This window comes from Salvia hispanica, chromosome 1 (assembly GCF_023119035.1).
Source record: "Salvia hispanica cultivar TCC Black 2014 chromosome 1, UniMelb_Shisp_WGS_1.0, whole genome shotgun sequence".
NCBI classification, from domain to species: Eukaryota; Viridiplantae; Streptophyta; class Magnoliopsida; order Lamiales; family Lamiaceae; genus Salvia; species Salvia hispanica.
The window spans coordinates 47,045,232-47,187,868 of record NC_062965.1 but is presented as its reverse complement, the minus strand read 5'-3'; the positions used below and the strand labels follow the sequence as shown (position 1 = coordinate 47,187,868).

Here is a 142,637-nt window from a genome sequence, read left to right as displayed (position 1 = left end):
TTTTAATGTTTCATGAGGAATTTGGGAATAAATGTCTCTTTTCATGAAATTGACGATGAAATTGCCGAAATTTTGAATGGGCTATCATGAATATTTACATAATGAGCTCAAGGATTTAACTATAGTAACGACCATGAACTTCATATTTTGAACTAGATGTATACCATTAACCTCTATGATAGATACTCCATAAAATTGTTATTACATAAAAAATAGGCAAATTGCTATGAGATTTCTATTTCAGAGTGGATTAGATCAACATACGCAATAAATATATAAATAAAGGCAAATTCTAATCATCTAATTTAGATAATTAGTTTTAACAGAACTAAAACAATCAAACGTTGTTAGGAAATACTCCCCCCGTCCCATTAAATATGCAACATTTGGTTTCCGGCACAAGATTTTATGTAGTGTTGTTTTGTGAGTTAATGAAGAGAGAGTAAAGTAAGAGAAAAGAAAAAGTAGAGAGTGTTTATTCTTTTTTTAGACACGTTTCATTTTTAATGGGTGAAAAGTGGTAGTAAGAAGTAGTGTCGTGTGTAAAATAGTCAGACTTCTTAGATCCAGATAATCCACTAGATCACGGGGTCCAGGAACTCAGAGAATCGTTGAAACCTCGGTCGTTGGGCACACAATCTTACCCTTGCTTTTCAAAACCCTCAACCCATTGTACTAAAAACTAGTATAAGAAAGTAGGGATCGAATCCCACAGAGATAGATGCGTAAGTAAACATGCAAGAGAATTTGGACACTTGTTTTGGCTGTTGCCACGCATTTTGTGGGGTTGAGACTTAACTACTAGACTTGGGAAATGAAATACTCTATTCTAATAGCTAGACCTAGGCGAATATAACAGAAATATGCATGACTAGAAAACAATACGCGCACAAGATCACTCTCTAGCGGAAACAATTTACCGGACCTAGTAAACAACTTCCTAAAATTAGCCTAGACAGAGGAAAAACAGATCGTGGGGAACATTTCCCAAATTAGCAAAGTACAAATGAAAGGCTGCAAAATAACTAACTAAAGGTTCAATTAACTACCAGCTTCATCTTCTCTTGCGATCCTAAATCACGAAATGCAGAGGAAAACAGAGCAAACAAAAAAAACGAAACAGAGCAAGCTAAATTAAACCGATTAACTACGATTAACTACTGATACTTAAGCAGATCTACTATCCCTAGACGAGGTAAATGAGAAAACAAAAACTAAACATCAAAACCATGCAGATATGAACAGATCCAAACACTGGATGCTTCATCCACTCCGGATCCAAGCCATCCACAACATACCACGGCAAATCTCATCTCCGATCACACAGATTCAACCAGATCCAACCGATCAACTACGATCTCCACACAATTCAACTCAAAAATCAGATCAATCGCTAAAAGCATCCAAAGTAAACAGAAAAGCAGCAATAACATGAAACAAAACCATAGCAAATAACTTTCATAGCTAAACGAGTGCAGATCCAACAGATATTTAACAAAATACGGCCGAGTTTCGAACAGCGAAGTCTCGGGAAATTCAGAAACATAAATTTAAAACAGAAAGTAGATTGTATCTTCGCCTCTCGTAGAGACGGTGTTGCACAACTCTGATGAAACTTTGAACCGTAAAACCCCCCCAAACCGATTTCCCCAAGTGTGTGTGTAGAGTGTGAGAAAAATGAGCTAAGAGCCAAAGATGATGGATGATGATCTTCATGTACGCCTCGTGCTCTTATTTATAAGTAATGGAGCTTCTAGATTCTTCCTTGTAATCCCCAATCTGCCCTTTTCTAGGATGCTCCTTCGTCTGGTAAATTCTTTTTCTTTTCTGCTCACTTTCTCTGCCAGCCTCCGTCTCCAGGCGATCTTCTCCTTCTTCCTGGATCTGGCATTTTCTCTACACACCTGGCTTAGGAATCCTTGTCAGACCCATGAGATTACAGAATTTAACCCCATAACCAATGCATGAAATTAGCCTTATCAAACTGCTCACACTTAAACCATACTTGTCCTCAAGTATAAAGACAAGAAAAAGAAATAAGGCGAATTTCAATGCATGGTTATTTTATGACCGACCCCTAAGACACTAGACACCTAGACCTAGACATTCTACTGACTCACAAGAAAAACTCAAAGAAAACAAAAACACATAGGCATGAATTAGTTTAAACTTTTAAGCAGTCGTCCCCACAATTTTAAGGTCAATCAAATATTCTACACTCTCCAAATCCTCCCCTTCCCTTCGTCCACCTAGTCGATTTGTCATCTCGTCCAGATAGCCTTTAGCCTTACCAGTTGTTGGATTCACTCGATCACTCATTCCTCACCATGGATGTTAGGATCAATCACTCTAAGTTATTTTCTGCCACTGATGCCTTGGGTTATGAGAATTCCTCCTTCTAACCTCCTTTTCTCTCTCTCTCTTTTTTTTTCTCCTGGACTTCGTCCAGCTTTTACCTCCTTGTTTACCTGGACTTCGTCCAGCTTATACCTCCTTGTTTTCCTGGACTTCGTCCAGCTTATTCCTCCAGATATATATTTTTTCTTTTCTTCCACTATTTTTCCTTTCTATATTCTTCTCCCTAAGCATCAGCTTTTTTACATGTTAGCACTCAGTGTTCAGGCTTATAAGTCACTTATATTATGGGGCTTCTCAACTAGGTCAGCTAATTTTAGCTTATTAAGGAAAGATGCCTCAAAGTTATAGTGCATCCTATCTTTCTTACTTCTTCCAAACCAATTTTAGCTTATTAAGGAAAGAGGCCTCAAAGTTATAGTGCATCCTATCTTCAATTAATCTTCCTAAGGGAATCTTGCCTTATTATCCTTGCTAGTTCATTCTTAAAACATACAATAACACACAAATCCTAATAAAAACTAACTCCTAGACCTAATGACTCTTACGCATGCTGAGCACATATTGCACTAACTCTCTTCCCCCTCCCACTTCACTCCAGCTTGTCTCCAAGTCATCCCAGTGAAGGGGGGAAATAGGGAAGTTGGTGCACACAATCAAAACAAAACACAGAAAACAAACGCATTCAAAACACAAGAAGAAAACTTCTCACATTTAGACCGGGCACCGGGCTAAGTGGGAGAAGACAAAGATATAAAAACAACATGCTGAATATAAACATAAACTACTCACACTTAGACCAAGTATTGGGCAAAGTGGGAGAAAGCAGAATTACAAAAAAAAAAAAATTAGCATGCTTAACTTAAACAAAAACTCCTCACACTTAGACCAAGGATTGGGCTAAGTGGGAGAATGCACATAACAACAACTGTAACGTGCTCAGCACGAATAAAACACAATAATACAAAAGAAAGAAAATACTGATAAAAAAAACTGAATTGTAAAATTTACTTTGTCAATGGGGGGTATCAATTCAGTGTCTGGCCCCCTTAGGAGACAGACCTGGATGGTACGTTGGGGCGGTTCAACTTCACTTTTTTTTAGCCGGTGACGCCGACTCTCCTTCTTCTACCATGGGTTGTTTTGACAGGGGCTTCTTCACTGATACAGACGCAAGGGACGGTGATGTAAGTGGGGCTACCAACGGGCTGGGGGTCGCTGGAGTGACGAGCTTCCATGACCGGGCTGTCTGGCTGCATTACCGGGTCCAGAGGGCAGCTTCTACTGGGTCTGGGAAAGCTTCTCCTCCAACCATTCTGCCATCTTTTTCATTAACCTGACCGCATCGGTCATCCTTTCGTTTTGGGCTGATGACCTCTCGGCCAGGACATTGATACTTCCTCTGATGGCCTGCAACTCCCTCCTGGCCCCTCCTCGCTCCTCACGCATCGCGGCGACCTCCTTCTTCAATTCTTCCACATCTGCACTCAACACCTCCTCCTCTGTTTTTCTCTTCACACCTGCCAAGCCTTTCTCCACCACTGCCCCCACATTGTAGAAGCACACATCCTACCCTTCCATGAAGAGGAGCCCCTTATTCAAGAAATACTCCAGACTGAACAGTTTTGGAGGCTCGCACATCATCACATCAGGCTCTGCCTTCCCAAATTTCATTATAAAATTCCGTTGAATGTAGGCGCCTAGCAGGTGGCAGGTATACATGTGGCGTGATGGGTTGGCATACATTAGGTGGCAGGCTTGGGCTAGCCAGTAGCCAAGGTAGACTTTGATCCTTCTCGACATGCACCAGGTAAAATAGAGCTCGGTGGTACTGAGGCTTGAACTGGCTGTACCCATGAGGCTATAGTCGATAAATTCTTGCGCGAACCGAAGGAGGTGATTCATGATGTGGATTCCCTTGGACACACTGGTCTTAAAATATCCGTTTCTGCCATGCGTTATGGCCTCCCATGCTGTCTGCGGTGTGAATCTTGGCGTATTCCTTGGCGGGCCAAACATCCCGTCGTTCCAGATCTCCTCGTCATCCTCGGCGTTTGTAAACAATCCCATCCTGAGGGACCACTCTCTGACACTCATCGTGTGCTCGATGTTGAAGAGGCGGAATGAGATCGAGTCGGCGTCTGGGTCGGTGGTTTCTTTGAAGCAGAATGTGGAGAAGAACTCCCTTGCTGCTACTAGAGGCACCTCTTGCTCGCTGTGGTGCAGTAGCCACTGAAACCCTATGTCCCTAATATGGGCGATGAACTCCTCCTCTGACTCGATGTGCTGCAAGGACTCCAGGTCATAACGTTTTCAAGATTTTGCCAGCTTTCCCACTGCGCTTCTTTCCTTGTAGGTTTGTGCTGGCCTAGAGTCGTTGAACTTGGCCATCGATCCCAAAAGATTTTTGGTAAGCCATACCTCCGTAGTTTTAGACCTCCTCTTCTTCAGACTCGTCATCCGGTTCGCTTTCAACCCCTTGGCTACCAGGTGCAGGAACTTTTAATGGTGCACGGGACAGTGTTTCTGCTTCCTTGACGGAAGAGATTCTCTGTGACTTCCTGTGCTGGGGAGTGGCCACATCAACCTTGGCTTTGACTCTTTCTTGGCTGGGAGATATTTGATTGCTGTGTGGTCAGTGTAAACTATCGCCTTCGACCCCAGTAAGTACGGTCGAAAATTTTCAAATGAGTACACCATGGCCAACATCTTTTTCTCTGGTTGAGGGTCTTTGAGGCATAAAAGATGACATAATTCTTCTCCTCGATCTTCTGAACCAGGCTATGGGCCTTGCACCTTCTTCCGTCGATATGGTGCATGCAGGTCGGACTAATTCCTACTAGGTCGAGAGAGTCAATCCTATGGCCTTCTTGTTCCTTTTGATTACCCCACAAGCTCATCTCATGTTTTTAATGTCAATTGGTTGTTTATTATTACTAGGAAAGTTTCATCTTCCCAAGGTAGGCATACTTAAGACTCTCGGGCAATTTCTTTAGCTCATTCTTGGGTGTGATGGCTTAGCAGTTTTCCCCAAGATCCGTTGCCATTTCCCGAAGTCGTTGCCTCGTCGGCCTTTTGCTTGAACGAACAAGTTGACTTGAATGATAATGGTTGGTGGAAGAATGCCATGATCGCTTTGTTTATCGCTGTTGTCATGCCCGAGTCGATAGAGTTTGAGACCACCCTACTACCTCTTTTTCAATAGAGTGTCTCAATTCGAATTGTTGAGCTGTTCCTACATTAAGCTTTCGAGTCTCAAGATATTCCTGGACCAGGGGGTAAATAACATCGATAGCATGCAAATTTTCAACATCCAATGGTTTTTGCATAGCTTCATCAATGCTAAATGTGTATTTCTCCCCATGATAATCAAGACATATGGTCCCACCAAACACATATTATAGTCTTAGCGGTCGTAAAAAGCGGTCTCCTAAAAGCACTACTAGACTGGGTTCATTATCACTCATTTTTATCACATGAAAATCATGGTGATGAAATCATGCACTTTAACTATCCGTTTTCCAGACACCTTCGGTGAAATACATGTTCTATCATATGAATTACCAACCGTGTCAAATAGACTTACCCCTATCAACTATACATATATTGATAGCGGTAAAACATTTATTGATGCTCCTAGATCATACATAGCATGGTCAATCTTTATGTATCGGAGAAATAGGTAGGGTGAACATACAGGTACGTGCATTTGAAGGCATTCTCCTCTTACGTATCCTACCTGACACGTTCTCTCAATCACTATCTTACCATCGAGGTTTGGTTTTTCAAGCAATGAACTCATGATAAACTTGCTAAAGGTAGGCGGCTCGGGCTTGCGAAACGACAAGTTTATCTCTAATTTTCTAAAAATCTCCATGAAGTATTTGGTATCATCCTTCTTCTTCTTGGCCTCCACTTTCGTAGAAACGGCTTAATGCGCTTCAATGTTCCAACGGAACCTCGAGTGAGGTTCTCCAGTTTCTTTCCTAGTCTCCTCACTCTCCACCTTTGGCTCGGTCAGGAAAAATGGATCAGCCATATGGGGTAACAGTTTTCAGATCACCCTTTCAAAAATCGTCTTCTACTCGGTGCTTCTAATCTCGGGTCTTCTTTGGTGGACAAAACCCTCATCCTCCTTTTTTATCATGGAGGGCACATTCTCATCATTCTTCATTCTGGACCTTCATAACCACGTCGACCTGGAGTGATCTTGATGTTTGCCGGTCGGAGTAGTTTCACCGAGTGGTATCCTCCTTCGTTTCCCCTCATCTCCTCACGAAGTTATAATTGAGACATTTGCTTAGCCAACATGTCCATGGCAGAATTTTGCTCCTATTGTGCATCTTGAATTTTATGCACCACATCATTGTTGGCTAGAATTTTATGCACCACAACATGTCCATGGCAGACTTTGCGAATTTAGGTTGGTTCCCATCAGCCCATCGAAACGGGGTTGTCTCTCTTGGGGCCTCTTTAATCTTCCACTAGTTCCGGCTTGTGTTACGATTATTCGATTCCAATTCCCCACAACGTTCACCGGGCTTGGAATTCTCCATCGGGTGGTGGACCATAATAGAGTTGGAGTTGATTTTCCTCTTGACCGGCGGCTTCTCTTTCTCTGAGGCGAGGGAATTCTTCTTTCAATCGCGCTTAGAAATGCCTTCTCCAATCGATCTATCCTGTCCCCAACTCCTTCTCCTTCTTGCTCTTTCGCATTTGTTGAACTTCTTCTCATAAGAGTGTGCGGGTTGTCATAAGCCTTCTTTGCATCGATCAATCTCCCCGGGTTTCTCGTGCTTCACTTGCCTTGTTCTTGGTGAAATTTCCCAGCTCGAGGAATTCATGAGATCCTTAGACTCAGATTTGCTCTCTCATAAAATAGGTAGTAGATCTCGGCCTCCATCATCTGTGATTTGGGCAAGCATCGAGTAGCCCCTTAAACGTGACCAATCTTGACTTAAGGACTCATCATAGTCCTGTTACACTCTGGATCTCCTTTTTGAGGGCATTAGTTTTGTTTGATGGGAATAAGTAGTCCAGAAATTCCAATTTAAAATCCTTCAGGTATGAATTGAGTCAGTGGTAACCTCACGACCATGTGTTAGCCTCTCCTTTCAAGCGAATGGGGCTAGGTGCGAGCGATAGTCCTCCTTAGTCGCATCATTTGGCCTCTTTTGAATCTGCATAGCTTCTGAACTCATTTAGGAACTCATAGGGACATTCATTCCTCCGTCTGAAAAATTGGGTAGAAGCCTAGCACGTTCGTTTTAATGTCGATGGACCTCTGGCGATTCGAGACAATAGCATGGGCTGGTCCGCCATCTAGATGTGCGGTGAGCGAGCGATCTCGGGATCAGGATCTACTAGGTTTGCCATATCAACGTCTGCTTCCTCTCTGTTTATGAGTGTTTGTTTCGACGATGACTTCGGGTCCTCCTGTGGCGAATTCCAGTCCTCGTCACTCTACGAGCCAAACGGAAATGGATCTCCGGTTGTTAACCCCGATCTGGTGGTGTGTGGATGTTGACTCCTTAACTGCCACTGAATTGAGCGTTCCCTTGACCCGGATGAGTAACTCCGGTTTCCAAATCGTGAGCCTCTGTTCATAAAGCGAAAAGGAAAAACAAAAAAAAGGAAATTAAACTATATACGCCAAATCTCTAAACACGCAAACAAACTACGCCATCCATCCCCGGCAAGCGCCATTTGAAAAGTGGTAGTAGAAGTAGTGTCGTGTGTAAAATATTCAGACTCGGATCCGAGAGAATCCACTAGATCACGAGGTCCGAGGAACTCGAGAATCGTTGAAACCTCGGTCGTTGGGCACACAATCTTACCCTTGTTTTTCAAAACCCTCAACCTTTGTACTAAAAATAGCATAAGGAAGTAGGGATCGAATCGACGGAGATGGATCGTAGAGTAAACATGCAAAGAGAATTTGGACACTTGTTTTGGCTGCTTCACACATTTTGTGGGTTGAGACTTAACTACTAGACTTGGGAAATGAAATGCTCTATTCTAAGATAGACCTAGGTGAATATAACGGAAACATGCATGACTAGAAAACAATACGCGCACAAAGATCCAACCGATCAACTACGATCTCCACACAATTCAACTCAAAAATCAGATCAATCGCTAAAAGCATCCAAAGTAAACAGAAAAGTATCAATAACATGAAACAAAACCGTAGCAAATAACTTTCATAGCTAAACGAGTGCAGATCCAGCGAGATATTTAACAAAATACGGCCGAGTTTCGAAGAAGTCTCGAAATTCGAAACATAAATTTAAAACAGAAAGTAGATTGTATCTTCGCCTCTCGTAGAGACGGTGTTGCACAACTCTGATGAAACTTTGAACCGTAAAACCCCCCCAAATCGATTTCCCCAAGTGTGTGTGTAGAGTGTGAGAAAAATGAGCTAAGAGCTAAAGATGATGGATGATGATCTTCATGTACGCCGCGTGCTCTTATTTATAAGTAATGGAGCTTCTAGATTCTTCCTTGTAATCCCCATTCTGCCCTTTTCTAGGACGCTCCTTTGTCATTCTTCTTCTTTCCTGCTCACTTTCTCTGCCAGCCTCCGTCTCCAGGCGATCTTCTCCTTCTTCCTGGTTCTGGCATTTTCTCTACACACCTAGCTTACAAAACCTTGTCAGACTGGGAAAATTATAGAATTTAACCCCGTAACCAATGCATGAAATTAGCCTTATCAATGGGACAAATAAAAAAGGAAAACGTTTCATTTCTAATGGGACAAAGGGAGTAAAAAATTAGAAAATGCCAATTTTACATTTAATGTATAATCATAAATTTTAAAATTTAATGCACAATCATAAAATTGAAAATTCTATCAAATGTTGTTATGTATAGAGACATGTAACCGTTATTAACTCATAAATATTTAACTTATGTCGTATAACTAATTGGACCCAATATTAATATCATCTTTTACATTTTGATATTTACAAATTTTGATATTAGGAAAGTTAAAAAAAATTAATTTTATTCGTATTCTAATTCTAAATGGGTAAAAGTGAAAAGTTTAGAAGACTTACGTAACTTTTTTTTTACTATAAATACATGGTATTTGTTACGTTATAATCCACACGTTCCTACATTTTTTTTCATTACATTCTTCGATGAAATTTCTGCTGAAATTTATTCACTTGGTATTCTTCCCCTTCTTCATCTATATTATTATATATATCATGAAGTCAATTTTCTATTTTATGATTCCTTTTTTTGTTTTGTGTCCTCGATTCGCATTCACAGTTGGTTTGTGACTGTGAATTGTTCTTTATTTTTTGATATTAAACTTTGACTTTGTTTTCCAATTGATCAGATGGTGAAGATGGACTTTAGGTAGGACTATCGGCATTGTCCGTGTGTTTATTGGGAGTTATAGCTTCGGCTACTTCGTTGTTGTGTTGCGAGTCGGAATAGGTTGGTAATCGTTGTATATTGACGTAATAGTGGGGTGAAAAAAAATAAATATTAAGGATGGGGATGTGATCAAATGAAAACTCTAAATGTTGTACAAACTCAAAACTATGATCTGAACCATTGAAAAATGTCAACAGATCACCAGACCAATGTCAACAGAATTTCAACGGTAATCAATGATTGATGCTATGTTGATATTGTATTGATACTTGTGTTGACATTAAAATATTTAAATTTTACACTGTGTTGATATTATATTGAAGCTGTGTTGAAGCCTGTGTTGAGGAGTTTTTGAGTTTGTACAATATATAAGTTTGCATTTTATCACTACCCAATAAGGATGATGAATATCGATATCGACGGGAATAGTGGGGTGAAAAAAATAATATTAAGGGTGATGAATATCAGGTTGTTATTTGATTTTTTTTTTGTAAATTTATTATTTTATATATTGATTTATTATTATTTTTGCTTATTTGTGTTCCTATTTTGCACACAGTTACAAATGTTATAATGTATTATTTTTATGTTGAAATATATATCTAAAGTATATGACATGAACACAACACATACTAATTATTTATTCTTTAAATTGATATTTTATAAAATAAGATTAATGTCGATATGTATAATTATATATCTCCCTGTATAAAACATGCACACATAATTTAGGGTTTAGACAAAATATATAATTTAATATATTTATAATACAAATTCTAAATAAAAATTATAAAATTGAAAATATAAATAAAACTATTGTTTTCTTAAAATGTAAAATATACTAATGTGAAAAATTAAATACTACTCCCTTCGTACCCCGATTAAGAGTCACACTTTGACTGAGCACGAGTTTTAAGAAATGTAAAGAAAAGTTGGTTGAAAAAGTTAGTGGAATGTGGGACCTATTTTTTTTATATTGGTTTTATAATAAAATGTGAGTAAATTGAGTTAGTGGAATGTGGGACCTACTTACTATTTATGGTAAAAATGAAGTATGACTCTTAATTGGGGATGGAACGAGAATGGAAAAGTGTGATTTTTAATCGGGGACAGAGGGAGTATAAAATTGTGATTAACATGTGTTCGTGGTTGATATTTTTGTAGAAGAGAAAGAAAAGTATTTTATTGACACGTGTTATGGAAGCAATTTATTGTTTAAAAAACTTATTTGACTATACGAGTTTTTAGTGGTAGAGTAAATGGTTATTGTATGAGTTTAGAACTTGATATAACAATATTGTTCCTCATTTTATGAATGTGAATTCAAATACAAATTAGTGCAAGTAGAATTATCTGGGTCGTGCATTGCACGTGGGTCAATACTAGTTGTTAGTAAGAGAGAAGTTATTGAAAACTCTCTTTTTTTAAATGTGCTCTATTTTTGGTGGACAACAAAAAATGACAAATGTGCACTATTTTTCGTAGACGGATGGGGTATTATATTGCTATAATATGATAGATAGTAATATGTTGATACTGATGGTTGGTATTGGCAGAGGCGGACCTACGAAAGGGTCTAGAGGTCCCATGAAACCCCCAACAATTTCACTATTTATACTATGTATAGTCATGGCTTATCAAAATTCGCTAATCAGCACAAGTGGCTAGTCATTGGGCCTAGCCACTTGAGTCCTCTTTGACTTTTAATATTTCTATTTGTCTTTTGGCTATTTTTTCGTATTATTTTTTATTTTTCTTACAACTATTAGTGACTCAACTTATTTTTAACACAAGTATATCCGCAAGTGTACGGGGTTAATGTAGCAATTAGTGAGCAAAGAGTATCGTATCCACAGAGACAATGGTGTAAACCTAATTACCACGAACCAACCTCAACTACTATCGAGATGATTCGGAAAGTTTTGGTTTTCTAAATCTACTTAAAAGTAAGGTAAAAACAATTAATAACAACTAGAGAACTAAAATCAAATAAGAGAAAAACGGATGTAGATCAAGGATGAGAAGGGTAGAATCCTACGGGATTGATAACAACTATCCTATGCATCAATTAACTTCCAAACTATGCCAACAAAGGGTCTCAAGGGTTATTAAGCTATCACTAAGGTAAAACTATATCTTTTCTCAAAGCATATAATTTGTAGATTGCTACCTAGAACCGAAGTCTCCTTCCTAGAACTAAGGCAACAACTCCTAATAGATCCTAAGATACTTAGCTTCATTCAAAGGCTCAAATCTCTCGATTATATTGGCAAAGACGTCAATTTCTTCTCTTTCAAATTAAACTACTCACTTCTCAGTTCTTGTAGTAAAATCCACATGCATTTATAAGGTGATCAATCAAATAAATGTATAAGCACAGAAGAAATCAAAATAACCACATGAGTCAAGGCATAGAAAAAGGAAATCAATTAAACATAAGAATCATTGTATCTCCCCCGTAGAACTCTACAAAGGATTTAGCTACTCATGTTCAACACAAAAGTCAAAGAAATATTCAAAGAAATATTTAAAAACATTGTTTGAACAAGAATAAAACTAAAAGTAGAAACTCCTAAAATTGGATTGGGCGGATTGGAGGCCTCGTCTTCAATCTTGCGATGAATACTCGTCCTCTGCTCGTTCTTCTCTTCTTCCTAGGTAAAAAAGTGGTATTTTTGGGGTAGGAGGCGCGTAAGTTGTGTTGGGAGGCGTTTCCTAGGCATATATATACATAGGGTTGACTTTGGGCCCGAAATAAGCTATCCGACGAAACTGGCGGGTCGCCAGGTTGGGTGTGCGTCGAAGCTGGCGAGTCGCCAGCTGCATACGACATTTTTTGCGTGTTTTGCTGGCGGGTCGCTAGGTCTGTTTGCATGCGAACCAGGGGGGTCGCCAGCTATGTCACTGCTCTGCGCAGTCTTGGTAAAACGGCCATAACTTCTTTTACCGAACTCCGACTGAGATGTTTAAGATATCCATGCGAAGCTCTTTCGAAGACGAACAGAATGGTATGCATTATAGGCGAATTGGACTTCAAAATATCCAGAAAAACTGTCTCGAACTAAAGCTGCTGCACATCCACATATTTTGTACATTTTTCTACACAATCTTCACAAAATGGTCAAAATACCAACATACTAGTGAAGTAGCTATAACCATGTCTCAAAGTATAAAATATATGATCAAAACCAAGTAAAACTACCCTTTAAAACCATGTAAAATCCAAGTGAATCAACTCCCCCAAACTTAAACAATTGCTAGTCCTTGAGCAATGAAGAAAAAGAACTAGAAGAAACTTGGATTCAAAAGAGTTTTAGACATCATCATCATCTCAAATAATACGGAATAAAGGAGCATATCATAATACAAATTCCATCAAGTTAAGCCGTCGAATGCACTTTTACTACTAACTCGTATATTACCTTGGATTCATGCTTCACTCGGGATGTATATGTGTGCATATTCACCTCACTCAAAGTGTATAGGATATCAAGTAACACTCTAATCAATAAAAAATGCATGGTTTACCATAGGCTTGCTCAATGTCTAACCTCTCATCTACTTCGTGTGACAATAAATCTAGAGTCTGAAAGGTCTTTTATTTAGGTTATAATGTAGGTTCTTTGGTAAGGTGGGGTAATATTTGGCTAAAGTGACTAAATTCCCAATAAGTTAAAATCCCAAGAAATCACAACCTTCAACTTTTAACTTCAATCATTCTCAAAACACTTCTCGATAATAACTAGACTTTGTCTAATTTCTTCTCAACTTCCAAAGACCTCAAATTATTCTCCGTGTACAATTTTTTTTTTCTTTTTTTTTCTTTTTCTCTCTTTTTTTCTTTTTTTTTTCTTTAAGTACAACCAATTTCTTTCAACAACCAATTACCAATTTTTTTTTTAAAGTACAACCAATTACCAACTTGATAAGCTAAACACAACCAATTTCTTTCAACAACTAAACTCTCCAAATTCTTCTTTTCATAGCTCAACAATTCTAGAGTCTAGGATTCCCAACCCCTTTGATTAGCTTGACAAAAGAAAAGGCAATAGGCTCAAACTTGGCTATCAAGGGTATTATATAATAAGGTTAGTGTTTAGGTAAAAATGAGGCTAACAACGATGGCCTAACATCTTCCCCTATCTTTAAGGTCACTATGTAAACTCAAGAAGACAAGGAGCAAGTTCTAGATACACATCACAATTGATGATAAATCACACATGAAATAATTAAAAGCTCAAACCTCACTGGGCAAATAGCATGAATCAAGGCAAACAAGCATTTCGTTACTTATGCATCCTATTACTCAAACTCTTAAGTCAATGGTCAAGTGATAGCTCAAAGTGGATGATTCTTTTATCATAGACGACTAGTCTTCACCCAAATTACTACCAAATTTTTCAATTCAATTTCAAAACCCAACCAATCAAAGCAAGCATTCAAGGAGTTCTAACAAAATAATTCTATCCTAAAACAAAATAAAGCAACAAAAGAAATAAGATACGTACCTCGTTAGTGTCCCTATCCACTATATCATCCCCACAAACTTATTCAAAGCTAAGCAAAGAATAAGTTTGAAAAGTTGGTGGAGAATGAAGACTTACATGGTATGCAAGCAACACAAACAACATACCAAAAACAAAAAGAAACGATAAAATTAAAAGTTACCTACTAGGGGTTACCTCCCCTACAGTGCCTTTGGTTATCGTCGTTGGCTCGACGTCCTCCATGAGCTGCATCATTGTTAGAGTTTGTATACTAGAAATCACCTTTCGAGTGATTGAATACTGTTAAAACTCTTATTTTATTTTCCAAATGAATAAACAGATTATTTTTGTCATAATGTTGTTATATTTTACATTTAATGGATGTTAATTGCATATTTAAATGTATAAGTAATTTAACAAAGTCTAAGTCTTTGTTTTAGTAGACCGGTTGTGGGCGTCGTCCACTTTAAGGTAACACGGTCAGTTCTAAACAAAGAAAAAGAAGAATTTCACAACCTAGATAGGCTTAGACTACCTATCGTGAAAGGTTGCAATGTCGGTCCGATTATTTCTAAGCCTTATTGAAATAAGATGACGTTGGTGTGGTATAGCACTGAATGGATCTAACAGCGAGACAGTCTTTATGCTATCTACTGAAAGACGAGGTCTCGTAAATTATTTCTAAATCAATGTACGTTAGCATTGAGCATACGGTATTGATTATGCACTACTTTGACTTACCAAATGGTGCGGGTTTTTCGTAACCCAATAAGCCTGGTATATTGGGTAGTGGTGATTAGTATCTAGCGGTGCTAGGATTGCTATTATGTTGAATCGTGCGCGAGGTGAGTCTCGTTTGATAACATCCTCAAGAGAAGCTTGAAATAAGGTTTTATTATTCGGAACCTAGCTAGTTGGAGTTTAATTACTCTATGAATAATAAATAAGATTTTCTTGCTGAGTCCTCTCTTGGAATAAATAAGATATTAATTAATTAAGTCCATAGCAGACAATAATTAATTAATGGATGTTTCTATCTTAAGTGCGGGAAATAAATATAAAGTATTGGAAACCCGAAGTACTTGTAATTTCGGATTTGGATGGGGAGTGCAGTATTACTTCTGTAGTGGCTGCTCGTAATATTCCAATTTTAAGCTTATATTAAATTGGGTTTAATTTAATTAGTAAAAAGCTAATTGGAGGAGCCCATATCCAAAGCCTTCCATAGATCCCTGTCTGGGCCCAATATGTGACTTATTATAAATAGGAGAATAGAGGAGACAGAATTAACACTTAATTTTATCTAAAATTTTCGGCCCCTCCTACTTCTTGTAGTGGTCGAATTCTTCTCCTACCGGGGAAAGGATTTCTGTCTTCTCTATTTAAGTCCTAGTGCGCTGGTGAGATCAGCCCACCCTGATATCAGTTCACAGTCCGGGAACCAGTCAGAAGATCCGTGGTTTTGTACTAAAGATCTTTACGTGGAGAAGGCGCTAGCTATCTTCGATTCTTTGGAGAATCATCAAGGTATAATGGCTAAACCCTAGAACAGCATGTTTTAGATTTCATTTAATTTAAAGCATGTGATTATTTGAGTTATGAGCATGATACGTGAGATGATTACGCGAATAGAATTTGTCTAAATAATCCGCTAAATAGATCTGATTATTATGTAATTGATTTATGCATGCGCTTCCGCTGCCAACCCCTGCATCATGTCACGCCATAAATGGTGGTGTTGGATTTTCTATCAATCTTGGAAGCATATGATCTAGCCAATCTCTTCTTCCACCAAGTAGTTTTCAAAGCTCCATCACAAATTTTGATTTCCACTTTGGGTTAATTTGCAGCTTTTGTTTTCTTCTCTTTCACTTTAGAATTTGGTGCAGTCTCTTCTTTAGAAAGTGATCCACCACATGAACCAAACATCCACCGCGGCAATGAAAAATCCCCCAATGTGGACTCAATTTCTTGTGTCTTTTGGACCTCTACAACATGCACAGCTTTGCACTCCATCTTCATAACAAGTTCCTCATCTTCACGACTCTTCATAGCATTATAGATAGACAAAATGTGTCGTTTGTTGCCCATACGAAGAGTGAGCTCTCCCTTTGCTATATCTATCAATGCTTTTCCCGTTGCTAGGAATGGACGCCCTAGGATAAGCGGCACATTCATGTCTTCCTCCATATCCAACACTACAAAATCGACGGGAAATATGAAGTCGTGTACCTTCACCAGAACATCCTCAACAATTCCTTTAGGATAGGTGACTGATCTATCTGCCATCTGCAGTGTGATTGTAGTCGGCTTGAGAGTGTCGATCTTCATCTTTCTGAAAAATGATAATGGCATCAAATTTATGCTCGCCCCCAGATCACACAGTGCCTTTGTCTGTCTGTCATTTCCAATGACGCATGAGATATTGAAACTCCCAGGATCTTTAAGCTTGGCAGGTAGCTTCTTTTGAATTATCGCACTACAGTTTTCAGATATGTTCACCGTCTCATAATCAATCCACTTCTTCTTCTTGGAGAGCACATCTTTTAGGAACTTTGCATACGTAGGCATCTCTTGCAGAGCTTCCACCATATGGTATATTAATGTGCACCTTCCTAAAAATAACGAGAAATTTGGAGAATTGCTCATCCAACTTCTTCTTCTTTTTCACCGCAAATGGGAAGGGCACTCTAACTGTCGTAGGAATGGAGGGAGGGGGAAACTTTTCTAGTATTGCGTCTTTCTTGGTCTGAATGTCCACCTTATTCTTTCCCTTGGAATTCTCATCTGCTTTGACATCTACCTCTAGAGTACTCTTCTTTTCCTCTACAAGCATGGAAGGTCCTTCATAGCTTTTACCACCTCTCAAGTGTATGGCCTTGTTGTCTTTGGGATTGTTTATGGTCTGTGCTGGAAATTGCTCTGGCTGATGTTGGACACCTACAGCTTGAGAAATTTGACTAATATGAGTATCAATGCTCTTCATATGCACATTCAAGCTTTGCACATCGTTTTCAACCTTCCCCAACCTTTGACTAGTGCTCTCCATGTACTTGTCAGTTTTCTCCATGTACTTGGTAGTTTGATTCATGAATGCTGCCAAGATATCTTCAGTAGTAGGCTTTTTCTGCTGTTCTACCAACCCATTAGACACTGTGAATCCTGGCGGTGGTTTAAGAGCATTGTTTGGATTCCCATATGAGAGATTGGGATGCACTTTGTTACCATAGTTGTTATAGTTACCACCACCTTGGTTGGGTGATAGTTGTTGAAGTTCATGTTATTCTCTCCTTGGTGCACATAGTTGACACATTCAACTCCTCCTTGCAGTTCTAGTCCAGGTTGTCTCATCTCCTTGATCCCCAGTTGAGTGGTCAAAAGATCTAGCTGCTTTGACATTCTGTCTATCCTATCATCTTCTGTAGCAGAGGCCACCCTGTATGACTTATTTCTTTCATTATTCCATCCTTCATCAGTGGAAGCTACTCTCTCAATCACTTGCATGACATCATTCTCTCCTAATTGAAGGAGTGCTCCTCCTGCACTCCAATTCAGTTCACGCATTGCATCTGGAGTACACCCCCTGTAAAAAGTTATGACTTGGTGTCCCGGACTTAGACCATGCTTGGGGCATCTTTTCAGCAGTGTCTTGAATCTAGCCCATGCTTCTCGGATTGTCTCATGAGGTTTCATCTGGAACTGAATTATCTCTGCTTGCCTCTTTAAAACTTCGCTGGGTGGGAAGTATTTCTCCAAAAATAAGTCTACCATGGCATCCCACGTTTTAACAGATCCTGACCCCATGCTGTCGTACTAGTTTCTAGCATCATCTCTCAAGGAAAATGGGAATAGCCTTAGTCTGATTTGCTCATCTCTCACCCCATTAAGCTTAACCGTGTTACTGATTTGAATAAACTTGGTGAGATGCTTGTTGGGATCTTTATTGGCCTTCCCCCCAAAAGCATTAGCCTCAGCCATAATAAGCAATCCTGGCTTGAGCTCAAAATGATTGGCATCGATCCCATCGTTGCCAATTGGTGGGTCCTCCACATCTTTGTAAGCGTACATGTTTTGCAATGGCATTGTGGCTTGTTGTTCCTCTTTTTCTTTCAGCTGTTTCACCACGTCTGCAAGTTGTAATTGGAGATGTTGGACTACCGGATCTGGATGTGGTGCATTGTTCTCTTCATTGTTCGCCATGGTTATTACAACAGAAGTAGGCGGTTCTCTCTTAAGAGGCGAAAGTGATCGCCTTTGGTTGAGCCTACTCTGAGCGTTTCTCCTTCGGTTGGATGCTTCGATCTCAGCATCGAATAACTCTAATGGTTGCCCCTTAGAGCGAGTGAGCATACAACCTGAAAAGAAAAACACAAAAGTGAGAATAACTAAAAAAAAAAAAGAAAAAAAATAAAGCAAGTAAATCTAGATTAGTAATCTTAATTTTTATCACGATATTAGGCTATAGTAACACAAAATTGTCCCCGGCAACGACGCCAAAAACTTGACTCAACTTATTTTTAACACAAGTATACCCGCAAGTGTACATGGCTAATGTAGCAAATAGTAAGCAAAGAGCATCGTATCCACAGAGACAATGAGTGTCAACCTAATTACAGAATCAACCTCAACTACTATCTAGATGATTCGAAAAGTTTTTGTTTTATAAATCTACTTAAAAGCAAGGTAAAAGCAATTAAAAACAACTAGAGAACTAAAATTAAATAAGAGGAAACGGATGTAGATCAAGGATGAGAAGGGTAGAATCCTACGGGATTGATAACAACTATCCTATGCATCAATTAACTTCCAAACTATGCCAACAAAGGGTCTCAAGGGTTATTAAGCTATCACTAAGGTTAAACTATATCTTTTCTCAAAGCATATAATTTGTAGATTGCTACCTAGAACCAAAGTCTCATTCCTAAAACTAAGGAAACAACTCCTAATAGCTCCTAAGATACTTAGCTTCATTCAAAGGCTCAAATCTCTCGATTATATTGGCAAAGATGACAATTTCTTCTCTTTCAAATTAAACTACACACTTCTCAGTTCTTGTAGTAAAATCCACATGCATTTATAAGGTGATCAGACAAATAAATGTATAAGCACAAAAGAAATCAAAATAATCACATGAGCCAAGACATAGAAAAAGGAAATCAATTAAACATAAGAATCATTGCACCTCCCCCGTAGAACTCTACAAAGAATTTAGCTACTCATGTTCAACACAAAAGTCAAAGAAATATTCAAAGAAATATAAAAAAACCTTGTTTGAACATGAATAAAACTAAAAGTAGAAACTCCTAGAATTGGATTGGGCGGATTGGAGGCCTCGTCTTCAATCTTGCGATGAATACTCGTCCTCTGCTCGTTCTTCTCTTCTTCCTAGGTGAAAAAGTGGTATTTTTGGGGTAGGTGGCGTGTAAGTTGTGTTGAGAGGCGTTTCCTAGGCATATATATACCTAGGGTTGACTTTGGTCCTGAAGTAAGCTGTCCGACGAAGCTGGCGGGTTGCCAGGTGGGTGTGCGTCGAAGCTGGCAAGTCGCCGCTGCATAACATTTTTTTTCGTGTTTTGCTGGCGGGTCGCCAGCTATGTCACTACTCTGTGCAGTCTTGGTAAAATGGCCATAACTTCTTCTACCAAACTCCGAATGAGATGTTTAAGATATCCACGCGAAGCTCTTTCGAAGAAGAAGAGAATGGTATGCATTATAGGCGAATTGGACTTCAAAATCTCCAGAAAAACTGTCTCGAACTAAAGCTGCTGCAAATCCACATATTTTGTACGTTTTTCTACACAATCTTCATAAAATGGTCTAAATACCAACATAATAGAGAAGTATCTATAACCATGTCTCAGAGTATATAATATATGATCAAAACCAAGTAAAACTACCCTCTAAAACAATGTAAAATCCAAGTGAATCAATTAGGTAAAAAAAGTTTATGTTTTTTGCTTCTACTTCATGACTAACTTATTTAAAATATTATTCATAATTAATAATAATAAATCCATAAATATCTCTAGTTTCCATATTGCTTAATTATTTTTATCTCATTACTCATCTCTTTCGCATATTTATAATGTCGAAACTTTTTGGCAACACCGACATTTAAAATATATCCTAGAACTGAACTTCCCGATGTCAAAATCCTGTCTCCGCCGCTGGATATTGGTATTTAGTTCATTTTTCTCTGCTATAGCAGATAGGCAGTATACTGTATACGTATTTGTCTCGAAGTTTTCAAAATTTTCACACTTCATTGTTGAATCTTCTACGTTCTCCTCTCAAATTACATCTGCGATAGATTTCATATATAATTCGTGGAAATAATTCATAAATTGCAGCTATGCATTTCGTGTTAAAATGCGTCTCAGTTAGCATCTCCATATTCCCTATTATAATAAGAATCTGATTCGTTAAAAAGAAAAAAGATTTGCATGATATACATTCATGGACACTTACACATTTGTTTAGAATACATTTATTATACATTCATGGACACTTATTACAACAATATTTCACTTTTTATTCGTACATTTATTTATAACACAACGAGAAGCGAAATCATTCAAATCTTACGAAACCATCAAACCTTGATGGGTTTGGCATAAAGTGGTGATTTCTTCTGCAATGCTAGTCCAAACACATCTTCTCTTTGCAGTAGTTTGGCTTTAGTGTCGGTCCCTCCCTCAAGTTCCCAATCAAAGTTATGACACAATGTTGCCAACATGCAGAACAGCATGCGACTAGCTAGTGGCATGCCAGGGCAAATTCTCTTTCCTGATCCAAATGGAATCAACTCGAAATGTTGGCCCTCAAAATTTATATCCTTGCCAAGAAACCTTTCAGGCTCAAATGACTCGGGATTCTGCCATGTATTTGGATCTCTAGCAATTGCCCAAAAGTTGATGATTATCTTTGCATTCTTGGGAATTGTGTAGCCATTTACCTGCGTTTCCTCACCAGCCTCACGTGGACCTAGTATAGGTGCAACCGGATGAAACCGGAACACTTCATTCATTGTGGCTTGCAAATATGGGAGTCTGGAGATGTCGGATCCTTCTCCCATGCAGATCCAACGGCGCTAAGAAGGGGTAAAAATCAGAAATATTCGGAACCCCAATATACCTGGTGAAGCCATTAACATGCTCCCTGAACTCCTTATTCGCTAGCGAATCGGCAGCGCCGTAATCGGTGAGATTGATAGAGAAGAGCGTCGAGAAGACGAGGTCCGTCATGGTGGTGAACGTCGCCTCCCCGACGTTCATCACCTGGCCCCGCTCGCTGAACCCGCGCACGTGTTTAGCAAGCTTCCGCAGCGTCTCTTGGCGCTGCCCCTCGGTTTTCTGAAGCGCCTGGTGAGAGAAGAGCTGCTCTCGCCCGATCCGGCGGACTTTTTTCCACCCGGCCGAGTCAGTGGGCATGGTGTTCCACGAGGCCTTGTCGAATCCGTATATGTAGACTGCGGCTGGGATGGATCTGTTCGAGAAGGAGTTCCCATGCTTCTGGAGTATCTCTGCCGCCATCTCCGGCGAGGAGACGACAACGGTGAATTGGTTACCGAGGCGGAGGGATATCAGCGGGCCGTGGGTTTTGGCGAGCTTGGCCAAGGACTTGTGGGGGTCGGCGCTGAGTTGGAAGATGTTGCCGACTATCGGCAGGGGACGAGGCCCTGGAGGGAACTTGACACCGGGGCCTCGCCGCCGCCGTGAGAGTACAACGGTAGACCATGCTGCTGCTATCAAGGCCACGATTAAAAGAACAAAATACTCCATATTTCTTTGTTTATGTTCTCACAACTCTATACATTGCTTCCCTATTTATTGTTGTAAGTCCACAGATTAGTCAACTTAAATTGTATTTTGTAAGCTCATTAGTCCCCGCTTTCTTGATATTTTATACTCCCTCCGTCCCAAGGAAGATGACCCCTTTCTTGGGCGGCACGGGATTTTATGCAACTTTATTTTGTATGTTAAGTGGAGAAAGTAAAGTAAGAGAGAGGGATACAATAGAGATAAAGGGGTTTCCATTTTTGGTAATAAGTCATCTTGGTTGGGACAAACTAAAAAGGAAAATGGGTCATCTTCAATGGGACGGATGGAGTACATATTACATATGACTAAAAAATAAAATAGACAAATAATAAGAGAATAAAATACTAGTAGTCAGAATACTACTCCACTATAATAAAAATAACTATGTTGGATATTCAATTGAATAGAAAAAATAATTCGATTATAATGGAATATCTAGAAAGAAATACTATAATTTAATATTAGTGGGACATACAAAGAAATAATAATGGAATAGAGATAGTATCTTATAAAAAAAATGGTTCCTTTTAGGCATGGGGAAACGGTTCTCGCATCTCGGTTAACCGAGAACCGAACCTTATTTTTTCGGTTCTCGATTAACCTTGAACCGAAAAAATAATATTAGGGTTCGGCTTCGGTTAGTAGATTTAAGCTGATCTCAGTTATCGGTTCTAACCGAGAACCGAGAGGTTAGAACCGAATAACCGATATTTTTTAATATTTGATATATAACTTTTTATATATTGATTTTAGTTTTGTTATTTCAGTTTTGAAAAGTAAAAAAAGAAATGAAAAATTAAAAACCTACCTATATAAGTAGAATCGTTCGTCGCCCGATTAGGCAATTAGCATATTCTGCCAATATGAATATTTTAGTATTTAAATTTTGTAGTTTATGTTTGTGATGATATTAATGTTTAACTATTATTTAAACCATTAGTATTCTACCAATATGAATATGTGATTACGATTTAGGAATTTTGTATTTAATGTTTACAATTTTAAGTCTTAATTTGAAGATGGAACATTATGGATCAAATGCAAACAAATTTTTTATTGCTTGTCACTGAATTTCGGTTCCTTCGGTAGAACCGAATAACCTGTCGGTTAGGATCGATCGGTTCCTCAAATAACCCAACCGACTTAAGGTTTGGTTCCGGTTCTTGAATTTGGAAAAAAATGGATTCGGTTAACCGATTTATCGGTCCGGTTCTAACCGAACCGACCGAATCCCCTCCCCTGGTTCCTTTCTCCCCTAAAATTTATGAAACTTGGACCTAGCACGAGTTTCAAGAATTATAAAAGAAAATAATTAAAAAATTAATTTTACTTTTATATATTAAGTTTATAGTAAAAAAATAAAATAAGCTAATAAAATATATAATTCGTTGTTAAAAATAATAAAAGTGATTGGAGAAACCGTATAGACATCCCAAATAATAGACAAATAAAAAATAAACCGTATAATAAAAGTGATTGTAAGCTCATTAGTCCCCGCTTTCTTGATATTTTATACATAGGAGTAAAAAATAAAATAGACAAATAATAAGAGAATAAAATACTAGTACTCAGAATACTACTCCTATATTAAAATAACTGTGTTGGATCTTGAATAGAAAAAATAATTCGATTATAATGGAATATCTAGAAAGAAATATAATTCAATATATTAGTGGGACATGCAAAGAAATAATAATGGAATAGAGGTAGTATCTATCTTATAAAAATAATGGTTCCTTTCTCCCCTAAAATTTATCTTACTTGGACCTAGCAAGCGTTTTAAGAGGTAATAATAAAAAATTAATTTTACTTTTATATACTAGCTATTAATTTTATAGTAATAAAATATGAATAAAATAAGCTAATAAAATATATAATTCGTTATTAAAAATAATAAAAGTGATTGGACAAACTGTAGAGACATCCCAAAAATAAAAATGATGAACTAAACACTAAGAGATGGAGGGAAGAACTTTTTTCGGGAATTGAATTAAATTTTGAAATAATAGAAATCTAAGTTGAGTCGAGACAAAAATGATACTCCCTCCATTCCAAGGCAGTTGAGTCGTATTCCTTTTTCATTTGTCCCAAGGTAATTGAGTCATTTCTTTTTTTTGTAAAAACTTTATTCTCTCTATTACTTTACTCTATCTATCACTCTATAAAGAGAGAGAAAGTAGGTAGAATGAAAGTAAGATGATTGGATGTTTTATTTTTTGTCATAAAAGGAAATTACTCAACTTAGTTGGGACATCCCAAAAAGGAATACGACTCAACTTAGTTGGACATCCCAAAAGAAATACGACTCAACTTAGTAGGGACGTCTCGGTGGCCAATCAAAGTCCAACTCAAACTTCTTCGGCATTAATAAGATAGCAATTTTGACTAAGATTCAATCTTCACATCATCTCGATGCGGCTCGAAACACCGAAGAATAGTAACAATATATTGTCGATGTCGGTGATGATAAGCCCGTATACGATGAGGATATATTATTGATGTCGTGTATGATAAGCCCGTATACGACGAGGATATATTCTATGAGCTCCCCAAATTCATGAGTAAATCACCGTCTCCTTCGTGAAATTTGACAATGCGCCAAGACGACGGCGTTGTCAAGAAGCACCTAACGCTAGTACCATTTACCAACTAGCTAATTGATAATTTTTACAAAAATAAATAATATTGCATTACCTAGGACCATGAAACAATTGGTAGTTCCTAGAGTGAAGGAGGATGTTTTCCATGGTTGTATTATCCTATAAAATGGAGCTCTTGTAACTCTTTTACACACAATAGAAAATACAATCAAATCACTTTTCCTACTTTAGGTTTAAACCACCATGTTCTATCTTCTATACAATGCCTCTCTAGATTACCATCTTTAAAATGGTATCATAGCAGGTTGCAACGGGTGGGACTCGTAAAATTCTCATCATTGTCCTAGTCAAACCTTTCCCGACCCTTTTTAAACCCGCAAAAAAATCGAAAATAGCCATGTTAGGATCTCGACTTAAGCTACAAACATCAACCAACCATTGATGAATTTCTCATGGTAATTCGTCGCCCAATTGACCAAGTTCCTCATGAAGATCAATATACCACCAAAAACTCAAGAACAGCCACCACTACCTACCGTATCTCATAAGTTGCTATCTCGCGAGGAACTTAATTGTAAATTACTAATGCAACCTCGTTTTTGCATGTTACGGGATATCAAAATGGGGATGATAGCTGGGCGTGCACGAACAAAACAGACGTACTATGTGGATGAGATAGCTAATAAGGCTCGTTTCATGTATTGGTTATTGGGTGAATTTCTATATTTTCGGAGCTAATGCGTGAATTTGAGTTTAGGTGTGTAGAAATCTACTAGGTCCAAAATATCGTGATAACGGCTCGAGTAGATGCGAAATGAGTGGAATTGGAGTGAAATTGTTGTATGCCACCAAGCCGACCTAGGAGAATCGAAGCAGATAAAGACGTAGCATGGAGTGGGAAGAGAGGAGCTAAAACCTGAAGATAACCTTACTTTTGAGGGTACAATGGTCAAATCAAGGAAGCGTGCCCTAGGGATTTGAGCCACAAGCCTCCTTATAAAAAGGAATGAAGGTAGAAGAAGAAGGGAGCTCCCTTAGTCTTTCCTAGCTCCGAGCTCACTCCACTTCAATACTCTATGTTCCCATTCTGCCGCACACTTGGAAGGAGGGGTTCTTGTTCCGGCTGGTTTCTTTCTCAAGTTGTAATCGTGTCCCACCGCTCTAAGGAGCGAAGAAACAATTTCATTTACTGTTTTGCTACTCTTTTAATTTCGTTTGCAAGTTGTTGGTGTGTGAAACTCTTAATATTGAATTTTGTAGTTGGTTTTGCTGTTGTTTTGAATATCGGTGTTGAACCTTGCTGGATTTGGTTTATTTCCTATGCTATGGAAGATTTTGTTGAAGTTCTATGTAGATCTCTTGATGCTGAGTTGATTTGTGTTGATTGGGCGCTTTTCGCAACTATTAGTGGTTAGGATCCAGTAGATCTAGCTTATTTGACGTCCGATTCCATGGATCCTTGTTTGCTCGAGTTTTGATTTCTCGGATCTGTTGTTCGTAGTTTCAGATCTGCATGATTATGGTCTTTGTGCGTACACTATTCGCTTGCTCGTTAGCTTAGATCTAGTTATTAGCAATTTAATTTCTCGTTTTCACTCTTGTTTTGAAGCATGCTTTGTTTCTTCTTATTGACGATAGTTCCATTCTTTGTTCTTAGATGAGTTACATGAAGAAGATGAAGTAGTTGGTTGTTAGGATTCGGATATGCAATTTGCTTTACACTTTTTCGCTTTTTCAGCTTTTCTGCCACCTTAGCCGATTGGGAAAAAATGGTCCCCACTTTACTTTTGCATATTGTCTATCCATTTTAGGAAAGTGCCAGCATACCCCTTTAGATGCAGCTGTTCATGGTTGTTTAAACTTCAGTTCACATGTTACCTTGAGTAGTCATCATGCAAGTGTCCGTACGTAATCCGTCTAGTAGGTCAGTTAGATAGAGTTTAGAGCATTCCGACTAGTCGTGTAGATTTAACTTAACCCCCTTAGATTGCGTGGCAGCAGCCAAAAACCTTCCCAAGACATCCGAATACATGCTTAACATCATCTTCCTCGTGGGATCGATCCTTACTTCCATATACTAGCTAATAGTATTATGGGTAAGGTTTTGATAGCAGCTCTTATAGCGCGTCCGACGACACGCGAGTAGGTCTGGGTTTGCTTGACCAATTTGGTTTGGTACATCTGCTTGACATGTTTGCATTTCTACTTGTTTACTTACGAACGCGTAAAAAGCGAGTTTCAATAGCCCAACAAAGTACGACATTACTTACTCATGGACCATCTATTTGTAGCCTTAGAGCTTCCACAATCTGCATCCGCATATTGTTTTAGTCATGGATCAAGCGTAACTTCATGGATGTCAAAGAAACAAGATAGTGTAGCACAATCTACTGCTGAAGCTGAGTATGTTGCTGCTGCAGAGGCTGCAAAACAAACAATTTGGCTTAAAAGAATTCTGAATGACATGGGAAAGAAGAAACAAGGCTCGATAGAGTTATACTGTGTGACAACAAGTCGGCCATTGCAATCACAAAGAATCCGGTTCATCACAGTCGAACTAAGCACATCTCTATCATGTATCATTATATAAGGGAAGTGGATGAAAGTGGAGAAACCAACTCAGGTATTGCAGTCCTTCCGAAAGCAAAATTTCAGCTTTTGAGAGAGAAGCTTGGAGTTATTGGGATAACATTAAGGAGGAGTATTGAAGATAAATGTATTTCCTAGATTCATGAACCAATGGTCCAACTTCTATTATTAATTCTATGTATTACTTTAATTATGATACATGTATTTGTGTAGGTTCATCCAACTAGTTCATTCCTACGCTAGTATAAATAGGATGATCCTTGTACTCATTATTCATTCAAGTATTCAACAAGAGTTCTCTACACAATGTATTCATATTATTGTTCTTGTTTCATTTATCTCCACATAAATTTCCAACATTGTTCGAAGAAAATGATCATCACCACTCCCCTCTCAATTTGATTCAAGAAAGAGGAAGTTGGCGATAGTAAGTTGCACAAATCAAGAAGAAAAAGATGATGGTTTTTTTTTTCAAGAAAACTAAATTGTTGAGGTCAGTTCGATGATGAAGGAGAAGCAGCTGCACTCCAACATTCAACTTTATTATACACATGCTTCCTGACCGTAAGTATGAATTTAGCCAGTTCATACCAGACTTTTTAAATTTTCATGTGCATGTTTATGATCTTAGTATGAATTGGTCACTAGTTACTACAACAAATATGTGGGACTTATAGCAAACAGATTCAAATTAATTTAGGGTTAATTCTATCTGATTACAAGAGACAAAATATGAAATTGGACTTACCATAGCAAACAAATTCAAATTAATTTGGGGTTAATTTTATTCTGAATACAAGGCACAAAATAATTTAATTTTACATTTAGACATCATATATTCCTATGATAAATTCTTCATAAGTTCATATTTTAACTTATTTTGCAACTCAGCTATAACTAAGTTAATCTAAACACACTAACACTATAAACTCAGTGAAACTTACCAATAATGCCATGAAAAGGAGAAGAAGAATAAATGAAAGTGAAAATGACTGACTCGGATTGAATCGGGGCTCAACTTAAGTTATCAACAGTAGTTTGAATGAAAGTTATAAACCAAAAAAAAAATGTCTTAGCCCGGGTTCAAACCGGGACCTCTAGGTTAGAGACTAGCGTGATAACTGACTACACCACCCAGACCTTATTGCTAACTTTTACTCTTCTCTCTAAGTAATTCATTAGACTTGTAGGTAAATTCATCTTTAGTAAATCAAAATGAATCTGACTCTTGTATTAGGGAAAAGTGGAAGCCACGCTTCCAACTAATAGAAATGAGTCAAATAAAAACAGATTAAAGGACTGAAACAAACAAGAAATGATTACAAAAATAGAAACAACAACAAAACTTATTGCAAACTAATAATACTAATAAATAAGAAGCAGATGGAAGTTCTGCTTGAAAAGAGTTTATATTTCTCTCTGACTCAATTACATTAAACAATAACAAGCAAAAATATATTCAAGGACCTAAGATCCAATCAAGAGTTTCTAATTGAATTGATTCTTGATAATAAAGAGAAACAAACGGAACTCATCTCCACGCGATTGCCCCATCCGACAACGGAATCCCCCATCTGCAACCCGTTTGCGCGCCAAGCTTCCCCATTCATGTTTCAACACTAAGGCACCTGAATAGGACCACCTCTTTAACTTCAATATGTATTCAACACCATTTGGATCTGTTGTCACCACCCTCAGATTATCTCCTCCATTCGCTTCCACCTTTCCCCTCTCTTCTTCCGTCAAAGCTGCCATCAATCGCAAACTAGACCTTTTGGTGATGAGCAACCGATTGTAATGCCGCACAACATCAGTAGAAGTAAGCTTCTTCTCGAACATGAAAACTAGATCATTTCCCTCTGGTACTGGATCGGGAGCTTCTTCCTCCACCTCCTCATCTTGATTAGGGTTTTGTATAGGAGATTGATCCTCCACCTCCAGCTCTGATCATCTTGATTAGGGTTTTGCATAACAGTGTGACCCTCTTGATCAATGAAGATGTAGACTCCGAATAACTTGAATATTCTAGGTTTTGTGGAAAGAGATAAATCACAGTCTTCTTCTTGAATTGAGGCTTGGTGGAACTGCTTCTTCTGATTAGAGCTTCCGTCGCCGACATCCATCATCAATCAGCCTCAACAATTTAGGTTTCTTGGGAATAAATGAATCATCATCATCATCTTCTTCTTGATTACATGAACTTAACTTTCTTTTCCCAAAATGGCGTGTCGGTGGTAACTGATGAGAGTGGATGGACGGTTTCTTCTCCTTCTTTTCCATCACCAGACAGCTTCAAAAGTTTAGATTTCTTGGGAATAAATGAATCATTACCTTCTTCGAAAGAAGCGATATTGAACTGCATCTTCATCATCGCCATCATTTTGGTCGTATGGAGTGGATGGAACATGGTGTACGCGTCTTCTCCTCCTTCTCCTCATCGCATTTGGGCTTGGGAATAAATGAATGATCATCATCTTCTTCTTGATAAGGGATAAACTTTCATTTTCTTGAAGCCTCATCGTTGGTGGTAATCGAATCTTGATGGTCATCTTGTATAGCCGGGAGATAGAATCCAAATAGCTTGATTGTTTTCATTCTGCTTCAGCTATAGATATTTAGAACTCCGTAGGAATATTGATGGTAGTGAAGATTGATGTCAGGGTGAATTTAGGGATATACTAATACGATAAGATAAAGATAATTAATGGGGTCAATCCATATTTTATCTCCAGTTGTAGGGATTTTTCAATTCCATTCGATTTAGGAAAATAACGAGATATCATCGCTCCATACCATAGACTTAAACATATTTAATCACACTTTAATTTGTTCATTTTATAGTATTTTATTATACTCACATTTACATATAAAATTTTAAACCCACATAATGCTAATTTTTTGCTTTCTATAACGAGATTATAATTTAATAGTACACTCTGCAAGTATTTTGTTTCATCCTTATAGTAATATATATTATGGGAGTGATCAATTACTAACTAATTAGCAATTTCAAATTAAGATCAAATTTTAGCCATTAGATTAGGAGATCTAGTGATTGAAATAATGCCACATGGATTATATTTTTAATTAAAAAAATTATTAAATAAAAATAAGGGGTATTAATGTCAATTCCTTCTCATTTAAATCATCTTAAAACTTTAAATTTACGTAACTCTCTTGGATTTAAATTATTTTTTCGCAAAAATATATCAAATTAAAGATAATTTTATAAGGATTCCAAGAGATCTCAATTGCATATGTTCCGACGACATTCGGATGATGAAATTTGATATTTTTTATTTTAGTTTTCAGAACGTTGATAACCAGATTTTTATCAACAAATACATCAAAAATATCAATATAATGCATATAAAATCTCAATAAAATCATGTAAAAATCTCAATAAATATATATTGATTTTTTCTTTTACTAGTGTTGATATTCTTATGTCATATTGTTGATATTTGTAATACACTATGTTGATTTAAAAAAAACACTCACGAAAATTATCATAAGATAACATAATGACGATATTACCCTTTTGTTGATATTTTGTCTACTATTTATTGAAATTCGTAAGGTTCAATCTTATCCACTCATTTTAAAATCTAAGGGTGTAGATTTAGTTTTAATTTTGGATTATGATGCTATAAGCAATGGAAGAAGACCCATATATAGTATTATTATTTCTACACTTTTGTTTGTAACAAACTATTGGTAATTTTCTTCCAAATATTTATATGCCATTCATACGTGTAAGTTATAAGATTACCCAAAAAAATATTGTTCGTATACATATAGTAATTGTTAGTTTGTTTTCAAAATACACGAAATACTAGGAAAGTAATACTCCTCCGTCCCATAAAAGATATCACACTTTCCTTTTTAGTTTGTTCCACTAAAGATGTCACAATTCCATTTTTGAAAAAAATTCTCTCACACATTAATATAAATATTATATTTTCTCTCCACTTACTCCCTCCATCCCAAAGTAGATGCCACACTTGGGAATTGGCACGGGATTTTAGGAGGTGTTATTTTGTGTGTTAGATGGAGAGAGAAAATAGTATATTTATTTATATTAATGTGAGAGAAAGCTTTTTCTAAAAAAGGAAATGTGACATATATTGTGGGACAAACTAAAAAGGAAAGTGTGACATCTACTATACAGTAAAAATAATTAAATAGAAACAATTATAATATAGGATCCGAACTGGATTTCTAACTAAAGGGGCTTAAGTTTGGGAAGGTCATACTTTTTTAACAATATTCAACTAGGAGATTGATCAATTGCTAACTCATCATTTAATTGCTAACTATAATTAATTTAAGACTATAGGATTTTAGAAAATTTGTGGTTTACAATTTGCCACGTGTAATTTTCATTTTTATTAATTAAATCGAAAAAGATAAAAAAACTACCAAATTAGGATTTTAGATGAAAATGTCGTGTTTCAAAATATCAACATAATGCTTTGGAATTATCAAAACAATGATTTGAGAATGTTAACACATTGCTTATATTGACATTCTACATGTATTATTTTGACATATTTTATAAATCATGTTGACATTTGTTGCTTTACGAAAAAATTGAAAATTTTTGAAATTTTTTTCAAATTTTGACATCGAAACATATGCAAGTTAGATCTCGCTGAATCCTTATGAAATTACATTTAATTTGATATATGTTGTGCAAAATTTAAACCGAGAAAGTTATATGCATTTTAAAGTCATGGGATATTTTTCAAAAGTTATTTACAACTGATTTGTTATAAATTAACCTTAATACCCTTATTGACGTTTTTTTTATCATATTGACATTCCGGGGCTAATTGACCTTAATTTGTTATAAATTGACCTTAATACCCTTAGTTTGAATAAATAATGGCTCTTATTTAGTTGTAGTTAACAATTAAGTATTGAGTTAGCAATATAACACTCCCCCATTCAACTATATGTCCGCATCCCTATCTCTTATCCATCTCTTAACCTCATCTCTTCACTATTCATGGGCCTTAGTGTACTTTTCACCCCATCTCTTAACCATCTCATCCATTAACTATTCATTAAATTTAATTTTTTATTTTTATTTCCAACAAATTCAATTAATAAAAATACACTTCATTAAATAAAATAAAATTACAATTTAAAATCCTAAAAAATAAAAAAATACATAATTAAATTCCTAAAAAAAATAAAAAATACATAATTCAAAATCTTCCGCTCACTCTCTCCAAATTCAAAATCTCAAAACACAGAAGTAGGTCTCTCCCCATACCGGGTTCTCACGAGTAATCACGCACCAACCTTGCAATGGCTTCCTCCCGGTTACGATGGATGTATCTCCGGGTCGCTTTTGATGCGTCGCGCTTCCTCCTCCTCCCTACGTCGATCTTGTTCTAGCGATTCTTCCATTATTCAACGCATTTGCTCAAATGGATCCATGAATGGATTAAATTTGGGAGAAGAATAATGTTTTGAGATGAAGAATGTAGAGTGTTTGAGTGAGAATAGAGAGTTTTTTATGGTGGATAATTTGTGGGAATGATTTGATATTTATAGAAGTGATTGAGGCTTAAAAATAGATTTTTTTAAAAAAAATAACGGCTATAAAAGGCTAGTATATTTTGGTAATTTTTTTTTAAATTTTCGAATTTTTCCGAATTTAAAAAAAACAAAAAAAAACTTATCAACGGATATAAATGACGACCACTCGCAGGCCGGCGAGTGGGCGCTCACGCCCGAACGGAGCTCACCACGTGGCCAAGGCGCGTGACGGACGCCGCCAGCCTTCCTCTCCCGGACAAGGCACGAGACGAGCCGGAGAGAGACGAGCTTGCATCACCGTCTTGATGCGGTATCGTCTCGGAGAGACGAGATAGAGCCCGCATCGAGACGCGATGTGGATGTTCTAATGTCCATAAATATAACTATTTACAGAATTTATAAACGCTCGTTAAGGTGATATCACCATAAAAATATCAAGACTGCAAATTAAATAATTTTTCCTTAAAATTACCATACTGGAATTAAGAAGTGGAATAAAATCAATTACAAATACACTCTTAACACAAAATCTAATAAATAAATATTTCCACCGTCCCATAAAAATAGACTAATTGAGGATGACACAGATTTTAATCCAGTAATCGATAAAGTAAAAAGGAGAAGAAAAAGTTTTCATAAATGAATATGGACTATTTATATGTGATGGACAAAAAAGAAAATTCAGGCTATTTTTATGGGACACAGGGAGTTGATAAATACTAGAGATGATATTTTGGATGTTTATAGAATTGTAGCTCTTGTAGAAATAGTACTCCTTCGTCCCCATTAGAAGTCACACTCGCTTTGCATCGGTTTTATAAAAATGATAATAAATAGTTAAAGTTGAAAGATGGTAAAGTAAAAGAGAGAATAATGTAGAAAAAACGTTTTCTACATTATTCTCTTACTTTACTATTTCTCCACTTTATTTATTATCAATTTTATAAAACGAGTGCAGAAACGGAAGTGTGACTCCTAATGGGGACTGAGAAGTAGTACTTAATACATTTGATGAGTCTCATTATATGCAAATCTACATTTATTGCAGAATCACGTAACTATACTAAATTAGGGTTTTAAGATCTAATTTTTCATGGGCGCAGGCTGATTGAAGTTGATCGATATCGAGTTTGAAGATGCAATTGCGATCGACGAGGCTTCAAGAAAAGAAAGTTGGCGACAACAGGTCAGGTTTAATCAAGATGAAGATGGCATTCATTTGACCACATAGAAGCTAAACTGTTGAGGCTGTTTGACAAAGGAGAAGAAGCAACTCCCAAAAAAGGAAAATTTGGAGTTGATCAGATCGATGATACCATGCCAATTAGAGTTGGGCGCATTGCATGATGAAGGAGATGTAGGAATAATTGAATGAACAATTATTTAAAGTTCTCTATGATGATTAACCGAAACGACGGAGAAGGAGCATAAACCTAGAGCGGAAGCGTACCTTGATCTATCTAGAATTAAACGGTGGAGTTGTTTTGCAGCGGCTATGGATCTTCCAAATGATCAGAGATATTCTTCGCAATAATCGCCAAGAGAATACTAGATATCGAATGTTCTTCCGACGTCTGGGACCATAACCCTATCTTATATTTATATAATATAAGACCCTTTATTTTCTATTCGGTCCCTCATCAAATGAAAATCACTTTATGGTATCTACACTTATTTCCATAACAATTAAATACACTTTAGCCCAAACCATAATCTTTATTGGATCACTTTAATTGGGAAACTAAAAGATAGTCATACACATTAAATTAGTTATGTGGAAGCCCAAGTTTCTCCCACTTGGGCAACACATACCACCAAATAAATGTGTACAAACCGAATGAGCGCTCAAAAGTGCTATCACATAGTGTCTTTCCAAACAATCTTATTATCAACCATATCGACATAGACTAAAGGGGCATCATCATATGTTTTCATGATTAAACCCATCGAATCACATATGCAAATATAATCAACAACAAATCAATTATGGAGTGTAGCATGGAAATTTCATGCAAGGTGATCATACATGCCTATTTCCAACTGGTCCTCCCAAAGTGAGATCAAACCAAAAATAATAGACAAAACATAATACATTATATTGCAGAGAATAACATGAGTTTTATAACTACATGTTCAAAACACAATATAGAGCAATGACTAAAACTATTCCCACTGAACGGAAGTATCCTTAAACAACATAACACCCATTTTGGCTACATGCCCACGAAAGACCTTGGGTGATAGTCCTTTAATGATTGGATTTGTAATCATCAAATCCATTCCCTTATGCTCCATGTGCATTTGTCCATTCCAACCCTTTATTTAACAACCGGAAGCTCTATTGTTTTAGAAGATAATACCACGAGTTATTGCCATAACATAACTTAAGTGGTCTTTCAATACCTTACAATATGCGTCTAGTGACAAAATTTCAGTCATATTCATTAACTAGATGCCCAAAACAAGTTACAATTCGTGTCATGATGCAGTAGCTACAAGTGTTTGCTCAGACTTCTCCACGAAATGGCTCTACACAACAGCACACACGTAACCTAAAATGGATCCTTACTGTATTGGCATCTAACAAAATCAATCGAATGTCTAAAGATCTCTCCAAATGATCTGATTTTTGTATGCGAGCATGTAATGCTTAGTTCTCTATAAATATCTCATAACCCGTTTGCTGCTTCCTAATGATCCATATCGGGTTATTGAAATATCTCGCCAACATATAAACAATTAAAACTAAATTGGGTCTAATACACACTTGAGCACACATAGGCTCCTAATCACCGAAGCATATGGAACCTTCGTATTTTCTAAATCTCAATATTTATCTTAGGGCACCGAATGAGATTAGGTTTGTCTCCTTTAGTAATAGCACAATCAAAAATTATTTCTTTCGATTCCAAATACAAAGAGGCTTCCCCAAGATCTTTCATCTCAAATTTCTTCGAGAGAAAATTCTTGGTGTTAGTGCAACATATCCTTATCGAAAATTATTTCTTTCGATTCCAAATAAAAAAGAAGATGCATTTGCTCCCACTGAACTTGTGATACACACAACCATCAATAGCATTCTTTCTGAATCCAAATGAAAGAACCACTTTATAAAATTTGTGGTACCACTAACGAGAGTCTTAATTGAGGTTGTTGAGATTGACTTTAAATTATATCATTCGCACGAGATTGAATGTTTATAACAATATCATCTTGAGGTTCTTAATATGCTTCTTCTTCAATGATAGTAATTGATACCCGATCATTTTCGTAAGCAATAGTAGGTGTCTATACAGACTCCTCCTCAAAAGTAAAAATATTTTGAACTTGTCTAAAGCCTCGGACTTTTAATAGATTAAATGTAGGTGCCCAAAACAAGAATATTCGTTTATGAATGATATAAAATATTGTTGATCGTTTCAAGAAACCGAAGTGAATGAATAAAAAATGTCCGTATATATTAATTCTAAAATGTATAGCTCTATGGCACCTAATTTCTTAAGTTTGGTCTGCTTTCCTTCGATATATTAAACACACAAATCAAGTTCGAAAAGATAAGTGTATTCAATACAACATCGACCAAGTCTCACAATCCTTTATTTTGAGATATAACCAAAACATTTGTGTCATAAATTAACCAAATTTTCATTATTTAATTTGCTTAGTCCCTTTTGATTCAACATGTAAAGCTTCTAAATATGAAGTAACATAATCGAGCATACAAAGATTGTTATATGCACTTAAGAAATAGCTCACAATACTAGAATTATTTGAAGGAAGAATTATACTATTTTTGAATGAACAATAGAAACCAAATTTGTCAAATCAAATTTTGTCTAAAAGACAATACAATAAAGTATCCTTCAAAACCGAAATATTCCAGTCTTTAATAACAATCTACAATGCCCAATAGTCTATACTTCCACCAATTTGTCTTATGTATCTTTCACCATCAATTGACTTTCGGTAGCTCGATAAATTTGCATTGATAACCTTATGAGCAGCACTCAGAAACTACCCACCAAAATATCATTAGACGTAGCTAAATTAACTTCGAATAGACCAAAACAAGAATTGTAACTTCCTTTGCACGCCATGCCTGATATTTACAATTTTTTTTATACCCATATTTACCACAAAAGAAACAACTATCATTATCCTTATGTTGTTTCTTTTGTGATGAACCCTTATTCATAGCAGCATTCTCGATTAGTGGTCGGTAAAAATATCGAATTACCGAAATACCGCACTCATCGAAAATATATCAAAAATACCGAATTTTCGGTATACGCAATTTTCGGTAAGGTATCATACCTTACCGATTTATTTCGGTACGATAACGAGTATGAATTTTCATATACCAAGGTATATCGGGGTATACCGAAAATACGGTAAACGTAATTTTAGGTATATACGGATTTTCGGTGTATACCGATATCAATATATGCCAAATTATATCAAGTAAATTCATACATTTGCCAAACAAATAAATATTTACATGTAGAAATCAAATCTTGCCTTATTTTAGTTGTCGCCTAATCATGTAATTAAATATAAAATCAAATAAACTCAATTAGGAAAAACTTGATATCTTTTGAATCAATTAGTTTCAAACAAATATACTAATATTTTAGTTAAATTAGTTTCAAACAAATATCGTTGAACTTTGGGTGATTGCGTGGAGTTTAATTGTTGCGTTTTTTTAACATTATTTGAATTAAATTTAATGTTTTCTAAGTATTTTGAAATATTATTTTCATTGTTTTAGTATTTGGAATTCTTTACAAAATAATGAGATTTTCATGTCGTACGTAGTCGATTTACCATAAAACACCGTATACCGCAAAGTACGGTATACGAATTTAGGTAAGACATCTGAAAATTAGGTATGGTATCGGTATTGAAATTTGTCATCTGAAAATTTTGGTAAGGTAAAGGTATAATTTTTTCTCATCCCGACGGATGATGGTTTTGTAAGGTATACCATACCTACCCACCCATATTCTCAATACACCTTCTTAATGCCCTTTTACTTTATTTCTTGAAAATCGACATGTGCAACACCAAATGCACAAGCAAGTCTTTAAAATTCAAGTTAAGTGAGCAACGTGAGACATTTGCATAATGTGCTCTCTATGTTGACCCCTTTATACTTTATTGAGATCAAGCATGTTTGTCTTAGCCTTATCTTTTTTTCTCAAGACTTTTTAAATTTTTGGGCAAGGTATTCAGGCCTTAATGATATACTTAGATGTAGTGCCCAAAAGGCTTTGGGATGATACACCTAATGATCAGTAGACTTACACGGTTCGAGTACCCCTACTTCTAGTTTACCCCAAACCCAGAGCAATCAAAATATAATCTTTGCAATCCTTAAAATTTGACCCATTCAACACCAACATATTTTTCATGTTGGAAGAAACTGTAGAAGGCTTACCGGACATCATAACTGAATAGAGAACAAAACCAAATTAATTGTTATGCTCACATCACAAAAAACAAATAAAATGGTAACATCTCGAGTACCGGCACAACATTCATATCAAGTCTTTGGACGGGAATATGAACTTGTAGTGGCAACCTCTTTGTAGTGATCAAACGCGACAATAAGATCATCTCAAGCAATGTCCACCTTTGGGCATCACAATTACTACAGGCGGATAAGGTGCACCCATTTATCACCACGGTATTGTGTATCTCGTGTCAAATATTAATCTTCCTTGGGCGACTAATATCCACATTAAAATACACACACACATCACCGTCCTAACATTCGCACAAAAAAAGTCTAGACAAAGAGGTTACTTTTGCAACTTGGACATAATCTACTTTGAATATTAGTAAAACATTACGAGGTTCCGAGCAAAACATCCACATCAAGTCTTTTGAGATGAATGTGAACTTCCAAAATTTGGGAACCTCCTTATAGTGATCAAACACGACAATAAAATCATGTCAAATAAATGTCCATCTTTGGGCATCACACTACTTACATGAAACGAATAATTATCACGTATTTATTACAAATGTATGTGGTATCTTTGTGTCAAATATTAATCTTCCTTTGGCCGACTAATATCCGATTAAAATACACACATCAATAAAAGGAACATGAGATGCACCAAAATTATTGAATTTAAAATTTTAAAACAATACGAAGCTGCAAGCAAGTCTTGATAACTTTCCGAATAAGTGGCTACCAACGAATCACGAATCGCGCCTCGCGAACTCAGGAGGCCTTTAATCGACGGCCAGTTCAATAACTCCCAAGCAAATTGCAAATTGTCACCCTAATGAGATTCCATATAATTTTGCCAAATTCAATTTTCACTAAAATCGACAAAATTCAAATTTTGATATTCCCAAGACGAGTAACCACGAACGTAACAAACCAAGATCATCAAATTAACTAAACAAATCCACAAAATATATATCCTAAGTTTATGGATTCAATAACAACCATGGAGTATAAAATCCTAATCACCTAACATACAATTTGCAAATCCTCAACATAAAGCAGTACGTGCATAAAATTATACACACAATTGAATCATTTATTCAAATATTCCATATACAATATGTTAAAATTCTAATATCTTGACCCACACCTAGCTTTGGTGATGATCCTAGCTTCTATATAGTGTTTGCGGATAACCCCTCCCTTATTAGGCCTTTTAAGGGGTGAGTGGCCCATTTTAATATGGTATCGAAAGAACCCAAGTCGATGATGGTTTATCTCTATCTCTTTCTTCGCTACCCACGATGGGAAGTCCGATGTCATTCCGGCCCACACGTGAGGGGGGCGTGTTAAAATTCTAATATCTTGTCCCACATCGGTTTGGTGATGATCCTAGCTTCTCTATATAAGTGTGGATAACCCTCCCCATTATGAGACCTTTAAGGGGTGAGTGACTCATTTAATACAATATATACTAAATATGGAAACACAAGATTTCATATGATCGTAATCAAATCATTCCATGTATATACATATCAATAAAACTCTCCAATGTAAGACAATCACCGTAATTGTGCGAATCAATATTTCCATTGAGCCGATAAAAGGTTTAACAATACGGCCACAAATTGAAAAACAATTTGCACATTATTGGAAAAGCCGAATCTCGGCCATAGCAATCCACAATCAAAAGATGTTTTGAAACTGTGCAAAACATTAACAACAATTCAATTCCATAACTCAAATAGAAACCAAATCGCTACATCCATGTATCTGGAAATTAACGTATTCAAAAGATGCGTTAAACGATAACACAAACATTACTTCATCCAAAATTAATTCGACGTGATACTAAAATCAGATTACATCACCAACATGAATAATCATAACAATTTCGCCGCTCAACACACAACAAAACAGCTAGATAGATTTAATTTTAAATCAAAACCATAATCTCTTTTTCCCATTTCCTCCTCGTGAGAATCATCAATGTAGTGACTGACACACTTATTGGAATAATTGAATGAACAATTATTTAAAGCTCTCTATGATGATTAACCGAGAACGACGTAGAAGGAGTATAAACTCAGAGCGGAAGCGAATCAACGTGAGTCAGTTGGGCAAATGCTATAGATCTTCCAAACGATCAAAGACATTCTTCTAAGTAATAGTCACTTTAAAGAATAAAGAGATATCGAATGTTCTTCGCACGTCTGGGACTATAACCCTATCTTATATTTATATGTAAATATAAGACCCTTATTTTCTATTCGGGTCCCTCATCAAAATGTAAAATCACTTTATGGTATCTTTTTACACTTATTTCCATAACAATTAAATATACTTTTAGCCCAAATCTTAATCTTTATTGGATCACTTTGATCAGCAACCTAAAGATAGCCATACACATCAAATATTTTCCTTCTTTGTGTTCTTCACTTTCTAGCTCCAACATTTGTGGCATCGAGTCAGTGGGTTTAATTACGATGGCCATAACGGAAGTTCGATGAGTGCTACACAACCACTCATTCCAGCCTTTCAAAGGAGACACGGCATCGGGAGGTTCGGATGCGTACTTACCGAGGTCTCAAGATCTATGGGACTTCGTGGAGCAGATATGCGTATCCCACGAGGCGAACAGATTGCGGGAGAACAAGAAGAAAGACTCGAAGGCGTTACGGTCATCCAAAGAAGCTTGGTACCCACGCCGTCTTCTCCAATTGCAACGGCGACCACCTCAAAGCAAGCTTGGTCAACTTTGTAGAAAGAATTAAGGGAGATTCAAAAGTCATCGTCAGTGGGAGATTGCAATCAATTCGACGTGACTTTGAAACGCTGATCATGAAGTTAAGAATGGAGAATCAGGGCTGATTTTTGTCGAGGGCAATGGCAACAAATACCAAATGCGATCTTGTGGAGATAAGATCATGGATCGACCATCGCTGAGAAGGTGCCTTCGTGCTTGACTCCAAAGCTTGATCATGTTGTAGCCGCAATTGAAGAATCAAAGGACTCGTCGCATTTTTCATTTGAAGAACTCGATGGGATCTCTTCAAGCTCATGAATCAGTGACAACCGATCATTTGAAAAGTCTCGATGAAAAAGCTTTTCAAGTGAAAGGTGAATTTCTCCAATCGAAGGAGTTCTCACGGCAAGAGGACGAGGTGTGGAGGTTTCCGAGGTCGCTGGCGTGGCCAAGGTCGAGGTCGTGGGCAGGGGTCAGGATCTCGATGCAAAGCAATATTTTGGTGGACAGCTAGTGCGACAAGAGCCAAATTCATGTCATAATTAAGTGCAAATAGCTGGGCACGTGAAAGCATTGTTGGTCGAAGGAAAACAAGCAAATGCGTCCAAGAAGAGCTTAATGATAACAAGTTATTCACGGTGGTTGTAGACGCGGATGTGCCGAATGATGTGTGGTTCGTGGATAGTGGCCGTCGAATCAAGCACGTGTTCAACAAGTGGAGATGTTCAAAGAGTTCGATGAATCTCGCAAGATTCAAGTCGCTAGGTGATGACAAATCTATTCAAGTTGAGGGGAAAGGTACTCTGCGTAAAGGATGGCCATGGTAACACCAAACTCATTTATGATGTTCATTTTATTCCACACTTGGCACGTAATTTATCGAGTGTTGGGCAATTGATATCTACTAGATATATGGTGGTGTTTGATGATCGTTTATGTGTCATCAAAGAAAACTGGCAAAACACCGGCAAAGGTTTGCATGATGGAGAATAGAATGTTTCCGCGGCGAATATCAAAACGTGATAAATACGCCTGCTTTCAAGACGCAAGCAGTGTGCGTCGAGGCTGTGGGCATTTACGATATGGGCATCTCAACACCAATGGATTAAAGCTTTCTACGGAGAAAGGTATGGTTCAAGTGGCCGCCTAAATTGATGATTTTGATTTATGTGAAGGATGCACCCATGGGAAACAGCAGAGGAAATCATTTCCTAGTGGTATCGTGAGAAAGCCTTCTAATTGTCTTGAGCTCATTCATGTGCCGATTTGTGCGGGCCTATACGGAGTCTATTGGTGGAAGTCAGTATTTCTTTCAATTACCGATGATTATACTTGCATGAGTTGGGTTTATTTTATGAAAAAATAACCAAGCCTTTGAGAACTTCAAGAATTTCAAGTGCTACAAGGGAGAAGCAAAGTGAGAAGAGCATCAAGGTTCTTCGTACAGATAGGGATGTGAGTTTTGCTCTAATGAATTTAATCATTTTGGCAGACTAATGGAATACGCAGAGTTGACAGCACCATACGAGTGTAACGGTGCGGCGAGAGGAAAATCGCACCGTTGTAGAGATGGCGGTAGAAGATAAAGAAAGCAAAGCATCTCCCCACCCTTGTATGTAAGCCGTTGCACGCGTATTTCGTCGAATTTATCTCCTACAAAAGCTGTTCAAAATCGCACACCATATGAAGCTTGGGGAGGTACGGTTTAATGCGAGCCATCTAAAAGGTTTTCGACGCGTAGCTTATGCTTTGGTGAGCTCTCAACATCACGGCTTGACGAAATCTGAAAAGTGTATCTTCATTGGGTACTCTTCTCAATCTAAAGCATACAAGCTATATAAACATCCTAGTGGAAAAAGCATATCGCAGACGTTTTTCATGAAGATGGCTGGCCGGGATTGGGAGAAATAAGCAAGATGATCCATATACTTTCCGCTGACACGAGTGATGCGTGATTCCGTGAATTCCGCGCACAAGAAACTTCCTCCGACTACCACAAAACAGCCCTTAAACTCACTAAATATTATCTAAATACGCCTTCATACCAGCCTCCCCTATAAATCCTCCAAACTTAAATACACCACCTTCATTAAGAGCTGTTCATCTCTCGAAACACCCTCCACGAGGCTATAGGTCTCTAACCGAACTTCATGAGAGATGTACTTTTGCTCTATGGTTGCGGATCCAAATCGGTTCCATGATGTCACGCTTGAGGTAGCTATGTAAGGCACGTAACAATGAGTGAGATTGCAAAGCAATTGAAAAGAATGAACTTGATGCCGAAGACTTGCCGGAAAATAAGAGTGTAATTGGCTTGAAGTGGGTGTTCAAGACGAAGTATAATGCAGATGGGAGTGTGCGTAAACACAAGGCTCGCTTGGTTGTTTGCGGGCTACAAGCAAAGAAGAGGGCACGACTATGAGGAAACGTTCTCCTGGGCTGCTCGCCAAACCGTGAGAATGTTCTTGGCTTTGGCTGCACATCTTAAGTGGCCTATCTATCAACTTGATGTCAAGTCTGCGTTTCTCAACGGAGACTTGGAGGAGGAAGTCTATGTCGTAAGTGTACTGGAAGGATTCAAGTTGAGTCAAGGCATGGAGGATAAGGTTCACAAAGCTGAAGAAAGCTTTATATGGCTTGAAGCAAATTCCGAGCATGGTATTAATGGATTCGTTTTTCCAGGCAAGATGGATTTGAACGGAGTGCTAATGAGCCTACGTTGTATGCAAAGCATGGAAGAACGGTAGCTTGCCTCTGTTTCTGTATATGTTGATGATATAATATATATGGGATCTTCCGACTCTCTCGTTACCGAGTTCAAAGAGAGTATGATGAATATGTTTGAGATGACAGATTTGGGTTTGCTTAATTATTTTCTTGGATTGGAAATTAAGCAAGGAGTAAGGACGGAGTGTCTGGCCTTAAAAGTACGCCGAGGATCTTCTCAAACGCCTCAACATGACGAATCGCAGCTGCGCTTACTCCCATGAATATGAATGAAAAGTTGCAGCTCAAAGATGGTACGGAGGAAGCTGATGCAGTAAGCTTTCAAGTCTAGTTGGAGGTTTGATTTATTTAACGCATAACAGGCCCGATATTGCCTTCAGCTGCGAGATGGTTTCCAGATTTATGCACAATCCAACACGTCAACATTTGGAGCTGCAAAAAGGATTCTTCACATAGCCGGAACTCAAAAATTTTGGTATATGGTGACTCTCAAATGTTGCTGATTTTGAGTTGGTTGGGCTCACGGACAAGGATTGGGCAGGTTCGTGGATGATAGGCGAAGTACTTCGTGCTTCGGGTGGTTCAATCTGGGTCCGGAGCCGTGACATGGAGTTCGAAGAAGCAAGGAGTAACAGCGCTTTCGACTGCGTAGCGCAGTATGTGGCTGCTACTTCTTCAGCTTGTCAAGGAGTGTGGTTGAGAAGGTTATTGGCTGGATTTCGAGCACGAGTGTATGAGGCTACCGGAATTTTTGGTGATAATCGATCACCTGTTGCGATTGCAAAGAATCCAGTTATGCACGGGAGAACGAAGCACATCGACATTAAGTTTCACTTCATAAGAGATTTGATTAATGAATGGGTCATCTTGAAGTTTCCTAGCAGCCTTGAGAACTGGCGGATATTTTCACCAAGTCGTTGTCTTCGGAGTACACGCTGTCTGTAAATATGCTCGGAGTGTGCAATTATGAATCAAAAGTGGGGAGTGTTGAATGAAGATTGCTCACTCATAATTGATGCTCAAGCTTATCGTGACTTAGTCTTTATTAGTTTTCAAGATTCCTATTTTCTTAGCTAGTATTGTTTAGATAGTGTTCCCGATTGTTACTATTTTTAGTTAAGATATTTTTGCATGTTGTGTTCTTAGAGGGCTTATAAATAGCACCTCATTTTAGTGGAATAATGAAGTCACTTTGAGTCATCTTTCCTCGATATACGTTCAGCATACAAATATTTTCCTTCTTTGTGTTCTTCACTTTCTAGTTCCAACAAGAAGCAGCTGCATTGTCCTCCAACATTCAACTTATATTATACAGCATGCTTCCTGACCCTCGTATGAATTTAGTCAATTATTAATACCAGAATTATTAATTTTCGTGAAAATGTTTGATATCTCTAGTATGAATTGGTTAATAGTTACTACCAAACAAGTATGTATAGTAAACAAATTCAAATCAATTTAGGGTTATGAATTGGTTACTAGTTACTACCAACAAGTATGTATAGTAAACAAATTCAAATCAATTTAGGGTTAATTTATCTGATTACAAGACAGAATATAATTATATTTTTACATTCAGACATCATAATACCTACAATAAATGTCTTCATAAGTTCATACTATGACCTATTTGTGCAACTAAGTTATATAACCGTTATATAACTAAGTTAAACTAATTACTAAAAACACACTATAAACCAGTGAAACTGTACCAATGATGCCAAGAAAAGGAGAAGAATAAATGAAAGTGAAAATGTCTGACCCGGGATTGAACCGGAGCTCCACCAAGTTATCAACAGTAGTTTGAATGAAAGTTATAAAACCAAAATGAAAAATGTCTGAGCCCGGGTTCGAACCGGGGACCTCTAGTGTGAGACTAGCGTGATAATCGACTACACCACCCAGACCTTTTTATAATTCTCTTTTCACTCTTCTCTTTAACTAATTCATCATAGGAAATAATTGAACAATTTCATTTTTAGTAAGACAAAAAATCATCTCGTACTAGAGAAAAGAGGAAGCCACTCTTCCAACTAATAGAAATGAGTCAAAACAGATTGAAGGGCGACAGAACAAACAAGAAATGTATATAAATGAGGAAACAGATAAGAATTTCTGCTTGAAAAGAATTTTATATTACTCTATGACTCAATTACATTACACAATAAAAAGCAAAACATATTCAAGGACTTGATGCGTGAAAGTGAGGAAACAAGTTAACTAAAAAAAGGCTTAATTATCACTCCTCTCCGTCTAACAATAGGAGTCCCATTTCTTATTGGTGCATGGTTTTAAGAAAACGTGCTAAGAAAATGAATGGGAAAGAAAGTTAATGAATGCGGCCCACTCTCGTATATATTAGTTTAAACGAGCATGTGAGCTCTAATTGCCCATGAATGTGGGGCCTCTTTACTCATTTATTAAAGTAATTACTTAACCCAGACTCCTATTTGTGGGATCTTTGACTAAATTTAAAAACTTTAATTCTATTCGAAGTGACTATAGTATTTAAAGGGATTAAGTCAAACAAGTCTCTATTTATACTAAGGACCCTAGGGTGGTTCGACTCTCTTGTGCGATCCGGGAAAGAACCACATAGAAAACCCAGAAAGGACTTATAATTACGTCCCACTCTCTCTATCCTATTACATTAATGACGTGACATAAACTTTCTTAAAATACTAACAACAGACACAAGTCTTGATAGCGCCGTGATCCGAGAGATTTCGGCTGTTCATGGCTTTCTAATTGAACTGATTCTTGATAATGTAGAGAAACAAACGGAATCCATCATCCACGCGATGCCCCCATCCGACAACGGAATCCCCCAGCTGCAACCCGTCACAAGTACGCAGCTTCCCCATTCATGTTTCAACACTCAAGGCACCTTTGAGCCAGCCCACCTCTTCAACTTCAATATGTATTCAACACCATTTGGATCTGTTGTCACCGCCCTCAGATTATCTCCTCCCCATTCACTTCCACCCTTCCCCTCTCTTCTTCCACAAAGCTGCCATCAATCGCAAACTAGTCCTTTTGTGACAGAGCAACCGATTGTGATTCCGCAAGATCTGTGTAGAAGTAAGTCTCCTTCTCGACATGAAAACTAGATCGTTTCCCTGCTGGATCAGGAGCTTCTTCTTCCTCCTCCTCCTCTTGATTAGGGTTTTGTATAGGTGCTTGATCATCTTGAATAGGCTCTTTGAATAAGAGCTTGACATCATCTTTGATTAGGTTTGTATAAGAGCTTGATCATCTTGATTAGGTTTTTGTATGTCAAAGGTGTGACTCTTTAATCATCAATGGAGATGTAAACTCCAAATAACTTCCAACATTCTAGGTGGAACTGCTCTTTTCCTGGATTAGCTTCCCGTCGCCAACTTCCCGTCACCAATCAGCCTCAACAATTTAGGTTTCTTGGGAATAAATAAATCATCATCATCTTCTTCTTGATTAAAACTTACCTTTTCCCCAAATGACGCCGCCGGTGGTAACAGATGAGAGTGGATGGGACATGGACGGTTTCTTCTCCTTTCCATCATCAGACAGCTTCAACAGTTTAGATTTCTTGGGAATAAATGAATCATTACCTTCTTCCTGAAAGAGCGCTGATATTGGTGGAACTGCATCTTCATCATCCCCATCATTCGATGGGTGGTAAACGGCGCCTTCTCCTTCTTCTCCATAAATTTAGCTTATTTTTATAGGATGGAGGAAGTAGATAAATATTAGAGATGATAGTTTGCATGTGTTATAGAGTGTACGTCTTATTAAACAATACATTTGATATCTCATAAGTATGGAGTATTAGGAAACGCAAAAGAAAGCGTCCTCACAAAATATTAAGATAATTTATACCCAACTTAAGAATGCTTTATTTTGAATCCTAAATTGATTGTGGTTAATTTTTTTTAAAAAAATCAACCCAAGTAATTGCTCTCTATTTTATTATCCTTAAAAGTGTAAATTTTTGGTAGCTAGACATGGTTCGACATTAATTAGTTTTATCAATGATATTTTTTGTCAGTTTATATCTCTTTTGAATTTTTAATTAATTCATCGAGACTTTTATTTGACTTATCAAACGAATTTTCACACTCGTTTGTGGTGTCAACCATTCCATCCACGACTTATCACACAGTTTAGTCATCCCCATTTGTGGCGTCATTCATATATTGGTATGAATGTCTTCAGATTAAGTTTTCAACTAATTGAAAATTCGATAGACAACTCAAAAGATAAAATCACAAAAAATATTATCGATAAATGTTGAATGATTTCGTCAATCACATATTAAAAGATTCTTAGATATAAGGAAATCAAACTAAAAATAAACAAACTTGAAAAGAAATCCTAATTGCTCGGAGCAAAGAATATCAAAATCAATTAATATTGCTCATTAACTTTCTATTTATTTTTTCCAATTAATTAACTAGAAAAATAAATAAATACCAAAATAACTATATTACAGTTTAGAAAAAACCCTAATTTATAAAAAATAATGTCGAATCCTATATCTTCATCAATTTATAATCAAATTATATTTTATATATGTATGGAAAATAAAATCGAACTCCTCTATCCTAATCCCTATATATACGGCGATGAACGTTACTCTTCAAACGCATTCAACAAAAACAAATCCACACCAAATTAATCTATACATCACCAAGAAATCCAAGATGGGCGAGAGGCTGATTGAATTCGATATCGAGTTTGAAGATACAACTACGATCGACGAGGCTTCAAGAAAAAGAAAATTGGCGACAACAGGCTGGTCTAATCAAGTCGAAGATGGCGATTCATTTAATCACAGAGAAGCTAAACTGTTGAGGCTGTTTGACGACGGAGAAGAAGCAACTCCAGAAAAAGGAAAGTTTGGAGTTGATCTTGATCAGATCGATGATGCCACGCCAATTGGAGTTAATCAAGAAGTAGAAGATGCTCCATCTGCCCCGATTCGGGCATCAGATTTCGATCCGGTTCTGATGTTCACAAAGGAGCTTAGTTATCGGGATGTTAGCGCTGATTTCAACCGGTTGCTGATGATCAGGAGATGCGATGTGTGCGGGGCTTTGACGAGGAAGGAGAGGGAAAGGGCGGAGGTTGATTGCCTGAGGGGTGTGACGACGGATCGAGATGGAATTGGATACGCATTAGGGTTGAAGATGTGGAAGGGTGAATTTGTGCTGACTCGGGAATGGGGGAAGCTCGTGCGGGCTATCGGGTTGGAGAGGGGGGATTCGGTTGAGGGATGGGGCTACCGCCGAGCTGGTCACTTCCGTTTGCGTCTCAATATTTTCAGGAATCAATGCAATTCATAAAACTTGTTTTGTCATTCTTTCTTTATTTCTATGTTGATGATATTAGATGAATTAATGTGGTTTGCCATGATCAATTTCAAGATTGTGTGTTATAGATATTTTGTGATACTTTTTAAATTTTGAAATTCTAGTGGAATGCCCCATCTCAAGTCTTTCTTTCATGAACTATTGGAAATTCTAATGGAACATATATATTCAATTTTATACATCTATACATACATATCGAGGAATGTGATCATAAACTATGATCCGGACTATTGAAAAATGTCAACAGATAATAAAAAACAGAAAATTTTAACAGAATTTCAACGGTAGTCAATGATATTGATGTTGTGTTGACATTAAACTGTGTTGAAGAGTCTTGAGTTTGTACCATATATAAGTTTGCATTTTATCACTACCCTACATATTGATATATTAGAATTTTCCCCTTATAAAAATCAAATATTACAATTAATGAATTCCTTTGGAAGTTCTCATATATTATGAGTCTATGACATTATTTTCATTCATTCACTAAATTAGTCGTCCGCAATTAAGCATTTTCAAGAAAATGTCCCAAACAAATATTCGACATTGCGCAATATGAATTTGTGAAATCTACCAAATTCAAACCAATTTAGGACTAAATATCAGAAGTCTTAAAAAGAGAATTTATATGGTAAAAATGGTTGAGAAACTTGTCACTTGAGTGAAATAAAAAGTCTGACGTTAAGTAATACTCTCTCCGCCTGCGAATAAGAGCCTCATTTTTTTTCGACATGGATTTTAAGAAATGTTAAGAAAAGTGGATAGAAAAAAGTTAGTAAAATATGAGTCTCAAGAATATCAGTTTTAAATAAAATATGAGTATAACGAGTTAGTGGAAGTGAGAACTATATACCATTTATAATAAAGTGAACTGGAACTCTTACTCGCGGATGAGCCAAAATAGAGAAACAAGACTACTATTCGCGGAAAGAGGGAGTAACATCCCTGATCCCTGTAGTATCCATTGTCATTACCCTCTAAAACTTTTTTTAATAACAAAAATGTTGAAGAGTAGAAAGATTTGAATTATAATTTTTCAATAAAGCTGTTGAAAGAAAGAGAGCAGATAAGAGAATCAATAGAGGAAGACTATCCACCAATCCAGAGATTGACGAGCGAAGAGAATGAGAATTGAACTCGTAAATTGTACTAATAAATGGTGGGTAATATGAAACGCACGCATATTCTATCTTGCTCGATACAACTATATAAATATTTTGATCACTCTATGACTCTCTCTTGCACGTATACAAATATGTAAAGTATGCATATTCTAACAAAATATCTTTATCACTATTCATTATATGGAAAAACTGAATCCAAATTTATATATTATTCATAAATCTATTGAATTTTTCAAATTTATGCACTTTCTTAATGATTGAGATATTGACATTCAACTATAGAATCGAAAGATAGTTAAATACTCCTAGAATCCAATTGTATAAACAAAAAGCCTATAAATTTTATGTTTATTACTATAATTTGAATGTTTATTCATGTTCTTATTTACTCTTATAAAAAACACTTCGAACTGTCACGTATTCACGATGACTCGCAATTCGCTTGATCGAGTCATTCCACTTAGCCTAACGACTCATTCTGGCTAAGATAAATAGCCTAATTACTATTTGCGATCTTAGATCTCAATCTTTTAGATTTATTTAATTAGGCCAACTCATTGATGCATTTATTTATTTATCATTTTGATCCATAAAGCGTAATTTTGTGATAGTTGTGATATGCAGATCTTAATCTATAAATTGTTTTCAAACAAATAGTTAATTTTGCTTTTAAGAAGAGAGTACTTTATTTATACCATCATCTATTGCTTTTGTTATACGAGTAGTAGTTATTTTTAACACAATAAATTTTAATAAATGGTGGATTTTGATAAAACCAAACAAGGATGTTCAATTATATCTTCAGACTTCAGTGAACGATCCATTTGCATTTACAATCAATAAAAAAATTTAATAATACTAAAATTTGATCGTCTCTCTCCCCTCTCTTCTCTTCATCGTTTCCACCACCAACACCATTCTCTCTCTCTCTCTCTCCACATGTAGATACATTTTTTAACAGTAATTATCATCCTAGGATTCTCATCTTATCCCGGGATAAGGAATAACCATTCACCATTTTCGGCACAAGAAACTGACGTCGCATCGGACGGCGGCGGATCTGATTCAATTCAGAAATTAAAGCAAAATGAGTGCGGATCTGGTGGCTCCGACCGCCCATGGGAATCTGGATGAACAGATTGCACAGCTTATGCAGTGCAAACCCTTGTCTGAGCCCGAGGTTTTTTTTTTCTTTTCCTTTTCATTTCGTTTGGTATTTATCGGTGACCTAAACGTATAGATCTGCTAGATTCTATAAATTCTCTCTTTTGATTTTCATATGCATGTGGTACTTCCTTTTTTGATTAATTATTTGCCACAGCTATGCCATTCTTAGATGTATTTTTTTAAAAATCTTTTTTCTTGGTTGGATTTGGTTATTGATAGATAGTTCTGTGGTACCAATTTTAAGGAAATCTTGGAAATGACTAAATTTAGAAGCTTGGGACATGAAGGCAGTTCAATTTCATTATAATTGGGTGTCAAATTGGATGTTTTCTCGTTTATTATTAGGACGCAGTTAATGTTCAACGGGGATAGGGAGTGAGATTTGGCATACTATACTCGAATTTGGTACAGATCACTGGTGGATGAGGGATAGAGAACCCTGATTAAAAATTCAGTGAGAGAGAGAGAAAGAGAAATAGTATGGGGGAAATAGATGCTCTCAAGTAAGAGTGTGTATGTATAGGCATTTAATTCTGCTTGGTAGTTTTGGTGTATCAGTTAAAACAAATCTTGAACCATGCTACTTATGCACTATGTTATATTTGCATAGATCTCGAGTCGGCCTCAACATATAATCATGTAATATGAAAAAAATAGTGGGTAAAATCAGCTATCAGAGTGGCAGCTATGAGGTGCAACGCAATCAATGTGTCACAAGCGCGTCCGGGGAGCGAGACACACTAGGCTGGACAGTTATCACCCCGAGGTGGCTGAGACGAGGTACATTCAGGGGTGTACCTGGGGCAACTGTTCTTGTTTCTGAGCAGCACTTCCACAAACAATGCCAGCTTGATTCAGATTTTTCGGGAAAGGTCTGAATATTGAGTACTCTCCCTAGAATTTATTGAGAGAGAGAGATAGACTCTGGAAGAAAAATTTCTAGGGGCGCACAGAGCAAGGCCCGAGTCGCCCCAAGGTGGCTGGTGCTATGGTGACGGGGAAAATCTCTAAACCAAAATCTGATCTTCTTTCTCCCTTCTTCTCCACATCTCGCCCCACATCCCTTCTTCTCAACATCTCGCCCAACATCCCTTCTTCTGCACATTGCCGACTTCCCTTCTTTTAATTTGCTAGAGGCAGCAGTTAGGGTTGGTTGCTAAGGAGGACAAATTATTTTACCTAGTATTATGTTATTTATACTTGAAAATTGAAACTTTTTTCACTAATTGGTAGTGTAGTTCTTTTAGATGCATTTAATACTTTTGAATGCATTTATTACAGTTCATGTAAGTCTCTTGTTAATTGGAGAATTTGTAGTACAACCACCCTAAGTCATTATTACCCAATTTCCCCGCTCCCCCAGGTTTTTACCTAATCGCCCCGGTGTGCCCCGTGCTCCTAATAGCCTGGCCACTGTGTATGAAAATACGTAGGAAATTAAATGAGATTGTGGTGTACAACGAAAAATTATTATTAGTATTATTAAAGAAATCCTATAATTCTTCTTTTCTTTTTCTCCCATTTTCCTTTTTCTTCTTTCGTAAACTAGATTTTCCTCTTAGTAATTGTTCGATTTTGATCGGTGTTTATTGCCTACTCATTTATAAATAACCAATTACGAAACTATACTCATATTTGTTGGTTAATAAATCAAAGCCATATTTGCTTCAAACTATTCTGTCTGTGCGCCTTTTACCCGATTGCCCTAGTGCGTCCCGCGCTCCTGACAGCACCAGCCCCAATGGAACATTTAATGTCGGAAATCAAGTTACATATAGTTTGTAGTACGATGGTTGAATGTATTACCAGACACCTGATGGACCAAAATACTAAGTTTGACATTTAATTTCATAAATTTTGGGAGCTCGAAAGAAATACATAAAATTGGGTAGACTTGGTGTTGTATTTGGTTTAGGAGTGACTTCCCCATGTGATTCTACTTATCATAAAAAGTGAAGAGAATTAAATGAACGGAACTACTTAACAAATCTGATACAATGTAGTTTATTTGGTTCAGTTCAGTTGCTAGACCTAAAATAATTCAGTTCTTGGTTTTCAAATTGAAAAGATGCAGAGTGTATGGAAATTACTGAATTAACTAACTTGCATTCATGATTCAGCTCTATTTTTCCTCTTCTTGCCGAGTTCCTGATTGATTTGTCTCTCCCTTTTCTGCACCTTTCTTTCATCTGTGTTCGTTTCTCAATCTTTGACTTTTGCTTCATTTTCCCGTTTTTCATTTGCCCTGCTTTTTACAAATTTTCTGAACTCTCTTGATTTTGTAATTTGTTCATGTCTTTCAATCTCATTTACACAACAGATACACCATTTTTGTCATCTTGTTTTCACCAATTTTAAAACACACTAATTTAACTAAATTAAATTCAGTTTGGTTCAATTGGAAAGTTTTTTAATGTAGTTCTTTATATTCAGTTCAGATTTAATGTGTTTTCTCTTACTCTCCGCCTCTAAGAATTCTACTCATAAGAAATTAAGATCAAATGGATATCTTTGTCTTTATGGTTGAAGATTACATAAACATATGCTGCATGACTATGATTGTCTATATTACAATATCTTTAGGTCTGATGCACTCCATTCATTTTGGTATAAATTTCTCCTCAACATCTAGGTTTTTAATGTATTCTGATAGAATGGACAAATGCCTTATAGCTTCTTGAGCATTTCTGTGGATATACGCAAATTGATGTAGAATGCAATAATGAATAATTTACCTTCCTTAGTTTCTCTTTATTCATTAAAAAATGGAAAACCTAATGGATATGATTCTCTTTATGGTTGAAGATTACGGAAACATATGCTGCATGACTATGATTGTCTATGCGGTGCCATGTCCTGCTAATTTATCTTTTTAAGTTTTTCCCTGTTTTGTCATAAAATGATGTTTCCTTCGTGCGTTGCATGGTGATGTCTTACTATCTTTTATTTTTTGCATGCATACCATTTATTCTCTCATCTACCATCTACGGTTTTAAAAGCGCTTCCTTCTATTGAAGACCATTTTGCATAGCTCATCAATTTCTAAAAATGGCGATGGGAGTGTTGAATTTATAATTTTATATGCTAATTTGAGTTTACATTCCGATTTGAATTTATGTGCGAATTTGAGTATAGTATGGCCTAAAGAACTCCTTATATGTTTGTCCATACCTGTAACAAGGTTGCTACAACTGAAAAATGGTGAACTCTCTTCAAGTCAATAAATATGAAGTGCAGTAGTTCAGCTTTAACTTATCCCAGATTACTTTGTGATCTTTATGGTCCTTTTCGGCACAATTAATTTTGTGTACTCATCTAATTATGTGTTAGCAAGTACTAAATTATTACACCAGTTTGGTTGGACCAATAAAACTTCATGTTCATTTTTTTTGGCATGATAAGAAGTTGGTACTCCAGTGATATTATCTTGAACCATGAAATGATATTTATGCTCAGTTTTGGTGGATAAAAATGTTATATAAAGGAAAGAAAAGTTGGACTGTGCCTATTATGTGACATTTATTATTTTACTGAATTATTGCCCCTTGTTTGATCACTGTAATTCTGAGAAGAAAGGAGCTATTATGAATGAGAATTTTCTTTTTTTTTAAAATGCAGGTTAGAACATTATGTGAGAAGGCTAAGGAGATACTCATGCAGGAAAGCAATGTCCAGGTGTGTATTATACAATAGTTTGATTTGGTTTTTACTGATTTGGTTTCTGTGCAACCTTTGCTATAACTAAACATTTTTATGAAATCTAATCACATCACATCACAATCAAATGTATGGAAATAATGTTTTTGACTAATTTGTTTTTGTTTGAATGTTGCCTTCGTTCCCCTGGAAGCATACCCTATTTGAGTATTCTGGACATCTTCGCTTAGATTTGATTGACTTGCTGATATGCGTATCTCATGGATTAACTGGAGGAAAATGTTGTACTATGTCAATAATCGCGGGGTTAGATTATGCTGCAGTATATTTATTTGGAAAATTTTATACCTAAACCTTTGATACTTTACTTCATAGCTCCTCTGGAGAAAGTTTCATGTTAATCAGTTTTTAGTTATAATGATCTTGGAAATCCTGAATCTTGGCTCTAAATTAAAAAATTCGAAGTAATTTCTACTAATCTTTACTTTTATGCTTGTCCAATGTGGTTCAGTCATGCTCTCTAGGTCTTGCCTAAATCTGAGTTTTATATGTAATCTATCAGTTTTCCCTGACAAAATCAATTATTGGTTACACGGATGGATTTTACTGTGCGGCCCTAGGTCTATATTAATCTCTTTCTACTGGATGCAGCCTGTAAAAAGTCCCGTGACAATTTGTGGTGATATTCATGGACAATTTCACGACCTTGCTGAACTATTCCGCATTGGAGGGAAGGTACTTATTGCCTATTACGTTCATCTGCTTGGATTTATTTTTTTGTTGTGAACTATGATTATCCATGGAAGTTATTGTAGGATTCTGCTATAAGGATAAGCTGTTTGATCATATATTAACTGCTTGAAATTAAATAAACACTTTTTTGTCATTAGTAGGTTTCTATTTGATACTTATGTGCCTATCAAATCTAATAACTTGGAAAAACAAAGAGTTTGGCCTGCATGTTTTCTCTCTTTCTGGGTATCTGGAAGCCAATTGCTAGGTTGTTAAGATTCATAAAGTATTTCTTTCAATCTCATCTGACCACAATGCTGAAATTGATCTCAATACGTTTATGATTTTAGTTTCTGTGTTCCTCATGCTATCCTGTTCTTTATTGGCAGTGTCCGGACACAAACTATCTATTTATGGGAGATTATGTCGATCGTGGTTACTATTCAGTTGAAACAGTTACTGTAAGTTAAATTAAAACCTTGCCTTGCCTTTCTGGCATTATTGATGTTTGCTTTTGATATTAAGGCTATGATAATATGACGAATGAATGCTTTATAGCTCGTACCTCTCTGTTATTTGTATTGTGATTATGATTTTATTTTCTTTATATATCATTTTCTTCCCATTATGAGTTCATCAATTTTGTGATAATACTTCAAAAAAAGATAATGTTAGCATGCTAGCTGCCTCGCTTTATTTTTTCAAAAATCTTTTAGCGAAAGAAGCTTAACAAATTGTTTCCTGCAGCTACTAGTGGCATTGAAAGTACGCTATCCTCAACGTATCACAATTCTTAGAGGAAATCATGAAAGTAGACAGGTATTGAGTTCACTCCTAGTTTCCTTGTTATTCTTGATACAGCAATATTCCATCTTTTTTTGTTTCCAGATCTTTTAGTTTTTATATTACTGTGATTTACACCTTTTCTGCCATAATCTAACACTATTATTCATTTACTTTCCTGCAGATCACCCAAGTCTATGGTTTTTATGATGAATGTCTGAGGAAGTGAGTTTCTATTATATATCCATGCTATCTATTCTCAGCTAGCTCTAGGATTCATTTTGTGTGTACTCACATTTTTATTTCCTCAAATCTTTTAAAAATGTTCTGCAAAATAACGAGACATACTTATGAAATAGAATTTAGCTAATTGAATAAGGGAACATAGACATTTCTATTTCTTAAGAGAGTGCCGATGTAGAAATTTCTTATTCACATATGATAGATGTATGCTCCTAATATGAAAGAATACTATCAGATGACTGTGTAAATTAAATCTTAAGTTTTTCGTACGACTATAAAGGAATGTTATGTCAGTGATGGAGGAGCGAATAATGTTAATAGTGTGTAAAATATTAGTAGGATTTTCCCCGAAATATGTTTTTCGATACTTTATTAGATTATTTGTGATGATTATATGCTCACATTAATTTGAATATTCCTGATATATAGTGTTATACTATTTCAGTCATGTGTTTTTGGATATATTTTGAAGACACTGGTTTTCAGTTGTTTTCTATTCATTCGTTAAATGGTATATCCCATGAAAATCCCTATTTGATTGTAGGTATGGGAGTGCCAATGTTTGGAAGACATTCACTGACCTATTTGATTATTTTCCTTTGACCGCATTGGTTAGTAAGCTTCTTCCTTATTATGGTTCAGTGCATTTGGGGTTGTTCACATGTTTGAATAAATTAATTCTTTCTTCTTTATAGTTTGACCTTGGTGGAGGTGAACTGCAATTTTATTGTGTTGATAAATATAAAATCATGAGCAGATACTAGTTTTATTTTGAAGGTTCAGAACTTTTTAAGTGATCCTGGTCCTAATCTTGTGAATAGGTCGAATCAGAAATCTTCTGTCTGCATGGCGGATTATCCCCATCCATTGAAACACTTGATAACATTAGGAACTTCGATCGTGTTCAAGAAGTTCCACATGAAGGTCCCATGTGTGATCTGTTGTGGTCTGATCCCGATGATCGTTGTGGTTGGGGCATATCCCCACGAGGTGCTGGATATACTTTTGGCCAGGTACTCTCATCTACTGATCAGGGATTTGTTTCTGATTCCTCCTTTCAGCTTAGCTAATTAGCTTTTTTTTCACAGGACATTTCGGAGCAATTCAACCACACCAACAGTTTGAAGCTAATTGCTAGAGCTCATCAGCTGGTCATGGAGGGATATAACTGGGCACATGTAGGACTGCAATTTTACAAGCATTAGACATTGTATCTTCTCTCACTATTAGTAAAGACTGGTTTTCTTAGATGATGTGGACCTGTATTGCAGGAACAAAAAGTCGTCACTATTTTCAGCGCACCTAATTACTGCTACCGCTGTGGAAATATGGCATCCATCTTGGAAGTTGACGATCACAGAGATCATACATTTATCCAGGTTCTACCCCTGTCCAATCTTGTATTTTCCTTTCATATTGATATCTGTAATCTCTTGTAATCGCCTCTGTTGTACCTTGTGATCGCGTACTTGCAGTTTGAGCCAGCTCCAAGGAGAGGGGAGCCGGACGTGACCAGGAGAACGCCTGATTATTTCTTGTAGAGCTGACTGTTGCCGCATCTTGGGGCCATTTGTTGAGATCCGAGTTTCAAAGAGGCTTGATAGTGCATAAGGTTGTTTAGGGTCCCCTAGTTGGATTAGCGATTATGTTTCTGTTTGCTGTCTTCTGTAATTTTTCCTTTTCAAATATTATGTTGTTTTTTTTCTTTCTTTTGATGATCATATTTTGTACTCCTACTTTGTTTTCCTTTTTATTCCCCTTATTCGTTGCTGTCATTTGGTGGAGACATTCACATACAGGCGTTCTGTATAAGAAAAAAAAAACTCTCTTAGTTTCCTTTTATCATTTTAGTTTCATAAAATATTGTTCATGTGATTCTCTTTGGCAATTGAGTTTGGTAAAATAGACTATACTTGCTTGCCTCATTTGGTACTTGGAAATTGATTTGTTACGATATTAAATAGAGTATTTCTCTTGTTAGTAGAAAAATCACTTCTGTAACTAGAACTATAGTAGTAGTATAAAATTGTGAGTGTTTGAAGGATAAGATAGTCAAATAAAACTTATAATTATTTAATCAATAAAATTGAATAACGGTTTGATTTGATTTGAAATTTATAGTTAAACGATTATGTCGATCTGATTAAGTGATAGCCAACCTTGGCTTTGGGTACTCGACTTATTTATAAAATTATTCACTTGATATATCTTCTATTGCTATACTATAAATTCATTCGATCTCCCTGCAACTATTAATCGCGGGCAAGGTTTATGAGATGTTCTAATTAAAATGTACATCATGTAGAGTACAATATAAATAAGGAAATTAGACAAAGTTCATGCGTATTATTCAAATAACAAAAAGTGTTGTTTTAATACATGTAAAAAAAATAGAGCTATATACATAGGGCGGGGTAAGTAGCAGTATAATATTCACACAAGTTAATATTAATTGAAATTGCAACTTGTAAGAGATATAATCAAGTTCACATTTGGCTTATTTTCCAACGATCGATTTGGAATTTTGGAGGCAACTCCTATTCACGATGACTATTAATGTGCTGCATATCAAAAGGGATATTTAGGTAATATTAATAGAAATGAATATTACCAAAACATTATTCATTTAAATATACATGTAAAGTGTTAACATGATAGTTTACATTATACATATATCACATATCAATAAAATAAAATGAAAAGTTGATTCACCATAGTAGCACAAGATATACTCTCTTACATAAATGTACATGGCATCTTCGATGAACCGATAAATCGTGACAAAGCTCCTAGATAATGAATATAGGATATATATAGATAGAGAAAGAGAGAGAATAATGATGGTCGGTTTTGTTTTCAAATTTCACTTGTGGTTGATGAGTTTTAATGAGAGTGCAGATTTCCTCCATGACCTAATTACATAGGAATCCTGCTTTACCTTGATAAAATGCCTTAGAAGTTGACCATAATTTCTCACCATCGATTTTTTCGATCTCAACCGTTCATCTCCATCTTCATCAGGTGGCCTAACCACCACCACCACCTTCTTCTTCTCCTCCTCTTCCTCCTCTCTAAAGTGCTGTGCCAGTGAACATCTTCCTTCCATGAACTGCTTCAAGCTTTTCTGATTCTCTCTCCTCTCTTTCTCCTCAAAGCTTTTCTCATTCTCTCTCTCCACATTGCTTTTCTTATGCTCACCCTGAGCCTTTCTTGTTCTTCTTGACATGGAGATGTTGTGATGAGGTTTTTGTGGTTCCATCTCTCCCATTTGCTGGAGAGGAATTAAATTGTTTCTCAGTTTAAATGGTGGTTTCATTTAGGTTAATGTTGAGGTAGGGATTTAATTAGTGGAGATTTTGGTTCTAAATTGAGAGGTGAAATGTCATTATGTTATTGTTGGTATATTCCAATCTGTTGAGACCAAAGTTGATAAGCTAAACCCTTCAAGATAGTACTAGAATACAATGCATGTATATTTCTTCTTATTGTCTTGGTGCCCTTACCTATTTGTTTAAAAATTAATTGAGATTAATAAAATAAAATCTAATTACTTGTAAATATAAATAATTATATAATCTTTTGATACTAATTATGGGGTACTAGTTGATGTCTATAAATTTCGTAAAGACATTCTTGTTATTGTATGTCTAGCATTAAATAGAATTTTTAACCTACCGTACCTTTCACCTCTGGGTTGTTGGAAAATCTCGCATACTTAACTTTGTGTAAATTATAATTAATGGAGCACAATGATATTAGAATTTTATGTCCTACTTCACCTAGTATCAAGAATTTATAGCACAGATAAGAGTATATAATTATTCTTTTAGAATTTATAGTAGTCACTTTTACTAAATGAAAATTGATTATTAGAGGTGACAAATTCAAAAATAAGGTGTTGGTATAACTTTTAAAATTTAATCCTTTTCAAATAAATATTACTTAAATATTTAATTAATTAGAGAAGTGACATCCTAAATTTGATACCGATAGTGTGATATCATATCCCATCCATGAAACTATATAGGATTAGAATGCCTTAAAATTATGGGAGACGGTTTTGTATAGAATTAGGGACAGTTTGGTAGGGTAGATCACTCATCTATCTTGTAGTTATACGAATGAAAATGATTTAAAACTGTGTTTTGTTTATTACGAAAACTCTTGAGTAGTTTAATACTAAAAAAAAACCACAAGTTGTTACAACAACGTTATTCTCGTTTCAAACACTTCTTTTTATTCCATTTCGTAGTCTTCCATTTAATGCTTGTTTGTTTCAACTTTTGCAGGTTAAACATTTTCCTTCTTTTGCATGTAATTGGTTATCTAAGAAAGAACTTATAAGTCTTGAGAAATATTTATGAATTTAAAACTAATGTATTCCCGTCATTTCATATAGCCAGTTTCTGTAAATATTAATAACAACAATTTTGATAGAGTTGTCATCTTAGATCAAAATTTTCATTATATATGATTAAAAATAATAAATCATAGTAAAATTAATCATAACGCTTTTTATATGTAATCTATAGTTATAATGATTCTATCATAATTTTCTGAGCTCTCAAATAAGATGTAGGTATTAGAGGAAAAGGTTGTTCTTCCATCACTATATAAATGGCTTATTTTTTAAGAGATTATAGCGTTTCAAAAACTTATTATCATGTTTCTCTTTCTATATACAATCCCTGTATAATTAAATGTTGATTTGCTACTAGATTGTTTGTTGGCTCAACTTTAGAGTTTCAACTGTTGGGGTTTTAACCAATTTGTTGTACTATTAAAATCATGATTGCTAGATAATAATAATTGATTTACTGAGGAAAATCAAAGTTTAGTTACAATCAATAAGATCATTATATATCTAATCTATGCTTAAAAACGAAATTAGTTGTACCTAAATCAATTACTCTACTAGTGCTAAAACTGGGTTCAGCCAAACTTTGGGGTATAATTTGAAATAATTTTGAGCATCTAGTTTTAATTAAGCATTTCTAGATTTCATATTGAGATTTCAGTGTAAAGTTAGATACACAAGTGCAACTTAATCAACACACACTGTACACGTACTAATAAAGTACTCCCTCTATCCCACAAAAGATGACACACTTTCCTTTTTAGTTTGTTCCACAAAAGATGTCACATTTCATTTTTTGGAAAAAATTCTCTCTCACATAAATATAAAAATTATATTTTTTCTCTCCATTTAACACACAAAACAAAACCTCCTAAAATCATATATAGTCCCACAAGTATGACATCTTTTGTGAGACGGAGGGAGTAAATAATACTCCATAAAAAAATCGACAATACAGTACTAATTAAAAACATCCACGTTGTTAAGCCAAATAATTAGCCATATTTCATCCACAACTTCTCAATTGGCACGTCAGTATTTTTTATTTCAGCAGTAGCAACTGCAACATTCAGCGTTATTTTAGTGTCATTTTTGAGCCACAAATCAATTCACATTTTTATTTTATTTTATTTTAAATTTAGTATTAAAAAATTTAAAAAATTGCAATTTAACTAAAAATAAAGAGTAATTAAAATTAGCACAACTTAAAAGTAAATTATAATTAAAATAACTCAAATAAAAATGATCCATCTGTACAATAGTTTGGAGATCTATTTGTATATTCATGTAACATTTCAATTGGTTTTATTATTGCATAATTATAGAGGGTTTGTATATTTCGTACACACATACTCCTATTTATAAAGCACCTAAAATTTAAATCTTGTGTTATTTTCTCTATGTAAGACAAATACTACTTCGAACTAGTATCTTATTAAAGGACAAGAAACTCAAACAAAACATATATATTGATAATCATAACAAAACAAATTAATATATTTACAAAGCCAACATGTGTCACATTGAAAAGTAAAGCAAACTTCTTTGTTAATTACAGCTATAAAACAAAGAGTTATGTTCCACATTGAAAAATGGAAAAAATAATACTCCCTCCGTTCCATAGTAATAGAGGCATTTCGTTTTGAGTTCTCGTTTTGAAAAAATGATAATAAATAGTTAAGTAGAGAGAGAGTAAAGTAAGAGAGAGAATAATGTAGTTAAGAGTCTTATCTAAAATATTCTCTTTCTTATTTTACTATTTCTCCACTTTAACTATTTATTATAATTTTTTCAAAATGAGTGCTCAAAATGAAACGCCTCTATTACTGTGGAACGGAGGGAGTATGACTTAGTAAAAGAGAACCACCAAACATACACTTCCACAAATTATAGGCCTAATTTTTAAGTATGGGCCATAGTAAATTTTTAGCAATATGAAACACAAGAACATGGATATTGACAAAATTGTTTTAGTAGTACACATTGAACTCGTGACCTACATTGGGGAGTTAATTCAGTCAAGGCGATCACGCTCTTTGTTCAGGTCACATTAGCTGGGTAGATGTCATCTTAGTTGTCACCCACTAACATGTTTCGATTTACACACCAGCAACAATATAACGCTACAATAAATGATCACTTCAAAATCAAAGAAAATTACTGAAAGCTGGATCAACATATCAATTGCATTGATGTCATGATTTGGGTAAAATTGCGATTAGGAGTCCCGACGGTCCACAGTTAGGAATTTCGATTATATTTTACTATCATAATGTAACTAGATTTAACTTTGACTCAATTGATTTTACACCTTAGTCAGTATTATTACTCTCTCAATTTGCAATTAGTAGTCTCAGTTTACTTTCGGTTCGTCCGAAATCAGAAGTTGTATTCAATTTTACTACAAAAGTAAGAAAGTTTCACATTCTATTAACTTATCACCTTCCACTATCTTTTTCTACTACATACTTTTTCGTTATGTTTTAAAAATCCATGGTAAACTCAACTGGAACTTTTAATTGCAGACTAAGTGAGTGACATTTATGCAGAAGAGGTCTACTAAAAGTTCATACGAACACTATGACGTTCTTCGTAAGCCAATGTAAAATCCGAGTGCGCTGAAATGTTATTGATAATGCCCCCTTCGTTCGCGAATAGGAGTCTCATTTCTTTCCGACATGGGTTTTAAGAAATATTAAGCAAAATGGAACCTTTTACCATTTATAGAAATAATGAACTGAAACTCCTATTCGCGTACGGACCTAAATGACAAACGAGACTTCTTTTCGTAGACGAAGGGAATACCTTCACAACGGCGTGGTACAAAAAGTACCTCAAATGAAATTAAGTCTTTATCTAGAGACCTCTGGTGAAATATATTTTTTTATCAAGTATCGTAAATGTGAAAACCATAGTTTAGGGACTTTTTGCAGTTCACTTTTTAATTTTTACCATATTAGATAATTAAGTTACATATTCTATTAGTTCACTTAACTCACATTTCACTTCAAATTAACACTCATTTCGTTTATGAAAAATAGTCCTAACAGTAGATAACATGCGTTTTAATACATAATCCTTCCATCCCACAAGATTATGCACTTTTGGTTGTGTACGAATTTTAATGCACAATTGGTAAAGTAAGAGGAAAGTAAAAAGAAAAAAGTAATTAAATTATAGTTAATGGAGAATGAGTCTCATCTCATTATAGAGAAAGAAATTTAAATTTCGAGAGTGCATATTTTTACGGAATGAATGAAGTAATTAATATACTCCCTCCGTCCCGGCTAAGATGACACATTGCTTAGCCGGCACGGGGTTTAAGGAATTATTGGTTAAAGTGTTTAATTGGAGAGAGAATGTGAGTGTAAGTATTAAAGTAGAGAGATAAAGAAAGATGAATATTTTAATAGGAGTAAGAAAAAGTGGTTGAGTGTATTAATTGGAGAGAGAAAGTTACCAAAAAAGGAAATGTGTCATCTTAGTTGGGACAAACTAAAAAGGAAAATGTGTCATCTTAAGCGGGACGGAGGGAGTAAAATATAAGAGATAAATATAAAATATGGATAAAATATAGAAGCAAAAGACATAAAATAACTGAAAGTGAGATAAATACAAATTACTACTTTTATCCCAAGAAAGATGACCTCTTTCTTTGAACGGTACAAGGTTTTATGCAGTATTATTTTATGTGTTAAATGGAAAGAGTAAAAGTAAGAAAAAATAAATAAATTAAAGATAAAAAGTTATCTTAGTTGAGACAACTAAAAATAAAAAGAAAAGTGAGTATGATACGGAGGAAGTACTAAAATAAGAAAATAAATTATTTCTGGAATAAATATAGACTAATAAAATTACTCTTTTTTATTATGTTCAACCCAAGCTCTAAAAAGAAAACGTCAAAATCGCGTCTGCATTAGTTTAATGTGATGCCTTTTATGTGCAGGCGAATCTGGATATTAGAATTAAACCTCGTGAGTGAGTCTCCAATATTAACTTTATTGACTGCCAAAACCAAAACAAAAAACAAAGAATCCAGTTAGAAAAAAAAATAAAAATTGATTGGATGTCCGTTCCATCAACCAGAATAGGCAAGCACATACGAACAGATATATAGAAAAGCAATGAAAGTTTACATGAGCATGTAGCTTTCAAGATTTTTCATTTCTCTGAATCGTCACATTTCAAGATTTTGTTTTTATTAGCTTTCCTATGATACAATTGTTGTTTTACCTCGCTCACATCCCAATTCGCCACGTGTCCCTTTTTGAGATTCGTTCTGTTCCTCTTTTCAGCATTCAGATTCTCTCACTCAGCCTCTTCCTCTTTGTATGGATTTCTTCCAAGAACACATTTTTATTTGCTTTCAAGGAAAATGGTTTCGCTAAGTCCAGGCACACTTCAAAAACTCTTGCAAAATGTTGGTGATAAGGAATTCAGGGTCGCTGGTGAACACCGTTCCGCTCTTCTCCAGGCAACTCTTCAACAAACTTCAATCTTTTTTCTTTTTTTTTTTTTATAATTTGAAAATGACAAGAAAAAGGGGAGAAGATTCGGTCGGACCCATTATTGTGACTTCTTTCTGCTTTTTCATTTTTTGCTCCTATTCTTCACTGTTGTATTTAGAATGCAGTGTTTGTTTGCTTTTTTTTTTCCTGGGCTTATGAGATACTTGGAAAAAAACCCTTCTTTAGCTTGTGATTCTGATTTTTTTGTTGAATATGGCATTTGTGTTTGGGGTTGAGATTTTCCCCTCTCTACATTATTTTTACTTGTAAACTTGAAGGATTTTTGTTGGTTTCTTCTCTTGCTTTCGCTGTGTTCCTCTTTCTGGGCTTGTGAATTAGGAAAAAAAGGTTCTTGTACCTGAGAATTTGGTTTTTAGGGTGAATGTGGCATTTATGTTCTATTTTTGTTGTGCCAGAAATTTTGCCCCTAGATGCTATGTTTATTGCCTCTGCTTATGTGAGTGATGTTTTTTGCATATATATAGGTGATTGGGATTGTACCCTCTTTAGAAGATGATCCATGGAAGAGCAGGGGTTACTATTTGAGGGTTTCAGATTCACTGCATTCGGCCTATGTGTCGGTATCCGATGAAGATGTGGAGTTGATACTGAGTGACATGGTCCAGCTGGGGCAGTTCATCTACGCCACTTGGCTCGACTACGGCTCCCCTGTCCCGGTGCTACGTGGCATCAAGCCGATCACCAAGAGGCGGCCTTGTGTTGGAGATCCTAAGGACTTGATCTCTAGTGATTTCTTGAATGCTAAGAAAGTGGAAACCAAGGCTAAATCGAAGGGGAAAGTCAAGAAAGTGATAGGGAACGAAGAGGGAGGTCTCAGGAGGCTATCATTTTCGAGTGGCAAGGCTGGGGGAGCTGTGGAGAGTAGAAGACTGAGCTTGGATTCAGCACGAAGAGGATGGGATTCTGGTTTACAGAGTAAAAGTGGGAGCAAAGGTTTATCAAAGTCTAAACAAAAGGACAGTTCTTCACCTTCACATTCTGTAAGTTTGTTTTTTCGTTATATTAGTGCATATTGTTCCGCTTTCTTGGTAATGTCTGAACGTCATGTAATCCTCGGTTTTATTTCATTTGAGTTCGTTAAGGGAGATTGCTGAAACTGGTTGCTCGAATCTCGTCCTTGAAAGGATGTTAACCCCATGGTTCTTATTATGTATTGGAAGTTTGCATTTCTGTTATTTCTTCATGGTTGAATTAATTTTTCTGGATTGCAAAGGAGCTATAGTTAAATTAATTAAGAATCTTTATTTCCTTCTTAATTAAGATATCATTTTTATTTCTTCGAAGATGTTTTTAGTAATGTTTTTATGTTGGATATGCTGAAGAATTGTGGAAGAAGGATTCTTGGTAGAGAAATAAATACAGCCACTGAGAAATGGCAACTATAAGCAGTAAAGACTAATAAATCCATGGCATACTCAATAATTTTTCACTGTCAAGTCTTTGAATTAATACACAGTCAAGCTCGATTTAATCGAGGGAAAACTCAACAAATTCAAGCTTTTCTTAATTACTTATGTACATAGTCTTTTATACACCTATACAAGTATGTTCATGGTTAGTACTCTGATCTTTCTGAATTTACGTGCATCCGAGCTTTCTAATGGTACTATTAGAGAGGCAAATGCATATTCTCTTTCTAAGTGTATTATTTTAGTTGATTTTTTTTTTGTCTAAATGAGATATAGACCAACCAAGTTTCTTTGATTGAGGCAAGAACTGGGGCTGGACAAATCTTCTTCTTTGTTTCTATTTTGTTCATTTCCCTGAGTGATGATGCATATACATTCTCTTGTTTTCTCATGTTGAGATGCAGGTTGTCGTAAAGAAGGCCCTCCCTAAGGAGTCACCAAAGAAGTCGGATGTTTCACCTCTTAAAAGCAAGAACATCATTGTCTCACCTAATCTTCTGATCAAGCCAGTGAAGAGTATGAAGTTATCAAATGATACTAGCTTCCCCGTTGATTTCAATAAGGTTGTTCTCGGTTCCCAAAAAAGATCTGAACTAAGAATCTTGTGGGACGCTCTTCCTCCTACCATATGTGACCTTGGAAAGGTACATTTTACCAAAAGCAACAGACGCATACAAGAAGGCTCAGTCCCTTTCTTTAACATACTTATAATAATATCTCTTTCGAATGCTTTTAGGAAGTTAGAAGCCACAGGAATTCTGCATGCACCTCTGCAGTTCGTGCATTAGAAGAAGCATCTTTATCTGAGTGTGTCATTCGGTGCATGAGGTACATAGTTCTCTTCGTGTTCTTGCTTCAGCATCTAGTTTGTGATTTATGAGGCCGTTACACATGATATTGACTGAATATCGCAATATCGATATTGACTGATACGCAAAGCAGTTACTCAAGATATCTAGCATACAAGCAGTCTATATTTTGGCAATCATTACCTGAATGTATTCCGTTTGCTGAAATTTCTTCACTTTTTGGTAGCATGTTTGCAGAGCTATGTGAGTTATCGGAGAAAGATACATCTGGTCCATTAGTGGAACAATTTCTGAGCATCCATGAGAGCATCAGAAAGGCCGCTGAGGTGATTAGAACCCTTATAAATGTGAGGTCTTCTGATGCAAATGATAGTACGGATTCTGAAGCCGGGACTTGCTCCATTCCTGTGAGTAAAAATGCCTCTTTATGGGTTCAAGCTGCAGTTGAGACCGATCTTTCCAAATTCTCTTTATACAAAAAGGGAGGCGAAAACGGGATTACAAATGGTGAGAAATGCCATTATGTTGTGATAGAAAACAATCCAGAGAAATCTGACACGGAGAACTGTTCTACCAAACCCAAGATAAGCCCCCGGAGCTCAAGCAAACCAGTATCAAGACTGAAAAACGAGACTTCTCATTCAAAAAGACACAGCACCACCACCAAAGGAAGGGAGGCTGAACGCGAAGCTAGGCCACCAGGATTAAAACATGTGGCTAAATTAGCAGAAAATCTGCTCTCGTTTTCACGTTCCTGGTTCTTGGATTACTTGGAAGTTTCCCTAAGGCGTGGTTTTGGCTTGAGAAGGGACGAGAGTTCTCAGATGGGAATCCTTCTTGGGCAACTGAAACGAGTGAACCAGTGGCTGGATGGTGCATTTAGAGGAGAGAAAGACGATGAGAGGATAGAGAAGCTGAGGAAAGAGCTATATCGGTTTCTTCTTGACAACGTTGATTCTGCAGTCTCTAACAAGTAGTGCAGTGCTTAACATACGGTTGACATAGTCGAGTTATAGCTGCATCCGTTGGTGAACTGGATTGCGTTTAGTTTAGATCTGCTGTGTGTCCAGGTTTTACTTTCTGGACTCCAAATTATTCACATTCAAATCAGCTAATTGGTACTAATATTAGCTTTAGCTTGGAGTAGATGAAATAATTGTATAGATGATTGTTCTTGCTCCAACAAGACTAAAGATGCTAGATTTTAATGTTCTTATGAAGTTTTATGCCTCTCTCACTCTCCCTCATTGTCATTGAACTCTACTACAAGTTATTGACCTATATGATCAAAGCATGCATTTCAGCAGTTAGGTCCGTCCTCGAACACAAAAACATCTAGCACCACACAGCACCAACGTTTTTTTAGCTGTTGCCAACAAATTTTTTCTACTAGTACTACTATTTTTTTTGTCATTTTCACATTTATTAATATTTCACTAGACACCAGTTGAATTCTTTTCCAATTTTCTCAACGTTCTTTAGATATTTCAGTCCTTTTTTTAGGGATATTGGCACCTAACTTTCAAAAAGTTGGGTTTTCTCCACGAACCTTGAAATTGGCAAATAATATTATGAACTTTATCCCGAGTTTGTTATTTCCCACAAATGAAAAAATTTCGGCTATATTAATAGATTGAAGAACAAATTTGGAGGGTGTGTTTCACGAAAAACTATTCTTAAAGATTGAAAATCTTGAATCTCTGAAGTTGTTGTCGAGTAATTAAAAAAAAATGATACTTATTTGCCGGAATTTTTTCATTGGTGGGAAATGACAAACTTAGGGTTCGAAATATTATTTGCGAATTTCAAAGTTCGTGGAAAAAATCCAAATTTTTGAAAGTTCCATGATATTAAGAGTCAATATCCTTTTTTTTAATTGGGAACTAAATTGAATATTTGGTATCAATGCAATCAAAAAAATTTCACTATGTCTTTTCTCGATTTATCCTCGTTTTATAAATTTTGGTATCGAGATTTAATCAGTACTACTCAATATCTTGATCGTTGTGACCAGTGTAATTTGCAGATACACCTTTTTTACACCATAACTTCAATTCTTGTAAGTGATCTAGGTACGTACGTGTTCGCCTGTGGGATTTAGAACCCCACTACTTTGTTCAAAACGGCAAGAAACCTAATTCTTAATTATGAAAAAATCGAGCTAATTCAGTTTTTGTGTTACAGCTGGATATGCTTTATTCAAAATAATCAAACACCAAGCTAGAAGACCCTTCTTGGTGTGTTTATATGGCCGAATTAGTTACATAATTACATATAGGTGAGACATCATTTTTTGATACACAAATAATTGGTTAAAGTATGTACACGATTGATCAATAGTTAATTAACTTACTTATTGTGTAGTTTAGTTTACACGATTGATATGGTGAATCTACTATTTATCGATAACTACATGCGTTGTCGATCTAATGCATGAACAATTCCTTAGTACACAATTCAACCAACTAATGTAGGAAATCTCCAATTCAATATACATATTATTTTATTTCACAAAAGAATTGTTTTACGTTTTAAATATCCTAATTTCGAATTTAACAACCCTAATAATGATGTATCGAAATTCAATAATAAAAATAACTAGATATCCTATTAATACAAAATTCAACTAAAGCATACAAAATCAAATGTTTTTCTAATAGAAAGTGAGGAAAAGTCATCATCCGCCTTACATAAGTTATCTAATAACTCCAACAAAAAATAAAAGTTAATTGAACCCCTCCAATTTTCACTCAAACTAACTTCAAATTTTCTCAAAAAAGTGGAGTAGGTATATACTCAAACCCTCAAGTTAACCCCAGCACAGCTGCATTAGCTTAAACCCTCTTTAATTAATTTCTCCTTCACTTGACTTTCCATCGAATCTCTTACACGAAAACCCTAAACATTATTTAATTAAATTTCCTCCTTATAAAATCCCCATAATTAACAAAGCAACACACACAACACCTCACCTTTCAATAAACAAACATGCCTTCTTTCACTCAAGCAATCCTCTTCCTAGCCGTGCTTGCTGCAGTGGCCGCGCCTTCGCGTGCGATCACGTGCAGCGACGTGATGAAGGACTTGAGGCCGTGCATCAACTACCTCAAGAGCGGGAGCGGGACGCCGCCCTCCCCCTGCTGCGCGGGAGCCTCCAGCCTAGCCGCATCCGCCACGGGCACGGCCGACAAGCAGGCCGCATGCACCTGCATCAAGAATGCTGCTAAGAGCATCACTATCAAGCCGGAGCTCGCCAAGGCTCTACCCGGAAACTGTGGGATCTCGATGCCGTTTCAAATCTCTCCTAATGTTGATTGCTCTAAGTGAGTATTGTTGATTCATTTTTTTAGTTGAGGTTTTGTATGTGTTTTAATGACTAATTGATTAATTTATTGTCATTTGTTTTTTTTGTAGGATAAGTTAAGATGGATGGAAGGAAATTAATGGGTGTGATGATGCATGGATTTATGATATCACACGTAGAATGATATGATGGTGTAAGTTTATGAGGAATAAGATGTAGTTTTTTCTCTTCTTTGGAGGCTAATTGCATCTTTTATTTGTACTCTTCATGTATGCTCTTTCCGAGTATATATGTATATGTATTTCTATGTATGTTTGTGAGATTTTTCTTCAATCTTGGATTAAAAATATTTATATATGTGCAAAAGAAGTTACATTCATGGATGTAATATGAGTATATGTGTACATATATGATTGTGTTGGGTTGTGATCCATTGCTAACTTTTTTTAAATTGCTAACTTGATAACTCATCAATGCAATGTATTAAAAATGTCAGCACGATGATACTGAAATGTCAACATAAACTTAAGTTGATATTTTAATATATTATGTTGACATTGATATTTAAATGTCAACACAATTTATTAAAATGTCAACACAAATATATATGTGTTGACATTTTAAATGTGATCGTGTTACATTTTTAATATTAAGTTTCAACGTATCCCTGATTGTGTTAGCAATTTAAGAAGAGGTGGCATTTCAATGTATCCCTAATTGTGTTAATGTTAAGTTTAGTGACAGATCAAGAAGTTGATAATTAACTCGAGGTCTTTTTTATAAAGATAATTTTTATCTACTATTAAATTGAAAACAGAGGCACCGCAATCAGTGTTTTTGAAAAAAAAAAATAACTTGAAAATTGAATTTATAGTTTAAATCAATAGAAGCTCATTGACAAAATATCTAAATACTTTAAATACATATTTTAATCAAGACAAGAAGACTAACCATGTAGTAGTAGTAGTACTAATTGTCAAACAAGGACAAAACGTGCATCCCAAACTATTGTTTAGATACATTTTTATCCACATTAAATAAATCCAATCAAAACAGTAAATTGCATCCCAAACATTTGTGTGGATTCAATTTTATCCACATCAAATATGTCTAATCAATTAAATTTATTAAATCGACCTCCAAGAAAACTTGATTAACACTTTCAAAGCATCAATTCAAAATTCAAAAATCGCTCTAAGACAATATGTTCGAAAATGCACATAAAAAGAGAACATATTTATAAACTTAACCAGCAACAAGAACAGTTTAGATTTATACAAATCCAACATTATTTACCACCCTTCCTATAGGTAATCTGCTAAATGTCTTAAAACTGTGGTCCTTTTTTGCAACAAACTACAACAATAACAAAGGGAAACATCAAAAACACCAGTAAACAAGGAGAAACATGAAACGATGTTGCTTCTGATTGTGTGCACTCGGCCGTTTAATCATTTTGGTGAAGTCGGGCTGTACCGTAAATGTTTCTCATAAAAGTCTATCAGCTGCATAATAATTGGAGAAAGAAAAATAGAGAGTTAGAGATGTGAGTTCACATATGATCAGATTCATGTTTCTCAATGAAAAATGCAACAAAGCAACTAGAAAACTTACCAACAGTGGATTGTTTGCTTTCAAATATTGGTTATCCACTATTAATTTGGTTCCATCAGCCCTGCACCAGAATGAAATCATTGTAACAGAAGAAACATGTATGAAGTTAGACTCATTTCTGGAACAATGTGTCTTGTCACTAATCTAGTCACTGTTGATGAAAAACTAGCAATGAGCAACCATATAGTATTAAGTATGTATATGGAGAGACCGTAACAGCACCTAAAATAAACTTAGTAGTAATATAATGATAACACAAAGTGATACTCCTTCCGTCCCACCCAAGATGACTCATTAATACAACAGAATATAAAAGCAATATAGAGCAAGTTATGCTATCTCTTCATCATAGAAATCAACCATGGATAAACTAAAGCAAACCTGAGGCTTTTTGCAATTTTAGATGAAATAAAATAAATGTGCAGCGAGAAATGGTTTTAGAGCTCTATAATAGAAGCAATTTAATAACTTCATAAAGTAAAAGGAAATGCGGTGGCAAAACATGACAAGAAACTGAAAGTAGTGCAAAACTAGGAGAATGGTGTGATCAAAATTTACTCAATGAAGATGTAAGTGCTACTGAGAACTGGGAGGGGCAAAAGAATTTACCTTACTCAGATATTTGATCCTCGAGTAAAATTGCACAATCATGAAAAGTTTGTGTCTTAATTTTGCTATATTCAAGAGTCAGGTCAAAATTGTAAAAAGTGATGAAGGATGTAGCTTCATAGCTATTTTGTTTTTAAAATTATTATCATCTTTTGTGCATTATCTCCTTGAATTGAACAAATAAACAAAAGTATACAATTCATCAGAAAAAAATGAAGTGGACAATGGGAATTGGATCACGAACCTTATGGCCTCAAAGGCTACCAGGACTTCTTGGTCATTCCCAGATATGGAAGCCTTATAGCTTACAGGCTTGACAATTTCGATGATGGTATAGAAGCTGCTTTTGGAATCCTCATATTTACTCTTGCAACTCATCATGGATACGGGAAACTCTGATTTTTGAACATTTATTGGTATGAGTGTAGCACTTGCCGGGGGTCCATTTGGTGCACCATCCACAGAGCATGGTTCTGGATTTTTTATGAACCTCTTGACGACACCAGATTTCCTCTTTTTAGCTCCAGTAACACGACCTAATTGGACTGGCACTGCATCTACTACATCCATCTTCTTTAATCCATTCACCAAGGTATCCCCTCCTGTTTGTTGGACTTCTTGGGATGCTATAGCAACTCTGTCAGCGTTTTCTGAATTTACCGCCATTGCTCCTTTCAGTTCACACAGTTTCATATCCAACTCATTTTGCGCATGATCTTCTTCTCTTGTAACAGAACCCATTCCCCCACCATTCTCATTTACTTGCTTGGAGGTTTCTACACTCTTTGTGACACTGACATTATTCTCATCATTCCCATTTGTAAAACTCGATTCATTGAGTGCGGGAAAGGAGATGGGCTCCTCTACAATCCTGATCACATGAGGAGGCACATTATAATTGGCAGATGTAGAAGACCTCTGCTGCTGCTGTTGATGATGATTATGAGGCTGCTTTTTCTTCGTTTGAATGGTAGCTATACCAGCCTTGCGCTTTCTCTTTCGTGCCGCCTTACTCTTCCCAGTTTGCAGGCTACACATCCAGCAGAAATTTCAATAATTCAAAACCAGAAAGAGAAAAAGCAGGAAAAGAAAAGCACTAGTCAGGGGCTCGTTTTGGGTGATTTTATAAAATAGGTTCCCTGAATGGAACCTTTTGTTGTATCAAAGGGAAACACGCTAATTCTAATGGCGTGTTTAAAGAGAAATACACCCATGCTAATAACATGTGTAAAGAGAAGACAGAGGCATACATGTCATCAAATATGGCGTGTTTCTCTTTGAACATGCCATTAGTGACGTGTTTCCCTTTCATAAAATACAACAAAAGTTCCCATTTAGGAAACTTTTTTTCTAAAATCATCGAAAACGAGAATTTGATCCTAGTCAGAGACTAAAAAATTACTAAATATTCATTTGATCATCTGATTCACAAACACATTAGCTAGCACTGAAGGGATAAAGCATACAGCGACTAAACAGAGTTCAATAAAAATTTAAAAAGAAAACTTTTCTTTGAACGCATCATTAACATCTGAACACTGACAAATTTGAAACCAGAAAGAAAAAAAGGGGAAAAGAAAAGAACTTTTTTGTATTTAAGGCAAACACGCCAATTCTAATGGGTGTTTAAAGAGAATCACACCAATGCTAATAGTGTTTAAAGAGAAGACGGAGGCTTACAGGTCAGTCAAAACTTCGGGTTTAGGGTTTAAAGAGAAGACGGAGGCTTACACGTCAGTAGAAACATCAATGAAACACACACCAATTCTACAGTGTGTTCAAATTTTCAATGAAACGCGTGCCATCAAAGATGGCGTATTTCTCTTTAAACATGCCATTAGTGACGTTTTTCCCTTTCATGTAATACAAAAAAAGTTCCCATTTACAGAACCATTTTTTCTAAAATCACTGAAAATGAGAATTTGATCATAGTTAGGGACTCAAAAATTACTAAATGGAGTATTCATTTTATGATCTGATTCACAAACACATTAGCTAGCACTGAAAGGATATACATACAGTGACAACAGAAATAAAACAATTCAGAAAAAATTTAAAAAACAAAACCTTTTTTCAAATGCATCAATAACACCTAACACCGTGACGAATTATTAACTACTCATTTTATCATTTGATTCACAAACACATTAGCTAGCACTGAAAGGGTAAAACACACAGTGATAGAACAGAGAATATAACAATTCAGAAAAATTTTAAAAAGAAAAGCTTTCTTCAAAGACATCAATTACATCCGAATACTACGAAAAATTCAAAACCAGAAAGAAGAATGAGGGAAAAGAAAAGCAATAGTCCGCGGCTCGTTTTGTGTGATTTTATAAAATAGATTCGCTGAATGAGAAACTTTTTGTAATAAACAAAAAATATGCCAATTCTAATGGCGCATTTGAAGAGAATACACCAATGTAATGTCGTGTTTAAAGAGAAGTCTAAGGCTCACACGTCAGTAGAAATTTCAATGAAACCCACGCCAATTCTACAACGTGTTCAAATTTTGAATGAAACACACGACACTAAAGATGGCGTGTTTTTCTTTAAACATGCCAGTAGTGGCGTGTTTCCCTTTCATAAAATACAAAAAAAGTTCCCATTTAGAAAACCATTTTTTCTAAAATCACCCAAAATGAGAATTTGATCCTAGTCAGGGACTCAAAAATTACTACATATTCATTTTATCATCTGATTCACAAACACATTAGGTAGCACTGAAAGGATATATAACATACAGTGACAGAACAGAAAATAAAACAACATAGAAAAAAATTAAAAAGAAAACCATTTTTCAAATGCACCAATAACACTGAACACTGTGACAAATTATTAACTATTCATTTTATCATTTGATTCACAAACACATTAGGTAACACTAAAAGGGTAAAACACACAGTGTTATCACTGAAAATAAAACAATTCAGAAAAAAAAATAAAAAAGAAAACGTTTCTTCAAATACATCAATAACATCCAAACACTACGAAAAATTAAAAACCAGAAAGAAAAAAAAAGAAGCAAGAAAAGAAAAGCACTAGTCAGGGACTCGTTTTAGGTGATTTTAGAAAATAGGTTCCCGTTCGGAAACATGCAATTCTAATGGCGTGCTTTAAGAGAAATACACCAATGCTAATGGCATATTCAAAGAGAAGACGGAGGCTCACACGTCAGTAGCAATTTCAACGAAACACGCGCCAATTCTACAATTTGTTCAAATTTTCAACGAAACGCTTCTCTTTAAACATGCCATTAGTGACGTGTTACCCTTTCATAAGATACGACTATAAGCTTCGGGAGACCTATTTTTTCAAAATCACCGAAAACAAGACTTTGATCCTAGTCTCACAGATTACTAAAGGAGTACTACTCATTCTATCATCTGATTCACAAATACATTTAGCTAGCACTGAAAGGATAAAACATACAGTGATAAAACAGAAAATAAAACAATTCAGAAAAAATGAAAAAAACAAAACCTTTCTTCAAATGCGTCAATAACATCCGAACACTGCGACAAATTCTCCACCGGCTCCCAAGTATTCGCCGCCTCCGACCACCCCCGCCTTTTCAAAAAAACACACAATTAGCCGTTACACATCAAAATAGACTGCCATTTCAAGTTTCAAACCACTCACCATTTAATCAGATACTGCAATTGGCCCTGCAAATTTTCCACATTCCAATCAATCAACAAATCAAGCTCAAATTTTAAAAAAAATGCACTCTAAATTGACAACAGCAAGCAACAATTCACCTTCCTCACTCGCTTCCTGCGCACGGCCTCAAGCTCGTAGAAACCATCGGCGAGCTTCGTCCTCTCGCCTCCAGCCTCCTCAATCGGAACGTTTTCGTCCTGCTCGTACTCTCTCTCAGCTTCGGAATCTTCCTCGTCCGCGTCCTCCTCTTCCACAGGCTCCTCCGCATCGTCGCGCTTCCAGCTGTCAGCTGAATTTTTCAGGCTTTCCTCATCGCCGGCGTCGGCGGCGGGGAGGTCGGAGGATGGAGGTGGGGACGACTCCACGGGGTCAGAATTGGTAATCCTCTTTTTCCCTGTTTTCATTTCTCACTCCCTCTCACACTACAAAGCGGATTTCTCTCTCAAGAGTCCACCTCGGGTTGGCTGCAGAGGGTTTCCAGCCTTTTTTTTTTCAATTTTGCAATGTAATTTTCGAGATTTGAGCCTTTTATTACATCACTTACCCTAATGGGTTACTTATTTCTCATTGCCTCAAATAGAACTAGTTTTCCAAATATTAATTGTGGAAAAGAAAATTTACTTTACAGCTAGGCTTTAAGTTGAGATAAGTACTTTACAGACTTATAATCATTATAATACAATCCATATAACTCAATATACTAATTTCAAACTCAATATAATAAAGTTTAAACTCAAGTTATTATAAAATTCATGCTCGGATATGATATGACTTATTTACTTCTACACTGAATAATCGGCCACGAAATGGAAGATAACGACAAGTGGCTCTTACCATAGAGTTTGAAAATCCTTGAACTATTTCAGATTTTGATGTTTGAAACTAAAATATTTGACAATTAAAATTGCGGTCGTAGTTCGCAGGAATCTCGAACATACTCTTACTTGACGGGCTCATAATTCCATTATTGGGTGTCCGATCGAAATTGTAAATATGGACAAATAACCCTTACCATAGATTTTGGAAGCCGTAATCAATATAAATAAATATGGAGTAAGTTTAAACTAAAGCTACTACGAAATTCACTCTCCGATATCATGACTTATTTACTCCTTCATTGAAGAATAACCGACTACACAATTGAAGATATCGACAAGTAGGGGTTACCCTAGAGTTCGAAAACACTCAAATTAATTTAGATTTCGACTTTCAAAATTGCAATATCGCAATGACAATTAAAGTTGAGGTTGAAGTTCACCGGAATCTCGAACACACTCTCTTCATAGGCTCATAACCCAATTGTTGGATGTCCGATCGAAATTGGGGATATCCACAAATAGCCCCTGGCCTTGATTTCGAAAGCCCTAATCCATATCTATATAAAATAAATACTCCACTTACTAAGATTACACTCCAGTTATTATGCAATTTACTCTCCGATATCATGACTTAATTACTACTTCATTGAATAACTGACCACGAAATTGAAGATATCGACAAGTATATGCCTTACCCTGGAGTTCGAAAATCCTCAAACTATTTCAGATTTCGAACAATTTCGATGTTCGAAAGCGCAATATCGCAATGACAATTAAAGTTGGGGTGGAAATTCGCATGAATCTTGAACACACTCTCTTCATGGGCTCATAACTCCATCATTGGATGTAGATGGAATTGTTGTATAGATTGAAAATAATGCTCTCTACGTCCCACAAAAATATGCACTATTTCTTTTTTAATCAGTCCCACAAGAATATGCATTTTCTCCCTATTAAGGTGAAACTCATTCTCCACTAACAATACTTCAATTATTTTTTCTTTCTATCTCTCTTTTTATCAATTGTGCGTTAAAATCCGTATCCAACTAAAAGTATATATTCTTATGGGACGAAGGAAGTACTACTAATTTTCTTTTTCAATTTGCGTTGTTATTTTCGAATTTGAGCCTTTTATTATCAGCACTCACATCACTTTATCCTTACTGGGTACTTATTTCTCTTTGTCTGAAATAGAAGTAGTTTTCCAAATGTTAATTGTGGCAAAGAAATGTTAATAAGTAACTTAACTTTACAGGTAGGTCATATGTTAACTTGAACTTTACAGAATTATTACTTAATAATTCTGTCTGAGAATCTAATTTAATTCCTTAATTTTTAAATTTTTAGATTTATTTTGAATTTTAACAAAATAAGAAAAATAATCAGAATCTTGAAAATAAAAAAAATTAGAATAGAATATAATTTTATACACTTATCATCATTAATTAATTAATTAATTTTAAGAATAATGAAACATTTTGAATCATACTCTACTTAATTTAGTAATAAATAACTTTAATTACAATTATGATTATAATAGTAACAATATATTATTCTCTCTGTCCCATAAAAATATGTACTACTACTTTATATTGGGTATGAGTTTTAATGCATAATTGGTAAAATAAGAGATTAATAGAAACAATAAATGATTAAAGTATTGTTAGTGGAGAATGAGTCTCACCTTATTATAGAAAAAGGAGTTTCCAAAATTAGAAATTGCATATTCTTGTGGGACATATTAAAAAAGAAAGAGTGTATATTCTTGTGGAACGGAGAGAGTATTATCATAGTATTATTTATAATTGTTGCTATTATTATTATTATTTAAAAATTTGTCACATTTCACTTTTACCATTTTTGGTAGTGAACCCCACATTCCACTAACTAATTCTCACTCACATTTTATTATAAAACTAATATATAAAAATAGGACCAACATGCCATCAACTTTTTCAACCCACTTTCTATTATGTATTTTAAAATCCGTGCGGGGTTAAATGGTGATGAATTAATAGGGACGGAAGGAATATTATTTTATTAAATAAATATTTAAATTATAATTCATATAATAATTAATACGAGTAATTATTATCAATACTTATTTTATAAAATTAATAATTATTAGTAAATAATCATAATTATAAGTATATTTATAATAATTATTATTATATCAATTAGTGTTATGTTAAATGAAGAAAATCTTAATCCGTTGATTATCCATCATAATAATAATTATATAATTATGTTTTTAATTAATAATTATTAAGAAAATCTTTTTACAATATTAAAATTATTATTTAACTAATGAAAAATTAGTTATTACTCCCTCCGTCCCGCTTTAGCAGTCCCATTGACTTTTCTGCACTCATTTTGTAAAAATGATAATAAATAGTTAAAGTGGAGAAATAATAAAGTAAAAAAGAGAATAATTTAGAGAAGAGTCTTATCTACATTATTCTCTTTTTTACTTTATTATTTCTCCACTTTAACTATTTATTATCATTTTTACAAAACGAGTGCAGAAAAGTCAATGGGACTGCTAAAGCGGGATAGAGGGAGTATATTTTTAGTTTAGTGTTTAATTCAAATATAAATTTAAAATATTGATTTCCAAACATATGAAAGTAAAGTTATGAATCATATTCCAAAGATTCATTTTTCTAGGAACTTTTTTCTTGCCAACTTTACTTTCCGCAACCAAATATGGCCTAAGTTTAAACTCAAGCTATTACAAAATTCATGCTCGGATATCATATGACTTAATTACTCGTTCATTGAATAACGGGCAACGAAATTGAAGATATAGACAAGTAGGGTTTACCCTAGAGTTCGAAAAACCTCAGAATATTCAAATTTCGATGTTCGAAATTGCAATATCATAATGACAATTAACGTTGAGGTTGATGTTCACAGGATTATTGAACACACTCTCTTCATGGGCTCAGAACTCCATTGTTGGGTGTCCGATCATAATTGGAGATATCGACAAATAGCCATTACCCTATATTTTGAAAGTCCTAAAACTATTTCAAATTTTAACATTCAAATCGCAATGAGAATTAAAATTCTGATGGAAGTTTGCAGGAATCACTAACATACTCTAACCTCATAGGCTCATAACTCTGTTGTTGGGTGTCCGACTAAGAAACAAAATATACAATTGAAAAGTTACACATAGCTTTCAAATGGTACCCATTTTTCTGTTTTAGATTCCATAAAGTTACCAAAATGATGTTTGAAAGTGAAGGTTGTGACCATGAAATAATATATACACGCGGTCGCGAGAGTGCGCAGACACTAATCTTCTTAGAATTTTCAGCTACGACTATTTAAAAGAATGAAAAAAATAGTCTACCCATATATATTCTTGTTCAAACTCACAAGTAAGAACATATACTACAAAAATTCATAATCTTAGCAAAGTGAAAGAAATAATATAGGCCATGAGGCAACGATACTAAATGCAAGACACTAAATATATAAGCTTTGACATGTAAGTCGATAGAGGGAATGTGCCTTAAGGTGCCAATTTCCCATGGCCAATAAATTAACAGAGTAGAGTAGAATACATAGATAAGCCAGAGTCCAGACAGAAATGTAAAGCTTCTTGATGGTGAAAATAGTGAAAGCTAAATAATCTCTATAGCTGTCTCTGGTGTCTTGCCATTGGATTGAATCTTGGACACCAGTGCCGGCGGCAGATCCATGGTGTTCCTGAGGATGACGACGTCGAACCTCAGAATCTGAGTGCTCGACTCCATCACCTCAAAGATGCAAGCATCTCCCTCTGCCAGATTGTTATCATCCACAAAGGTTTTCCAACAACCACAATCGAACCTCGGCTTCCTGTTGCCTCCAACGTACATCGTCTCCCACTGTTTGTCACCATGCCTCAGGACCAAAGGCATCGTTACACCCGGAAGCTTGGGAAGAATATGTTTTGGCATATGCTGCGCCACCAAAATCAAGGAATCATTGATTGATATATACACAAAAAACGCACCATTTTGGAGGTTGAAATGAAAAAACAAGAGAAGATGTACCAGACAGTGAGGGCGGGTGATATGTGACTTTGACATAATAACATCAAAGAAATCCTTATTCCCTGAGAGACAACACTCAATTCCAACTCCATCACCACCTTCATTTTCTCCATTCACTCCAAATGCCTAAACAATCAACTTAAATTCAACCATCTATGAAGTAACACCAAAAATTTAACAAAACACTACAAGTACTAATTTCCTTTGTTGACTAATTTTATTCTAGCATTAAAAAAAAATCATGTTCAGTGGCTTGAAAAGGAAAATGAAAAGTATGTGAGAGTGGCATAAACATGAGATTAATCAACCAAACCAAAAATATAAAGTATGTAGAACTTTTGTATAAAAGAAATTTTACCTCCTTGTTGACTAAGTAGGGAGAGACATCTTGTGCTGAGATAGTGTGATAATCTTCCCTCACTAGAAAGAAAGAAAGAAAGAAATACTACTCCACTATGTAAATGCATACTCAATGGAGTGATCATGTACTACTATTGCAGACCCGTGTTGGAACTAGTGGTGGCCCACATTTCTCCATCACTTGACTGCAACATCCATATTTTTGAAATGGATACACCTACACATTTCCAATTTAAGAATTTATATCCAAATTATCATGTTAAAATAGAAATATCACATTTTTCTACTATAGTCTTTCTTCACGTGGGTGACTAAACAGTCTTTTGTCTTAATCGGTGTCCTATTGTTGTGATGGAGAGAAGAACCTATGATTACTTTTTCAGAAAATTTCCAGACAAATAATGTCAATGAAATTTTACCAATAAATTAATTAATTTAGGTGAATGACATGGTTAATAAAATACTAAACTTCATCTTCTCTTTTCATCCTAGGAAAAATAGCTCATTTAATTTGCACGGATTATAACAAATTACTAGTTGGAAATGTGGTTTGATTAATTTGCACAGATTACATTACGCAGAAAATGTGTGATTATTTAGTAAACTAGAGATGTTTTTAAGGTTAAAAAATGAAAGAGAATTTGGATTATATTCTAATGGAAAATCTTATATTTCTCAACAAAAAATTAATGTTTATCGAGTACCAAAGTGCTCGGTAAAACAAGATATATCGAACACTTCTTGAGCACTTAAGCTACTTGGTATTCATTCCCCCTAATTCCTAAAGGTCTATGTATACTTTCCCAAGCGCAAAACTTCCATTTTGCGAGCGTTATTTTACACGGGTCACTAGTAAACGCTTGATGGAAATAGTTCTATTTACTCGGGTAAACAGCCTGCTCAAGCATTTCACAACAATGGAAATAGAAACAAATGTGAATAAGAGCTGTGAGCTCATATAAAAGCTCAAAGAAGAAATCTAATGAGAATCAAATTTAATCATGCAATCAGCAGGATCGTTTTTCCATAAAGAATAATCAGTTAAAATCTCAGAAGAGAGAATCGTCTTTGACTGAATCTACTTGTCACAAACAGCCAACAAATTTGGCTATGCATAGTACTTCGTATAGAGCAGCCATCTCCCCAAGCTTCTTCATCACATGTTAATAGCGTAATCGGCTTTTTCCCTCCGCCCAATCGCAGTAGATAGCAGTAAAGAGGAGCACCATAGATAGCTTGAGGATTCATCCCCAGCCCAGCAAGGTATTCCTCAAAATATAGCTCCTCATTTAAGAGCATATCATTGCTATACTTCCTCATATGTAGAGTGAAATGTCCCACATCGCGAGAGTGAGACACAAGACTAACCAAGTGCCAATATAAAATGTGAAGGCGAATGGTCTTTTAAAATCACGCAGCTGCGTGTTGAGCACATAGCGAACTATTCTTTTGCCTTTTACTAAAGAATACTGTGTGCTTATCGCTTATAAGTGGCATATGCTAAATTTTGAATTTATCATTTCGACGGTGTTTCTTGTAAAATGATCCCCTATATTTCTTCTGTTTATATTTTTCTCGTATTTATTGCTCACAATTCCTCTTCCTTTGGGTAAAAGAGGCCAATTATTTATCTATCTATTTATACATATATAAAAGGGGAGTTTTGAGGGTATTTATGAAAGGGAAAAGCTATGTGGCCACATTATGGCCGGCCATAAAATGGTGTTTTAGTAAATTAAGATCTCATAGGTATTAATTATTCAAATATCTCATTTAATGCTCAATTAACTTTACACTTTTACCCTTTTTGTTTAATTGTAGTTTTTTTATTCCGTTTCTCTAATCCAGTTCTAACATTTCTTTTATTTACTTAGGTTTATTCATTTTTTGTTTTCAGCAATTATTATAATATAATTTCATAAATCAATAATTATTATTTTATATACTACTATGATATAGTGGTGTTTGCATAATTATATGTTTATCTGTATGCCACTTAGTTTCTAACTTTTACTTTAGAAATTATTAAATCTTTAAAGTAGAGTAAAATTTCTAAAAATATGAAATTTTCCATTTTCCGTAAATCTCCATCATCTCTCACTCTTTTACAGAACTCAAAATCCTTGCCACATTGCACTAGTGTATTAACGTATGAGCCTACAATATACTAATAAATTTAAAAATAATTAATAATATCAAAATATAGCGTTATACTCCATAATATTTATTAATCAATATAATTTCCAATTGTAATGTGTGATATAATCTAATAATAATAGCAATTATTATTATTATTATTATTATTATTATTATTATTATTATTATTATATATATTATAATATGCCATATAATATTAAGAGTTATTATTGCTTTATATTATTGCTACTACTTCATAACTTAATAATCTGTTACTATTACCATTATAATATAGTATAAGGTACTAGTTTAGTACGTTTAGTACGTTTACTTATTACTTTACTTTGTACGTATGATGTTATAAATAAATAGTGATAATATAAATTAATTACTTAGACTCAAAATGAGCTAGCCGATGATAGATGACCGGACTACTTATAAAATTATGATTATTAAGATTAATTTCATATATAATTATTATATTATATTTATAGTACTTGTATTAAATTAATTACTAATTAAATTTACTCTGTTTCAAAACTTAAATACCTTATCATTTAAGGTTTTATTCTATTTTTAAGTATTTCATTTTATAATCTAATAGTAATTGTTTTTCAATTTAAATTATATTAGCCACAATATTCGTTATTCAAAATAATGTAAAAACATAATATTAGCATGAAATTTTATTTGAAGAGACTTTTACCATATTTTGAATCACTATTGTATTCTTGATCCTACATAGATGATGGTATGATGGGTAGTTGTTACATTACTTATATGCAAAGGGGATGAGATCCCCTGTGGTACTCATTATAAATACACAAGGTTATGAATGAAACACATATTATTCTATTTATGTACACTTTTTATAGAGTATTTATTATGAACTGTCCAATTTCTACACTTAAAAAAATATTGTTTACATTTATAAATATGAAATGCTATTAAATTTATTTATATTTACAAATATGATACTTGTATGTGTAAGTATGCTAATTTATGAATGTAAATAAATTTTATAATAATTTTTATTGTTTAAATATAAAAAAATAGTCTACAATATAAATAAAGAGAACAAAATAGAACAACCCACTTTTCATACTTTCATTCATTACCCTTTGGCCAAGTTTGGTTGGCGGGAAAGTAAAGTTGACAAAGAAAATGATTCCTGAAAAGTTGAATTCCGAGAATATAATTTCCAATAACTTTACTTTCTTGTGTTTGGAAAATATCAAAATTTTAAATTTTATATTTGATTTAAACGCCAAACTAAAAACATAAATATTATTATTTTTTATAAAGAAGAACAATAATAATATTTTTAATAAATTATTAATTCCAAATGATAATAATTAGTATATTATGATATTTATTATTACGATGAGTAGTATAAATATAGGTCATCCATCACAATATATAATAAATAAAATTATAATTATAGTTACATGGAGTATTATAATCATAAATGATTATAATAATTAATATTATTATTTTTATAATATTTACAAATATTATAATTAAATAAATTTTATAATTTAAATTTCACTATAATTTTATTGATTAATTATTAATTTAACTAGTAGTATTTATTATTATTATTAAATAATTTATATTATATAATTATATTGTAGTTATTTGATAAATTACTAATTATTATTTTTAAAATAATGATATTGCATTAAATATGTAAGAATCCTAAAACTGAGAAAAAGAATACCTAATAAAAGTTAGGATTTAGAATCCTGAAAAGTTGTACTCCCTCCGTCCCATAAAAGTTGAGACAAAACTTTTGGGCACGGAGATTAAGAATTTATATTAAACAAATAGAAGAGATGAAAAAAATAGGAAGAATAAGAGAGAGTAAAGTAAATGATGGAATAAAGTAAGAGTGATTAGATGTTTTGTCTTTAGTTAAAAAAGGAAATGACTCAACTTTGTTGGGACGGACTAAAAAGGAATACGACTCAACTTTTATGGGACGGAGGGAGTACTAACTTTTCTTGTTCTCGGGATTCTAGTTACTTTTCCAGTTTAAGGAAACAATTTACTATTCCATACAGAATTCTGGCAATCAAAAACATCTTTCGTGTATTCTTGCATCGCATGGGATCTCGTACCTATGCAAAGTGCATAATTTTATTTTTTTTTATCATAAAGATGTAGTAATTGCAAATTTGATATATATTCAACAACATCTAACCATCTTAATATTTAAATTTTAAATGAATATTATAGTAAACTCAATTAATAAATGGTTCAATAAAAATAATTACTAATACGAAAAAATAGCTATACTTTGTAATATTAGTAGTATATATTTTCATAATTTATGTAATTATTAATGAATAAAGTAATAGCTATGAAAACAATGTAATAAATTAATATTTTAATCAATGTTTAAGTAATTATACAACCGATTTAGTTTAGATATAATTACCAATAAGAAAAAGTAGAATTTTAAGTTATCTACAAATTAATCAATTTAGTACTCAACTTAATTTAGAGATTAACGAGATCTATAATTCTAAAAATTGAATTAAAGATGAATTGAAATATTCAATTTATCAAATTTGAAATTAAAATCAATTGAACCATTAGTTGAATTTGAGATAGATTAAAGTAATAATTGTTGAATTATATATATTAGAATCATATTTTATAAATCAATATGGAATCAAACTCTAATATGGTTAATCATTAAAATTTTAACAAAAAAAAGAAAATGAAACCGATGCATTTTTACGAACTACGTTGTATAATAAATTAAAAATATATAATATATATATATATATAGGGATGTACTAATATGCTAACTAATTTTAAAGTGCTAACGTACATCCAATCACGTGCTGCCACGTGGCACGAAAAATGCAATATTATATACAGAAAAATGCAATATATATATATATATATATATATATATATATATATATATATATATATATATAACTACAATGTTTACTTATATTTGCATATTTCAAGTGAAGGGCACAATAGTCTCAATATGTTTACTCTTTTTGAGGTGTATCGATTTTGTTGAATCAGCATTAATCACACAAATTTTTATTAATATTTTAAGTTTATGGCTGGCCACATTGTGGCCATTTAGCATCACTCTGAAAGGAAATTACCAAGGGGAGTTTTGAGGGCGATTATGGAATTACAATTCTTGATGCTACGAATGAAATTTATATTTACTAGTACATTTTAGTGTTTGATAGAAATTGTTTATAAAATTGTCGAGGCTCTCAAAAAGATTGCTAGAATGAAATTCTATTTGCTATGTCATTGGGTTGTACATTTAGGATTTAATAAATAAAGTTGTACTTTCAATTTTGTGGTCTATATTTATATAATGTAAATTTTAGTGTTTAGTAGAAATTGTTTATAAAATTGTCTCTACTCTAGAAAAGATTGGATTTTGCATCTTTTGTGATTATGAGAAGATATGTGAACCGATTTTTCAAGTTATTGCATATTAATTGTCCAAAACATAACTCCCACCATCGTTGTGTATCAACATTTGTCACTGCATTATAGCCATTACTCTATATTAATTGTCCAAAAAATAACTCTCATCATCATGGTGTGCATAAAATGCACATCTTATACTAATCGTTTACAACAATATAATATTTTGCCAAATTTAATTTTAACCTAAGTGGAGAATGTGCAGAGTTTGAAAAGAGCCGCATAAGTTAGGGGATGAATTTTAATTTTTATAAAATAGTGTGCATTAATATAGAAAATGAATGGTTAGAAAGCTTTGATTACATTATTATTAGATTAGCGGCAGTTTTTAAAAAACGCTATATTGATGTTTAGCCATATCATTTATTTAAGATAATCTGAATTGTCGCTACTTTTTTCCAAATGATAACTATGGCTACTATTTGCAAATAAATACTATAAATATAATTATCATCACTTTAAATCTTACATTAAATATTTGTTCATATAGCAGACTACTTATATTCCCGATATTGAAATTTTATTCAAAGATATAAATAAATTACTTTTAAGTTTAGATAAGTTAAATATCATAAAAATATTTTGCCCTATAAATATAACATTTGTTCTATCCACATATACCTACTTACTTTATACAGCTCAAACTTCATCATTTTGTTCTTCCTACGAGTAGCAAGGTTGATATCATGGAACCATGCCACACCTTGCTCGATGATCTACAACCAACGAAAACTAATTCGATTATCAAAGTCCGTTGCATCCATGACTATGAAGTTGCCGCTCCTAGAGACAGAACTAATATCGTGAGTTTAGAATGTGTTCCTCACGATCGAATGGTACATTGTTTTTCGCTTTTTAGTTATGTTTTTGCAAGTTATATGAAATCATTAGCTATGGCATTTTTTTTGTGTTCAGGCATAAGGATTCAAGCAACTATTCCACGAATTCCACACGCAAGGTTTGGTGCACTAATTAGGGAAGGGAGTATTTTTCGTACACGCAATTTTCTCGTGAGGCAAAATCGGCCTCGCAATCCAGTTACAAATCATGCATACCACATTAAGATGATTTCAAGCACACAAATGTTTGAAGTTAATGAGAGTAATATTATATGTTTAAAAATACTCCCTACGTCCCACTTTAGGAGTCTCGATTTACTACTTTTGGGTGTCCCACTTTAGAAGTCCCGGTTGGAATATTCCATTATTGGTAATAGGCCCCACATTCCACTCACCTTTTTCCACTCACATTTTATTATAAAACTAATATATAAAAGTAGGACCCACATTCCACTATCTTTTTTCACCAACTTTCCATTATATTTCTTAATACCCGTGTCGAACTCAACCGGGACTCCTAAAGTGGGACGGAGGGAGTATTATCACCATTTAAAACTTCTAACTCCGCATTCTTTTCGAAAGCTGGATTAATTTAATATTAAGGATTAATTTATTATTAGACACATTCTTATTTTGTATTGTATCCTTTTAAATTAGTACTATAATTTCTAATTATTAAATGAATTCATGAATACGATTTTATAATTTGTGATTAAATTTTAAAGAAACATATTTGAATTCCATAGTTGGATAGATAGCGAATGACACAAGACATTTAATATAATTAATCCATAACTATGGGGATAGATTGTGCCAAACCAATTTATTATAAATAGAAATTAATAATTTTGCCAAATTAAAAGGTTGAATAATGAGCCAGATTAGATAAAGAAACCCAAAATCATAAAACAGCTAAACCCCAAGGCCCCAATAAGTAATTTCTTAACATCAAATATTTGAACAAATAAAATTACAACCACTACTCATATTTTTAGATTTTATTAAATTAAATTTGATTTCAATGGTCAATGTCTTCCATTTATTAAAGAAATACGTTATTAGTTATTGGAGCTCTACTAATCATACGTTCAAACATATAATTATATCTTTAGAGGCCCTTTAATCACACATTTTACTTTTTATCTTTAGTCGTAAATATGTATTAATCGTTTTGTATTTAAAATTGAAAAATGAATCATTTAAACTCTCTCTATATTACTCTATTTTTTTCGGTTGTTTTTAGTTTAAGTTTTAATATGGCCTGCTTAGTAAAAATACACGGAGGAAGTTAGGATTCAGCTAAAATATAAATACGTGAAAAATAATGGAGTACTGTATATTATTTTTGTAAAATGGAAAAATGACTCTGACCGTAAGACCAAAAAATAAAGCAAGTTTCCATCACATAAAACAAAAAAAAACCTAAAGAATGTATAATTACCACTTCTCCTAATGAGATTTAAGATATTGTTTATTAAAAGCTACTATGGAATATGAGGTCCACTACCAAAAATGGTAAAAAGTGAAGTGTGTCAAATTTTCAGGGGCGGACCGAAATAGTAAACTGTGTCAAAATTTGGGGGACGGAGGTAGTATCATTTAAGATTGCACTGATGAGACACTTTCTAGTCGAGCTTCATTTCATTGCAATATAGTCATCATGACCAACAAATGAATCAAATATCATAAAATTCTCCCTCTGTCCCAGTTCAATTCTACTTTGTTGTTCACTTATTCTATTTTGGGGATTTTAGATATGTATTCGATATCTTACATTGGGTCGGCCTACTTGATAATCCTTACTGATAGTAGAGGTTTTTTTTTTTTACCTAAATCTTAAGAAAAGTGTTTTACAGTAGGGCTATGTGAGCGGTAAACAAAATTTATTTTTGCTTGCATTCATCCAAGCATCTATTCACCCAATGGTATTATTTATTGGAGCCGAAGTAGTGTTTTGTTGAAGCTATACTTGTATTCTATCTATCAACTAATTGTGTTTCACAAGGGTAAGGAATGTAATAAAAGGAATAAAATACATATATGAAGGCTCAAAAAATGAAATGCAAAGCTAGACAATTTTTTTCCACCACGGTCATCAATCCATGAATTATTTGGTCAAACATGCGTCCATGATATTAAAAGTACAACCAAAAAATGTAAAGTAAAGATGATAATCTTACCAAAAAGTGGTTCATCACACACATTACCAATCTGCATAATCTCCTCAAATGACTTAGAAATAAAAAAAGCTTTTTTAGAAATTGAGGCTCATTAACTTCAAACATTTGTGTGCTTGAAATCATCTTAATGTGGCAAATTATTTACAATTTATACTACCAATAAACACTAATATAGTAATAATTTGGGTCTCATTTTCCACTAACACTACTTTATCTACTTATTCTCTCATCTCTCTTATTTTACTAATTTTATCTAAATTCTTCATGACCAGATTTTTTTGGACAAAGGGAGTGATACATTTTCTTATTCTTACTTTTTTTTTTTTCTCTTTTACTTTATTCTCACTATTTTTTCCTCTTTCCTACTTTATTAACTTTTTATTTAATACATGTCTACGATTGTCTTATAGAACGAGGGATTACAAATTAGTAGAAAAATAGGATAACAATATAACTTTCAAGTAGTTCTTCGATCAGCGTCTACGCTTGCATGTGTGCGTATATATATCTTGAGAAAAAATTAAGAAATATTGCTCGTAACGTTTCTTCAACTAATTTAGGGGATACAACTTAATGCATTATGTACATTTCGCTAATAAGTACTTCCATATATTGCTCGTAACGTTTCTTCAACTAATTTAGGGGATATAACTTAATGCATTATGTACATTTGGCAAATAAATACTTCCATGTGGCAAATGCATGACCACCTGTCTTATATATATGTACACAAATTCCTTATATTATTTCATCTATGATACATATTTACTTGTCCAAACTAGTACAGCCCGATCTTCTAGTTCTCTTAATCTTCAAGGTACGTAAGTAATAATTAAGTATATATGTTTTCTATGAAAATTATGTTTTCCTAATGATGCATGGTACATTGACTACATTTATTTACTTTTTACGGTTTTTTTATAATTTTCTTCTCTTTTGATTTCGGAATAATTATTATATTGGTGTGATTTTAAGTGGGATGCGTTTCTAGCAAAGAAAAAGTAGGCTTAGTATATGAAGCTAAATTTTTGTCGATCAGAGTCGCTTATGACTAATAAAAGTAGCAACATTTGATATAAAAAAAATATAATTAAGATATAGCTTATTTAAATCTCACTAAATACAAAATAGTACAGTATTCGGGTAATGTGAATTTTTTCTATTGGTAACTATTCTGCTGCCCTTTCGTAAATTTAGTAGTCAATCTGAAACCCTCTCGAGTTCTATTTAGTGTCTTTCAATCAATGTATAGAATTACTAATTTCGTTGTGTCACATGAAAATGTCACATATGAAACCAAATGGACTGACAATAAATTAAAAGGGACTAGTTTTTGAACCTTCTCTTATACTTCATCAGTCCATAATCAATAATTATATTTCATTTTAGTCGGTTTCAGAAACTGTGAAATGCCGAAGGAAGAAGATGAAGTTACTGTTTCAGATTTAGGTTTTCTGATATTAGGCTGAGACCATCTCCAAGGGTACACTAAAACCTAAAATGAGATAGGTATTTTGCTCCAATAGTACTCAAAAACTTATCTTATTTTTGGTTTTTGAGAAAAAAATACCTATCTTTATGTTTACACTAAACCAATACCTAAAAGTTTTTCAAATTTTGTGAGTAAAAAAGGCATAATATAGAGAATATTCTTTTAAGTTTGAGTTTAGTGTAAATGGTTGGAGTAAAATCAATATTTAGTGTGAGATTTACACTAAAATGAGTTTGAGTTTAGTGGAATGGTTGGAGATGCTCTGAAGCGGTAAAATAGAATTAATCGGCCCATTAATATTTAGTAGTCTAGCTATTAAATAATACTCCTACTCCTGTTTAATTCTTGACAAAATATTCGCTATCGATGATTCGATATTATGTCGCCTTAATTAATCATTTATTGTTAGTTCATTTTTCACAAGAAGTAGTACTAATATTTTGATTGAACAGATAGTAAGCCATTAGTTTTAATAACTCTAAGTCATATACTGAATTCTTTTTTCCATTAATTTGCCTACAAAAGTATACCATCAATTTGTAAATTCTAATTCATGTACTATCAATTATGTATGGTGTATGAATTTTAATTCCTTATACCATCAATAATTAATGTATTTGTTATGTATATTACTCCTCATTCGATTATATTCTCTTTATTTTTGATTTGTTTAGTTTATTTTTAATGTTTTATATTAATTACTAATGAGAGCAAGAGTTTAGGGATATGGTTTGATACGAAAAAATGGTAATATTTCATAAATTTATTACTTTATAGTTTTATTTTGAATTTTTATATTAACTTTTTATATTAAATCCTAGAATTTTGGCATATGATATAACTTAAGAAAATGTTGTTCTGTTTAACTTTTGTAAAAAAGGCTGCATGTAAAATTAAATATTACTAGTATAATACTATTATAATTTTTAAAATTATTTAATATTATTTATTTTTAATTTATTTTAATATTATTATTACAGCACCGGCTTGTTAGTATTTCTGGTTCCCTCCTATCCTATGTTATCAATTTTATATAAATGGATGAACATAATATATAGGTTGAGGATTAAGTATCATGACCGGCATGTATATCCTTTTCAAATTTATTATCATCATTATATATGGCCATGATATATCATCATAGTTAACTGTATAGAAGATTCAAAGTCAACGTAAAAAGTCATCTGATCAGCTGGGATTTGATTTTCAAAAGTTTGAACAATTTTATCTTCCTTAGTTAAATGAAGCTCCCCTTTTCAAAGGTTTTAACAGGTCAGAGAAAAATACAAGGCTAATCACTAATGCTTGAATTTATTTTTTGAATGGTAACGCTTGAATTCATCATAAACAACACCGTCAATTTTTGTAAGATTGAAATGAAAAGCCAGTAATGGCCGAATACATAGTGTTAAATCTACTTCGAATATCCCAGTTTATTTTCAAGGAATATTCAAATTCAGAGAGATGTTCCACATCTTAATAGTTATTTTTTATGTCACCATATAGTTAAATTTATCTACTGTATTATTTTGGACAAAAACCCATGTTGTAGTATCCAAACATAAATTTATCAAATAAATGTTAAAATATAATAGTACTAGTTTTCAATTGTCATTTTATAATTGGCGTCAAGTCAAGAATTAGGCGATCTAGGTATTATATCATTTTGGTTTATCTAGTGAGACCATGTCAGATTCTCTAGAATTAAAAGAAAATAGTTAGGGGTTCATATATACGTGTAATTATGTTGTGGAATCGGCTACTAGAATAAATTTTGTAGGACTATATATAGATTCACTTAATTTGATCATCTCTTTCTCATAAAAAGCTTCATGCATGCAAAAAAAAAAAACAGCTACGTAAGTCTTGTAAATATTGTGCCTCATTAATTTTAGTTATAATCTGCAGCTGAATTTGAAGCGAGGACATGATGGAGGGGTCGTGTAGCGTTGGTCGGTTGCATCCTTGTTTCCCGACAAACACAAGAATTGCAATAGTTGGAGGTGGCCCAAGTAGACTCTCTGGTGCCTATGCCCTCTGCAGATTGGGATACTCTCATGTGACACTAATGGAGAAAAATGGAAATCCCGGTGGCATGTGTGAATCAGTCGAAATCGAAGGTAACCGCTGCTTAACATAAGTATTTTTTGTGTTCTATCATCTCCTGTTTACTTGGGAATATTTGAGCTCTCAACTTAGTTTTTGAAGATAGTTTAGTATCTTAAGATATATGTTACTACTATTTAGGTCAAGTTAAGTTGATTGAGTTAAACAAGAGGAGATTTTGAATACTAGAGTAAAGAAATGTGAAAATTAGTAGTAGTATATTTAGTTGGATGGATATAAGAAACAAAGCAACTTTGATTTGAGAGAGATTATGGCAGATTAAAGAAGCAATATATAAGCAAGTTTAATGCCTTGATGCAGGGAAGGTGTATGATTTGGGAGGTCAAGTTCTTGCAGCGAACAGCGCTCCTTCGATCTTTCACTTAGCTCGGGAGATTGGAGCAGAAATGGAGGAAATGGATACTCACAAATTTGCACTTGTCGATAGTTCAAGCGGAGCACTTAGTGAAATGAATCTGGCAGAAGATTATGTATCTATGATTTCTCTCACACTCAAACTTCAGGTCAGAAGAATATCAAACTTTTCCCGTCTCTCTCATTCATCGATTCCGTCCAATCTGATTCGATCTCGTGTTCGTGCAGGACAAGGCCAAAGCATCTGGTCGGATTGGTGTGCATGCTGTGAGCGAGCTTGCTCCGGATTTGGCTCCAGATTATCTCAAGGAACAAGGCTTTGCCTCGGTTCCTAAATCAGTTATGTACGGTTACACAGCCTCTGGGGTATGGATACTTGCAAGACATGGCTTATGCTTACGTGCACGAGTTCACAAGGACATCGATGGCTGGGAAGATACGTCGTTTCAGAGGTGGATACATGAGCCTCTGGAAGAGGCTGTCTGAAAGACTCCCTGCAGAGGTCTGTTGCAACACAGAAGTACTTTCGGTTACACGAGATTCATCTGTTGTCAAAGTTCAAATTAAATGTGAGGATGGTGATGTCCAAGAGAGGGAATTCGACAAGATTATTATTTCAGGAGCTTTTCCTTTCAGTAATGGGAAGACATACAGATCACCTAATTCACTGAAAAATACAGGTATATATTGTTTCCATTGTATGAATATTTAGAAAGTTATTGTTTTTCCAGATTATCTCATAGCATTATTCTGCATGCAGATGCAGTTAACCACCGAATCGACATGGATGAGATGGAGACGGCGTTGTTCAGTAAAGTTCAAACTATAGACTATTACACTACAGCCTTGAAAATAAAGAGATTGGACCATATTCCAAAAGGATTCTATTACTTTGATGAGTTCATGGATGATCCTGCGGCTATAGGAAATCCCGTTGCAATGCAGAGATTTTACCAAGATACCGATGTTTTCCTCTTCTGGTCGTACGGCAACTCTGCTAATATTCAAGGGACTAAAGTGGCTGAGCTTGCCATTGCTGCAGCTGAAAGAATGGGAGGCCAAATCGAGGGAGTTGTTTTACAACGAAAATTCAAGTACTTTCCTCATATTAGCAGCAAAGGTGTGTTAAATTTTCTCTTCTAAGAAACTGCAGTCATTTACTTACTTATCTAATTAGTCTACTTGGATAAACAGATATGAAGGACGGGTTCTACGACAAGTTGGAATTTCTACTACAGGGCCATCGAAATACCTACTTCGTTGGTGGGCTGATGGCGTTTGAGCTCACAGAGAGGAACTCTAGTTATGCATTTGATCTTGTTCAGAAACATTTCTCAACTGATAGTTTCGAACCAAGCTATCCGTATGTCAAGGTAATGAAAATGCATAAGGCCTATTTCACAACAGTATGATAATATTTGCACAGATATAGACTTAGTATTGCATTTTATGTTGCTTCAGGGATTATTAACACTAAGACCAAGCCATGGAAGAGCAGCTCTGAAGCGGTTGGATGAATCACCTGGAGTCGAGTTTCAAGAACTTTCCTCGCTTGATGGATATCTGAGATATTGGGGAACTCACAGTGCCACCCAATTCAAGACCCTTTATACATGGATCAATGAGAAGGGGCATGTTATATCTCAGAGAACATACAGAGAACTTCACTCAAATGCTTCGATAGTTTCTGAGAAACTACGAACATGTCAAAGCCCGTCTATAAAGATGGGTGACAGGGTTCTGTTGGTGTATGTTCCAGGTCTAGATTTCATTGATGCATTTTTCGGGTGCTTGAGAGCTGGCATCGTACCAGTGCCTGCAATCCCGCCCGATCCATCTCAGAGAAGCGGGCAGGCGTTGCTTCACATTTCGAATATTGCCAAAGCGTGCAATGCAGTTGCCATTCTCTCAACAGTTGGCTATCACATTACAGTTAAGGCAGCTTCTGTCAAGAACCTGTTTGCTCTCAACGGGGGCAGCAAATCATCTTCGTGCTGGCCTGTTCTTCCGTGGCTGCATACAGATTCTTGGGTGAAGAAGTCGAAGATCTCAAGCCCCCGGGATCATGCAGCTGAGGAGTATCAACCGGCAGCACATGATCTATGTTTCCTCCAGTTCACATCAGGCTCAACTGGTGAGCCCAAAGGAGTCATGATAACTCAAGGCGGCCTTATCCACAACGTGAAAATGATGAGGCGAAGATACAAGAGCACGTCGAATACAGTGCTCGTGAGCTGGCTGCCTCAGTACCATGACATGGGGCTCATTGGAGGACTTTTCACTAGTATGGTAAGTGGTGGATCTGCAATTCTGTTTTCTCCGGTGACATTCATCCGGGACCCTTTGCTATGGTTGCAAACCATCACAACGTACCGTGCTACACATAGTGCTGGCCCCAATTTCGCGTTTGAGCTTCTCAACCACAGGCTGGAGGCTAACAAGGCACTGCATTATGATCTAAGTTCCATGATTTTTCTCATGGTTGCTGCTGAGCCAATTCGTGCAGCGACTATGAGAAAATTCCTCGAGCTGACTCAACCTTTTGGGCTTTCTCAAGAGGTCATGGCTCCGGGTTATGGACTTGCTGAGAACTGCGTGTATGTGTGCAGTGCATATGGAGAAAGCCGAGAAATTTTGGTTGATTGGGAAGAAAGGGTGTGCTGTGGCTACATCAGTCGAGATGATGACAACGACGAGGATGATGTTCATGTCAAGATTGTGGATCCTGAGACGTGCAGCGAGAATGAAAATTGTGAAAAAGAAGGAGAGATATGGATTAGTAGTCCGAGTGCTGGAGCTGGCTACTGGAACAAGGAGGAGCTAAGCCAGAAGACGTTCAGAAACGAACTCAACGACCAGCCTGGCAGGTATTACACACGGACTGGAGACTTGGGGCGGATCATTGATGGAAAATTGTTCGTTACTGGTCGGATAAAAGACCTCATCATCATTGCAGGGAGGAACGTATATTCTTCGGATATTGAGAAAACAGCTGAGAACTCATGTGAAGTGATACGCCCCGGATGCTGTGCTGCAATTGGTGTTCCAAAAGAGACACTTCTGTCAAAAGGCATACTAGTTTCTGATATTTCTGACCAAGTTGGTTTGATCATAATTGCAGAGGCTCGGGACGTTAAGTCCGTTTCAAACGAAGCTGTTAGACAGATTCAAGTAAGTGTTGCAGAGGAGCATGGAGTTATGGTTGCTTCAGTTCTCCTAATAAAGCCGAGGACCATTAGCAAGACGATATCAGGAAAAATCAAGAGGTTTGAATGTCTTAAAAGGTTCACTGACGGGACTCTAGATATCATTTATCATGAGAAGGGGTCAATCCAATCTGGTGAAAGAGTCTCAGAATCTCAAGCTGTGAAAACTCGACCTTCGAGCATATCTAAGACAGATATAGTAAGCTTCTTGATAGAGCTGCTCTCTGAAATGACTGGAGTTTCCAGTGCCAAGATCTCCACAAAAGAGAGCCTCGTATCTTATGGAGTTGATTCTATAGGTGTCGTTCGAGCTGCTCAGAAACTCTCGGATTATCTTGGAGTGCCTGTTGGTGCAATTGATATTTTTACAGCAACATGTGTGGAAGACTTGGCATGTTTTGCTGAAAATCTGTTGAAGAAACATCGCCCTCAGACAGTCACCGGGCTACCAAATTCTACGAAGAAAACTAACAAAGAAGAAGCAGCAGTTTCTTTTGAGGCTTCTTCATCTCAGAAGCTAAGTATTTGGTTTATGCAGCTAATAGCTCTTGTTTACGTTTGCTTCTTGTTGATGCTTCCTGCATGTTTCTCGATCTCCATATACGCGTATGCCTTATCCATTGTGGAGAGAGCTACATTCTTCGGTTACTTAGCCTTCTTTGTGTTTGCCCCTCTCTGTTGGATGTTGTGCATGTTCTCGACTTGCATTTGCATATCCTTCTTCGGCACTCCATATCTGCAACCAAATTATGCTCTCGATTCTGAGATGTCAATATGGTCCGTCCAATTTGTCAAGTGGTGGGCGCTTTACAAGGCTCAGGAGGTATCTTCGAAAGTTATGGCAGTTCATTTGAGAGGCACCGTGTTCATCAACTACTGGTTTCGGATGCTAGGAGCAAAGGTTGCATCCTCAGCATTGATTGATACAACCGATATCACTGATCCATACCTTGTTTCGATCGGGGAAGAAGCTGTTCTTGCAGAAGGAGCATTGCTCCATAGTCATCAACTCAAAAATGGGATTTTGAGTCTCTCCCCTATCAAAATTGGGTCTAGAGCTTCAGTCGGACCGTATGCTATGCTTCAGAGAGGCACCGTGCTCGCAGATGGAGAAGAAATCCTTGCATTGGTTTCAAGGGAAGGAAACAGTGAAGCTGCATCTTCCCATGACATTGCTCTCCCAAAGGTAGTCTCAAAAGCCCTTTATGATCAATTCATAGTATATATTAGCACTTCCATCCTCATTCTTCCATTTCTGTTACAGGATGAAACAGTGAAGCAAATGATCATCAGCAAACCTGTAATTCACTTGGTTGGGATCTATGCAGTTGGTTGTATCGGCAGCTTATCCGCGGCCACATCATATCTGATCTATCTCTGGATATCACAAAGGCCTCCCACCATTCAACACTTTGCTTTGATTTGCTTATGTGGAGCTTTTCACTGGCTTCCCTACACCATTGTTGCATACACAGTGATGACGACTAGCATTGCCCCTCCACAGCCTCTCGTCTTCGCCATCTATATTGCCTTGGGTTACACAACCTACGGCCTCATCCTCAGCTGCTTCACTTGCCTACTGAAATCCTATCTCCGAAGATATATCAATAGTTCAAGATCATTTCTTGTTACTTGGTTTCTGCATAGGATCGCAACAACATTCCACATAAGGTTCGCAAAGTTCCTATCCGGAACAGAGGCTTTCTGTACATATCTGCGGTGTATGGGAGCCAAAGTTGGGAAGCATTGCTCCATCAGAGCCATCAACCCCGTCTCGGATCCAGACCTCATTTCATTAGGCGATGGAGTCCACTTGGGAGATTTCAGCCGTGTCGTGCCAGGCTATTACTCTTCAAGAGGGTACATCTTAGGTGGGATCGAGATACAAGATAACTCGGTTGTAGGCAGCCAAGGCCTAGTCCTCCCTGGCTCTGTCCTTGAGAAAGATGTCATTCTTGGGGCACTTTCAGTTGCTCCTCCAAACAGACTCCTTCAAGCAGGTGGCGTCTTTGTCGGCTCTCCAGCTCCGGTCATGGTCAAGAACACACTGCACGCCTTTGACGACAGAATAGAAGAGATGGACATGAAATACAAGAAGGTCTTAGGAAGCCTTGCTGCTAATCTTGCTAGCTCAACGCTCAAGTTGAACTCGCGCTACTTCCATCGGATTGGCGCAGCCGGGAAAGGATCGCTGAGGATGTATGATCATGTTTTAGGCTTACCAGATCATGAAATCTTCTCCCCTGGGAAGGAGTATTGTGTCGTTCTTGGCCATAGCAACTGCTTAAGCTCGGACGATGATGCTCGCCTTGATCCTCGCGGAGCAGCGCTGAGGATCATTTCAAACAACGGAGATGCTGAACCATCTCCGTTGCTTGATCTTACACTCAAGACTGGCAATGCCTTTCACGCGAGAAGCATAGGTGAATTCGCAACGTGGTTTGTCTGTGGAGCTGCGGCGAAGGAAGAGTATGTGAAGCATTCTCCACACATCAGGGATGCTATGCGGGATTCATTGAGGAGAGCAGACTCTTACACTGAGCTCCATTACTACTCAAATATATGCAGGTTGTTTAGATTCAGAGATGGGAAGGAAATGTATGTTAAATTCAAGTTGAGGCCTTATGACAGAGCAATTGGTGTGGAGAATGGGAAAGTCGAGCCAATTGGCGTACTTCCACCGGAGACGGGAGCCATCCCAAGAGACGAGGGCGACAAGCGCCCTCGCCTCTTCCTCGCTGACGACTTCCAACAGCGAGTGAGCTCTCCGGATAAGGTCAGGTATGTCCTGCAGCTCCAAATGCGCCCGGTCCCAGACGATGAAACAACACGTGAGGCTGCCCTTGACTGCACAAAGCCGTGGGACGAAACAGTGTTTCCACACCTTGATGTTGGAGAGGTGACCATTGATCAAGTCCTTACAAAACAAGAATCGGATGATCTAGAGTTCAACCCTTTCCTCAAATGCCCTGAGGTTGATGTCATCCGTGCCACATCGTGCAACGAGAGCGCGTCGATGGATCACGGCCGGTCAGTAGTGTACGCGATATGCCAGCATCTGAGGAAGAAGAAGCCGCTCCCGGAGGCTTGGAGGGATTTCTTGAATCAGTCAGACGTGAAGGTCGACCTCTCCGGGTGCCCAATGGCGGCCGCCTCTGTTGTCAAGGGAGTGACTCTTGTAAGGCCTTGGTATTTCACATTTTGGCTGATGTCTGCTCAGCCATTCCTACAGGTTTTTCTGCCTTATTTTGTGATGGGATTGGTGGCATTTGCACCATTGAACTTCATCTTCTACTTGAACAAGATTAAGGGAGTAGAAATGGTGTATTTGCTTCCATTTTTTTGGATTTGGTCAGGCATTCTAGCAGGGCTAGTGTGTGGTGTGAGCAAATGGATTCTTGTAGGGAAGAAGAAACAGGGCAAAATTGAACCGATTTGGAGTTTTGGAATATTCATGGACACTATTTGGCAGGCTATAAAGACATTGATTGGTGAGTATTTGATGGAAATGACGAGCGGTTCGGTTATCTTCAACGTGTGGTTGAAGGCGATGGGATCGGATATTGCATGGGGTGGTGGCGCGTACATTGATAGCATGGGAGCTGCATTGAATCCGGAACTGATGGAAATACAAGAGAATGGTGTTGTTGGAAGAGAAGCGTTGATGTTTGGGCACATCTACGAGGGCGATGAGGGTAAGGTCAAGTATGGCAAGGTCGTTGTGAGGAGAGGCGGATTGATCGGGAGCAGAGCTGTGGCCATGCCCGGATCTTCCGTGGGCAGTGGAGCCACCCTAGCTCCTCTCTCCCTTGCCATGAAGGAAGAGTTTGTTACTTAAACTTTTCATACAAATTTAAGTTGTAGTAGGAGTACTTGTTAGTTTCATATTTATAGAGTGAAAGTCAATGTTTGTTGATGTTGTAATGATCTGTCAAGCATAATAAACTTTTAAATACTATGTATGCAAACATGTTAAACTACAGAATCACAAGAAAATACTAATCATCCAAATTTATTGGTTTGCCATAAATTCAAATGCTATCACATGTGCAACGGCTAAATTGACAACTCAAATCTGTTATGGTTTGCACTATCAACAGTGAGTCATGGGCATCATTTTTGACCTCTCTAGCTATTTCTCTCTATTTAATCTTTTCTTGCCATACGTAATGCTCACACACCAAAAATTGGGATTAATTGGAAGATGGCAAAAGTTGAGATTGTTTCTTCATGTCTTGTTGGAAGCAAAAGGAGTATCTTCAATCTTTCAAAACTTTTTTAGTTTGCATTCGATTAAATTCTGAAATATTTTACTAAGTTTGATTTAATTCTAAAATATGAAATATTGTAGGCCATCTAATTCTGTCCACTGGTCATGGGAGGCTCCACTTCATCTTCACTAATAATATATCAATCACTTTTTTCTATCATGCATTAAACTTAAACTTGTGCTTTTTCAAAAAATTCCATTTATAAAAACGGGGGCAACATTAGCTGCTTCTTTTAAGTGTACCATTCAACATTAACTCAAAATTATAGAGCTATGAAAATGAAAAATTTTGGTAGACCCACCCAAAAAGAAACTTGTGGCTCAGAAAATCAGATCCCTAATGACGTGACACTAACACCATTACGGCATTACCAAATACCAACATCCTTATAATCCTCAATTTTTCCTCCAAACATATCTAAATCCTTCCACCTAGCTTTGCCAACTAAGCTTTTTTCATTTTTCACAATCTTTTCCAGAACTACTCTTCACAATCTTATGCACTCAACTCTGTAGTTTGATTTAGTTAATGTAAATACGATCCAAGTTTATAAAAATTCAATGGTGTGAATATATTACACGGTTTTTCCAGTCAGTCATAATTGTGTAAAGAGAAAGAAAAAGAATATTTCTGCAGTAACAATATATTCAAACCACTGAATTTTTATTAGTCAAAGTGTCTAGTTTTTGCTCTGAATTTCCTGAGTTGGGACTATTCCCCTGTTTTAAAGATTCAAAGCAAATCCAGCCAGTTTGGAAGTATTGCTCCTTTTTCATGCTTTGCTTTCCTGAAAACCATTGGTTTATTTATAAAAGGTAAAATAAATAACTCATCTATTTTAAAGTTATACGAATAAAAATAGTTTAAAATGTGCGTTTTTTTATCATATTTTGTTTATATCAAGTAAACGGGAAAATTTTAGGAGGTAGCAAAGAGAGAAACCTGTTTATATCATATTTTGTTCTGGCAACAGAGGAGCGCCAAGCCATGGATTTTCATGGCCGTTCCCTCCAATGCCGTACTATTTGTGGAATGGTTGGAATCTGGCAGCGGCGGATGCTGAGTCGAGGAGTGGGGAGGTTGTGGTGCCGAAGACGTTGTCGTTGAGGATGGATAAGAAGCTGCGAGGAGCTCTATATGGTCGACTCTCGGGATCAAGTATGATTCTCTTAGTCGAGAAGGCCTTGTTTAGTAGCTTTGCTCAATGTAGATAAATTTTGTACAAGTTGTATATACTAGACACTTAAAAGTTGTTCTAGATGTAGATTATACTGTCTTTTTTTTCAAAGTTTTTTTCTGTAACGAGACAACTTTTCGTTTTCTGTTAACAACATTTTTATCTCTATTTTTCGTTTTGTCAATTTTGCACAACAATTCATCACTCTATTTTTTCATGAATAAAGGTAGTGCTTATTAGTGGCTTTCAATTGAGTGTGCAACTTTTGGCAATCACCTTAATATGTGATGTTTGGACCAACTCTTTGATACAAACAATGGCGGATTCAGTGGGTTAAGTAGGTTGACTCACTTTATTTTTGGCTCATGAGAACTTCAAGTTTCTAATAATTAACTTCTCTCTCTCTGTTTTATAATAGTGGAGTCATTTTGCAATTTTGGTACGTTTTATTGTAGTTGAGTCATTTTTTTTAGTAAAAGTCAACACGTTTCTTCTCATTTACTTTACTCGCTCTTACTTTATTCGCTTTTCATCTCTCTACTTTTTTCATTTCCTACTTTATTATTCCTTTATTTAACTTACTTAACACAATTTTAACTTAAATCGCGTGCCAAAAGAAACGTCTCCACTACTATTGAATAGATGGAGTACGTATTATGTCGTTTTCTTATGGAGATGGTATTAGGAAGTGATTGAAGAAATTAATATAGTAAACATTGTTTGTTCACAGTAGATAGCCATATTTTTCCATCTTAGTCCACAATAATATGTACTATTTAAATTTGGAAACTCTTTTCTCTCTAATGAGATGTGACTCATTTTCTACTTATAATATCTTAATTATTATTTTTCTACTTTTCTCTTATTTTATTAATTATATATTAAAACTCATGCTAAATTAAATGTGTATATTCTTATAGAACATTGGGAGTAATAATATAAATAGACTCATGACTCAACAGAACAGGAAAAAATAAGACTTTGGCAAGATAATAAAAGTACGTGGACCATTAATTGAGATATTTTGTGGGAGCAAAGGATAACCACATCTTATTAGAGCATCCACAATAGGAGGACACTTTCTCCTGGACACTTCTCTTTTTTTTACATAGTCACTTCTGATTTGTCCACGGCCATAAAAAAAAGTTTCCGCAGCAATAGTGGACACATTTCACTTTATTTTTATTCTTTGTATATTTTAATTCAATTAGAATTAAAATTATCGGACTAAAAATAATTAGAAAACGAGATAATAATAAAATTAAAAAAAGCAATGAGACCAAATATTCGTTGTATTAATGGATACCGGAAAATTGTACAACGAACATTTTATAAAAAAAAACATATAAAAACAAATAAAAACACCGCCACCATCTACTCGGTGGCGGAGTCGGAATCCTCTGCCTCTTCTTCGTCGCCCACTGCCGATACCCACGGTTGAGATGGCTGGGAAGAAGGATAGTATCCGTATCCCGATTCTTCAGTGCCGGGAGAATCTTCGTCTCTCCCGAGCATTTTGTATAAATTCTGTAGAGTGTAATTGGATGTGGAGTGAAAATGGGTGAGGAGTGAAAAACCCTAAAATGAAAATTGGTGGGATATTTATAAAAATAAGCAAAAAAAACAATTAAAAATTTGAAATTAAAAAATAAAAAATAAAAATTGGAAATCGGCGACCGCCGCGGCGGTTTCGCCGTGCAATAGATAGCCACGGCGGCCGCCGCGTTTCTCTCTCCTCCGGCTCGTCCTCGGCGCATTCGGGGCGAAAGCCCTTCCGCCCCACAAAAGTTGTCCGCCTCCGGGGCGGCCTCTTCCACCACAATACACAGCTGCGGCTTAGCCGCGATCGAGGCGTCCGCCGCGGCGCCCCTATTATGGATGCTTTTAATTATTTTAGTTAATGTTAATCCATTAATGGCTTTAGCCTTTTCTACAACTTTCTGTTTTCCCTTTTTCTGCCTTTTCCCTTTTTCCATTTATCGCCACTTTCATATGACTTTTTCTACAGCAATCGATTCAGTCCACATGTTAAAAAAAATATTTATGGAAAAATGGGATAAATTTTGGGAAACTGACGGATATAGAAAAAGGGATAGATTTTGGCAGACGGAAGTAGTAATATGGAAAAAAAAAATCAAGAGCCAAAAATTAGACTTTAATTAAGAGTCCAAGTCAGAGTTTGACACTTATATTAGAAAATACATGTAGTTTGGTTGATTTTCAATAAGTAACATTACATTTTTCATGATCAATTCATTATTTCGGAAGTAACAGTATATTTCGGGATCAATTCATTCTGTCTAATTTAATAATTACTCCCTCCGTCCCCGATTAAGAGTCACACTTTGACCGGACACGGGTTTTAAGTAGGCCTGCCTCTTCGACCGGTTCGGGTTCTAACCGGACCGGTTGACCAGTTAACCGGTTTTAAATTTTCATAAATCCTAGAACCAGAACCGGAACCGGAACTGATCGGTTCCGGTTTGGAACCGGCCGGTTAAGTACCGGTCGATTCCGGTTCCAAACCGGAACCGATGTGTAATTTTAATCCGAATTTATTTATAATTTTAAATAGTTCAATACTAAAAAAATAATAAGCCAACATCTAGAAATATAACAAATAATACATAAAAAATCAAGTAAATACACAAAAGTACAAACCAACAATACAATAATATTCATATATGGATAAGAGTGATGCCAAGTGTAGTAGGTCGGACTAGTTTATGTTAGCAATTTTTTAATAAAAAAATAGGAGTTCTAAACTTTAGCAATTTTTTAAAAAAATAAGTTTTAAAATTGAATTTCATTCCCCCTTTTTGGCTAAACAAATATTCAATAGAAATTTCTAATATTACTAATTGATCTGGTTGTGACTTTTTGGTTTATAACGGAACTAGTAATAAATTATTCACAAACATGTTAAAATCGTATATTAAATGAATTGTTACATATATTTGTTATAAAGTTAAATTTCTATCATATGAAATGATATTGTAATTGTATAAGTTCTTTTGGAAATTAAAAACAAACTTATAATGCCCTACTTATTGTAGTTAGTTCATCCAAAATTGATTGGGGAAATAATTGTAGATTCAAAGTATCACGGTTTAAACATTTTAAATACTTCAGAAACAGAGCTCGCAAATCTAACACTTTTTAAATCTAAAAATCACTCAATGTTTCAAATTATTTTATTTTAATTCAAAATTAATTCAATTAAATTAGATTTATTAGTATATTAAATTATAAAATAAAATAAAATTGAATTATAATCCGGTTCCCGGTTAGGAACCGGAACCGACCGGTTCCGAACCGAAACCGGTTTTATTTAAAAAGTTGGAACTGGTACCGGAACCGGAACCGAAAATTCGGTTTCGGTTCCTCAATTAACCGGTCGGTTCTGGTTCCGATTCCGGTTAACCAAGAACCGGAGAACCGTTTAAGCACCCCTAGTTTTAAGAAAAGTTGGCTGAAAAAGTTAGTGGAATGTGAGATCCACTTTTTTATATTGGTTTTATAATAAAATGTGAGTGAAGTGAGTTAGTGGAATGTGAGACCTACTTATCATTTATGGTAAAAATGAAGTGTGACTCTTAGGGACGGACCGAAATAGAAAAGGTACTCTCCATTCGTCCAAATAAATAGCATACTTGGATATGACATGAGATTTTAGGAAATGTTGTTTTATTTATTAGGTGGGAAGAAAATAATATATTTATATTAATGTGAGAAAGAAATTTTTTCAAAAAAAGAAATGCATCATTTTTTATGAGACAAACTAAAAAGAAAAGTGTGACATTGATTATGGGATGAGGAAAGTATAAAATAAATAAATAAGTTGTTTAATGAAATTACGTCTTTTCTTTTGTGCCTCATTACGTGACTTCAGCACGGATTTTAAAAAATAGTACTTCCTTCATTCCACCATAACGAAGCGTTTTTTGCACTAATTTTTAAAAAATTATAGAGAAAATGCAAAGTAAGAGATAATAATATAGAGAAAGGTCTTATCTACATTATTTTCTCTTTTATTTTATATTATCTCTACTTTAACTATTTTATACTCTCTCCGTCCCCGATTAAGAGTCACACTTTTCCATTTCGGTTCGTCCCCAATTAAGAGTCACACTTCATTTTTACCATAAATAGTAAGTAGGTCTCACATTCCACTAACTCAATTCACTCACATTTTATTACAAAACCAATATAAAAAAATGGATCCTACATTCCACTAACTTTTTCAACCAACTTTTCTTTACATTTCTTAAAATCCGTGCCCGATCAAAGTGTGACTCCTAATAGGGGACGGAGGGAGTATCATTTTTCTAAAATGATTGCAAAAATGAAGCGCTTCGCTTGTGGTGGAACAAAGGGAGTATTTATCTTTCGCTTGTGGTGGAACAAAGGGAGTATTTATCTCATCCCATAATAGTATTTAATCTTTCCTTATTAGTATGTACCACATTATTTTAGGATATAAAATATAATAAATGGTAATTTAGTAATAAAACCTGGTAATCTTTTCTCTTACTTACTATAATCCAACATTGCACCGGTGGTGTATAAAATTGATTGATTCTCTTAAAAAAAAAATTAAAATAGAGCAATTATTCTAAGACAGTAACTTGACACAAGGGACACGTGTTCTTGACATTGAGCCAATTGGTGATGCAGCGCTGGTGATAATAGTGGACGCAATCAAGTCTCACGATTTTGCGATTTTGGGCTACCAAATTCAAATTCTCTTTACAAATCACGCACACTCCATCATCATCATTCATCATCATCATCTCTATGATTGTGATCACGCACCACTAATTCACTTCTGATGTGCTCCGCAATCATCCTTCTCCTCGCGTTTCCAATCTGAGGAAACCCTTGATTTCGATCATGACCGTTGGCGGAGACGAATCGACGGGTCTGATGGCGCGGGACGAGGAAGATGGTCTCATCTCCCTGCAGCATTGAGCAGTCGTACCAAGGTCTCGTCTCGTCGCTCTGCAGCATCGACCGGTCGTACCAAATCACGCGGTTTCTGAAGGCAGCCATCGAAATCAAAGGAGATTTTGGAATTCTGAGTAAGATTTCGAGCAGGTTAATTAGGCGTCTATTTATAGGTATAACTTTCCTTTTATAACGTTAAACAATTTGCCTTTATTGTGTATGAACTGACGTTTAACTTAAAAACATAAATTATCAAACGATTTTCATTCTGTAAAAATGCAAACATAAATTCTGAGCAAAGTAGTAAAAGTCTGATCAAGCAATCTTAATATATATGTCAATCTTAATTTTTGTGGATGGATAAAATAGTTAGAAGTAGAGCTACAAAACCATCTCCCCGTTCTGTTTAAATATTCGCTTTCGATAATAGACTGTCCCTGGATCAGGGATGAATGAACATCTTTTGGCCTGTGAAATCAGATGTACTCCATAAGCATACAATATTTGATGATTTTTTCCCTACCCAAAAATAATACACTATAAAAGGCAGTGGCGGACGCAGAAAAAAAGTATGGCAGGGGCTGCATTATATACTTCTTCCATCTTGTTTCATACTCCGTATATCCTTTTTCGTTCGTCTAAGAAAAACTATATCATTTACCCTCTTTTATTATTTTTCATAATTGTACTTCATATTCCACTAACGGCACTTATTACATTTTATTAAAATTAATAGTATATGAAAATATGACTTAAATTTTTTCACTAACTTTTTTAACAGTTTTTCAAACCTAAACAAGAGTTAACGTAAGATAGATAAAATAATAAATCACGAATGGAGGGAATGATTTTTTAGTAATATACATATGAAAAAATACACGTAGACAGAATATTAAAATTTCAATTAATTAAATCAAAATTGTCTTACAATAACGTTGTAAATGATAATAAATATACTTACTTTGAGACAAACTTCAAAATATCCAACCTAAACACATCATACTCTAATCCTAGCATTACAAACTCTAACCCAAACATAATAAACTTAAATCACAAAATTCTAACATTCAATCCACCATATTTCTTTTATATTTTCATGCTTAATATATATAGTATAGTAAATAGTATTAAAATTTGTTAAAAAATTGAACTGAAAAGATGAAAAAAAAAAGAGTTAAAAGTTGAAAAGTCAAATACACACGCACTCTTTGAAAATTGTACTACTACATTTTTAAATTTTATTACGTATTGTGGAGTACTATTTATTTCTTGGGAGTTGGGTCTTCTTCTTCTCCAAGGCCAAAACCATGGCAGCTTATTTCTTCATTTATCTCTGTATATTTTTCAAGCTGAAATTCATTCCAGCCCCTTCCATCATTCAATCTCGAATAATTTAGTCTTTAATAGCACTGATTTAGGAAGGGCTGGAGATTGTATATTGAAATTTTTAAAAAATTTAACAATAGAAAATGAGAAAAAAAAATTTGTTGGCATTTGCTGAAGCCCCTCCCCAGCTCTACGTGTGTCTGCCACTGATAAAAGGTCCACTCTGGAATCTATCTTTATATCACACCCTTCTGATTTATTCTTAAAAAAACAGTTTTCTATAACACTACTATACACTATTATTTTTTTTAATAAAACAATATTAGCAGAAAAGCTTTAAAATCTATTGATATTTCAAATAAATGATGGGGAACAAAATTTGATATTTATAAGAATTCGCATAAGATTAATGAGTAGCGAAATTTTATTATAAATTATTATTTATGAGCATCTAGATATACAGAATGTTATATAATCCTACTAAATCTCTCACATAAGTATTGTTGAGACTTGAGAGCCTCTTTGCAAGAAGACACCCCTCCAAACGACCTAATTAACAAGAAATAGAGTGTACTCCCTCCGTCCGCGAATAGGAGTCTCATTTTTCCATTTTGGTCCGTCCGTGAATAGAAATCTCGGTTCATAAAACCATAAATGGTAGAGGCCTCACATTCCACCAACTCATTCCACTCACATAACATTGAAAACTAATATATACAAGTGAGACTCATAATCCACTAACTTTCTTCCACCCATTTTTTTAATGTTTATTAAAATCCGTGCAAAAAACGAATGGGACTCTTATTGGCGAACGAAGGGAGTATATTTTAACACTGGTGTGGGCTGTGTGGTGACAATAGTATTTTCTGATTCGATTCTAAATGAAAATTAAGCTCACTTTAGATGGCCTGCAGGGTTGGCTGCCTCCATGCCATAAGTTATAACAAAAATTCGAAATTCACATATCAATTCACATCAGTCCATTTCTGAAGTTGGGCCCTTATTAGAGTTTGAGGGTTCAGCCCATTCGCAAAATCATGTCTGAAAAGTGGAACGTAATTGTATGTCACCAATGGGGACAAATACACGACAAAGTACAAATATAATTTTTATATAATTGTATTATTGGGTGTCTTCTTTCAAGAAAACACGCTCCTAACTATATTTTCAAAACTTAACTCAACTGTCGGGGCTTTCTTAAAGAGAAAACCCCTCCAAAAAATGGCGTATGCTACTTATAAGCGACGAGCACACGGTATTCTTTAGTAAAAGGCGAAAGAATAGTTCGCTATGTGCTCAACGCGCAGCTGCGTTATTCACAGGTAAAAATTGGGCTCTTATTTTATAGTGGCAGTTTGGTATTGTGTGTCTCTAGCTGTCGATGTGGGATACTTATCTCATTCGAATTCCAAAAACTGGGCACCTTCTCTGCCCTCCTTTCATCGCCTCTCAAAGTTGGAAAGTGATGAAGAAAAGGTTAGGGAAAATTAGTTGAGGATGTAAATTCAGTCAAGGATTCTTAATTGATTAGGCCATGCTTGGTATGCTGGAATGGAATGGGATGCTTGGTATGCTGGAATGGAATGGGGAAATGGAATGACATTCCTACCTCCGTTCCATTCCTTTGCTTGGTATTTTATTTCCTTAGGAATCACCATTCCACTTGGAATCACCATTCCATTCCCCATGGAATAGCCATTCCTTCAATTTAGCTAAGGAATGGCCATTTCATTTCATTTTACATTTTTCTTATTTTAAATTTTAATAAAATTATATAAATATTATTTTATATTATATTTGAATTTAATATCATCTCAATTGTATGATAAAATTAAAATTTTAAAATTTTTAATTATTAAAAAAATCACACACGTAGCAACACACTCACACACACACAGCAAAAAAAACACACGCACACACATAGCAACACACTCACACAGCAAAAAAAGCCATACGCACATACACACACAGCAACACAAACTCACACACACTGACACACAACAACACACACACCCAACAAAAAACACACACACACAAACACATGCACACACACAGCAGCACAAACTCTCAAACACTGACACACAACAACACACACATACACACACACAAAGCAACACACATAATTTCATTCCATTTGTATTCCTTTCATTTACCAAGCACAAGAATGGAATGAGGATTCCATTGCATTCCACCCTCATTCCATTCCAACCTCCATTGCATTCCACCCTCATTCCATTCCATCGTACCAAGCATGGCCTTAGTCTTTATTTCAAAAATTGGGGAAAACGAGCCTTGCTGATTGCATGATTAATTTGTTCTTCTTTGAGCTTTTACATGATGAACTCCCTAGCTATTGTCCACATTGTTTCTATTTTCATTCATTTTTGGCGGTTTACTAAGAGCATCCGCAACACGCGTTTACTAGTGATGAATTTTAATAGTGTAGTACTATAAAATAACAAAAACATGATTATTTTGGAAGGACGGATCAAGTAATATTTTTAAGGATATCAAATAGTGCTCTAACCTGTTGAGATAGTGATAGTTATAAACAACTGAGATTTCTTAAAAAAAAAAAAAAACAACGTCTGAAATTTTTGAGGTGTTATGAATGGTTAACAATCATAAGTTCATAACTACCACGCAATTCTCTGGTAGTATTTCCTTTCTATATACTCAATTCGTGAGAAAGAAACATGTAAATATTGCATTTCATAAAAGTAGACTTGTTTGTGAACATTATACTTACTATTTTTTACAGCAAAACTAGTGAAGTAAGAAAGAGATAGATTAAAAACGTGATTAGAGTGTAATTGTCGGAGAATTTAATAAGATAGGGACTAAGTTTTGAAAAAAGGCTTAAAATAGAAAAAACAAGATTACTTTTTATGAACGGATATATTATTTACGAATTTTCTTGTGGAATTATGAATTATATTACGAACTAATTGTCATTGTGGGTTATACCATGAATAAACCTGAATTTTATGTCATTTGATTTAGGAATCGTCCATATGATAAACCTGAATTGCATGTATATTTTTTTGGGTTACGCTTTTTTATCGATTATCATAAGTATACTTTTGTCTCCTATTAATTGATTGTTTAATTAATTTGTCAAGTTTTGATATAAAAGTGCATAAAAAAAGGCTAAGAATGAAAACACATCTACTAAATTGGAACCGAAACTAGAAGCGATACACGGAATCCCGAGTTTTGAGGAATTGTCCATTTACACGGAATCCCGAGTTTTGAGGAATTGTCCATCTAATTGATTACTAATTTTTTATATTACAAATTTGTACTCCATTAATTACCTCTTTGTAGTTGTGAATGAGACACAGTAAAGATTTTCATTACATTAATGTGGTTTTGTAAATCCTAGTTTGATTAGAATACAACAATGTTGGAACCATAACTGGGATCAAGGTCACGGGATTTGCACGATCAATATTTGTTAAAGGTTCCTCTGACCCTGAAGTTCGATTGAGAAAGTACATGACCGAGAATGAGAAGAGACGGTCATCGCCTTGAGCTTCTCGACCACAAGTGAAAATTGAATCGAGGTGCGTCCACGATATTTGTGTCAAATATACCATACTCCCAACTTACCAAATAAGGAGACATAATTAAAGGAGGAAATATGTAATTGATAGGTAATTGATAGGGAGCATATTTGCCTAAGAATTAGAATGATTGTATGCCGTAATTACAGTGTAACAACTCCTATATTAAGGGGGATGGATCATTCTAATGAATACACAACACAATACATTGTCTCCTACATCTTCTTTCAATGTGGTATCACGAGCAGGTTCGGGCTCAGAAAAATTTCATCACCGCCCGTAATATACCTCTCCCAACCTTCTTTTCAATCCTACAGCAAACACAAGCAATATGTCAGATTCTGAAACAGAAAACATGTCAGAAACAACCAACAACAAAAACACCGATTCCCACCCAAACCCTTCACCCTTCCCTGCGGAACTCGCCGCACAATTTGCGGAGTTCCTGCGGCTGAGCATGAGTTCGATCCCCAACAAAACTCCAGAAAAGACTCATCACCCCGAATCGTTGGGTGATATCACAGTCAGAGCGAAACTGGATGGGGATAATTACCCACTTTGGGCCGATCTCATGGACCGGGCAATTGGGGGGAGGGGACTGACATCTCACATCAATGGAGTTTCTGTCCCTCCATCCCGAAACGACCCAACATATCAACAATGGCAGCAACGAGACCACTGCGTCTTTACTTGGATTATCAACAACATGGCGGCGGATCTTGTGAATGAGGTTTCACAATATGCAACGGCCAAGGATCTTTGGGACGGGCTGGCCATCACCTACGGCAGCGGCGCAGACCCCGTTCAAGTATACGACCTGTACCGACAGACAAACACACTCAAACAAGATGAAATGTCCCTCGAGAGACTGTGGAATAAGTTCCAATCTCTGTGGATCTCGATAGATCGCAGAGAGATAATACCAATGACAAAGGAAAGGTTACGACTTTATCAATTCGTCACCGCACTGGATGACAAGTATGAATCTGTCAAAAAGGAAATCATCCGGCTTGACCCATTACCATCGGCGCGCGAGGCATACGCACGCGTCAGACGAGAATCAGTCAACAACCAAATCCAGGGCATAGGCTCCTCACAAAATCCAGCCGGCCTCGCCTCTGGCCTCGCAGCCACTGCTCGAAACCGCTCAACCACTGGACAGCAGGCGACTCAACGCCCATGGCAGAAACGACCGGACGAAGATCGAAGCCGACTTACCTGTACCCATTGTGGTGGTAAAAAGCACACCAAAGATGGTTGTTTCCTACTAATCGGATTTCCCGATTGGTGGGACGAAATGAAGCGAAACAGAGCAACAAGAGCTGCCGCGAATCGAGGAGGAAAGGTCGCCACTGTGGTCGGAGACCGGGCTACCGACGCCGGGGGCACGGCGGGCAGCGCCGGTGCGACGCACTGCGGAACAGGAAACGAACATCGCGGCAGTGAGGAGGTTGTGTGCTCCACGGCTAGGGCTATGTCAATGTCAGGTATGATTTTGGGGATAAAACCCCCAACTCATGAGAAGTTATCATTTGACCCCAATAGTTGTGACAAATATCTTTTCGAACCCCACCATTTAACTCCCTTACAAAGCAGCCCCACAGAAACAAACAAATTACATCAGATACCCCATCCAGGAAATATCTCCCAAACCCACCCCACAAAACACCAAAAATTACAAAGACCCCCTCCAAGCCCCAACTTATTGCCAAAAAAAGTCCCAACTCTACATAAATCCGAAAACACATTACAAAATACCCCAAAACTTGATTTTACACCAAATATCAGCTGCAACAATTCATTCCAGGCCCTAGCAAATTCCTCCGTGACTACTTCCATAAACAAAGATAAAAATTGGATTTTTGACTGTGGCGCGACAGACACGATGTCTTTTGAGGCATTTGATTTCACTGACATATCTGATTCTCGTAAAAGTTTTGTTCGCACAGCAAATGGGCATACAATACCTATTGCAGGAGCCGGCACTATCACACTGTCGCCCACTTTGAGACTTTCGAACTGTCTCTATGTCCCTTCTCTGGCAAATAAATTGGTCTCGGTCAGTCATATTACCAGAGAACTCCATTGTAAACTACTAATGCAGTCCAATTTCTGTGAATTACAGGATATCAAGACGGGGATGATGATTGGGCGTGGCACTGAAAAACAAGGGCTTTATTATGTAGACAGGATGGCCCACCACGGTACTGCGATGCTGACTCACGGACCGACTTCATCACAAGCCTGGATTTGGCATCGCCGGTTAGGACATCCGTCTATAGGATATTTACGTCTTCTGTTTCCTAAACTTACTAGCAATCTTTCCCATTTGAATTGTGAAACTTGTTTTTTGGCCAAGAGCCACAGACACACGTTTAAATTTAGTAATACCCGTGAGAAGGTTCCTTTTTCCATTGTTCACTCTGATGTTTGGGGTCCTGCCCCTGTGGTGGGTGGTCTAGGGTTTAAATATTTCGTTCTCTTTATTGATGATTGCACGCGTATGACTTGGGTTTACTTTCTACGGTCAAAATCTTAGGTCTTTGACAAATTCTGTATGTTTTATACTCTAGTGCATAATCAATATGGAAAAACAATTAAAATCCTTAGGTCAGACAATGGGGGTGAATTTGTTAATGCCAATATGCAAAACTTTTTTTCTGAACGAGGGATAATCCATCAAACAACCTGTCCACACACCAGAACAAAATGGGGTAGCTGAACGAAAGAATAGGACTCTACTCGAAATGACTAGAGCCCTTGTGATTGAATCTAGGGTCCCCAAAAATTTCTGGCTCGGAGCTTTAGCCACTTCAGTCAACCTCATCAACAGATTACCTACCCGCATCCTAAATCTCAAAAAACCCATCGATGTTATGTCATCTATGCACCAAATACCACCACCTCTTAACCTTGAATCGCGGATCTTTGGTTGTTCTGTTTATGTCCATATCCCAAAACATAACCGATCCAAGCTTGCTCCCCGCTCTGTTAAGTGTGTTTTCTTGGGGTACGGAACAAATCAAAAAGGATATCGCTGCTATGATCCAAAAGCCAAAAGCCTGTACACCACAATGAATTGTGATTTCGTTGAGAGTGAGTATTTCTTTACCCAACCTCGCGGTCAGGGGGAGGAGAGTGATAATATTCCACTTAGTGGCCCGCTCAGTTGTTCCCTACCTCAAACCGTAAATCTCCATAGCTTGCCAAATACAGACCCTGTGACTGAAGTTGGTCCACCAGACGAAGTGAACTGCAGTACCAACGGGCCGTCTACAGAGTCTCATACACAGCCTGAGGAGTTGAGTGACATTCCTACACCATCTTCCCCGCCTGCGATTCCTATGGTAAGCGATATTGTTGATATTGATGATCTGAGACAGGAAACTGCTACAAACAGTGAACCAGTGGAAATAAGTGGAAGCGACATGGGAGGATTTATACTTCCCCTACGAAGAAACAGGGGGATACCTCCCAAGAGATACTCCCCAGAGTGGAAAGGAAGGAAAACCCAATATTCCATTGTCAATTCTGCACAAGGCTACCTAACAGAAATGGCACAGGCATTTGAGGCAGCTCTATATGAAGACGAGGAGATTCCGTGTTCATGGATAGAGGCAATGAAGCATAAACACTGGCGGGAGGCAATGAAGAAGGAAATGGATGCACTTATCAGAAATGGCACTTGGGAAGAATGCAATTTGCCAGAAGGAAAGAAACCAGTAGGATGCCGATGGATATTCACCATCAAGAGACGAGCTGACGGATCGATTGAGAGATACAAGGCCAGACTGGTGGCAAAAGGGTACACGCAGACGTATGGAGTAGACTACGAAGAGACTTTCTCCCCAGTAGCAAAAATGAGCACAGTCAGAACACTGCTGGCAGTTGCTGCAAGTAAAGATTGGCCTCTACACCAGTTTGATGTGACCAACGCATTTCTGCATGGTGAACTGAAAAAAAATGAAGAAGTATACATGGAGATGCCACCTGGATACTCAGGGGGGAGAAAGGTGTGCAGACTTAAGAAAACATTGTATGGACTAAAACAGTCACCAAGAGTATGGTTTGGCAGATTCTCACAAGCAATGCAGAAGTATGGGTACATCCAAAGCCATTCAGATCATACCCTTTTCTTGAAGAAGCGAGGGGAGAAAATGACTTGTCTGCTAATTTATGTGGACGACATGATCATTTCGGGGGACGATGAAGAGGAAATCAGTAATCTCCGAGCAAACTTATTTCAGGAGTTTGAGATGAAAGATCTTGGGCCCCTCAAATATTTTCTAGGAAAAGAAGTGCTTCGGTCAAAGAAAGGGATATTTTTACGACAGAAGAAGTATGTGCTTGATCTACTGGCAGAAGTTGGACTGTTGGACTGTAAATCAGCAGACATTCCAATGATGGTGAACCATGGATTGAAATTTGAAGACGGCGCTAAGTTAGCAAACCGAGAAGAATATCAACGGTTGGTAGGCAAACTCATTTATCTGTCTCACACAAGACCTGACATTTCATATGCGGTTGGAGTGGTAAGCCAATTCATGCATCGTCCTCAACAAAATCACTTAGATGTTGCATTGAGGATCGTACGCTATCTCAAGGGAACCACGGGATATGGAGTGCTACTTAGGAAGAGTGAAGATCTCGAGATAGATGGATACACTGATGCTGATTGGGCTAGTAATCCTACAGATCGGAATTCCACTGGGGGATACTTCACGTTTGTAGGAGGAAACCTGGTTACTTGGAAAAGCAAGAAGCAGAAAGTAGTAGCTTTATCCAGTGCAGAGGCAGAGTTCCGAGGAATCAAGAGTGGTCTAACGGAGATAATGTGGCTTAGGAGATTACTTACTGAGATTGGATTTCCACCGATGAGGAAAAGTCAGCTTTTCTGCGACAACAAAGCAGCGATCAGCATTTCAGAAAATCCAGTCCAACATGATAGGACTAAATATGTGGAGGTTGACCGCCATTTTATCAAGGAAAAAATCGATGGGGGAGTCATAGAGCTCCCATTCGTCCGATCAGAAGAACAACTAGCAGACATTCTCACGAAGGCAGTGAATCCCAAAACCTTCATTGAGGTACTAGGCAAGTTGAGTATCGGGGATGCCGTTGCTCAACTTGAGGGGGAGTGTCAAATATACCATACTCTCAACTTACCAAATAAGGAGACATAATTAAAGGAGGAAATATGTAATTGATAGTAATTGATAGGGAGCATATTTGCCTAAGAATTAGAATGATTGTATGCCGTAATTACAGTGTAACAACTCCTATATTAAGGGGGATGGATCATTCTAATGAATACACAACACAATACATTGTCTCCTACATCTTCTTTCAATAATTTGGAGATTGCAAAAAGCATTGTGAGAATAAAACACCATCGACACAACGTCCACTACAACAAAATACCTGTTAAGGACATTTTTTCGTGTAATTAAGGATGCTAATTTGTAAATATGAACAAAGTGTGATAAATAAATAGTATTATTTTCGGCAATTATTATTTTTTATATGATTTATATTATATAATTATATTTTAATTATTTAATAAATTTCTAATTACTATTATGAATGATTATAAAATATAATTATAATTATGATAATTTTAATCATAGTTATTTATTATAATGAAATTAAGTATGATTTATAATATTAAATTATTTTTAAAACATTGTAATTATTAATAATAAAAAAAAACTATACTACTCCCTCCGTCCCGCTTTAGCAGTCCCATTGACTTTTCTGCACTCGTTTTGTAAAAATAATAATAAATAGTAAAAGTGGAGAAATAATAAAGTAAAAAAGAGAATAATGTAGATAAGACTCTTCTCTACATTATTCTCTTTTTTACTTTATTATTTTTCCACTTTTACTATTTATTATCATTTTTACAAAACGAGTGCAGAAATGTCAATGGGACTGCTAAAGCGGGACGGAGGGAGTATATTGTATTAAATATGTAAGAATCCAAAAACTGGGAAAAATAATACCTGAGAAAAGTTAGGATTCAGAATCCTGGAAAGTTGTACTAACTTTCCTTTTTCTCGGATTCTGATTACTTTTCCAGTTTGATTAAAAACCGAAACAAACACAGGAATTTAAAATTTAAGGAATCAGATTACTTTCTCAGACAGAATCTTGGCAACCAAACATGACCACTGTATTACGTATGCATGTATTTGGCTAATAAAATGAAAATCCTTAGATAATGACTTTCTTGACCGTAATTCTGGACTCATACACAACTTTTTTTTTGTCATTTTAGTAGTAGCATTAAATAAAAAAAAATCAATTTGGCATTCAGGCATGATAAATGATAAAATTTCAATCCATCAACCAACAATGAACATATAAAGGATGATGAACAATTGAACATGATGTTAGCATGCATATTAAGTCCACATATTAAATTTGGGAAAAATGATTTTGTGGGACATTGACACCCCTCACGAAGTTCATGGGAGCCTTTTACAACCTCCGTCCACCAAAATTCGTCCCACTTTGACTCTGCACAAATTTTAAGAAATGTAATGGAAAGTGAGTTGAAAAAGTTAGTGGATTATGAATCCTACTTTTATATATTAGTTTTATAATAAAATGTGAGTAGGAATAAATTAGTGGAATATGAGGTCCACTACCAAAAATGGTAAAAGTGAAATGGAACAAATTTTGGGGGACGAATGGATATAAAAAAATGGGACTAATTTTGGTGGACGGAGGTAGTAACTTTTAATTTTGTGGAAAGACTAATTTATTCCCATTTTAAAGTACCATCATAAAAATGAAATAGTATCATAAAATCGCCACATGCCATTCAGCCATTATCATGGGATAAAAATTTAAATAACCATATAAAGCTGGCCAAGAAATCTGATGGACTAATTTGCATTATAGAATGATGAAGCATGCAAATTCAATCCAGCTTCAAAATTAACCTAATTAACAGAGTAGAAAACATAGATAAGCTAGACTGCTAGAGTCCAGAGAGAAATGTTTAATTAGTTAGCTTCTTGATGGTGAAAATAGTGAGAGTTAAATCTCTATAGCTGTCTCTGGTGTCTTGCCATGGGATTGAATCTTGGACACCAGTGCCGGCGGCAGATCCATGGTGTTCCTGAGGATGACGACGCCGAGCCTCAGAATCTGAGTGCTCGACTCCATCACCTCAAAGATGCAAGCATCTCCCTCTGCCAGATTGTTATCATCCACAAAGGTTTTCCAACCACCATAATCGAACCTCGGCTTCTTCTTGTCTCCAACGTACATCGTCTCCCACTGTTTGTCACCATGCCTCAGGACCAAAGGCACCGTTACACTCGGAAGCTTGGGAAGAATATGTTTTGGCATTAGCTGCGCCACCAAAATCAAGGAATCGTTGATTGATACTCAAAAAATGCACCATTTTGGAGGTTGTAATGAAAAAACAAGAGAAGATGTACCAGACAGTGAGGGCGTGTGATATGTGACTTTGACAGAATAACATCAAAGAAATCCTTATTCCCTGAGAGGCAACTCCCAACTCCATCACCACCTTCATTTCCTTCATTCACTTGACATACCTAAACAACCAACTCAAATTCAACCATCAATGAAGTAACACCAAAAATTTAACAAAACACTACAAGTACTAATTTCCTTTGTTAACTAGTTTTATTCTAGCAAAAAAAAAATCATGTTCAGTGGCTTGAAAAGGAAAATGAAAAGGGAGAGAGTGGCAAAAACATGAGATCAATCAACCAAACCAAAAATATTAAGTATGTACAACTTTTGTAAAAAAGAAATTGGATAGAACTAGTTACCTCCTTGTTGTGTACAGTAGGGATAGACATCTTGTGCTGAGATAATGTGATAACAAGAAAGAAAGAAAGAAATACTACTCCACTATGTAATTGTAAATTGGAGACCCGTGTTGGAACTAGTGGTGGCCCACATTTCTCCATCACTTGACTGCAACATCCATATTTTTGAAATGGATACACTTACACATTTCCTATTTCTGAATTTATATTCAAATTAACATGTGAAAATAGAAATTTCACATTTTTCTACTATAGTCTTTCTTCACATGGGTGACTAAACACTCTTTTGTCTTAATCGGTGTCCTATTGTTGTGATGGAGAGAAGAACCTATGATTACTTTTTCAGAAAATTTCCAGACCAATGAAATTTTACCAATAAATTAATTAATTTAGGTGAATGACATGGCTTATAAAATGGAGTACTAAACTTCATCTTCTCTTTTCATCCTAGGAATAATAGCTCATTTAATTTGCACGGATTATAACAACATTACTAGTTGGAAATGTGGTTTGATTAATTTGCACAGATTATATTACACAGAAAATGTGCGATTATTTAGTAAACTAGAGATGTTTTTAAGGTTAAAAAATGAAAGAGAATTTGGATTATATTCTAATGGAAAATCTTATATTTCTCAACCAAAAAATTAATGTTTATCGAGTACCAAAGTGCTCGGTAAAACAAGATATACCGAGCACCTAAGGTGCTTGGTATTTATTCCCCCTAAAGGCTTGCGTGTACTTTCCCTAGCACAACACTTCCATTATGTGAGCATTATTTTGCTCGTGTCACTAGTGAAAGCTTGATGGAAATAGTTCCGAGCACCTAATTATGCTCGAAATATTCCACAATTACAAGCACTTATATGTTTCGTGCTCCTTCAAAAGTTTATAGTTTTAAGAGACAGAGAGAGTATTAAATAAAAAATTAAAAAAAGGCAAAGAACTCCATAAAACTTCCAAACATGAACAAAGTGTGATAAATAAATGTTATCCTCAAGGAATGAATTCAATTACCAAATCACCAATTATTCTAGTAGTATGACTTTTTACAGTTCAGTGCAGAATGTACTGGGCCATCTATACATATATAGACATCATAATTGATTTATGTAGGAATATTGTATGTAGTTGATAAAATTAATATCCTTAAATGTGGAGTGTGGACATTCACAGCTTAGATGAACGATACACTACTTTTGTTTTATTAGTACCAGAAAATAATCACGTGGCATTCAGCCATAATGTAGGATAAAAATTTCAATCCATTGACTACAATCCACTGACCAAGAAACCATATGGACTGCATTAAAGGACAATGAACATGATGAAGCATGCAAATTAAATCCAAATTAACCTAATTAACATAGTAGAGAAGAGTAGAAAACATAAACAAGCTACAGTCTAGACTTAAATATGCAAAGCATAATAGTGAAGTTAAAGCTCTATGGCTGTCTCTGGTGTCTTTCCCTTGGATTGAATCTTGGACAGCAGTGCCGGCGGCAGATCCATGGTGTTCCTGATGATGATGACGTCGAGCCTGAGGATCTGAGGGCTCGACTCCATCACCTCGAAGATGCAAGCATCTCCCTCTGCCAGATTGTTATCAGTCGCAAACTTTTTCCAACCAGCGCAAGCGAACCTCGGCCTGCTGTCGTTTCCATGATACATCATCTGCCACTGCTTGTCACCATGCCTCAGAGCCAAAGGCACCTTTGCACTAGGAAGTTTGGGAAGAATATGTGTCGGTGGACGCTGTTGCCACCAAAATCAAGGAAATGCACCATTTATTACACACACAACACACTAAAAATTCAAAGGTTGTAATGAAAAAACAAGAGAGAATTGAAGAAGTACCAGATAATGAGGAACGGTGGTGATATGTGACTTTGACAGAATAACATCAAAGAAATCCTTGTTCCCGGAGAGACAACACCAAGCTCCAACTCCATCACCACCTTCATTTCCTTCACACACCTAGACAAACATCTTATAAAATTCAATCATCTAGGAATTAACAGCAAAAATTTAACAAGACTGGCTTGAACAAGATATTTAGCCTAAAACATGAGATCCATCACCTCAAACCTAATATTTTGAGTAGAATTTTTGTAAAAAAAAGAGAGAGAAATTGGATAGTAAATTTTGAGGCAGTGTTGGTGTTACCTCCGTATCCTTTGTAGAGGCTTTCGACATCTTGTGCTGTGATAGTGTGATGTGCTACTCTCAATGGAGACCAAGGAGTGCTATATATAAAGAAAGAAAGAAAGGTGTAATGGACTAATGCATAGGTTTATCCGGTGTGTAATAGTAGAGATCAACTCATGTGATCTCACACAATTTTCTAACCAATATTGACACATCTTTTCCAATCCATATTGGATTTGGATTGGACGTCAATTTTCATATTTATAGACAGATGCACACATTCACACCTTTCTTCTATTAGACTTTATTTTTAAGAGAGGGAAGCATTTTATTTTTTTATACAGTTTGTTTTTTATATTAAATGGTGTAAAAGTAAGGTAGTATAGAAAATAAAATAGTGAGAGTGGAACGTTTTTATTGCAGAACGTGATTTTTGTATAGTTTGTTTTATTATATTAAATGGTGAAAAGCTAAAATACTATAGAAAATAAAATAAAGAGTGGTATTTTCGAATGTGTTATTCCCTCTGTCCTATTAGAATATGTACTCTTTCCCTTTTAGTCCGTCCTACAAGAATATGCAATTTCTAATTTTGGAATTTTTTTCTTTCTATTAAGGTGGATATGATTCTTCACTAACAATAATTTATTCTTTTTCTTTCTACTTCTCTCTAACTTTACCAATTGTGCATTAAAACTCATGCCCAACCAAAATTGCATATTCTTGTGAAACAGAGGGAGTACATTCTTGTCATTTCGAATGGAATGAAATGAGTACTAAATAGACTATTGAATTATACTCTTATGGAAAGTGCTATACTCTTTCCATTTCTTAAAAATAGAGACTTAAAGATGACATGAGTTTTAATATAAAATGACGAAAACTGATTATTTTGGAAGGGCGTATCAAGGAGTACTATATTTTAAGGATATAAAATACTCCCTCTGTCCACGAATAGGAGTCCCGTTTTTGCATTTTGGTCTGTCCCCAATTAGGAATATCAGTTCATTATTACTATAAATGGTAAAAAAATCTCACACTTCACTAACTCACTGCACTCACAAATGAGACTCACATTCACTAACTTTCTTCCATCCATTTTTCTTAACATTTCTTAAAACTCGTGCCGAAAAAAAAACCAAACTCATATTTGCGGATATAGGGAGTAGTGCTCTAGCCTTTTAGGTGTTTCGAGTTGTTATCAATCATAACTACCACACAGTTCTCTCTTATTTCCTCTCTGTATACTCAATTCGTGAGAAAGAGTCACGTGACTATTTCATTCGGTTCATAAAAAAAAATAGGCTTGTTTAGTGAAGCCGGAAAGAGATATAGATAAAAAGTGATTAAAATATTGTTATTGAAAAATGAGACACATCTTATGGAGGAAGAGAACTTACTATGAATATGATAGGGACTAGTTTTCTGAAAGGCTCAAAATAAAATTAAAAAAATAAGATTATTTTTATAGATGGATATAGTATTCCGAATTTTCTTGTGAAATTATGAACTTTATATCACTCAAAGATTTATGTCATTTGATTTAGGGATCGTCCATATGATAAACCTGAATTTTATGTACTGAACACCCCTAATTGATTAATTTATATCACAAATTAATTTGTATTAATTATTCCATTACCTCTGTAGTTGTGAATGAGACATAGGAGTAGTAAATTATTGATCCACACAGCGTCGATTTTTTTTTTCTGTCGTTGGAGACGACGTTTTCTAGAATTAGTTCAACAAGTGCGATAAAATATATGTGATGTGATATGCACGATCACGTTAGTCATCGATCAATACTCCCTCCGTCCCCCATTAAGAGTCACATTTTTCCATTTCAATCCGTCTCCAATTAAGAGTCACACTTCATTTTTACCATAAATAGTAAGTAGGTCCCACATTCCACTAACTCAACTCACTCACATTTTATTATAAAACCAATATAAAAAATGGGTCTCACATTCCACTAACTTTTTCAACCAACTTTTCTTTACATTTCTTAAAATTCGTGCCCGGTCAAAGAGTGACTCCAAATAGGGGACGGACGGAGTATTTGTTAAAGGTTGGATGGAGAAACGAGTGAAACTGCAAGGGCTCCAACAAATATTGGACAAAATGGTGGACAAAACCAACAACAAAGATTTGGTGTTTTAACTCATAAAAAGAGGTCTTTCAGAGTTTGATGAAACGATCACATTGGATAAATATGATAAAATTGATTTTGTGGGAAATTAGCACCCCTCGAAAAATTTTATGATTTTTTTATACCAACTTTAAATTCATGAAAAAACTCATAATTTGAATAGGTATATAAGATACTACTGCATGTTATTCTTAAGGCTTGAAGTCTAATACCCAAATAACCAAGTATTCAAGCATGAGTTTCACTACAAATTACCAATTCTGCTACAGGCACATTAAATCCACCTTCCACAAGGCACATTACATATTAACGTAATTAAGCAGAGTAGAAAACATAGAGTCTACAGAGACAGAAATGTAAAGCATAATGGTGAAAATAGTGAAGTCAAAGCTCTATAGCTGTCTCCGGTGTCTTTCCCTGGGATTGAATCTTGGACAGCAGTGCCGGCGGCAGATCCATAGTGTTCCTGATGATGACGACGTCGAGCCTCAGAATCTGAGGGCTCGACTCCATCACTTCAAAGATGCAAGCATCTCCCTCTTTCAGATTGTTATCATTCACGAATCTTTTCCAACCAGCACACTCAAACCTCGGCCTCTTGTCGTTTCCAAGATACATCATCTGCCACTGCTTGTCACCATGCCTCAGAACCAAAGGCACCTTTGCACTAGGAAGTTTGGGAAGAATATGTGCCGGTGGACGCTGTTGCCACCAAAATCAAGGAATCATTTATACTAAGAATTCAGAGGTTGTAATGAAAAACAAGAGAAATGAATATGTACCAGATAATGATGACCTACGGTAACATGTGTCTTTGCCAGAATAACATCAAAGAAATCCTTATCCCCTGAGAGACACCACCCAACACCAACCCCAACACCATCACCACCTTCATTTCCTTCACACACCTATGAATTAACAGCAACAATTGAACAAGACTACAAGTACCATATTTTTGTACTACAAAATATTCCAATTTCCATTTTTATTTTCATCTCTCTGTTTATGCTATTATTATGTGGATACAGGGTTGAACAAGATCTTTATCCCTTGTCGCATTTGCGACAGAATATTGGGCCAAATATAATGAAAAAAAGGAGAGAAGCGGCAAAAACATGTGAACCATTCATTCATCATAATTTTTGTAAAAAAGAAATTGAATTGTAATTTTCAGGCAATGTTAGTGTTACCTCCTTATCCTTTGTAGAGGAAGACATCTTGATCTTGTGATGTGTTTCTCTTACTGGAAACCAAGAAGAGAGAGAGAGAGAGAAATGTTTATTGGACAATTCTCATTGTAGTGAGTATGTATTGTATAGGCAGTGAACAACTCGGCTCGGGTGAGGCCATCATGCCGAGTTGGAACAGGATATCTTTTCGTATCCACAGTGGATAAGGGATTGTACATGATCTGGTCAATTGACCTACCTCTATTACAAGTTACAACACAAGAAAGGAAAGAATCAATTGAAGATCAATTTCTAGAGTCAAAAGATATCTGAAAATATCATGAATAGAATAAGTTATGCAGAGCAACAGTACTTATATATCACCCGGGCCCCCTATTCTATAGGAAAAGTATTCAATTCAATACGTACAACACAGAATACCGTTCATCATTTCTCTCTCTCTTTAGTACTGACTAATACTATATCATTCTCAACTATTTCAACATTAAATCGGTTGTTGTGCTTAGGTACGTAGTAATTTTCAATGTTTTCTTGTTTTTCTCCCTAATTTTATTTTTGAATATAAATATATGAACTTTGAATTTTTATAATTTTTCCCGATAAGCAATTCCGAATTACAGTTGATGTGAAGTACACTTGTCAATTACTATCTACATGGCGAAAGATGACAAATCCATATACGAATTTCCTATGATTTTCCTACTAAACTTACATATTTCTAACTTAAATACATGAACTACAAAATCTGATTTTCCTCTTAATGAACAATTTCAATCAAAATAAAATTATTTTGTGATTTAATCTAAATTTATCATTTTCTAAATTATACTCCCTTTGTCCCATTAAAAATGAAACGTTTTCATTTTGGGTTGTCCCATTAAAAATGAAACGTTTCCTAAAATGGAAACAACACCCTCTCTACTTTTCTCTCTCTCACACTTTACTCCCTCTTCATTAACTCACAAAACACCACTGCATAAAATCTTGTGCCGGAAACCAAATGTTTCATATTTATTGGGACGAAGTGAGTATTTTTTTTATTGTTGTGGACCATAAATCTTTTTTAAATTATCTTGAAATGTGTAATGTCTTGAAAAAATAACAAAATTTAAGAGATATAGGAAATTGAGATATTAGTGAGTTTTGTCTTTCAAATTGCATTGGATTAGAATTTTTTTTTTGATATAGAAGAAAAATGTTCGAACTAACAGGGTAGTGTGCTAAAGTTCAGCACAACAAAAAAAAACAAAGCTCTGCAGAAAAAACAAAACACAATCGCAAGCGTTAAAGCCAACACATCTCACAAACTCCCAAAAACTCATGAGATCGGGGGCACCCCGACACACCAAAAGCACAAGGGGATGAGAGGAATATAAGCAAAACACCCAAGCGGCAGCAGAGCCAAAAATGTCAGCAACAAAGAAAACCCCTAGTCTTGCACATCCTCATGAAAAGAAGAACATACCCGTGAGGACACGCTCGCCCATCTCAACCCCAACTAAGAATATTTTGTAAAAGAATTCGACACCGATTGAGGATCCAAATTCACTCCTCTTCTTCCCTTAATGATCTTCGAGTCTTGCCATTCTCTAATATCTTTCAAATTTTCCACCATTTGTCTGGGTGAAAAGGGAAAGTTTGGACTCCACCCGCGTACCCAAGTGCCAAGACGCCACACCAACCTTTTTTCCTCAAACTCCCAATTTGGTTTGAATCCTTGGAAAGTGATTTTATTTTTGTGATTATTGTTTTCATCTTTATATACGCTTTATTTTTGTGATTTAACATTATTATGTGTAGTTTTTTTTTATTTAAATGATGTGTTCTTATAGAAATTAATGAACTACTGTTATTTTTAAAAAAAATCTTTCCCTTTATATTTTAATGTATAAATTTATCCTCGTACCTGAATTTTAAAAGTTTGGGTGTTAAATAATTTTAGAAAAATTTATCACTAGGGAGAAAATAAGAAAATTCTAAAAGTTTGGGGGAGGTTGATAAAATCTCAAAGTTTGGTGGAAATTTTTGAAATTGTTACCTTTTTCTATTCAGATTTCAGAAAATATCGTTTGACAACTCGTTGTTTTTTGCCATATTGGCCCATCTGGTAAACAAGTCAACTTTCAATTTATAGAAAAAATAATTATTTATTGTAATTTTTAAATTGTTGACAGGATGATTACATTTCATAAATATTGTAGTGTTACAAAAATTATAATCCCTGGAACACTTTGACCCGACATGGGTTTTAAGAAATCTAATAGAAAGTAAGTTGAATACGTTGGTGGGATGTGGGTCCTACTTTTAAAGTGTTATTAGTTTCGTAATAAAATATGAGTAAGAATGAGTTAGTTGAATATGAGGTCCACTACCAGAAATGGTAAAAGTGAAATGAGACAAATTATGTGGAACGGTCTGAAATAGAATACTGAGTCAAATTATCTGAGACGGGGGGAGTATTGACTCTACTCATGAAACTTAAATTTGGTATTGAATGACACAACTTCTAATGCAAAATTAGTAAAATAAGAGATGAATAAAGATAAAAGTGACTGATATATTGCTAGTAAAGATAAATTCACTTCATTAAGGATAAAAATTTACCACTTTTTGTAAACACAGATAGTATGAAATTGGTGATTCATAAACTAAATAATGAATAAAAAAGTGATGAAATAATGGGGTTGCTAATACGAGTCCACCTTCGTATATGAAATTGGTGATTCATAAACTAAATAATGAATAAAAAAGTGATGAAATAATGGGGTTGCTAATACGAGTACACCTTCGTCCACGAGAATGGTGGAACAATTGGAGGAGGAAGACGCCTCAACCGAGGCAGAAGAGCAGGAAGCAGACCAAGAGTCACAAGTATTTGAGACCACCGGGGAAGAGGAGCCGGCAGCAGCTGAGATCAAGACCAACACACGATTGCGACGACAAGGAAAGCGTCCGGAGAAGTATGGGGATTTTGTGCCATATTGACTGTGCTCAAGGCATTGTTATTTTATTATTTTTATTGTTATTTACTTTCAAAGATACTAGTATTTTTTAGCCATTTATTTAAAATATTTGAGTCGAGCCCATTAAGCACCTTTCCGGATTTTCTTGATGATTCTTACCCAGATTGCAAAAGAGAGTCGAATCATCTAGGGTCCTTAGATTATAAAAAGGGAGTTGTGTTATGAATTGATATATCAAGAAATAATATATTTTTCCTATTTTCTCGCCTATTTTATTTTCTGTAAACCCTAGTTTTGGATTTGACCCCGGGGCAAGCCCGTGACGTCCACAATCTCTACCGCCGTCGACTTCTCGTCGCAGTCGGAACCTTGTTAAAGGAGTGCACTCTTAACAGTTGCACTGCTATGCCAATATGATAATCAGTATCTTTGATCTAACATACCCTCCTAAACATACAAGCTTACTGTTTTGATAGTATTTGTAATAGTATCACTTTCTCCACAAAATAGAGGCAAACATAAAAACCTAACACTACACGCAGCAGATAAAGATCTGGACTTGAAGAATGATGGCATCACAATTCACATCCTCTACTTCCACTCATCATACTAATTCCATAAGAGCTTCAACCGAAGAAAACTAAAAAGATTGTTCAAGGAGTCACTAATCTAAAGAGGCATCCATCTATAATTTTCAAGTGAGTCTAAGCTCTGCCACATCCAAGAAATCTCAACCCACAAGGAACTGATAAAAATAAAAGACAGTCATAATCTGGAAAGCTTTAACTCGACCATCATCCCAAACCATTCACCATTTCACCAAAAACAATTAGAATTAATGTCAAAAGCTTTATTTAGTCCAAAATTCCTAGCAAGCAAGAATAAAGACAGTCCAACTTCTGAACCAACATGAAATGTAGTAACAAGTAAATCACCTCCTCATGCAATTCTACTCCTTCTTCTCAGCTCCTTCGACCTTTGGCTTCTTCGCTGTCGCCTGCGAATACAAGAACGTCCCGAAAATGGCAATGGCAGATCCGAGAGCATTCAGAGGCCGGACCGGATTCCTGAACACCAAGACACTAGCTATGATCACCACAACTCTCTTCATTGTGTTGCCAACAGAGAAGGTGAGGGGGCTAATGTCATCGAGGGCCTCATACGAGGACTGGTTGTAGAGGTGATAGAATATTCCAGATACCAACACCCAAAGGTAAAAGGTTGATGGATTAACGCTTGCAACGGCCTTATGATACCCGGCAACCCATTGGGAGCCTTCCACAAACACGGCCACCGGAAACAGATAAAACAGAGAGAGTATTGTGATCCAACCATACAAATTCAACCCATTCACCTCCTTGAAACGATGCAAGCTCTTCTTAGAGTAAACATTACGAAGCACAAACCCTACATTGCTAATCATAGCACCCCACAGCCCCCCAAAATTGAAGGAAACCTCAGTCACAGCAGCTAATGAGCAACCAAACACGATAGGGAGGATCGAGAGCCACACTTTCAACGGGTACGAATCACCAATCAACGACGAAAAGATAACGGTGAAAACAGGCTCAGCAGATTTAATGACATGAGTGAATGACACAGCAACTTTCGAGAATGAAACACAAGCTGAAATGTGGCCTACAGTGTGGAAAAGTGCAGGCCCAAGAAGAGCAATAATGAAAGATTTATCTATTTTGGGGCATGGCTGAAGCTTAGAGGACCAGAGCATTAACATCCAAACAGAGCCGCAAAATAGCTGAAACGATGCGAGAAGCCATGGATATGGGAAGATATTCAAAACCTTCTTGTTGTAAATATTGAAAACAATGTTTTGAAAATACCACAGCCCGAAGACAATCGCTAGCTTCTTGTTCATCCCGGACTTCGGGGCTTCGATTTCTCCATCCGGGCTCGATTCTTGCGGGGCTCCGGATGCTGCTGCCCCAGCCTTCTGAGATGGGAATCTTGAAAACTTTCCCAAAGGGAGCACCGGAAACCTCCCAAAATCCGATCTTGATTCCGGGATCCGGCAAATGGGGGCGGCGGGAGAGAATCCATTAACCTGATTTCTGACTGATTGAGCTCTGTTTCGATCCAGAAGGGAACCGTTAATGCGGTGTCTGTTGCTGGGTTTTGAGAGAATGACATTTGAGGGCGGAAGAAGGTTTAAAGATAGCATTTTTACTGCAGATTTTTCGACAAATGGAGTTGGTGAGAAACTGGGGAGTATAGGTTGAAGAGTAGAAAAACTTGAATATGAAGGAGGAGGGGCGCAGCGCAGCGCACCTACCCCCAATATTAAAGAAGAAGGGTTTAGGTTCGGCGCATATGCTGTAGGGAAAAATAATTAAATTTTCTTTTCTATATTCACAGGATGGATCTTGATTTGATTCGATTAAACTTTAAATGAATCGTACGTGTCTAAACCGAAATAGTGAAGAAGAGCGCTTGTGGGCGGTACATCCGTCGCCGCCGTAACGGACAATTGGGGGATGTTGTTTGTGCGAATGCAACAGTCTTTGTATTCATCTCTATTTCAATATACTCCCTCGCAATAATAGATGATATACATCATAAATGACACGAGATTTCAGAAGATGTTGTTTTATGTATTAAGTGGAAAAAAAATATATTTATATTAATATAAAAGATAATTTTTTCTAAAAAAAAATGTAATATTTTTTATGGGATAAATTAAAAAAGAAAGTGTGACATTTTTTATGTAATGGAGAGAGTATAAAATAGAGAAAGTGTATTTTTCATATCATAAAATAGACAAAAAAGAGAATTTGTGTTGAGTGTCTTTTTCATTAAAAAAAAGAGAGGAAAGAAGACTTTAATCATTAATAAAGCAAGGTGATAAAACAATGATTCCAATAGTAAAGAAAAAATAATAAGTTATGTTAGTGTGTTTGTCATGCAATAAGTAACATTTTAAATAGTGACACTTTGAGTCCGATGCTTTAAAAAGTACTCCCTCTAAATTACTCCATTATTTTTGACAAAACATAAATATATTCTTTTTTCTATTCTCTCCTCATTTTTCTCTCCTATATTATTTTAAAATTTTTCTCTCTCACTTTATTCTTTTTAACTTTTAACTTTAAGAAACACAAACATCTCAACTAACTTTAAGCATCTCAACTAACTTGGAAAAAAGGAAGTACTCATTTTAAGTAGAGAGATAATGCAGCGAATGAGATGCATTAAACCCAACACGTAAATAATAGAGTGAACTACATGAATTTTAAGTTTGTATATTTTGTGGTCTATGGAAAAAGAATATTAAGGGAAGCTTTTGGACTGTGCTTTTACATTTTTTTAAAAACTTTTTTGGGATTAAAATGCCCCTTAAGGCTTAATCTATGAAGGACATTTTGTATGTTTGTACATTTTCATATTTCAAATAAATTACATACCCAGATTTATACCAAATATCATATTTATACTTAATACTACTATAACTTTGGCTTTCAATATAAAGTTGGTGCTCATAGTCCAGATTAAGCATTCAGGTCAAGAATGTGAGTCAGAGAGTGGCCCCACATCGAGTAAACCATCTAACCATGTGTGAACTACGAAATCTGAGAGTATTACATGATTGGATGATCTTAGTGTCACCTATTTTACTCGACATGGTAAAACACTGGCTGAGACAAAGAGGTTTATATACACCGAGTATTTTTTAGTGCCTATGCACATGCACCCTGTCTAGTAGTGACCGACAAATCTTAACTTTTCAATTAAGTCGTACATTATGTATCAGGTGTTATCCACTTAGTATAAATACATTATAATGTATTCTCTCTCCAATCAAATGTTGATGAAAGTTTAAACACTATTAATTCAACTTTCATTGTGATTGCATTTAATTGAGCTTTCAATAGTTGTAAATGCATGCCTTCTAACTTGAGTGTTGCTAGACAGGTGAGCCAATTTAGATAGATTGTTTGGTGAAAGTTTTCACTAGGTTGCCTTCATTTCCATTTTCCATTAAGGAGATCCAAAAGTTCCAAGTGAGATTACTAACTCAAACACCCTCATTCATCTTTCCTTTCTATACATAGTTTATGTATATCTCTTTATCTTTGTTGGAGCTAAAGACAACTCTTGAGTAAGTCAAATCCATCTATCCCAAGTTCACATCATAAGTATAAAATTATTCCTCGTGTGAGTGTAGTTATAAGTTCTTTATGTACAGTGAATAATCTTGTAAGTATTGTGTTTCTTATTTCATTTACCCAGTACCAAGCGCTCAGACTTTAAGATCACATAGTTGGAGTAATTATGAGGTAAGTTTGCAAATGATTAGTCAAACATGAAGGAAGTAACCACGGTTTTTATGTGGTATTTATGCTATGTATTTTGTAACAAAGAATGAAGAAATATATCATATGGTCTTTATTATTTGTGCTAAAACATCTTTTAAAGAATGCGAATATGATGAGATCGATAACTATTTTTTTATTATGCATTCAGATGAGAACATTTCCCATATTAATGTTGTTATTTCGAAGAAGTTAAGCATAAATTACACGATCCCATAAATGTGTGTGTACATAATTTCTTTAACAACTACGATCCCATACGACTATAAAGAAAACCAGCAGAAAAAGGGCACGACGAAGTAGTTAATTAGAAGCTACATAAACTAGTCCTAGAGATAACGGGACAAACTTCTACCAACTATGACTACTACTGAGTTGTTTTTCGTCTTATGGTGTAAGGGTTCCATGATGCACACGAACTAGTACATGGGGATGACAGAGGTATGTGTGGCACCGAAGGGAGATTGCGGCGTGGAGGACGATTCTCAAGTATGTACTCGAGTTCTCCACTGGGTTGTGGGCCAAAATAATACGTCTGCTTCATGTTTGAAGACTCGCGATCAAGTGAATCAGGACATCGTTGACTAGCTTGTGCCTTGCCGTCATAGGATAGCCAACGTGTAGAGAGTTAACCTCGTCAGAATCTTCGACAACTTGAATTTTAATTCATGGGTTGTGGTTTTCAAATCAACATGAGTTCGAGTTGGTGACAATCTCCTGTGCATCATCCACTAGCTAGCCTTAAAATGGTTGTAAAGCGAGAGATCTCTGCTTTTCTTTATGGTAATATGCAGATGCGAAGAGGTTTCACTACAAGTATGTGTTTTGAATATTTACTGTGAATCTCACGAACAAGAATGACCCAAAAACAAGAAAGCAGAAGCTAAGAACAAGGAGCTTTACGTGGTTCAGCTTACGCTTACATCCACGGGCAAAACGTTGTGACTCTCTTTACTAAACTGATCTGAAACGAAGGTGAATACAAGCACTCATGCTCACTATCGATTACAAGATGATTCACTCAACTCTCTGAGAACAATAGACTAAGAAAAACGCGATTCAATCTCTCTGTTTTCACTTGGCTGAAGAATACCCTCTCTCATCTCTAATCTGTTGTGTTGCATTTCCTCGAGCACTTTATATGCGTGTTGGGTAGCTGAGTAATCCATAACAAACTAACTTCCTTCTCCGAGTCAGTTACTAAACCCCAACGGCTAGCTCATGTAATCTTGAATCTGCTTGAGCTGCCCCAACGGTCATATTCGCAGCCTTGGTTTTGGGCGAGCTGCGTTTGCTCAGCCAAACCATCAACATTTACAAGCAACAAAATAAAATAAAATTATATGCATTGAATAACCGCAACAAATCTTAATTTTTTTTTCTAAACACTGTCCATGACGATCCCACTATTTGGACTTTGATCCTAGCAAATCCCTGGCTGGTGACGACCTTTTTGAATGTTCGATAGCGTGTTTCGGGGACCTGTAGACGTTTATGGAGCTCAGTGCGAGTGAGATTACAATACAACTCCCTTCCGATCAGGTCGACAGAAAATGTGTGAGAAATGACACGAGACATTAGTATTCCACACAAAATAAGTACTCCCTCCGTCCCACTTAAGATGACACGTTTTCCTTTTTAATTTGTCCCAACTAAGATGAAATATTTTCTTTTTTGGAAATTTTCTCTCTCCAATTAAAACACCTAACCACTTTTTCACACCCTTTTTAAAATATTCATCTTTCTTTCTCTCTCCATTTTAATATTTCTACCCATCTTTTCTCTCTCCAATTAAACACATTAACCAATAACTCCTAAAATCCCGTGCCGGCTAAGGAATGTGTCATCTTAGCCGGGACGAAGGGAGTAGATAAGTACTTCCTCTGCTCTGTGTTAATTGAGTTATTTTTTTTATTTTGGAGAGTTCCAAAATATTTGTGTTTTTTCACTTTTTGACAAAAAAAATAGTACTCTCTCTTACTTATTCTCTTTTCATCTATCTTACTTTGTTCATTCACTATCCACTTAAATTAACCAAAATGGAGGGAGTAAGAATTAAGAAAATTGGATTGGTAGATTAATTAAGAATGTGGCATGTGAAGATTGGATAAAAAATTTCATTAACATAACAAATCATCAATATAATAATTGAAAGAGATAACCTACAACAACAATCTGGATTTGAAGTTTTGAGCTAACGAAAATCGACTTTAGTAGAAAAACCAAAACAAATTTAAAATCATCTGCTCCTACTGTCACTTGCTACAAATTTCCCCAAATCCGAACCTCAATTCCCGCCGGTCGATTCGGGCTCACGTTGGAATCGGGCCACACATCATGGCGTCGAAGCAAATGGAAGAAGTGCAGAAGAAATTGGCGATGTTGAATTACCCCAGAGCCAATACGCCGGCGCAGTCACTCCTCTTTGCCGGCATGGAGCGCTACGCCCTTCTAGAATGGCTCTTCTTCAAGTAGGCTTACTTCACTTATTTTGATTTTACCACGGTGAATTGTGTTTGAATTTCGATGATGTATATTTTGAATGATCTTGCAGATTATTGGGTGATAAATCTCCTTTTTCGCAGCAGAATCTACAAGGAGATGCTGTGGATCGAGATGAAGAGACCTCCAGGATACAATGTAGTTATACTTTTCTGAACCTCTGTTAAGCCCTGATTTGTTTGTTCCATATTTTAGTCCATCGGCGTCATTTTCCAGATTGAATGTGTTTTAACAAATTTTGTAACTGTTATTGAAGGCCTACCTTTTCAATTTCTGTGTTTTTTTTCAAATCCGGAGAATAATTTGATGTAGGCTTTGTCGACATTGTGTTTAGATTGATTACTCTGCAGAATTTGAATCTGAGCTGCAATATAGTGCATCTTTTGGAGTACCGTTGATTTGAATTATGAATAGAACATCTAAACTATACGTGACACACAATTCTTTTTTCAATTTTTGTTTGTATTACAGATTTGGCAGAGATTGCAAAATTTTTGGGTATCACCACTACTATAGACACTGAAGCCATCCAAGTGAGTTCGAATTATGTTATGTTGATTTTCGAGTCTTGGTTGAATATGCTGTCTTGTCCTGCCGTGATGTTTCATATCATGTCTTGAGGTCTGTGGTTGAACCTGCCCAGGTCAAGCCTATCCTCTTCTTTTGTTTTCCTTTTTGATGTATAGAAGTGATACGGGATCAAGGGGGAACAGTTATCCTGATATCCCTACTTCTTCCAGTCCTCATAAGCCCCAGGGAATTTTCACTGTTTAACGACAAGCGTACAGCTTTATCGCTTGGTTTAATAAGCTTATTTAATTTTCTGTTTTTGTGCATTTGGATGAATGAAAAAAAGGGTAAATGTATCTATGAAGCATTCCTGTTTACCTTTTAGTGAACCAGCTATTTATGCTCAAAATTTTAATTCTCCAGTCTTGTTTTCTATTTATAATAAACATCTCTAACTACATGAAACCGGTGTTGTTTCTTTCATCTTTTGTGTTTTCTTCAAGTGACATTTATATAATTCTGCTGGCCTGGGCTGCCTGGCCATGAAGGTTGCATCTGCTTCTGAATATGTATAGAATACAGTACACATACTATTTATATATATTTCTCGCTGGTAATACATGTCAACTTATATTGCAGGGTCGAGGAAGTTATGATGATCGTACCGAAATGTTGCATCTTATTGTAGATCTTGTGGAGGCAAGCATCCATGCTGATAATCCTGAGTGGAGGTGTTTATGTCTAGTATAACTATTGTCAATATGTGTATATCCGCTTTTTATTGATTATTACGTGATATGTTTATGCAGCTAATGTGTATAGTCTTCATTTTTCCAGTGTAGATGAGCAAGTAGCTAAAGATATTCAGCTCATTGATGCTATAGCTGAGAAACAAGCTCAAATTTTTTCTGAAGAGTGCAAATTGTTTCCAGCAGATGTGCAGATCCAATCAATATATCCACTGTGAGTAGTTTTTTTTTCTAGATTAATGGCGTACCCTTCTTTGAACCTCTTTTCATATTCCCTTTGTTGTTAATAAGAAGTAATATTGATTTGAATTCCAATTAGCCTTTTAGTAATGGATGGCTGATTTGTGAACTAGCTCAGTTTTACAAATGAATTTGCTCTATTGCCGTACTTACTGGCTTGAACTCTCTCTGTATTGTCTACCTGGTTTTCATAATCAGATTTGAACTCAAGTGTTTTCCATTTATCTTCTGTTCCCTTAATCAAACTTTACTTGTAGGCCAGATATATCTGATTTGGAGAAACAGCTTTCAGATCAATCAAACAGACTTCTAAACCTTCAGGAGATGGTTGATGATCTAGCTTCTAAGGTTCGTATCAAGCTTTTATACTCTAATTCTCTAATAATACAAGCTTCACCTGCTTGTTGCATTAGCTTCAGCTCTTTTCTCTGCACTGATGTTATCAATTAACAGTATTTATGTCGTTCTGTAGCATCCGTATAATCCAGATGAAGATTACATTGATGTTGAAGCAAAATTACGGGAACATCTAGAATCTTTCCTTGAAACTGCAAGATCGTTCAACACCATTTACACCAAGGTTTGTTTTTTCATTAATTCATGTAATCTTCTCTGAGTTGCCTCTTGTGGCTCAACTCACATGCTTACTGCACTGTTTCTGTTGGTGGCAAACGAGATCAGTTGTTTTTTTAATTTTAATGACTTGTGGAATGATTAGTGTTTTTACAGTTTAGTTAAAGACTACTATCAAAGCATGAAATAAGCAATGCTGATGATTGAAGTCTTGATTGTGGCTGACCTTTCTATCTACTATATGGTATATACATGTATATACTCCTTTGCCTGGGAGATCTGAGTCAAAATGGTGACAAAAAATTATAATTTGAGAATTCTAAGTTTATCAACTTTCAGTTGAGTACTGAGCATCGAGTGCTTATGATTAGTATTTTACCAAGTATTTTTTGCTAAATTTAATCAGCTAAAATAAAGTTCAGCTTGATTATACTGGTTCCTTGAATATGAAATTGGGTTTCCTATATTGATGTAAACATCTATGCTCTTAGGCACCTTATCAAACATAGAGCTACAAATATATGAATTTTAGAACACTAGTTCATATCATAAGAATTTCTTGTCAACACTGTGTTATCGATTGCATTGCTTTATGACATTTTGTAAATATCGAGTGTACTGGTCACTGGTCAATTTTGTAATATAAATCTGTTTACATGCCATTTATGTTTATAATCTTGTTCAAACTACTTTACTATCTGTAGGAAATACGTCCTTGGACACATATGATGGAGGTTCCCCAACTTCATGGTTTTGGACCAGCTGCAAATAGATTGTTGGAGGCATATAAAATGCTTTTGAAGGTACCTAATGCTAATATATTTGCCTTAAAAATTTCAAATTTAGTGGTTATCGTCAGTTGTGATTTATTCTTCGAAACTCGTTTGGTTATATGAAACTTTGGGTTAATAGTAGTTTACTACCTTCAACTAAAGCAATTTTCGATTTATGGCCTCAAATTTTAAATATCCTGAACTTAACTACTTTTATCCCTCACACTTTGATTCAAAGTAAATGAAGTAATACTCTTCTTTGATTGTGATAGTTCCTGGGAAACTTGAAGAATCTTCGGGATTCACATGCAGCAGTAGCAGTTGGATCTTCTGAAACAGTTGCTGGAGAGCCGTCCTCAGTAATGCGAATAATTTCAGAGTGTGAAACTGCTTTAACATTCTTGAACAGGGATCTTGGAATCCTCTCTGCATCTATTGCTCGTGAAAAGGGCGAGGACGTCTCTTTATAAATGTGTAGAGAAGTTGGTCAATGTTTAAATTGTGCATCTCATTGTTCGGTTGAGTATGTGTTGTGGTATTCGCTCTGTTATTGTATTGGCAAAGTTCATCAAATGCCCATTCTAAGTTCTAACATACTGAAATATCTACATTAACTCCAGATATCAATATAACCATCCAGATTTGTTTTGTTATCTGTAAGGATCTAGCAATGAGTGCAGATATTGGGAAAGAAATATTATAGAGGTTGTTCATAATCATGCTTTGATTTCCATTTCCCTGTATAAGCTTTTCATTGTGTTATATAAAGCTACCTACTTCACTGTATATCAAGACCATAGAGATTTTCATGTCGATTCATACAGTTTTATCCTTCTTGCTTTTAGCATTATTGGCTACATGTTCTGTGTCACTACTAAACTATGATGGCGTTACCATTGATATGATTCACAGAGACTCCTTGGTTTTTTCTCTGAAAAACTCAAAACCAAGCTACAGAAACCTCATAAACGGAGCCTTACAGCGCTCCAAGAGTCGTGCTGATTATTTGGCATCGGGTACTCCCACCGCTGATGTGTTACCTTCTGGTGGAGAATTTCTGGTGAAATTATCAGTTGGTACACCGCCATTTGAGGTAAGCGGTATTCTTGACACAACTAGTGCTCTTTCATGGATGCAGTGCACGCCATGTACCAAGTGCTTCCCTCAGAAGCAGCCTCTCTTCACGCCCAATAAATCTTCATCTTACAAAGTGGTGGCCGGTAATTCAAAGGCCTGCAAGTCGCTTGGAGGGACGCCTTCGACCTCTGGAGACAACTCGTGCAGGTACTCCTTGTCGTACCAGGTGAAGTACCACTCTCGTGGAGTCCTCTCCTCGGACACGATCACCATGAAAACCACCTCAGGTGCGCCAACCTCTCTTCCAAACATGGTTTTCGGATGTGGTTACGATAACTCTGCTGACACCAGCGTGGATGCATCTGGAGTGATCGGGCTAGGGGTCGGACCGGGTTCCCTTATCACCCAAATGAACTCTATTATTGGTGGTAAGTTCTCTTATTGCTTAGTCCCAAATGCACACAGCAATCCCAAGCCCAGCAAAATGCATTTTGGCAGCAGAGCTGCAGTTACTGGTGCTTCAGTAGTCACCACTGCTATGCAAATTGTCAAGAATTCTTATGCTGTCAGCTTAAAAGGAATAAGTGTTGGAACCACGAGGCTGGCGGCATCCACCCTCTCCGATTTCCCTTACTCATCGAAGATCTTTGGTTTCTCCAATCAAAAGATGATCATCGACACTGGAACCATAGCCACGCATATTCCTGTGAAGCTCTACGAGTCCTTAGAAGCAGCGATGAGGAAACAGATGAACATGGATGTTCACCCTGATCCGGAATCGTTGCAGCGGCTGTGTTACAAGACGCCTGGCCGCAGCATCCTAGCGCCTATCGTGACGCTGTACTTTGCTGGTGCAAATGTGAAGTTGTATCCAGTAAACACATTCGTTAATGCTTCGAATTCGAAGGATGTTCATTGCCTTGCTTTTCAGCCTGATAAAAGGGTAGCCATTCTTGGGAATTTGGCACAAGTCAATTTCTTGGTGGGGTTTGATCTGGGAAGGAAGCTCGTCTCCTTCAAGCAGACTGATTGTACCATCCAGTAATGGAGAAAGAGACGTTTTCTAATGGCTTAATTGACCTTCAATATGCAGACTATTGAATTTAAACTTGACATTGAATCTGCCTAAATAAATACACTTTAATACTACTATTGTCTCTCTTACTTTATTTTTCATTCACTTTTACTATTTATTATCATTTTCACAAAACACGTGCGAAAAAGAAATGTGTCACTTAGGCTGGGACAGAGGGAGTAGTATATTTCAAAATTTTAATTGAATTTAAATTATTAGTTAAATTCTCAATTTCCAATTTATTAAAGAGTGGGAAGCTATGGAAAGAATGGAGATGTAGACGTGAGATTATAATTGTCAGAGCGCAGAGGGGTTGGATCTTTGTTAACCTAACGAACCTACATAACTTGGGTGGGGTTTCTATTAATTCGAGCCATATTTATATATATGGTATGGTTGAAATAAAAACAACGTGAGATTAATGCATTAAACGTTATTTCACGTTTTCACAATAAAGAAATTTTCCTCACCCTACATAATTGATCCATACACGTTATCTCTGGAAAAAATATCATCAGTATTTGTTAAATATACTGTATCTTAATTATTTTGTCTTATAATCATAGCAAATTACATATACACATTTTTGGACACATTTACGTATACTATTTTCATTGTTAGAGTTAACGAAGTTGAGAGCTAAGAATGATGACCGGGTGGATCCACCCGACTCCCGAGTGGATAGCTTGGTGCTGAATTGGCACTGGATCGGCCGGGTAGAAGATGGCTCAACTTCAGTGGATCGACTCCTTAAAAACTAAGCACAAAACTGTATTCTTGCAGTTAAATGGTTTATTAGGGACAATTAAGTAAATTTGACCTACTTTCTTTTTTGGTTTGTCTCATTCAAGATGTTCATTACTTAAAACAAAAACCATTTTATCTCTCTGTACTTTATTTTCTCTCTGTCTTACTTTATTCTCTTCATCTAACACACAAAATAAAATTGTATAAAATCTCGTGCCACCCAAGGAAGGAATCATCTTACTTGGAACAGATACAGCAATATATGAACAAATATTTTATATATAATTATCATATTATAATTAAAATATACTACTACTACTACTAAAATAAATTCAAATGTACTCAATATATAAAGAGGCTAATGCTATTTAAGTATAGACAATCTACTTAACTAATGTTAAAAGACATGTG

The 142,637-nt window shown here is 35.7% G+C and overlaps 14 protein-coding genes, 2 long non-coding RNA genes, 2 other non-coding genes and 1 pseudogene across 21 annotated transcripts; 8 read left to right on the top strand and 11 right to left on the bottom strand.

The window, feature by feature from the left end:
- Positions 1 to 16,067: 16,067 nt before the first annotated feature.
- On the bottom strand, positions 16,068 to 18,032 carry LOC125198844. Its single transcript, XM_048097099.1, has 3 exons — positions 17,454 to 18,032; positions 16,840 to 17,358; positions 16,068 to 16,781 (listed from the first exon to the last, which is right to left on the bottom strand). Exons 1-3 carry the CDS (start codon positions 18,030 to 18,032, stop codon positions 16,068 to 16,070), a joined length of 1,812 nt encoding a protein of 603 aa, XP_047953056.1.
- Positions 18,033 to 20,650: 2,618 nt separating this feature from the next.
- On the bottom strand, positions 20,651 to 22,009 carry LOC125202147 (annotated as a pseudogene).
- A 29,017-nt stretch (positions 22,010 to 51,026) lies between these two features.
- LOC125201140 (serine/threonine-protein phosphatase PP2A-2 catalytic subunit-like) lies at positions 51,027 to 58,620 on the top strand. The gene is made up of 11 exons (XM_048099091.1): positions 51,027 to 51,376; positions 54,982 to 55,038; positions 55,672 to 55,755; positions 56,142 to 56,213; positions 56,500 to 56,571; positions 56,720 to 56,760; positions 57,323 to 57,389; positions 57,600 to 57,791; positions 57,867 to 57,956; positions 58,050 to 58,157; positions 58,254 to 58,620. The coding sequence occupies exons 1-11, from the start codon at positions 51,284 to 51,286 to the stop codon at positions 58,317 to 58,319; spliced, it is 942 nt and encodes a 313-aa protein (XP_047955048.1). The 5' UTR covers positions 51,027 to 51,283; the 3' UTR covers positions 58,320 to 58,620.
- A 6,440-nt stretch (positions 58,621 to 65,060) lies between these two features.
- LOC125219318 lies at positions 65,061 to 69,140 on the top strand. 2 transcript variants are annotated; one of them, XM_048121262.1, is made up of 6 exons: positions 65,061 to 65,113; positions 65,431 to 65,609; positions 66,129 to 66,644; positions 67,478 to 67,717; positions 67,810 to 67,901; positions 68,109 to 69,140. In XM_048121262.1, exons 1-6 carry the CDS (start codon positions 65,065 to 65,067, stop codon positions 68,857 to 68,859), a joined length of 1,827 nt encoding a protein of 608 aa, XP_047977219.1. In that variant the 5' UTR covers positions 65,061 to 65,064; the 3' UTR covers positions 68,860 to 69,140. The 2 variants fall into 2 exon arrangements, with proteins under 2 accessions (XP_047977219.1, XP_047977227.1); XM_048121270.1 differs by lacking the exons at positions 65,061 to 65,113; positions 65,431 to 65,609 and adding an exon at positions 65,881 to 65,991 and having other exon boundaries at positions 67,472 to 67,717.
- A 1,700-nt stretch (positions 69,141 to 70,840) lies between these two features.
- On the top strand, positions 70,841 to 71,519 carry LOC125202374 (non-specific lipid-transfer protein 8-like). The gene is made up of 2 exons (XM_048100759.1): positions 70,841 to 71,205; positions 71,297 to 71,519. Exons 1-2 carry the CDS (start codon positions 70,871 to 70,873, stop codon positions 71,304 to 71,306), a joined length of 345 nt encoding a protein of 114 aa, XP_047956716.1. The 5' UTR covers positions 70,841 to 70,870; the 3' UTR covers positions 71,307 to 71,519.
- An 882-nt stretch (positions 71,520 to 72,401) lies between these two features.
- On the bottom strand, positions 72,402 to 77,571 carry LOC125201542 (chromo domain protein LHP1-like). The gene is made up of 6 exons (XM_048099703.1): positions 77,171 to 77,571; positions 77,052 to 77,077; positions 76,893 to 76,979; positions 73,654 to 74,439; positions 72,801 to 72,861; positions 72,402 to 72,691 (listed from the first exon to the last, which is right to left on the bottom strand). The coding sequence occupies exons 1-6, from the start codon at positions 77,474 to 77,476 to the stop codon at positions 72,638 to 72,640; spliced, it is 1,320 nt and encodes a 439-aa protein (XP_047955660.1). The 5' UTR covers positions 77,477 to 77,571; the 3' UTR covers positions 72,402 to 72,637.
- Positions 77,572 to 81,395: 3,824 nt separating this feature from the next.
- LOC125203500 (B3 domain-containing protein REM16-like) lies at positions 81,396 to 82,470 on the bottom strand. Its single transcript, XM_048101857.1, has 4 exons — positions 82,439 to 82,470; positions 82,295 to 82,356; positions 81,937 to 82,062; positions 81,396 to 81,843 (listed from the first exon to the last, which is right to left on the bottom strand). Exons 1-4 carry the CDS (start codon positions 82,464 to 82,466, stop codon positions 81,523 to 81,525), a joined length of 537 nt encoding a protein of 178 aa, XP_047957814.1. The 5' UTR covers positions 82,467 to 82,470; the 3' UTR covers positions 81,396 to 81,522.
- A 1,242-nt stretch (positions 82,471 to 83,712) lies between these two features.
- On the top strand, positions 83,713 to 83,828 carry LOC125202925. Its single transcript, XR_007173255.1, has one exon. It is a non-coding gene; the product is annotated as a U5 spliceosomal RNA (small nuclear RNA).
- Positions 83,829 to 100,136: 16,308 nt separating this feature from the next.
- LOC125200710 (linolenate 9R-lipoxygenase-like) lies at positions 100,137 to 102,066 on the top strand. Its single transcript, XM_048098450.1, has one exon. The coding sequence runs from the start codon at positions 100,137 to 100,139 to the stop codon at positions 101,940 to 101,942; it is 1,806 nt and encodes a 601-aa protein (XP_047954407.1). The 3' UTR covers positions 101,943 to 102,066.
- Positions 102,067 to 103,019: 953 nt separating this feature from the next.
- On the bottom strand, positions 103,020 to 103,658 carry LOC125221917. Its single transcript, XR_007176441.1, has 2 exons — positions 103,318 to 103,658; positions 103,020 to 103,162 (listed from the first exon to the last, which is right to left on the bottom strand). It is a non-coding gene; the product is annotated as an uncharacterized LOC125221917 (long non-coding RNA).
- A 7,357-nt stretch (positions 103,659 to 111,015) lies between these two features.
- On the bottom strand, positions 111,016 to 111,134 carry LOC125202918. The gene has a single exon (XR_007173248.1). It is a non-coding gene; the product is annotated as a U5 spliceosomal RNA (small nuclear RNA).
- Positions 111,135 to 113,454: 2,320 nt separating this feature from the next.
- LOC125202030 lies at positions 113,455 to 113,927 on the bottom strand. Its single transcript, XR_007173021.1, has 2 exons — positions 113,786 to 113,927; positions 113,455 to 113,702 (listed from the first exon to the last, which is right to left on the bottom strand). It is a non-coding gene; the product is annotated as an uncharacterized LOC125202030 (long non-coding RNA).
- LOC125202029 lies at positions 113,700 to 115,812 on the top strand. Its single transcript, XM_048100341.1, has 2 exons — positions 113,700 to 114,878; positions 115,517 to 115,812. The coding sequence occupies exons 1-2, from the start codon at positions 113,723 to 113,725 to the stop codon at positions 115,552 to 115,554; spliced, it is 1,194 nt and encodes a 397-aa protein (XP_047956298.1). The 5' UTR covers positions 113,700 to 113,722; the 3' UTR covers positions 115,555 to 115,812.
- Positions 115,813 to 120,198: 4,386 nt separating this feature from the next.
- On the bottom strand, positions 120,199 to 121,245 carry LOC125213481 (B3 domain-containing protein Os04g0386900-like). Its single transcript, XM_048114091.1, has 3 exons — positions 121,203 to 121,245; positions 120,843 to 120,962; positions 120,199 to 120,753 (listed from the first exon to the last, which is right to left on the bottom strand). Exons 1-3 carry the CDS (start codon positions 121,230 to 121,232, stop codon positions 120,436 to 120,438), a joined length of 468 nt encoding a protein of 155 aa, XP_047970048.1. The 5' UTR covers positions 121,233 to 121,245; the 3' UTR covers positions 120,199 to 120,435.
- Positions 121,246 to 122,449: 1,204 nt separating this feature from the next.
- LOC125207751 (B3 domain-containing protein Os04g0386900-like) lies at positions 122,450 to 123,411 on the bottom strand. Its single transcript, XM_048107231.1, has 3 exons — positions 123,369 to 123,411; positions 123,060 to 123,179; positions 122,450 to 122,957 (listed from the first exon to the last, which is right to left on the bottom strand). The coding sequence occupies exons 1-3, from the start codon at positions 123,396 to 123,398 to the stop codon at positions 122,640 to 122,642; spliced, it is 468 nt and encodes a 155-aa protein (XP_047963188.1). The 5' UTR covers positions 123,399 to 123,411; the 3' UTR covers positions 122,450 to 122,639.
- Positions 123,412 to 125,674: 2,263 nt separating this feature from the next.
- On the bottom strand, positions 125,675 to 126,812 carry LOC125202632 (B3 domain-containing protein Os04g0386900-like). Of its 2 annotated transcripts, none has more exons than XM_048101078.1 (3): positions 126,690 to 126,812; positions 126,300 to 126,407; positions 125,675 to 126,201 (listed from the first exon to the last, which is right to left on the bottom strand). In XM_048101078.1, the coding sequence occupies exons 1-3, from the start codon at positions 126,714 to 126,716 to the stop codon at positions 125,884 to 125,886; spliced, it is 453 nt and encodes a 150-aa protein (XP_047957035.1). In that variant the 5' UTR covers positions 126,717 to 126,812; the 3' UTR covers positions 125,675 to 125,883. The 2 variants fall into 2 exon arrangements, with proteins under 2 accessions (XP_047957035.1, XP_047957033.1); XM_048101076.1 differs by having other exon boundaries at positions 126,282 to 126,407; positions 126,690 to 126,811.
- Positions 126,813 to 130,420: 3,608 nt separating this feature from the next.
- On the bottom strand, positions 130,421 to 132,022 carry LOC125201477 (xylulose 5-phosphate/phosphate translocator, chloroplastic). Its single transcript, XM_048099612.1, has one exon. It carries the CDS (start codon positions 131,829 to 131,831, stop codon positions 130,602 to 130,604), a length of 1,230 nt encoding a protein of 409 aa, XP_047955569.1. The 5' UTR covers positions 131,832 to 132,022; the 3' UTR covers positions 130,421 to 130,601.
- A 4,132-nt stretch (positions 132,023 to 136,154) lies between these two features.
- LOC125203563 (AUGMIN subunit 7) lies at positions 136,155 to 139,980 on the top strand. Its single transcript, XM_048101948.1, has 9 exons — positions 136,155 to 136,451; positions 136,535 to 136,620; positions 136,954 to 137,015; positions 137,632 to 137,723; positions 137,830 to 137,955; positions 138,239 to 138,329; positions 138,454 to 138,561; positions 139,259 to 139,357; positions 139,600 to 139,980. Exons 1-9 carry the CDS (start codon positions 136,318 to 136,320, stop codon positions 139,795 to 139,797), a joined length of 996 nt encoding a protein of 331 aa, XP_047957905.1. The 5' UTR covers positions 136,155 to 136,317; the 3' UTR covers positions 139,798 to 139,980.
- Positions 139,981 to 140,135: 155 nt separating this feature from the next.
- On the top strand, positions 140,136 to 141,517 carry LOC125203551 (aspartic proteinase CDR1-like). Of its 2 annotated transcripts, none has more exons than XM_048101931.1 (2): positions 140,136 to 140,387; positions 140,466 to 141,517. In XM_048101931.1, the coding sequence occupies exons 1-2, from the start codon at positions 140,136 to 140,138 to the stop codon at positions 141,447 to 141,449; spliced, it is 1,236 nt and encodes a 411-aa protein (XP_047957888.1). In that variant the 3' UTR covers positions 141,450 to 141,517. The 2 variants fall into 2 exon arrangements, with proteins under 2 accessions (XP_047957888.1, XP_047957895.1); XM_048101938.1 differs by having other exon boundaries at positions 140,281 to 140,373.
- Positions 141,518 to 142,637: the final 1,120 nt, after the last annotated feature.

What these genes read in the sequence shown, in the direction of transcription:
- LOC125198844 (XM_048097099.1), bottom strand. Translation starts at nt 18,032, where the DNA reads ATGGGGTCAGGATCTGTTAAAACGTGGGATGCCATGGTAGACTTATTT. An exon ending in TGGTAACTATAACAACTATG is followed by an intron (nt 17,359 to 17,453) that starts GTAACAAAGTGC and finishes TTGGTAGAACAG; the next exon opens with CAGAAAAAGCCTACTACTGA. An exon ending in TTCTCGTTATTTTTAGGAAG is followed by an intron (nt 16,782 to 16,839) that starts GTGCACATTAAT and finishes ACGTATGCAAAG; the next exon opens with TTCCTAAAAGATGTGCTCTC.
- LOC125201140 (XM_048099091.1), top strand. Translation starts at nt 51,284, where the DNA reads ATGAGTGCGGATCTGGTGGCTCCGACCGCCCATGGGAATCTGGATGAA. An exon ending in TATTCCGCATTGGAGGGAAG is followed by an intron (nt 55,756 to 56,141) that starts GTACTTATTGCC and finishes CTTTATTGGCAG; the next exon opens with TGTCCGGACACAAACTATCT. An exon ending in CTGGATATACTTTTGGCCAG is followed by an intron (nt 57,792 to 57,866) that starts GTACTCTCATCT and finishes TTTTTTTCACAG; the next exon opens with GACATTTCGGAGCAATTCAA.
- LOC125219318 (XM_048121262.1), top strand. Translation starts at nt 65,065, where the DNA reads ATGCCTTTTATGTGCAGGCGAATCTGGATATTAGAATTAAACCTCGTG. An exon ending in ACCGTTCCGCTCTTCTCCAG is followed by an intron (nt 65,610 to 66,128) that starts GCAACTCTTCAA and finishes GCATATATATAG; the next exon opens with GTGATTGGGATTGTACCCTC. An exon ending in GTTCTTCACCTTCACATTCT is followed by an intron (nt 66,645 to 67,477) that starts GTAAGTTTGTTT and finishes GTTGAGATGCAG; the next exon opens with GTTGTCGTAAAGAAGGCCCT.
- LOC125202374 (XM_048100759.1), top strand. Translation starts at nt 70,871, where the DNA reads ATGCCTTCTTTCACTCAAGCAATCCTCTTCCTAGCCGTGCTTGCTGCA.
- LOC125201542 (XM_048099703.1), bottom strand. Translation starts at nt 77,476, where the DNA reads ATGAAAACAGGGAAAAAGAGGATTACCAATTCTGACCCCGTGGAGTCG. An exon ending in TTGCAGTATCTGATTAAATG is followed by an intron (nt 76,980 to 77,051) that starts GTGAGTGGTTTG and finishes TTTTTTGAAAAG; the next exon opens with GCGGGGGTGGTCGGAGGCGG. An exon ending in ATTGACGCATTTGAAGAAAG is followed by an intron (nt 74,440 to 76,892) that starts GTTTTGTTTTTT and finishes CTGGATGTGTAG; the next exon opens with CCTGCAAACTGGGAAGAGTA.
- LOC125203500 (XM_048101857.1), bottom strand. Translation starts at nt 82,466, where the DNA reads ATGTGGGCCACCACTAGTTCCAACACGG. An exon ending in CACCACTAGTTCCAACACGG is followed by an intron (nt 82,357 to 82,438) that starts GTCTGCAATAGT and finishes CTTTCTTTCTAG; the next exon opens with TGAGGGAAGATTATCACACT. An exon ending in TCACCCGCCCTCACTGTCTG is followed by an intron (nt 81,844 to 81,936) that starts GTACATCTTCTC and finishes TTGGTGGCGCAG; the next exon opens with CATATGCCAAAACATATTCT.
- LOC125200710 (XM_048098450.1), top strand. Translation starts at nt 100,137, where the DNA reads ATGGTCAAGAACACACTGCACGCCTTTGACGACAGAATAGAAGAGATG.
- LOC125202029 (XM_048100341.1), top strand. Translation starts at nt 113,723, where the DNA reads ATGTCAGATTCTGAAACAGAAAACATGTCAGAAACAACCAACAACAAA. An exon ending in TAGGGCTATGTCAATGTCAG is followed by an intron (nt 114,879 to 115,516) that starts GTATGATTTTGG and finishes TGTGAATTACAG; the next exon opens with GATATCAAGACGGGGATGAT.
- LOC125213481 (XM_048114091.1), bottom strand. Translation starts at nt 121,232, where the DNA reads ATGTCTATCCCTACTGTACACAACAAGGAG. An exon ending in CTACTGTACACAACAAGGAG is followed by an intron (nt 120,963 to 121,202) that starts GTAACTAGTTCT and finishes TTGGTTGTTTAG; the next exon opens with GTATGTCAAGTGAATGAAGG. An exon ending in TCACACGCCCTCACTGTCTG is followed by an intron (nt 120,754 to 120,842) that starts GTACATCTTCTC and finishes TTGGTGGCGCAG; the next exon opens with CTAATGCCAAAACATATTCT.
- LOC125207751 (XM_048107231.1), bottom strand. Translation starts at nt 123,398, where the DNA reads ATGTCGAAAGCCTCTACAAAGGATACGGAG. An exon ending in CCTCTACAAAGGATACGGAG is followed by an intron (nt 123,180 to 123,368) that starts GTAACACCAACA and finishes ATGTTTGTCTAG; the next exon opens with GTGTGTGAAGGAAATGAAGG. An exon ending in CCACCGTTCCTCATTATCTG is followed by an intron (nt 122,958 to 123,059) that starts GTACTTCTTCAA and finishes TGGTGGCAACAG; the next exon opens with CGTCCACCGACACATATTCT.
- LOC125202632 (XM_048101076.1), bottom strand. Translation starts at nt 126,716, where the DNA reads ATGTCTTCCTCTACAAAGGATAAGGAG. An exon ending in CCTCTACAAAGGATAAGGAG is followed by an intron (nt 126,408 to 126,689) that starts GTAACACTAACA and finishes GTTAATTCATAG; the next exon opens with GTGTGTGAAGGAAATGAAGG. An exon ending in CCGTAGGTCATCATTATCTG is followed by an intron (nt 126,202 to 126,281) that starts GTACATATTCAT and finishes TGGTGGCAACAG; the next exon opens with CGTCCACCGGCACATATTCT.
- LOC125201477 (XM_048099612.1), bottom strand. Translation starts at nt 131,831, where the DNA reads ATGCTATCTTTAAACCTTCTTCCGCCCTCAAATGTCATTCTCTCAAAA.
- LOC125203563 (XM_048101948.1), top strand. Translation starts at nt 136,318, where the DNA reads ATGGCGTCGAAGCAAATGGAAGAAGTGCAGAAGAAATTGGCGATGTTG. An exon ending in TTGATGATCTAGCTTCTAAG is followed by an intron (nt 138,330 to 138,453) that starts GTTCGTATCAAG and finishes GTCGTTCTGTAG; the next exon opens with CATCCGTATAATCCAGATGA. An exon ending in CATATAAAATGCTTTTGAAG is followed by an intron (nt 139,358 to 139,599) that starts GTACCTAATGCT and finishes TGATTGTGATAG; the next exon opens with TTCCTGGGAAACTTGAAGAA.
- LOC125203551 (XM_048101931.1), top strand. Translation starts at nt 140,136, where the DNA reads ATGTCGATTCATACAGTTTTATCCTTCTTGCTTTTAGCATTATTGGCT. An exon ending in CTTCTGGTGGAGAATTTCTG is followed by an intron (nt 140,388 to 140,465) that starts GTGAAATTATCA and finishes TCATGGATGCAG; the next exon opens with TGCACGCCATGTACCAAGTG.